This window comes from Schistocerca serialis, chromosome 2, assembly GCF_023864345.2.
Source record: "Schistocerca serialis cubense isolate TAMUIC-IGC-003099 chromosome 2, iqSchSeri2.2, whole genome shotgun sequence".
NCBI classification, from domain to species: Eukaryota; Metazoa; Arthropoda; class Insecta; order Orthoptera; family Acrididae; genus Schistocerca; species Schistocerca serialis.
The window spans coordinates 143,411,070-143,555,248 of record NC_064639.1 but is presented as its reverse complement, the minus strand read 5'-3'; the positions used below and the strand labels follow the sequence as shown (position 1 = coordinate 143,555,248).

Genomic DNA, 144,179 nt, shown 5'->3' with positions numbered 1-144,179 from the left:
CAGTCCTGGCTGTGAGACAGTTTGAAAAGGTGGTACACCACCGCCGTCCAGGCAGACATATCTTCAAGGATCATCAGTGAAGTCAATTCTACTCCAGTCAGTGAGATGAAATAAGACTAGAGCTGAAGATTACCAACCTGTTCTAGCCTACCATATGGCCCAAAAATCAGGAGTGATGAGCTAGGGTGCCATTTCTGTTCATAGCAGGACCCCTTGATTGTCATTCATGGCATCTCTACAGCGCAGCGCTACGGTTACGAATATTCGACTCCTCGTTTTGTTGCCCTTCATGGCAAGCCAACCTTACTTTACAGCAAGGTAATGCCCGCCTTCACAATGTGAGAGTCTCGACTGCTAGTCTTCGCGTTTGTCAAACCCTACGTTGGCTAGCTGGTTCGCTGAATCCTTTCCCGGTTGAGGACGTTTGGAGCGTTATGGCCAGGGCTCACCAACGACCTCAGGATTTTAACGATCGAAAGCCCTGGTTTGACAGAATTTGGCACGAAATCCCTCAGAAGGAAATCCAGTCAACTCTATCAATCAATACCAAGCCGTATAACTGCTTGCTTAAGGTGGACCAATGCGTTATTCATCTGCTCATTTTGTGAAGCTCTCTCTCTCTCTCTCTGTCTCTCTTGAATAAATCATCCAATTTTTCTGAAATGTTAATAATTTGTTTGTCTCTACATGTACGTCGCATCTACCGATTTCCGGGCTGTTCAGATAATTCTTTCGTGACGCTTTTTTTTTGTCTTAGAGTGTACGAATAAGCAGCAGAAGAGGACTGCGCTAAAGCACGTTAGTGCGTATATCAGATAAAGCTGGATGGAGAATTACCGGACCAACGAAAAAACAGCTTGTATGTCGTCTCGAGATAATAAAAAACTTAAGGTTGTGTCAAACTAAGTAAATAAATGCTATACTTTAGATTATGAATTTTTCAGCTGAAGTGGTTTCGGCCGAAATCAATAATTATATGGGGAAAGGATTGTCCTGCCAATGAGGTCAATTGTGAAGCAAAGATAAATAGTGGGTGTCAGGTGAGTCGGCCAATGGACTACGGTGTTTGCTATGAATAAGGTCAATCGTTTACGATACTGAAAAGTATGAGGTGACAGCTGAGTCGGCTAAGGATTTAGGGAAAGGAAAACGAAGTATTTAACGCGAAGTGGAGATTTAGATGAGGGGTCACAGGAGATACAGTAGACAAAGTAACGTCATGCGCTTGGAAAAATAAAGACGAAGTACTAACTACAAGACATTTAATCAGCCCCAGAATACATTATAAAAATAAGCGTTGGCAGGCAAGCGTAGAAGGTGCACATGAAATTATATCCACTGGCAGTAATGATAACGACAACACTAGAACACATGTATAAAAGGAGTAAGAAACTAATGCTGTCGAGTGAAGCAATGTGCTTGTAGTTTAGTAATGGTTTGTATTTAACAGGAGCAAAGCATTATGTGTTTTCTCTCAACGTATACTTGAATCGCAGTTCTGTGTATCAGAAAAAGCAAAGTAAAGTTTTGTATGTATGTAAGGGTCGCGTGCACAACCGAGATCTGTGTGTGTGGGGGGGAGGGGGGGGGGGCGTGTGGTTGTGTGTGTGTGTGTGTGTGTGTGTGTGTGTGTGTTCAGGGGGGGGAGGGGGGAAGAGGGGGAAGACGAGAGGGTTGGTGCTCGGTTCCTATTTGAGCTAGGAACATCTGGTAAGAAGTTTATCGTTTAGCGCGAACCAGCGACTGTTTGTATAGCCAAACGAAGATCAATCTTTCCGTAACTATTTGTAGTACATCAAGAAGGTTTGAATTAACTGTTATTGAAAAAGATTTTAGTATGGCTGATATTACTGCTCAGGTAATGATACCATTTGTAAATGCACTGATCGGATTTTACGTGCGAAACCTGTCACTGTCGTTTGCATTTTACGTGCAAAAACACTTTTTTCTGCTAGTATTTTGAAACTCATCACTTGTATGCTTTAAACTGGTACAAATTGTTTCAGTCTTTGCATATAGGTAGGTAAATGAGTGAAGTCATAACGAATTTTTTTTTTATGCAGTAATCTTTACCCCGTTGTCGGGTTACGATGTTTTAAAGTCAAGCTAAATATATCACTTAAAATTCGTCCTTACGTGAAGTGAATGTACTTAACGGTTTAAAGGGAATAAAATAAATAAAACTGCGCTCTTACGCTTTCAAAAATCTTGTTTCATTCGGATTGTATGTGTAAGAAATACGCTTCTGTTTTTTCACGAGCTCCCCTACTGCGTTTCAAACTTGTGCGAATCGGTCATAATTAGTAAGAACGTAGACATATACATTTAATTAATGTTCTTCCAGCAGTTTTGTGAAAGTTTTAACCTTTGTGGCAACTGAGCGATCTATAGTTGGACGTAAAATCCGCTTTTACACAAAACGCTGGTGCTGAGTCGGCTTAATGCGACATAGATGATAATGAAAATATACTATCACGACAACTCCAAGAAGCGCTTGCAAATTTCTTTCATCGTTCCGGTTTACGTGCCAAAAATCAGACGTTTGTACATGTCATTGTGTTTCGTTGAAACGCGTTGCGTCTTAATTTAATTAAAACATCTGGTTAGTACATTTGGTTTTAGGTTTCGTTATTTGTATGTTAAGTATTTTATTCCCCAGTGGCTTAAATTCATCAGAAATCATTATATTTGCAAAACAATGCGTCTACCAAACGAGAATAATATCCAGCCCTGCGCAAAGTGATATACAGTTTGTTCGACCACTTATTTTCGCAGAAAATTAAACTAACCAGAAAATTGCTGTAAATAAAATTGTCAGGAAGATGTCACATTATTTCTAACCAGTTGGAAATGTTTTACTGAGTTTCTTCAAAAACTATTATACTGTCTTGCAGAATATTTATTTTCTGACAAAACATGCTTATGTTCGACAACTTTTGTACAGTACTGACTAGTTTATATTAATTTGTCCTGCATACGATATTTCGCATTTCTTCATCTTTTTCAGCCAATAATACTCACATATAATTCACACTCGTTCTTGCTACAGTCTGTGTCGAAATTATTGACGTGCGTTTTTCTTACGGCTGTTTCTTAATTTTCAATTTTTTTATTCGATTAGCATCCGTGGTCTACAGGTATTATGTTTGGTTAGTAATCGAAATATGATCTGGGTTCGAATTACGCCACGACTTAAATTTTGAATAAAAGTCATCAGCAATGGCAGCCGAAGACTTCTGGCATAAGACGTCACCCTCGTTGTGCCAACAGCCTTGTTGAAAAGGGTTAAGGAGCTGACAGAGTTTCAGGGCACTCTCCTGCACTTCGAGTGGGAAACTGCCCCTGAAATACGGAATAATCCTCAATGATCAACAGCATGATGATGCAGAAGGCAATGTAAACCACTGCATTAAAGACACATAATGTGTATTCACAGGATATGTGACCAGTAATTGGAAAAAAAACTGTTTTGATTGTCTCTCTATTGGCAAAGAATTCCCGACTAGTCCTCCATTCTGATCTACTGTAAGGAAATGCCAAGGGAGAGATGACTATGAGAGAACGATTGAATAACCAAAGAAAGTTTAACGTTCTACGAGCCGGGCCTGAAATATCAGATGTTTGCGAGTGGTAGGAGATGTAGAAAATCTGAAAGGGAAAGTGATAAGGCATAATCTACATTCCGTGGAGGAGTTCGTTAAAGTGAATTGGGCAGAACACAGATTTCTGGTCAGACGCGTACAGGGTAATATTGATGATGATGTTTGGTTTGTGGGGCGCTCAACTGCGTGGTCATCAGCGCCCGTACAAAGCTCCAATTTTTACACAGTCCAATTTCTGTGACAAATAATGATGATGAAATGACGAGGACATCACAAACACCGAGTCCCCGAGCGAAGAAAATCTCCGACCCGGCGGGGAATCGAACCCGGGACCCGTGGTCCAGAGACAGCAACGCTACAGGGTAATGCTAACAGCAGCTTAAAATGGTATAACTGGAGTGGCATTCGTAATGAATAGGATGTAGCATTCGTTATGGGCTGGAAGGTTCGGCAGAGAATGTGTTACTTTAAAGATAGTGCAGTTCTCTTCGAAACGACAGGAAACCAACATCGACGACTATAGTTCAGGCATCCAAGCACAGGTTGCAAGACGAAGATGAGCATACTCAATATGTTATACAGTACTCAAAGTGAGGATAAAATGTAATAGTGAAGGAGAATTCGAAGGCGGCTGTATGGAAAGGATAAGGAGAAACGTTGACGGGACAATAAGGGCTTCGTAGCAGAAACAAGAGAGGAGAAAGACTGTTTTGCAATAAACTCCGTCTTGTAGTAGTGAATATTCTTTCAAGAATCGCAAGAGGAAGAGGTGTACTTGGGAAAGCCGGGAGATACGGGAATATAACAGTTAATTACATCATGATTAAGCGGAGATTCCGAAATCATTGTAATGTGAGGCGTGTGTATGTGCAGATATAGACCCAGATCACATTTTAATAGTTATAAGGCGTAAGCTTAAGAGACCATTCAGGAAGAATCAGTGCACGAAGAAGACAGGTACGGGAATACAAAAATTATGAGATACGCTTGAAGTTGTCAGAGGAAGGGACAGAGTGATAATGATAGCTCAGTGATCAGTTCAGTTAAAACGGTGTGGACATCTCTAAAAAGGAATATCACAGGAAAACATAGGTACAAGAAAGGTAACTGCGAGGAAATACTTCAGTTGATCGACGAAAGAAAAAAGTACAAAAATTTTTAGAATTCAGGAATACAGGCATACAAGGCACTTAGGAACGAAACAAATAGGAAACACAGTGAAGATAAGGGGAAATGTCTCCATGACAAATGTGAAGAAAACGAGAAAAAATGATTTTCGGAAGAATTGACTCATCACATAGAAAAGTCAAAAAACCCTTTTGTGAAATTAAAAGCAGGGAAGTAACATTAAGAGTGGAATGGTAATTCCACTGAGCGTATAGATGGAAAGACTGCACTTATGGCCTCTGTCAGGGGTATAGGTGATGATGGGGGGAGGGGTGGAAGAAGAAAACGTGTTAAGAGGGGAGAGATTGGGTATCCAGTATTAGAATCAGAATTTAAAAGATCTGCTGACGACTTGAGATCAAAATAGACAGAAGGAATAATTAATATTCCCTCGAAATTTCTAAAATGATTTATGGAATGGCATGAAAGCGACTATTCACTTTGGTGTGTATAGTGTATGGGACCGACGATATACCATCAACCTTTCGGAAAAGCATCATCCACAATATTCCGAGGATAGCAAGAGCCAAAAAGTGCTAGAATTATTCGCACAATCAGCGTAATAACTCATGCATCGAAGTCCCTGACAAGAGTACTATAGAGAAGAATGGAAAAGAAAATTGATCTATCAGGTGACAGTCAGTTTGGCATTAGGAAAGGTAAAGGAACCGGACAGACCGTCCTGACGTAGCGGTTGATGATGGAAGTAAAACTGAAGAAAAATCAGGACACAGTCATACGATTTATCGCCCTGTAAGAAGCATTCGACAATTTAAAATGGTGCAAGACGTACGAAATTCTGAGGAAGATAACGGTAATTTATAGAGGAAGACGGGTAACAGTCGTATACAATGCGTACAAGAACCACCAGATTGGAACACCAAGAACGATGTGCTCCGATTAAAGACGGTTTAAGGGATGTAGTCCTTTGCCCGTACCGTTCAAACTATACATCGAAGAAAGAATGACTAAAATGAAAGAGTGTCTCCAGAGTGAAATTAGAGTTCAAGGTGAAAGAGTATCAATGATATTGTTGTCCTCAGTGAAAGCGAAGTGTAATTACTGGATCCGTTGAATAGAATAAACACTCTGATGAGGACGGAATATGGCTTGAGAGTGCATCGAAAGAAGACGAAAGTAATGAGAAGTAGCAGACAGAAGAACAGAGATAAAATTAACATCACATTTTGGGATTACAAATCTGACGAAGTTAAGGAATTCTGCTGACTAGGCAGCAAAATAACCCATGGTGGACAAAGAAAGGAGGACGTAAAAAGCAGACTAGCAGAGGAAAAAAGGCCATTTCTGGTATAGAGAAGTCTGTTAGTATCAAACACGGGGCTTGCGTTGAGGAAGAAAATTCTGAGAATGTTCGTTTAAGGCACAGCATTGTATGATAGGAAAACAAGGACTTTGGGAAATCTGGAACAGAGCAGAATCGAAGCTATGGAGATGTGGTACTACAGACTATTGTTGAAAATTAGGTGGATTGATAAGGTAAGGAACTTGGAGGTGCTCTGTACAATAGGCGAGGAAACAAATATGTGGAGAATAATATGAAGAAAAAGGGGCAGGATGGTAGGACATGTGTTGAGTCCTTATGGAATAGCTTCCATGATACTAATCAGAGGTCTGATGAGACACTAAAATTTGTGCTAATACTAAGAAGAGAAAAAGCGCGAGTATGTAAGATGTTTTGATTTAAATGTCTTTGAAGCTGCCAATAAGTGAAAAAGCTAGTTCCCTTCTTTTAGATTCCTCAACCTACCGAGGATATTTCCGAAATTTTTTGTAATGTCATAGTAGCATGTTTCATTAATATTCGAAACCTATGTTAAAAGTGTAATCCTAAATGTGACGTATTTCTGAAATAAAACTGATTACTTAACGATTCTTTTGATTTGCCGCAGAACGAAACAGATCATACAGTCTCTAGTCACCTATGAGGATCAAATCGCGAGCGAGAAAACTACGGGTAAGAGCGTGACTCATGGACATAACTGGTAAGTAGGTAGCGGGCAAAAACGCTCGGAGAATATTAAGAGCAATGCCCCCGTAGTAAACAAACACTGGTAGTGTTTGGATGTCAAAGTCATGGTTAAAGTAAAAAAAAATAACAATACGTATTTATTTACATCCGTATGCAAAATAATCATGTCTGTATTGCTCGGTATTCTTAAATTTGCGAAGAAACTCATTTAATAAATTCTGTATTGTTACATGATGTGTTTGCTGGCGTAGGGTACGGGAAGATGGACTGGCTGTTACGGAACAGAAGACGATTTATGCAAATATAAAGTCACTTAATGTGAAACCAAAGCTCAGTCAACGAAACCATGCCTGTGGATTGCTGTTGTGGGTTGTCTGTTTCTGTTTATGGCAGCTGTAAGTGCAAATTTGATCCTTCGTCTCCAGGTCAGCATGAAATCTGCACAGAGGATTATATACCTTGTCAAGTGAGACTTTTGCTTGAAATAAGGGACTTTTAATGTGGTAAAGACATGTAAGATATAATATGAGTGTAGACACATCCAAATGATGCAAATATTTCTTATGTATATAAAAGGACGATAACGCGCCGATAGTATATGTATATACGAGGGCTGTTCGGAAAGAAAGGAACGAACGGTCATGAAATGGAAACCAAAGTGACGATGAAGCTTTGCACAAACTGTTGGGCAGTGACTCTAGTATGCCCATAGAGAGTGTCACGTCGCTCTTCTCAGCAGTTCTGAGCGCACAGTGAGCGCATGAAGATGCATAGAAAATAGTGTCTCCTGCCAAGTATGGCTACCTGCCGTGAGATTTCGCCCGATTTCATGCAACACCACATTACGTCACTGTAACGCATTTCCTTCCTCATGACAGTTCTCGGCCACACACTGCAGGGACAATGACGCTCCTGCAAAGTTTTGATGGGCAGTGTTTTCTCACCCATCATATAACCTCGACTTGTCTCCTTCAGATTATCATCTCTGTCGGGTGGCTTAGAAGACAACATTTTGGCACTGACAATGAGCTGCAGTTCAGTATGTAAAGCACTATGACGACGGTACTGTAAAGTTGGCACAACGCTGCTACAAATGTCTAAATCGGAGCGGCGACTACGTAAAGAGGTAACTGGAAGGTGTAGCTAACTGTTGCAAATAAAACAGTTTTGATTTTTACTGTGGCTTCCGTTTGCGACCGATCGTTCCATACTTTCCGAATAGCCCTCGTATTTACACTGCCATGTGAAATGTCTGTTTGACATTAGGTACTGTGGAATTGCGTAAAGGACGCCAATGAGCCTACATGTTACTGGTGATGAAGTGTAAAGACATCTGAACGAGATAAGTGGTTTTTATTCAAAAAAATTCGCCAAGGAATGCGCTGATAGTAAATTGATTCTCGTGAAAACTTCTTTTATAATGTTTTGTCGCATCGTACGTATTTCTAATAGAAATGGTGTAGCGAGATAAAGCCTTTAAATATATTAATAACGCGTGGATTTTTAAAAAGCAGAGAATAATGTTACTAACTTGCAGTTTCTCATATTCCATTTAAACCTTCCATCATCTAAAGCTGATATCTCTCTTGCAGGAGGTCATAAATTCTTTAACGGATGTCATTAGTTTACTAAACGTACTTGATGCAACACTCTTCGCAATTACGATTACATTCAATTTTAATTTTTGCTGCACGCTTGCTAATGATTACACATCTTTATATTGTCACATTAGTGACTGCTTCGTTCGAGCTTCTAATCGGAACGCAAATCACGAACTTAAACTCATCAACAGTATTGCAACCAACGAATGCTTAATAATGCTTTACAATTATCTGAACAGTAATCGCACTACAGATCAACTCTCTCAATACCAGTGATTTCTCACAAACAGTCACACTCAGCGACGAACGCCACCCCAGTACCTTGTCAGCTGCTGTGAAGTTTGTCTTTTCTTCTTCAGACCAGAAAAAGCACCGCTGTCATTATAAGGCCAATGCTACGTTCAGCTAATGAAACGGGGAGAGGCTGTATTCAACTTAACCATCACATCTTAGCTTTCAACCACAATGTAATACGCTACTCAACATTAGGGCTTAAGACATATTGCACAACGTTACCATTCGCTCCAGACTAATTATCTATAAATGTCACAAATTGAGATATTGTCGTTGTTACGTGCATGCAACAGTGACTGGCTACTGTCATGGTCTATTTGCTATTGGTTTGCTATCTTATCCTTATCAAACATAATTGTTCACTACTTTTTCTTCTCGCAATTTCGAGAATAAATTCAGTGCAGAGTTTGCCTGTGGAAGACTAATAATTATATCAGTAAAATAGCTATGTCCTTCCGGGTCCAACCTGTCAACATTTGAATTGTTAATGTGGATCTTCCTATTGAAAATAAATATTTTGTATGCCAGGAATTGTGACTAGACTACATATTCATAGATTGTTTTTACTTGCTTGATTGTTACAGATAAATCCGTTTTGGCAGGGAAACGAGTAATTTATTATGATATTCGATGCGCAAAGGACGTTTCTAACGACAAACGTATCTCACTGGTTGCGATGGTCCTTTAAAAGTGTAGCCCGCATCTCACGTCACACTGTCGTGCTTGTGTTAATCGTACTGCCAAAATAATGCTCCTTAAGGTTGCCTTGTATTGGACCATCTGATTCGTTGCATGAAGTTTTTGGACTGAAAATTCAATATATATGTATATATATACGCTGATGTCTTTAAAAGACTGAATAATAAAGCAAAACTCCGAATTTTAATAGTAAGACTTTTAAAATACAGAGACACAGTCGACATTTTAGTGTGACGAGTTTAAAAACCTTTACACATTACCTTAACAGATTAGTATTCTATGCTTAATAGTTAACGATTGACGATTCTCCAGGCATTCTTTTGTCATCATCATTTCTAAGACACTGACGCTCCCAGAGAAGTTAGTTCTAGTTTGTTACTGAGAGCGGGGATACTCTTTACGTTAACAGACCCACCATTATCGTATTTTCGCCACTAATTTATATGGTACATACCACATAAACAAATTATAAAATGAAATAGTTGTAATAAAATGATGTGAGGAACAAGTAAAGGAAGTCGCCAGCGTTTAGAGGAAGCGCACTCTTTCTGCGACACAACTCACTCTTAACACGATGAACTTTAACACATGGCTGCCATGGACAATACTGTGCGTGGCGTAGTAACGATACGTATTGACGATTCAGAAGCTCTGATTGGTCTCTCAGTCTCATTTTTTGCACACGAATCGGTCTTTCGGAATAAAAACATTAACTTCTGTAGCGTTTCAGTTTTATGCCTCGAATAGCGTATGAGATATTCAAAATCACGTAAAATCAGAGTTCTGTAACTTCGCACTAGAAGTTACTATGGTATCTGTTACGTTAATAAGTTTTTGTACATGCATTAGAGGATGAATTAAGCTAAACGCTTTCCCGCAAAATAGTTAATTAAACATTATTTTGTCGTAAGAGTAGAAATTATATAATGTTTTCAGTTTTCAGACACTACTTTTTATTTTCAGCATTTTGGCATTGTTATTTTGATTTATTCTGCTATTAGTGTGAGCGACAGGGTAAATGCAGCGTATGTGTGACGCGCGAATCTTGAAATTTTTTGATAATTAATGACAAATGAACATGTGAATGACGTTGTGTATTAGTGCAATGAATCACAGGCTGGTCATGAAATGCTTGTTGTAAAACAGTAAATTCAAGTGCTCTCAAAACACAGTCTTCATTAATATCTTTAATTAATCTGGGGTTTGTATTGAGATTATTTGCTTTTAGAAAAGTAGGAATTGTGGGTACTAATTAATGTAACTCGAAGTTGGGGACTGTCCATGAATGAAACTTACTGCGCTGTCCACGAAAAGCCACAAATCTGACTAGCTAACTTGTGCTCTAGCTAATCAGAGTGGAGAACGATCGTTTGCTTAGGAGACATTTGCGCTCGTAAGTCCCAAAGAGACGTGGTTCTAAAATGGTTCAAATGGCTCTGAGCACTATGGGACTTAACATCTCAGGTCATCAGTCCCCTATAACATAGAACTACTTAAACCTAACTAACCTAAAGACATCACACACATCCACGCCCGATGCAGGATTCGAACCTGCGACCGTAGCGGTCGCGCGGTTCCAGACTGAAGCGCCTAGAACCGCTCGGCCAGCACCTGCCGGCAAAGAGAGACGTGGCTGAGCTTTACCAGCGTGAGAACCAGATGTTGCTCGCTCTAGTATTCTTGTAAAAATTTTGTAATCTGCTTTCGCTGACGATTAATGGTTTTGAAGCTGACGTGTTACGTTGCAAATGACTTTCTGGAAGTTAAGAAATATTATAAGAAGTTCTTCCGTTAGGCTACTGAATTCCGCTTAGCATGCTACATGGTGACATTCCAGGGACATCAGTTGCAGAGCATTGGTGAAGAGTCTGCTATTGTGGGAGCATACTAAACTGATAGCAGTAGTGAGTTCGTTGACTGGTAAAATTTATTGTCTTTGCATAGATGTCGTGAGTTGGATATTACAGAGAGAATGTCGTCTGTAAATGAACGGAGTAGTACGAACTATGCGCAAGTATATGCTTTAATGTCGGAAACTGGGTGTTCGGACATACTTGAGGCTGCGTGTGTGTTACTTAGGTGAGAGTATAGCACAAACATTTCAGACAAGAACTCCTTTTATTTAGCAGCTGCAGTCAAACACGATAGAACGAATGCTCTTTCAAGCGGTGCAGTCGAAGAACTTATTTAGTCTTTATTCAATTTTTCCAAGTAGAAGACACTACAAGTCTAATCACGGTGGGTCGTGGCTCAAATATCACTAACGTAAGTGAGTAAATTCGGAAAAAGAACAACCCATTACCAAAACATGTGCACCAAGGATCATAGGCTGTTTTGGAGACCACTTTGTCATTGTTCAGCTACTTGTATCAGATAGAAAAAGAGATGGCACACTTTAATAGTAATGCGTTAGAAGCCGTTGCCAAATAAGGTGACTGTGAGATACAGCGCGCCGATCGTAGGCGCAAGGCAAAGCTAACGATGAGGGTAGCTCTTGATAGGACTATTCCATGATGGAGAAGGAGGGGACAGCTTGAAACTCTGACCAGAGGAAGACGCTGCGAACAAGAGAAGAATTATATAGGGACGATGAACGGCTAATGAATTCTATAAGGAAGAAACGGCTGAAGTTCCACGAATGTCTGTTCAGGGTGGTTGCTACCCGACTAAAGAAGTAGGTTTTTCATGTACTGGATAACAAGCCTAGTCTCCGATAAAAGTTACAAGTAAATGGTGAAGGACCTCAAGAGCGTTTGATAAATGAAATGTACAGGTATAACCGTTCACAGTAAAGATCACGGCTCGAAACTTTAAGGGCTTTCACGATGAGCGAAAGCAGAACAGGAGCTGGACAGACGAGAGAAAGTAGACTAGCAGAGAAATACTACAACGCTTTTGGGATGCAGAACGTGCTCCCATAAATGCTTTATAGTTATGTACGTGTTCTATGGCGGACCTAAGAGAGAAAAGAAAAACAAAGATGTTTCCTTTTGTTTTTAAATTGAAGTAAATACTAATATATTTCTTCAAATTAATTTATGTCACTGTGATAATATTCCGCAATTGGGAAACATGTTCCCATACACAGAAACCAATAATATATTGATAGCTTGTAAAGTCACTCTTTATACATAATTACTGTAGAAATCGTGTCAGTAAGCTACAGGATGCGGAGTTAACTAATTAACATAACATAGTTCAGCAGTCGCCTGATACTACTTTTTTACGTAGCTTCTGAAAAGACTTCATGCCACACACAGTCGGCCAGAGAATACTTATGCCCGCATGGCACGAAAGCTTATGCAACCAAAGATGGTGTCACCCATACTGATCACAGTATCATTGACAAGCTGTACACAGGTACGATCGTCCCTTGCAGACAAGACCTCATATGTTAAACGCACGGCAGCTTCAGTTGTGGAGAGGGTAAAGGATTCCGCATACAAGGCATGAAATAATTTGAAACTACAATCTGTCATTTCGATTAATGGCTAGAAAAAATTTTCTAGAATCAACAACACAACTGCAATTATATGTAAACAACATCTGAGTTGATCTGTTGAACGATAAATTTTGTAATCATCTCGAACCTACAAAAAAATCATTGGCTGTGCAGAACTCAATACACTGCGAATACGCAGAAGAAAATTCAGGGACAGCTTGAAGAAATGGGATACCAACGAACAGGGAGACATTCATCGTAGATGAGTTGCCCTACGATGTTCAGACAGTTGTACACCGCTTGGCTTAGCTGTGACTGTCATTAATGTGACCAAATTTAAAGGCTGAGTCATTGTAAATATGTTATAGCGAAATATATTATAATCATAATTACAATTATAAGCAATAGTCATGCTATCTTAGATTTACATTGCGTTATTTAACCGACGTGCCAGTCATTGAACAAAAGTTCCAGAAATTTCTTACTCTGTTAAAAAACTGACAGGTAATCATTTATGGCCTACCTCTTCAATACATCTTTATGCTATATATCAGCATTTCTGTACTTTGTTATAGATTACATTTATCGGCACTACTGAGACCGGTAAAGGCAGATACTTGTGCTGTCAATAACAGATATGCTTTTATTTTGAATTGTCCCAGGAAGATGAGGTACCTGTGTTACTTGTTGGTGCGTTTTAACCTGGTAATACGTGATAACGATGGGACCTGTTAGTCCCCGTCGAAGTTTCATTATAAAAGCTTTACGTCAGTGTACAATAAAAGTGGAGTTATTAATGTGATAGAAAGCAGATCAGCTGTAATTATTTTTGTGTTCTTTGTTCCCAAGTCTAAAGCGTATTTTCGATACCTAATACACGGATAATCACTCAAGAGCGAAGTGCTTCCTGGAAATGACTTTCAATCAAGGAAACAATTGCTGCAAAGTTAACAGAGCACAGCCTACAGAAATACACCGAACAATCAAGTTCCTGAAGCAATGGCCCACACGAATAAAGTTTTCATTGCCATTTTATATTGGTCTTATGTATTTGTTTCTTTTGCGCAAGTACCACTGCAAAAAAATTCGTTAAGTGAGAACACTGCAATCGAAGGTAGAAATGTCACTTTACAGAGGACTGCTCACCTGTCGACCAAACGCACTGCATATCTTCGTTAAGGTAATGCAGGCCTATAATCATGAATAATGATAGAGCCACTGCACAAGATCCCAGGTCCCCGTCTGTCAGAATAAGCAACACACTGCAGCACTATTGAAATGTATGCGCCACAAGCACCTGAAGCTGTTGAATCACTTGGACTATTTATTTATTTGCTATGTCTTCCAGTCTGTCTTCTTTACACGAGGACAGACCAAATTTTGCACATCAATTGGTATACAGAAATTTAGAACATTCTATTGTAGCATAATTTCGAATTTGTTAGTATAACTAAAAATTGTGGTGTTCGAGGAAAAGACCTACATAAAATATCTTCTTTAAAAGTGTCACACAGTTTTAAAATAGGCATGGATAGTTAGCCCTGACGCTCCGACGCTATATTATCCTGCCAGCAAAAGTAGGAATACTTCGAGAAGTCTGTCAGGGTTCTAGAAATCCTTCCTGGTCCTCCTAGAGATCCACCTGTGCTTCCGGAAAGTTATTGTTAGTTGGTTGTCTGATTAGGTGCATATCGTTGACATGACGTAGACTATGGACTCTTCTTCGTTTCTCTCGGTCATGTGGGCTGGCAGTCCGTAAACTAAAAGTAAACGAAATTCCGCCCGAACAGACCGTGAAGGCCCAACGGTACCGACCAGCCACCGTGTCATCCTCAGCCCACAGGCGTCAGCGGATGTGGATATAGAGGAGCATGTGGTCAGTACACCGACTAGCTGTCAGTAATTTCAGGTTTTGATACAACTCCTCATTCCTTCTTATGTTACATACTGGTGTAGTAGCAATTACGTTGTGTCCTCGCAAGTAACATGTTGTCTAACTACTCATTCCCAGACGATGAGGTCCGAGGTCACGGATGCTCCACATTCACAAGCGTCTTTCATTTCTTTTGTTTTGTGTGTACGCAACGTTTCGTATGTATTGCAGAACATGACAGTAAACGGGAGAAACATTTTCTATGTAGGTAATTACAGCCCCCACAGCATGACAAAATAGAAAAGATGAATAAAACATTGATTCCAGTATTGCGTTATAAGGATTAGGTCATTAGTAAGCATAAATAATGAAAGATTAACGAATAGTCTTATAACCATTGGACAACATACTATCGCGGTCCTCGGGATTGGGAGTTTTGTTAAATTCTACATATGCAGTCATGAATAAAAAAAAATAAAAATAAATACTGAATACTGAAGTATCATTTACTCTGTACTGCAATATTATTCACTCTGTTAAATATTGTGGGCTAGCATCAGACTCTGAAATAACCCAATACCACGACAATATTTTATACACAGCGCGCGACTCACCGCCTTCTAACAGATAGTTCGCGTGAGCGCTGATGTTATGGAGAGAAAATATGCGTGATTTTAGGCAAACTGTAATGAATAATTTGGTTCTCAGGGGCTACTGGTCGTTTATGTACCAACTTTCGCAAAGAAACTGAGATATTTTTTGTGCTTATTAAACGGAATATTTTTCTGTATTTACTGTTCGTTATCTGCAAGGCAAAAATAGAGGAGAATCTCATCTGCCGTTAAGCGACGAATCTTAAACATACTGAACTCATTCAGTACGAAAACATTAATGAATAGAATTTGTCTTTACTTTACTGGCTTTGAAACTATTAAATAATCAAAACAGAGAAGTCTCCCGCATTTACATTTAATATTACAGAATGAATTTCAAACTAAAAAATTTCGTCAGCGTAATGGCCGAACAACTGCTCCTAGGGAAAAAGAGCTCCCCGCAACACGAAGTTCTGAAATAGAGTTATTAATTACAATTAATGGTGGGTATTGTGGGAGGTGCTCACTACTTCAACAACCACCACTTTCTAATACCAATTGGACATATATTCTGTAACTTACAGGCAGACCTACATTAAATATCAGACTATGATACAATGGCCACCTTGCGCTAGACGAAACAAGCAAGGGAAAAAAAGCTTAGCCCAAATAAATTATCTCTGTTCTTCTACATTTACATTACATAGATACCATAAACAAAAGACTACTTGTTAAACGCATCTCTGTTTGCAAGCTTTACAGACAATAAACTACACATTTTAATATTTTATATTAATTGCGCGCACGGACGCACTCTTTCAACAATTTGTAGTTCACATTATTTTTAACACACACAAAACCCTTTTAATTTTTCTCGAAATGTCAAATTATGTGACGGTCCGTCACAATACTAAGAGCGTTCATCATGTAATGCAACACATTTCCTTTCTGAAAGCAGGTTGGTTTTACTCGGGATTGCCGGCCGTAGTGGCCGAGTGGTTCTAGGCGCTACAGTTTGGAACCGCGTGACCGCTACGGTCGCAGGTTCGAATTCTGCCTTGGGCGTGGATGTGTGAGATGTCCTTAGGTTAGTTAGGTTTAAGTAGTTCTAACTTCTAGGGGACTGATGACCTCAGCAGTTAAGTCCCATAGTGCTCAGAGCCACTTTTTCTACTCGGGATTCCACTACACCATGTCATTCCACAATCTATTGGTGACAAAATATTATTCTCCAACATAATCACCGTTCAATGAGATGGCCTTACGCCACCTTACTGGGAGGGTCTGTATGTCCGCATGATACCACTCTGCTGCTCAACGTCGGAGCCATCATCTTGCTGCGTTAATAACCGCACCATCGTCCACGTACTGTTTTCCGCGGAACGCATTCTTCATGTGGCCAAAAAGTTGGAAGTCGGAAGTTACGAGTCCCGGCTATAGGGTGGATGAGGAAGAACAGTTCAATGAAGTTTTGTAAATTCCTCTCGGGGACGCGGGCTTATATGAGTCCTTGTGTTGTCATGGAGAAGGAGAAGTTCGTTTGGTTTTCTGTGGTGACGAACACGGTTAAGTTGTTTCTTCAAATTCATGAATGTAGCACAATACGCTTCAGAATTGAACGTTGCTGTACAAGAAAGGACATCAAACAGAATAGCCGCTGCAGAGCCCCAGAAGACAGTCGTCATGACTGTACTGGCCGAGGGTGCGGCTTTTAACTTCTTCTAAGGAGAAGTGGTGTTGCGCCACTCCATAGATTTCTGATTTGTTTCTGGTTCGAAGTGATAGACCGATGTTCATCGACTTTGTCGACGTTTCACAAAAATCATCACTATCAGCCTCGTAACGCGCAAGCAATTCCACACAGTCGTCTCTTTATAAAGTCGTCTTTTATTCGGCTAGGAACCCAATGGGCACACGCCTTTGAGTAACCCAACAAAGACGTCCTGTTTAGCAGCAAGGTGTTTCATTGTGATCCGTAGATTAGCACGCATGAGAGTGTCCACAGCTTTGTGTGGCCTGCCGGCGCCCCTGAGGCTCGTCAGGTTTGTGGATCTTGTTGCAGTGATGACAGATGCCTCACCCAAAGATTCGCAGCTTTTGCTCACTGCCAAGTATCAGAAGACATTTTGCAAGCGCCTACGAATATCTGTGATGCTCTGGTTTTCCGCCAAAAGAAACTCAAAGGCAGCTCTCTGTTTTGAACGCACCTCTGTTACAGACGCCGTTTTGGAAGTTACGCATAGCGCCGCCACCTCTAAAAAACCTCATGAAACTGGAGGGGCTGAGGCGAATTTTTTTTCAGCCGAAATCGACCGATTGCATTACGTATTCAACGCCCTTAGTACATTGTGGAATAAACGAGCAAAAAGTAGTTTACGGTGCACAATATCACATTAACAACATTGCTGTTTACAACATTAAGAAACATTATTTACAAAAATTTGTGACAATAATGGTTAGGACCGTGCATGGTGGATGTCAGCCTCAGTTTGAATTACCGGTGCGGCAACATCACCAATTTAGGACATTGATGTTTGTATTGACCGTTGCGAACATATGGTGAAGGAGATTGGCTTAAAAGCTTTCACATGTCGATCGAATCTCCTCCGGAACAGTGTTTATTTGTAACTCGTGAATCATTGTATTCTTAACGAATCGTGCACCATTAAACATGAAGCACAATATCTCATTTTGAACAACCTGAAGATTGTGGAGGTGCCTAGACGCGGTTTATCCTCAGATGGGACAGGCATACAAGATGACTGGTTCTGTTACCGATTTATATTGTAGGAGACTGCGTTTACAGTTTAGAGAAGACCTTTTGTTTATTAAAGGATACAAAGCAGCTATTATACTGTACGCTTTGTTCTCTACATCGGTAAACATGTTTCTTAAAGGTAAGACATTTATTGATGTGAACTCCCAAGATATTTGGAGAAGTCAGTACAAGGAATGCTTGCTCTGGATAGCACCGATGTGACAAGTAAATCCAGTGTTCTTCTCGTGTAAAACGTGGTTTCACTCACATTTGTCTTGACTGACTATGGCCATTTTTCAACCTGAGGGGAAGCACAATGGAGTCTGTCATGAATGTCGGTACGTTGTTGTCAGTGTAATACATTGTCGTATGATCAGGGAAGGAAGCTATATTGACGGGTCGCAAGCCTGGTATGTCAGTTAAATATATATTTAATAGTGTCGCCCCCAAAAGGGAAACTTGTGGTACACCAGCGTTTATATGATAGACATCAGAAGCAGTGTCACAAATAAATGCATGTTTTTCAACGTCGAAGGATTATGACTTGCTGCACTACCTTCGAGACTGATGATAAGAGACTGATTGGCTTTTAGGTTTTGGGATACCTATGGTGTTCACGTGGCTTGGGTGTAGTATAAACCTTCGAATGTTTCCACTGCTTAGGAAAATTAGGAAAATCCCTTACTTTTGACATTGAATTAATGATGATGACTAACACTTTTCGGGAACTGAAAGTTGCGTAATATCATGTTGCTTATCCCATCAATATCAAGAATTTTCCTGATTTTAGGTTAGACAGTATTTTGTTAATTTCTCGTAGATTAGTGAAATCGATGCGCTCAGTTTCATCGCCGACGTAGTTGGTGGCAGTACCCACAGCAGGATCGTTATGTAGTACTGGAAAAACGTTCGGCTCATGAAGAATTTTCCGAATAACGTTCCGGACAGAATTTGAACCTGTGTTGATCAGTTTAAATCCGTAGTTTCATGAGTCGTTTACATGTTGCTTTGTTTTTTCGCTGAGTTTCCCATTTATCTTAATTCAGCTTTTACTGGTGGTTTATGCCTCCGTTGCCAGAATTTCTGTATTTAGTTGTTAATTTTGTTTAATCGAAAAATCTCAAGAGGAAATTTAGATGTGTAATTTGTGCGACGGAAGGCGGGCAAGTTGCTGAGGGTAGCTGTTATTGTGAAAAGGACGATAAACTTGCAATTCTAGCTCATTAACAGTCTGTATCCTTGTTTCAAGTCGTTGCTTGTATAGCTCTCAGTTAATATTCCTGTGTGGCTGAATTATCTCTTTGCCTGGCGACGTATCTCCGAGGGAAACCAATAATCAGAATTTAGGGTACAAAGAGTTGCAGCTGTTATAAAGATCGGCACATTTTTATAGAGGATGGCGTTCAGAAAGTCTGGTAAAAGCGCTGTATTTGTGGAATAATAAGTCTGTTCATTTGGCGAAAGAATAGGTAGACTGGAGGTTTTATAATAGTTGGATAATATATTCCCATTAATGTTGGTGGTCCTTGAACGCCATATGGGATGTTTGGATTTCAAATCACCAGCTACTATTACGGTGTCAGTAGTGCTGTTATTGAGTTCAGTCAGTGTAAGTTCTTTCTGGGGTTGCTGGTACTTGAAGTCTAATTTCATGTCTCCCCGAGGAACTCATATCTTCATAGCCGTTGATCCTAGATTAACTGTCTGCTGCAAAAGAATTTCTCCGTGCTGTACGTTTTGTTGGAGGAGTAGGGCAGTGACACCGCCTAGTCTGAGCTGCATCAGTGCATTAACATTTAAATCATTGCATCTTAAATGTTCCTGAAGGTCGCAAGTGAGTTCCATTGAGTCACATTACAACTGCAGGATTTCACCAGTGAAAAGTTTTATTTCAAGAAATTTGTTTTCTATGCAGTTTATATTCCAGGAAATTACTTTAAGGTTTTCCACTGCTAAAATTTCTTCTCCTTTTAAGGATTCTTGGTCAGTAGACATAATAAAATTCATCATGGTTATTACTGGACTTCTGCAGAACCAATTCAACATAACTCTTACTCTGGGATGCGCTAATATTTTTAAACAATTTACTAAATAAGGTGTAACATCTAACATAAGCCGTGGTCAAGGGTTACAGGTCTGAGCGAAAAAAATACTTATTCTTTGCTACATACATTAGATACCCTCTCCCCCCTTTTCTTTCCTCCTTTCTTAGTTTGGAAAGAGCTGTTGAGATACGCGCAGGTAGGAACGAACGTCTGAAGTGGAGCAGATTTTCATTTTTTTTTAATTTAATTTTTAAGCGTCAAACTGTCGGAGGCAAATATACTCCTTTTATGTAGGTTCCTTTATAATAAGGAAAATGAGGGAGGAACGAAGAAAAGGTGTAGCGCCTTCAATTAGTAATCGAAACGCCCTCTGACCCGGGTTTGAACACAGCCACTCCCTGAATTTTGCACGAATATCATTGATAATGACGGCCGAACACTTCCGGATAAGAATTCACCCTCCATCTGCCATAGCATTGTCAGAGAAGGTGGAGGTTCAGGCCCTCCTTGCCCTTGGGGTGGGGAACTGCTCCTACAGGTGGAAGAATCAGCAATGATCGACGGCATGGGGACGCAGAAGGCAATGGACAGTCCCGAATTAAAGGCATTTAATGTTTACTCACAGGACACGTGGACTGTAATTGAAAATGTATCATAATCATCTTTCCGTTGGCAAACTATTCCAGACTAATCTCCCATTCGGATCTCCGACAGGGGCTGCCAAGGGGGAGGTGACCATGAGAAAAAGACTCAATAACCAATGGGAGGATAACTTTTTACGCCTTGCCATTACCTTTGGGAACCAAGAAAGATGCTGAGGCACACGGAGAGGTAGAGTGCCTAATCACCCACTCAGCCAGCAACTTTTCGACATCTTGGGTGGCGACAACCTGCAAGGTGTGGTGATTCTGTGTGTTCTGACACTCCATTTATGGGTTTCACCAAACTGCTCTGTTGGAAAATTCTGAAACTCATATAAACTTGATAACTCCGAGGATTCACGTTCCCCAGATGTCCGATCGGGCCAGGTGGCGCAGTGGTTAGCAGACAGGACTCGCATTCTGGACGACGACGTTTCAAACGTGCGTCCAGCCATCCTGATTTAGATTTTCCTTGATTTCCCTTAATCGCTTCAGGCATTGCCTGGATGGTTGCTTTGAAAGTGCACGGACGATTTCCTTCCCCATCCTTCCGTAATCCGATGGGACCCATTACCTCATGTTTGCCCCCCCCCCCCCCGAACCAATCAATCCACCCAAATGCCTGACACCAAACTTGAAATCACACGGATCAACACTATTACTGGAAGAATTTTGGCTTTGGCTACATAATGGGTAAAACTTAAAGGCAAACTGATTTCCAGAGTAGTCTAAAGCACCCCCCATTTTGTACACAAAGTGACAACTCAGTATTAAATCGACAGAGAGTTGTTCAGACACATGGACTTCAAGAGTCCACGAGAATTGCTCATTCTTAAATTTATTTGTACCTTACCTAAAATGGTAATGACTAACCATTAACAATACGAATCCCTTAGTCCAGTATCTTTAAACTTGGAAATTTAAAAATATGCTTGTTCTTGAGATAGCAAGAGTATTAAAGAAAGAAATATTACTGCCAGAATCCAGCTGTCCACGAACTGGATCACAGCTAAGGACGGAAGAGATGAAGGGGAGAAACTAGATACTAGCTTCACATACACTATGTGATAAAAACTATCCGGACATCGCCAAATACATATGTTTTTCATATGAGGTGCATTGTGCTGCCATCTACTTCCAGGTACTCCATATCAGCGACCTCAGTAGTCATTAGAAATAGTGAGAGAGCAGAATGGGGCGCTCCGCGGAACTCACGGACTTCGAGCGTGGTCACTTGCGTCATACGTCTGTACGCGAGATTTCCACACTCCTAAACATCCCTAGGTCCATTGTCTCCGATCTGACAGTGAAATGGAAACGTGAAGGGATGCGTACAGTGCAAAAGCGTGCACGCCGACCTCGTGTGTCGACTGACAGAGACCGCCGACTGTTGAAGAGGGTCGTAATGTATAATAGGCAGCCATCTATCCAAACCATCACACAGGAATTCCAAACTGCATCAGGATCCACTGCAAGTAGTATGACAGTTAGGCAGAAGGTGAGAAAACTTGGATTTCATGGTCAAGCGGCTGCTCATAAGCCACACAGCACGCCAGTAAATGCCAAACGACTCCTCGCTTGGTGTAAGGAGCGTAAACATTGGACGATTGCACAGTGGAAAAACTTTGTGTGGAGTGACGAATCACTGTACAAAATGTGACGATCCATTGTCAGGTTGTGGGTATGGCGAATGCCCGGTGAATGTAATGTGCCAGCGTGTGCAGCGCCAACAGTAAAATTCGGAGGCGGTGGTGTTACGGTGTGGTCGTGTTTGTCATGTAGGGGCCTTGAATCCCTTGTTGTTTTGCGTGGCACTATCACAGCACAGACCTACATTGATGTTTTAAGCACTTTCGTGCTTCTCCCTTCTGAAGAGCAATTCGGGGATGGCGATTGAATCTTTCAATACGATCGAGCACCTGTACATAATGCACGGCCTGTGGCGGAGTCGTTACACGACAATAACATCCTTGTAATGAACTGGCTTGCACAGAGTCCTGACCTGAATCCTATAGAACCACTTGGTGCCAGGCCTCACCGACCGACATCGATACCTCTACTCAGTGCAGCACTCCGTGAAGAATGGGCTGCCATTCCCCAAGAAACCTTCCGGCACCTGACTGAACGTATGCCTGCGAGAGTGAAAGCTGTCATCAGGGCTAAGGGCGGTCCAACACTAAACTGAATTCCAGCACTACCGATGGAGGGCACCACGAAGTTGTATGTGATTTTCAGCCAGGTGTCCGGATACTTTTGATCCCATATTGTAACTTGTGACATGACGCCGGTGGGCAACCGGCTCGGCTTCTCACCCTCTCCAGCCAATTTCTGAAAATGTTATCTGCCGTCATTCTTCCCACGACCTAAGGGTCACTGCCGAACAAATTTTCCTGAATTATTACATCTGAAAATACTCCCACTAGCTCGGTGAGGTTGGCTAATCATTTGAAATTGATGGAAAGAGTTGCCGACAATCTGCTTGCTTGAACAACAACACTCCTTTTGTGATCAACAAAAGAGCTGCTCTCTGTTGATCGAGCTTAAGAGAACCACTGGGTCTATTACCAAAACCCACTCGCAGACTCCTTTCTGCCCGTAGTTCTTCGTTTATTTTACTAACAACCTGAGTTTCTCTTAACACAAGTGCTAACTGAGTGCGTCTAACACTTTCAATGTAATTCACGATGGTTTCATATTGATTTTGTTAGGAAAATAACGCTCCTTAAGTAACTCATTCCTCATCTGACAATCCTTGGTTGAATTTCTTTTTAGAGTGAGCAGTCTTCAATCTGCGGCCCGCCACAAATTCCTCTCCTGTGCCAACAACCCCTTCATCTCAGAGTAGCACTTGCAACATACGTCTTCAATTATCTGATGTATTTATTCCAATCTCTGTCTTCCCTTAGAGGTTTTACCCTCTGCAGATCGCTCTAGTACCAAGAATGTTATTCCCTGATGTCTTAAAACTTACCCTGTCACTCTGTCCGTTCTCCTTATCAGTGTTTTCCATATATTCCTTTCCTTGCCGATTCTAGGGACAACATCCTCATTCCTTATCTTATCAGTCCATAAAACTTTTAACATTCTTCTGTAGCACTACATCTCAAGTGCGTGGATTATCTTCTGATCCGGTTTTCTCGCAGTACGTGTTTAACTAGCATACAATGCTGTGCTCCAAACGTATACTCCCAGAAATTTCATCATGAAAATGAAGCATACGTTTTATACTAGTGGACTATTCCTTGGTCAGAAATGCCGTTTTTGTCAATCCTAGTCTATTTTAATGTCCTTCTTCCTAAGTCCGCCATTGTTTATTTTGCTCCCTAGACAGCAGAATTTCTTATCTTCATGTATTTCGTGTCCATCAATATAGCAAAACAAATTGCCATCTAGCACATTCTCTATCTTCATTTTCATTCTTCTGTATGACATTCTTGGCAGCAACTTGCATGCTTAAGCTTTAATGCTAACTATGCGTTAATTTTCGCACTTGTCGGCTCTTGCGATCTTCGGACATGTGTGTATGATGTTTGTCCGAAAGTCACTTGGCATATCCCCAGGCTCATGCATTCTACAGACCAACGCGAATATTCGTTTATTGCGACTTTCCCTAATGATTTTAGAATATCTGATGGAAAATTATCTGTCCCTTCTGCGTTATTCGATCTTAAGTTTTCCAAAGCTATTTAAATTGAGATTCTAACGCTTGATCCTCTATCTCTTCTACATTGACTCCTGTTTCTTCTTCTATCACATCAGACAAATCTTCCCTCTCATAGAGGCCTGCAATGAACCCTTTCCACCTACCCACTCTCTCCTCCACATTTTACCGCTGCACTCTTAATGTTACCACTGAGGTGTTGACATAAGTGCCAACACCGTGTTTCTTGAGGAGGCCAAAATGCACGCTGTTAAAGCTCACGCAAACGGTCGTGAGGTCTGGAACAGGTCAGAGAAATAAGACTAGCAAACGGGAGGTAACTGGTAGAATACTTAACTTTATTCCATAATTGGAGAACATAGGTCTGACGGTATAGGCTTTATAAGAGAACCAGCAGAAGATAAATGGCGCCTTGCTAGGTCGTAGCAATTGACGTAGCTGAAGGCTATGCTAACTATCGTCTCGGCAAATGAGAGCGTAATTCTCAGTGAACCATGGCAAGCAAAGTCGGCTGTACAACTAGGGCGAGTGCTAGTACGTCTCTCTAGACCTGCCGTGTGGCGGCGCTCGGTCTGCCATCACTGACAGTGGCGGCACCCGGGTCCGTCGTATACTAACGGACCGCGGCCGATTTAAAAGCTACCACCTAGCAAGTGTGGTGTCTGGCGGTGACACCACAACCACCCTAGCTTTTAATATTACGGAAAGTTGGTTTGACTAATCTACATGCTGAATCAGTCCTCCCGACAATCATTTCTTTTTCACTTCCTTTACATTTTTCACGCAGGCATTTCGTTTTATCTTCCCTGCATTTCCTATTTATTTCACTCCTTAGCGACTTGTATCTGAAGTTCCTTAAATATTTTTGTACTTCCTTCTTTCATCGATCAACTAAAGCGTTCCCTCTGTAACCCATGGTTTTTTTCAAATGGTTCAAATGGCTCTGAGCACTATGGGACTTAACATCTGTGGTCATCAGTCCCATAGAACTTAGAACTACTTAAACCTAACTAACCTAAGGACGTCACACACATCCATGCCCGAGGCAGGATTCGAACCTGCGACCGCAGCGGTCACGCGGTTCCAGACTGAAGCGCCGTTAACCGCACGGCCACACTGGCCGGCGCATGGTTTTTTCACAGTTATCTTCTTTGAATCTATGTTTCTCTTTCCGACATTTGTTACTGCCGTTCTTGGAGAAGGTCATTTCTTTTCAATTATACTGCCAACTGAGCTATTCCTTATTGCTACATCTACAGCCTTACAGAAATTCAAGCGTATCTCCTCCTTCCTTATTACTTCCGTTACGTACTTCTTTGCGTTTTGATTTTTCGTGACTAATCTCTTAAACTTCAACCTACTCTTCGTCACTACTACATCATGAACTGAGTCTATAGCTGCTCATGTGTACGCCTTACAATCCAGTATCTTACTTCGGAATCTCTGCCTGACGACAATGTAATCTAACTGAAATTTTCTCGTATTTCACGGACGTTTCCAAGTGTACCCCCTCTGACAAAGCTATTGGCGGAAAGAGGGTGATTTCATATGCCATAATCTTCGGCCGCCAGTTCAGCCTGACAAGGGCATTCTGTTTACTACTCAAAGACGCTACCGGTAGACCATGTATGCAATTGTGTATAGTAATGATAAAAATTGCTAGACCGATAATGAGACGCCTGATGGGGCCCCTGATTTGTCACCCTACTCAAGTGTCTGGGATGCAGTGGGAAACAATATACCTTAGTTCCAGCCTCCAAGCATCAATCCCCATAAGCTGAGATTGGATGAGTTTCACTCATAGCATGTAATTTCTCAAGATGAGATTTAGGCCCTGTTTGTTTCCTTGGCACAACAAATACAAGACTGTTCATGATCGATGTCTGTTCCTAACTGAACGAAAGTTTAACCATTTTATACTTAGTACATGATCAGCGTCTGACGCGCCAGGTTAGCTGAGAGCGCTAATGCGCTGCTATCTGGACTTGGGTAGGCGCGCCAGCCCCAGATCGAATCGACCTGGCGGATTGACCACGTGGCCGTGGTGTTGGCAAACCTGGATGTGGTCTTTAGGCGGTTTTCCACACCCCACTAGGTGAATACTGGGCTGGCCCCCACATCCTGCCTCAGTTACACGATTCACAGACATTCGAAACACTTTCGCATTATTTCATGGTTTACCCTAGATACTGACAGTTGGGGTACACTGATTTCATCGCAGGGTGGGGGAAGGTATGGGGTGGGTGTAGGAAGGGCATCCGGCCACCCCTTGAAATTAACCTTGCCAAATCCGATTTTAATCCTGCCGATCCAGTGAAAAACTGGGGACAAAGGCAGAAGCAAAAGAAGAAAAGAAGATATGACGAGCATCTGCAGCAAAGTTTGATAAAAACCAGACCAGTGCTTTAATGTGTAATATTTTCCACTTTCTCTGATGTATATGCAATGATGTTCTTTTCATGACTACACTACAGTTGTGTTGAACATATATAATACATTGACAAAAGATTCTACTCAATACACTTCTGACAAACGTGAAGCATCCAGAAGCCATAATCTGATGTAAATATAACTGAGCGCACTTACACACAATTAGTCCGTATGTAAATTATTAAAATTACAATTTTTGTGACGGGTAGAACGGCCGCCAGACTGCACTGATGTTGTTCGTGATTTCTTGATGTTACCAGTCCTGATACGATATATAACAATCGTGAATATTTTGAGATGTTGAGTGATCACTGTGAAGTATATTACTCGTGCAATGCAGTGTCATCAGGAAATGACAGATTTTGAAAATGGCCCCATTCTGAGCCTATATTTGGCCGACTGATCGCATCGCGCTACATCCATATTTGTGGTGCATTTCAGATATGATAACAGGACCTGGGGACTGAGGAGTTGAGGTCACAGAGCACATAGAAGCAGAAAAAGTTAGCAGCCTTTATTTCACACAATGTCTAGGTTGTACACGCCCTTAATAAGTACACTTGACAGTGGATCACAGCAACAATACATATATACATTAAATGAGGGTGTAAGAACCAATGTAACTTACAAATAGGTATTCTGGTATACCCTTTACTGCAACTGTGTAATATTTTAAACCAAGACTATAGTCAGAATTTATTTAAATGAAAGGCCCAATAAAATAATTTTGTCATTAAAAGAATTTCTTTAGTACGATTCAAACTTAAAATAAATTTATCTTAAAAACTCTTCATAAGAAACATAAGAAAAAATGACAAAAATCATGCAATACCAGAACAACCACACCCCTATCAAATCAATTAACATTTCATAAGCAAGGAACATCTGAAGGACGTAGATCCATATCGACAGCTGCAGAAACCACATAAATGGTACCAACCATACACCGACCCACCAACTGGCACCGAGCGAGGTGGCGCAGTGGTTCGCACACAGGACTAGCATTTGGGAGGATGACGGTTCAAACCCGCGTCCAGCCATCCTGAATTAGATTTTCCTTGATTTCCCTATATCGCTTGAGGCAAATTCCGGAATGGTTCCTTACAAAGAAATGATGATCTCACTGTTTGGTCCCTTCCCCAAAGTCAACCAATCAACGGACCAACAGGCCTGCACGCATGGGTCCAAGGCGGCCCCACCTTGCGCTTCCACAAGGCGTTTCGTAAACATACAACCAGGTACGCCCGCAAACACACAGAACAGCAAATATATCTTTCGAAATCGGAGAAATCAATCAGTAACTCTCTGTGAAAGTACTGGACACAACGGAAGCACATAATCAGTTCCTTGGAAACATGATGTAAGGCTTGCAGTGGACAAGCGAAAGGTGATGCACTGTGTCACAGTCTTCAGCAACCCCTAGCACAAATGGCAGAAAAAGGTTCAACGTTTGCTAAACTGATTTCCGTATAGATAAGCGCACCAGGCGACGACCGACAGGAAGTGGACAGGCGACCTCTAATAGACTCACCCGCACCAAGAGAAACCACAATGAGCGACAATCTTTGTGTGATTCTCTGTCACACCTTCCTCATATACAGGACAACAAACCACTCTTCTCACATCCCTTTGAACTCCATTCATGATTTCCGTGGCCATCCGTCCATTGGTGTCCTCGTCCGTAGCAGCACTGCACACATCGTGCATGCGCTGGCCCTGGCTGAGACGCTCTCCTGTTCCCGGACAAGGAACTCAACGCCCTGGGTTGGGTATGGATTCAGAGGTATCAGTATTCGGATGTGAAAGGGTCCGTGTTATACCGCACGAGAACGTGAGAACAGGCATACACGTCCTTGAAATTCCGGTCGGCCACCGCAATGAATGCTGCGTTTGGAGTGGTTCCGTAACCAGAAAGCACGGACTACGGTTCATGGCATCGCACTGTGTTCATCAATGAATTACGGTTCTGCATTACCATGGATGAGAACCGTTGGCGCGTAATGGGCGACGTAAGAGGAGGCACCATTTCTCCAGTGTTTTGGAGAGGCGCTGTGGTGTTGCTCTTGGGGTCACGGTGTGGAGAGCCATCAGACATCGCTACAGTTCGCAGCTGGTAGTGGTTGAGGACATTCTGACAGCAGAATGGTATGTCCGGATATCCTGCATCCTCATGTGTTACCTCGCATATGACAGTATCCAGGTGCAATTTTTCAACAGCACATTGCTCGTCCACATGTGGGAAATGCTTGTACGATCTATCCGCGACATCTGCTGAGCTTCTCCCCTGACCAAGATCCTCAGGACTTTCCCTGATAAAACAAGTGTGGAACAAGCTGGAATGTCAAAAACGACCCGGTTGATTATCCAGTATATCAAGGACTATTTACAATAGTTGTGGGCCATACGGTCTCAGGATGGGACGCAACAGCTCTGTGGCATCCACCCCAGCCGAACGAGGACATGCTTCCAGCCCAGAGAGAGTGCAACATCGTACTGACTAATGATCTGTATTTCCAAGTTTCTTGTAAATTTTGCTCCATTTTGTAATCACTGATTTAACGTCAAATACTCTCACAATCCGTGAAGTTTAATTTCGTTTTCTTCTTTCCTTCTATGTGCTACACTTTGTTTGTGAGGCAGGGTTGTTATGTACTCTCACATCGTCCGTGTATAATAAGTAACCGACAGCAGTAGGTAGTTCTCGACCGGAATTTACTAAAAGTTTTAGTAATTCTTTAGGAAAAATCTTGTCGCCTGCTGTATAAAAGAGAAGGAAAGGTTCAAAACTCCAATTTGTGTTCTATCATACAGCATAGGAACTCAGTAATACAAACTAGTTTACTGCAGAATGAACCGACGTTGGTTATCCATGTTATAGCGATGTCATTTGACTAATGTTTCCATGAAAAATCTACCCAAAGTTGCCAAAGAATGTTGTATGTTTCCATATTTGGACTGTTACAATTTTAGTTTGATTCCAACCGTTCTAGGACTTTCGAAAACCTGTGTTTGTGCCGTCTAAATGAAGATGCTGCATTCCCTCATCCACCAGTAATTTTGTTTCTATTGAATTGAGTTTAATGGCCGCGCGGAATAAGCCGAGCGGTCTGGGCGCTGCAGTCACGGACTGTGCGGCTCGTCCCGGCGGAGGTTCGAGTCCTCCCTCGGGCATGCGTGTGTGTGTTTATTTGTCCTTAGGATAATTTAGGTTGCGTAGTGTGTAAGCTTAGGGACTGATGACCTTAGCAGATAAGTCCCATAAGATTTCACACATATTTGAACATTTTTGACTTTGATGTTTAGAGTTTAGAGGTTGGCAGCAGATTATGTCCCACACCATAAAAAATATAAAGAGGTAAATTTACGTACGCAAACTTGAAAATATAAGATGTGTTTCACAGAAAGTGTAACTTGAACATAATTTTGTTTAAATAATTAAATATGTTTCACGAAAAATTGAAGGGATCTTAATTTATTTTAGAAAATTGTGCTGTAATGTAAGACAGTGAGCAGTGCAAGCTCGAACCTCCAGCTTCAGACTCAATGCAGAAGTACTTTTCCTTGGAAACGGTGCATCCGAACTTTTTTAGTTTATATTGGTTTTAGGCAAACCGATAAGATTAAATGGAGTGGTGCAACTTTCATTACGTAGAAACTGCTGGAGAAAGCGAACTTAGCGTCGCAATTTTCAGTAGTAATTTGGTGTAACCCAGAGTTGGTCATCGTGCATTCAGACATGTCACGTGTAGGTTCAAGGATTTATTATCGAAGGCAGAGAGCAAAGAAGTGGTTCAAATGGCTCTGAGCACTATGGAACTTAACATCTGAGGTCATCAGTCCCCTAGAACTTAGAACTACTTAAAGCAAACAAACCTAACGACATCGCACACATAGATGCCCGAGGCAGGAATCTAATCTGCGACCATAGCAGTCGCGCGGTTCCGGACTGAAGCGCCTAGAACCGCTCGGCCACATCGGGCGGCGAGTGCCGAGAACGCCTGGTCAATAATGTTGCTCATTTCTAACGTATCCTTTGAAGTAGCGTAGTGGAAATAGTGTAAAGGGAGGAAGTAGAGGTTGGGCTTATCGCCCTCATTGCTGGTGGACCCTGAGTAATTAGATGTAATTATATTGATTAGTGAGAAAAATATATTTTCTCATTAGAAGAGAATATAATAGAGTGAAAACTACCAGTATCGGTCTCTATTGGGTTGCTGTGTTGTATAGATTAGCGTCCTGGTCACGTGTGTGTACCTTTTATTCAGTATTATTACATAGACAAATTTTCGTTCCAATATCTCTTTTGCCTAAACCTATTATCCTTACTCATTAGCCGCGTTAACAAAAACCAAAATTTAGAACACTTTATTCTTCTAAAATTTCTGAAAATCAGTTTATCCGAGTTGTTACAATGGGAAGACATTAGCAACAGTTCTAAAACACGAACAATTATTGTCTAAGGAGTATCTAGTTTATTTTAGACCATTTCAGTCATCTAATGAAAAATGCCTTTCTGCAGTTGATGTTTTGAATGACGCTTAAAGAGAGAAAACGAGTGTTTGTAAGCTAACAGATTAGCTTCCTAATGCTGCAGTATGGAAAAACATTTTCATGGACATTTAGCTAAGAATAAAATTTATTTTTAATTTTGCCAAACAACAAAAGATTAGAAAACATTACAGTTTACGGTTTCCGTTTATGTCTTTGGTGTGTCCCAAAATATATAATCAAGGCGAGTGCAGTCTAGTGACCGTGAGGGTCATGTCGCTTGCCCTCGTCTAGCAATCCACCGACAGGAAAATTTTGATGATGGTACGCCTGGACATTAAGGAAAAATTTGCTGGACACGCTTCGACCTGCTATTACATTAGCAACCCTGTTGCTAGCGCTACGTCTTCTTGCAGCAACGTCAAGCTGTGCTGAATAAATTCTTAATACAATTTATTGAAAAAGCAATAAAATAAAAGATACGATAATCTTATCATGGATGTGCCAAACCAGATTGTGCACCAGACTAGCTGGTCTCCTGCTGATGAATTCGGGGAGGGTTTTCTCCTGTCTAACGTCGAGCATTTTGGATGTGTGCTTTGGCACTACATCTGAAAATAGATTCGTCAGTCCACAGTACAACAGTCAACGTGTTTGATTAGGAAATCAAATACAGGATTTGTTTCTTATCTGCAATCGTATTCGCTTGATATCTGATGAACGTAGTGGTGATCCCCGGACGATACGTATCTCGAAATACACTGTTATCGACCGTTTATAGAGATGTTATCCGACATTTTGTAGCAAGAATACCAGCTCACAACAGGATCGGCCTGTCCGATCTTGATATCTGTCTGCATAAACTCGCACTTCTTGTAGGTACTTCTGGTGACATTCTGCGAGTACCTGGGGTACGGGGCACGTGCGGTAGATGAAGAAATAGTTTTTGAGATTTCATCAGAAATGCGCTGAGCACATTTCCTTCCTGTCAATATCATTATACTATCTTGCTCTTCTCAAAATAATAATAAACTGATTCTACGTCTGTTCATTTGGTAGGGCAGGTACAAGGTAATTGACGACGTTTCTCATTTCGGAGGAGTGAATGGATGGCTTGTGTGTGTGGGGTGGGGTAGGGGATGAGGGGGAGTCGTCTGTTGCCCCCACCTCCTCGACGCTGTATTCACCCCTGGAGAGTCCCATAAGCATATGTAATATCTCTTCCTTAGGATGTGCTGTCACAATAAATAAATAAATAATTAAATGCATTCGATAAAGTGAAGATTACTTTTGAAGAATTATCTCCAAAATTCATCTTGCTAGACTCCAGAAATGCCACTAGCATGTTACCCTCTCCAGTGTGGCTCGTCGTCATGAAACGTGATTTACTAATAGAACCGAAACTGCATCAATAAAAAAGATTTTTAGTGACAAATTATTTAGTTTCGAAGGTTCTTTCCAACTGCGATATTTATTTTTTCCTACGTTTCCGTTTGAAGTTTTGTGGTTGAGTTCGATTTACAACTTACTAGTAGCTATCAGGCAAAGTGAGATTAACCAATTTTTTTTATCCTTGACAGCTCACCTAAAACTTTCCTAAACCAAAACAGATCGGACACAGTGCTTCCACTAAGAATTGTCGGTACGGTTGGTCTGAAAGGAGTATATATCATTGTTTTGTTACTCCACAAGTGTAAGCAATGCCCAAGTAGTAAGCCCTACCGAACCTCCCTCCATTTCCAAGAGGTTACGCGCTTCTGTAGCAGCGACAAAAATATCCTCTCCATTTCACACATTACGGGAGTACACTAAAGTTCGTACTTTTTGTCGCTTGACGGAAAACAAACTCGCCGCGCCTGCCCCTCCCGCAAATAACCATAGATATTGCCGACGTGGGGTCGTTTGAGTTCCTCAGCGATATATTTAGCTGAAGAGCAGAGGTTCCTGTTGAGAGGACAGATCAAAATGTGATTCCTGAAAAGGGACGGCAGCGTTTCAGTGATTGCAGGGGCAACAGTCACGATAATTGATGATTTAGAGAAATGACTCATCTGGCCTTACGCTAGCCAACGTGGCATTTGCTGTACTGGTATTGTGGATGGCTGAGAGCAATTGGAAACTTAAGATGTTATATCTCCCGAGGGCATGCAGCTCTTCTCTGTGATTAAATTATGATGGAATTCTCTTGGATAAGACATTCCGCAGGTCAAATAGTCCCCCATTCGGTTATCCAGAATATCATCATGAGGAAAACCAAAATGGAATTCTACGGGTAGAAGAGCGGGATGTTGGATTCGTAATGTGGTAGGGAGATTAGGGAATTTTAAAAGGGGAAGGGGTATGTTGATATTAGACACATTGGGAATTAGTGAAGTGGATGGCAGAGCCGGAAGAACAGTTCTTCTGGTCATGTGAGTACAGGGTTCTAAATACAAACTCGAATACCGGTAATGCAGGAGTAGATCTAACAATGAATACGAAAACAACAATTCGGATAAGCTAATGTGATGTGTGTAATATACAGCCCGGAACTGCGCGACCGCTACGGTCGCAGGTTCGAATCCTGCCTCGGGCATGGATATGTGTGATGTCCTTAGGTTGGTTAGGTTTAAGTAGTTCTAAGTTCTAGGGGACTGATGAGCTCAGAATTTAAATCCCTTAGTGCTCAGAGCCATCTTTTGTGTGTAATAGTGAACGCATTGTCGAAGCCAAGGTAGGCACAAAGCCAACACCCACCGTAGTAGTACAATTTCACACGCCAATGAGCTCCGCAGTTACTGAAGAGACTGCAAGACGTATGATGAGAAGAAAGAAATTATTCGGACAGTAAAGGGAGAGGAAAATGTAACCGTGGTAGGAGACAGAAATGGATAGCTGGAGGAGGAAGAGAAAGGTAAACAGTAACACAACAAAGACTGAGGGAAGGGAGCGAAAGAGGAACCCGCCAGGTAGAATTTTGCATGGAGCATGATTTAATCATACCTAATACTTGGATTAAGATTCGTAAAAGAAGGTTATACGTGGAAGAGACTTACAGACATTATAAAGTTTTACATGACGAGGCAGTCGTAAACCAAAGAGGGTAAAGCTCATAGATGAAGAAATGTATCGAGCGCCCTACAAAGAAAATTTGCGAAAAGAATTTGACAGAACTCTAATAGATCTAAGACGAAACATTTTCCCTCGAGCAGATGACATTCCCTTAGAATTCAGCGTAAGGAAAGCTTCCGGTATGAAATTATTTATTGTCTCTATCGCTTGTACGTACACAGGATTACTGAGTTCAACATGACTAAGCTGCAATGCTATATGATACACCGCACTTTCTTGGTACCACCGAAACGGACTCATAACAAAAAGAGAGTATAACATTAGAAAATAAATGTGTCTCTTCATGGCAACACAGAACCCAAGAAATACATATTATAATTTGTAGCAGGCAATTAACCCGCACACACGGGGCACTTCTTGATGTGCCGTACTGTAAAACCTGGCCTGGTCAGATGAGTCCAGAAGTCAGAGCTGACGGTGGGTTCGTGAGCGATGCAGACTACACGAAGCCGTGGACCCAATTTGTCAAGAATGTACTGTGTAAGCTGGTGGTGATTCCAGAATGGTGTGGGCTGAGTTTACGTGAAATGGACAGTGGACTGGGTTCTCTGGTGCATTTGAAAGGATATTGACTGGAAATAGTTATATTCTGGAATTTGGAGACCATTTTCAGCCATTCATGGACTTCACATTACCAAACAACAACGGAATCCTTATTGATGGCAATGCACCGTGTTAGAACATACTGGACAGTTGGTTCAAAATGGTTCAAATGGCTCTGAGCACTATGGGACTTAACATCTATGGTCATCAGTCCCCTAGAACTTAGAATTACCTAAACCTAACTAACCTAAGGACGTCACACAACACCCAGTCATCACGAGGCAGAGAAAACCCCTGACCCCGCCGGGAATCGAACCCGGGAACTGGACAGTTGGAACAAATGATTTGAGCATCGGGTTCTCCTGACATGAATCCCATCGAACATTAATGTGACATAATCGAGAGGTCAGTTCGTGCATAAATGCTCTACCAGCAACACTTCCACAATTATGGACGGCTTTTGAGGCAGCATTGCTCAGCATTCCTGCAGGGGACTGGACCGACTTGTTGGGTCCAAGCCACATCTAGTTACTGCAGTACGCCAGGAAAACGAGGTGCGATACGATATTAGGATGTATCCCATGACTTTTCTCGACTCAGTGTAGAGTATCGTGGAGAGCTGCATCAATCCAGTGTTAGGACTGACACCCAAAACAACAATAATAACAATGAAAGTATCTGCAATTTTAAAGTGAGGTACAACAAAACTGTTTGTCTAAAACGTTATATCATATGAGACGGAGAAAAGCTTCGTGATCGGGAAAAGAAAAATTTGAAAGTTCATATGTGTAGGTTACTATTTAAGGAATATTTGCGCGGCGTGACTTGAGAGGACCTATAGAACGTAAATGAGATTTCATCCCAGCTACTACCCAAAGCCGAGGCTAAAACTTTTAATCAGTGTTTAGTCGAGACTCAGGTCCCGATATGACACAGTGTTTCCTTGTAGCACGTACTACATTTCTGAAAAGAGGACCTAGGTGGCCTCTTCGTTACAGTCTTATGTTTGGGAAAGAAGACTAATTTCGGGCCTGCCGCGGTGGTCTCGCGGTTCTAGGCGCGCAGTCCGGAACCGCGCGACTGCTACGGTCGCAGGTTCGAATCCTGCCTCGGGCATGGATGTGTGTGATGTCCTTAGGTTAGTTAGGTTTAAGTAGTTCTAAGTTCTGGGGGACTGATGACCTCAGATGTTACGTCCCGTAGTGCTCAGAGCCATTTGAACCATTTGAACTAATTTCGGTCGAAATATTTTGTGAGTAACACAAGTACGAAGTAAGGAAATACAAGCTTACATTGTTCAGTTGTAAAGCAAGGAGAACGTAGCATAAAAGCTAATGAAGTTTCATAATTATACACAGTCCAGTCACAGTAATGTGACGATCACCTATGTTCGACGATCACTTTTAGCAACCGCTCACAGACGGCAGGTGGCATCACTAGGTGTGTGTGTGTGGGGGGAGTATATAAAGTGTGATTGGGGGGGGGGGGGGAAGGGGAGGGAAACAGTGCATACGTGTTGTAATGAGGAAACGGAGCGATTTATCTCATTTTGGGAAGGGCATGGTCATTGCCTTTCGGGCCAAGGGTGGAACCCTTCTCTAAACGGCTAAGTTTCTGAATTGTTCACGTGCCACTATGGTTAAAGGATACCATGCATGGCAGATTGCCGCTATTCAAAATGGGCACCAAGGCAACAGCATTGCACCATCGGCCTTACATGACACTGAAGAACAGTAACTGTGGGGAAGTATATAGCCGTGCAACTGTTGAGCAACCGAACACCTGGATGTACCAAGAGACTACCAACAGCGTACCCTCAACGACTGTTTAGCGAACATAGCAGTGTATGGGCCTCTGTAGCAGTCCCAAAGTTCATGCGCCCATGGTGCTGCTGTTCATCGGCGACCAACCCTGGAATCTGCACAGAGGACCTTTGTCGTGTACAGAGTGAAAACAAACACACTGAAACAATAGTCGGAAGGATCAAGGCCGGAGAGGATTTCTTGGGTGATCTCGTCAATCTCGTAGGACCATGTTCACCCCTACGAGCAGTTTGTTATTCCTCGGCACAACAGCTAGCATGCACCTGTCGTTGGGGACCATGTTTACCCCTACGAGCGGCACAACAGCTAGCATGCACCTGTCGTTGGGGACCATGTTCACCCCTACGAGCAGTTTGTTATTCCTCGGCACAACAGCAAGACAATACGTTGTCTCACACAGTCCGCAGCGTACGTTCGTGGTTCAAAGAGAGCCAAGGTAAGTTTACCGCACACCCCTGGCCACCTAACTCCACTGGATTTAAGCAAATGGCTCTAAGCACTATTGGACTTAACATCTGAGGTCATCAGTCCCTTGGACCTAGAACTACTTAAAACTAACTAACCTAAGGACATCATACACATCCATGCCCGTTGCAGGATTCGAACCTGCGACCGTAGCAGCAGTGCGGTTCCGGACTGAAGCGCCTAGAACCGCTCGGTCACAGCGGACGGCGGGATTTAAACCCAATCAAGATTGTATGGGACCACTATCATTGGGCTATGCACACCATCGATTCTTAACTGACAAATCTAGCGCAACTAACCACGGCACTCGTGTCGGCGTGGCTCCACATCCCTGTCGGGACCTTCCGGAACTTCAGTGAATCTCTTCACGCACGCCTCGCAGCGATCCGTGATGCAAAGGATGATTATTCAACCTTTTGGCAAGCGGTCACATTAATTTGATTGGACAGTGTATAAATATACAGTAAGGAATAAACACAACCTCATACAATCTCGTATCTATGAAACTGGGCTACCTAGCAGACCATGAGTTGTAAGGATACAGTGAATAATGCCCCAAAGCTGGGACGATCGGTGCAAAAACAAAAATGGACTAGGAGAAAATCAGAACTATGACTTAGAAAGGCAAATAAAAACGTTTCGGAACATGAGCGAATTATTGAAAATATCAGAAGTATAACTTCTTCAGGTTTCACGTTGGTATGAAACAAAGCTCTAAAACCAAAAATATATTTCTGCAGCTATGAATCCTTAGTACAGTATAGTATGTGTGTTTAGAAAAATGAGACCCTGGAAGGGGACAGTAGATTTACCTGTAAAACCAGATGAAAAATTAGAAATAAATGTACCAGTTTCGACTGATGCAGCAGAATTACATTAGCAGACGTCTGGAACAAAATGCGTTTACGATCGTGTTTCTGGTCAACAAGATGGCAGATAAGATAATACATATAAGGCATAAAACAAATTTAGAGTCAAGGAGGAATTGTGTTTATCGCGCCGAAAGCTACAATCAAAGTACAGAACATACATTCATAAACAGCATCGAAACTGCGGCAAAGAGTGCATAGTTTAATGGCAGTATTCTTAAAAATAATTAGCAGTTGTATTTTCAAATTGTTCCGTCAGTCGGATTCCGAACTAGCCAAGTCATTAATTTACGATAGTGCCTACGCTTAAATGCCTCTCGAAGAAGGTCTTCCAGTGTCTAAGCAATAAAATATGATTGTGAGCTGAGCGAGCGAGAGAAATAGCATTATGGGTGGTGACAATGGAGCAGTCGATATTTCTCCTGGACATCAGATGGGTTTCAGTAGCGCGTCTTATTTCTGTGCCATCCTTTTATCTGAGAGTAGCACTTACTTTCAACGTCCTCATCTGCTTGTTGGGTGTATTCTAATCCCTGCCGTCCCCTACACTTTCTAGCGTTTATGGTTTCTTCTCGTAGCATGAAAGTTATTGCTATCATCTAGTACCTTGTCACTGTTATCCACATGCCTCTCTTCTGGGCAATTCTGGGAAGAGCCTGCTCATTTCTTATCACTCGACCAAATTTTCCACATCTTTCTATAGCACCAAAGACATCTCGATTCTCTTCTTTTCCCATTTGCCTGATGTCCATGATTCACTTCCATAGAATTCCGCCCTCCGAAGGCAGATGCTCTGAAATTTATCTTACAAATTAAGACCAAGGTCTGATGATAGTAGTCCTTTCTAGCCCTACGTCAGTATGCGTTTCATGTCCTTGTTCCTTCGTCCTTCATAAATTACTTTGCTCCCATGGCAGCGGAATCTTTCACTTATTCTACTTCGTGGTCTCCAATTTTGATGTTAAATTCATCACTAATCTCATTTCTGCTATGCCTCATTCTTTCATATTTATTCGGTCTACTTCCAAACTATTTTCTATGCTCAGTAGATTTCATCGATTTGACAGAGTATAGCAGCGTCGTCCGCTAAACTCATCACTCATATTCTTTCAACATGTACGAGGGTTGGAACTTAACTATTGGCAACTATTTATTCACTACCGATACAAAAGAGTTACATGTTTGCACCTGTTACTGTCCTTCAGTCACCAACGTTGTGTAGAACCCGTAGCCAGCGTTGTGGAAGGCGTAGTATACCGTTAGCAGAGCCTGTTCTTTTGATGGTGCGATGCGAATGGAGCGGTCTACTGCCTGTCGAATCTCTTGTACAGTTCAGAAGAGATTGCCACCAAGTGGTTCCTTCATCTTCGGAATCAGATCAAAGTCACAAGGACTTAAGTGCGGGGAGTATGGTGGATGGTACAGTACTTCTCAGTCCCATCGACCGAACATGTGGCCCATGTCTCATCCAGTATTACGATATGGCCTAAGAAAGCCTCTTCTTCGCGCTCATGGCGCTCCAGGTGCGTCTGAATAGCGTCGTAACGCAACCATTTCTGTATTTCCGTCAAGTCATGCGGAACCCATTGTGATGCAAATTTCCGCGTGCCCAGGCGTTCCATCAGGATGCGAAGCACAGTCGTGTGCGCTAAACCGGTTTCGTGGGTGAGCTCACGAATCGTATGGCGTCGATCACTGTCCACTAATTCGGCAATAGCATGCACTGTTTCTTCAGAGACGCTAGGGCGACCTGCCCGATGCATGTCTGCCACAGTTTGCCGACCTTCGTTGAAGAACGTGCCACTGTTCTGTACTGCAATGCCGATTCCCCGCACGCCTCTTGTAGACCTTGATGACACTGTCGTGCTGTACGACCTCTGGCACATTCAGTCTTGATCCAACTCCGTTGTTTCTATTTCGAAAACATAGTGATACCGTTACGTTAGACCGCTCACTCACAATTGACTGTGTTTCCCTCTATTGTGAACACACCGTTGACGTGGGACGGGCGAGTCCATTTGGCCGGAGGTAAGGTAGGTACGTCGACAACGTGTGCTATCAGCGGCAATAGTAGATTCTCTTGCGTAATGTCTCCACAGCAGTGTTGCCACTATTTAAGTTATAACCCACGTATTTTACTGCCACACCTGAAACATTCCATCATTGCTTCTTCCATATAGAAGATGGTCAGGAACAACGTGAAAAGCTTGTATGGGTTTTGCAGTCGAGATTGTGCTGAGAAATAAATATTAAAAACAAAATTCGATATGTAGCGCCATTTCAGAGTTACGTAGCATTAACGTTAGGCACTAAAATGCCGTAATGCACAGACTTCAACGCACCTGTACGATACACTTGCTCGATTGCTGATAACCAGTTAATATGTGCCTCTTCTGGAAGTCATAAGTTTACGCTAGGTGAGCAAAAGCTACGTTTGCTCGTTTTGCGGAAACCAAACGAAGAACAGGTTTGACGACGCTCTCTCCAGCTATCTGCTTCAACTTGTGTGCGACGCCGTGAGTGAATAATTACAATGCTACAACTCGGAAAAAGCACAGTGTGTTGATATTTCCTCTTGAGAGTTATTTCTCAGTACAACTTTCCCTGCAGCACCCTTAGAAGCCCTTCAGTCTATTTCTGAACACTCTGTATGGATTGAACTGTGTAATATCTTACCTGATACAAGCGCTAATTTGTGGTCTTCCATTCTTATTTTTCCATGTTTCTTCTTGTATGACCCATTTCTTCTTACAGGTAACACCTACTTTCCCGAGAATTTAGAACGACTCGCACCATTTTACATTGCCGAAAGCTTATCCTATGTCGGAAAGTCCTATAAACGTGCCTTGATTTTTGTTAAACCTTCCTTCCACTCTCAAGATTACGTCAGAAATACCTCCATGATGGCTTTTCCGTAATTAATGTAGCGACGTACTTCGCCTCACATTTGTTGCACAGTGAAAAGATCCTTAGACTGACACTTCAACCGACGCCCAGTTCAATTGTAGATCCATTGCGAGCGTCTTCCAACTGATCTGGGAAGTGATAACTGCCTGTTGTCGGATGTAAGTGAAAAGTCTGTGTGTGCGTAAGAGATCATGATGGGTCCTGTTAAGAGCCTCAGTTCCAGCACGACACCATGTCAATACATCTATTGCAGTTGCATGACAAAATTGGTGGGAAACACCTCCCCTCCCCCATTCTCCCAGAGTCCATGGGAACATGTTACAGTGGTGAGCAACCACGCCCCCTCCTCCTCCTCCTCCTCCCCCTCCTCCTCCTCCCCCTTTTATTACTGGAGCAATTGTGCAAGTTTCGTCATCTCAGGTCTGTTCACCATAGTGAGAGTGAGAGGTTTGTTATAAATAACGGTAACAAAACAATTTTTGGATTGTTAACAATAATTTTCGGCTTCTAGTTTTCTCTCCCTATAGAGCAGTTGCATGAGCCTACTGACATCTACTTTGTAATGAAAATATGAAGTTCTGTTGTAAATAATACCACTGATGTAATGAATTGATTTATGGTTCATTAATAACTTTTTCAATAAACATATGTTAACAGGTTTTTGGTTTATTTATTAAAAATATTATTTTTATAAGATCATTAATTCATGGTTTAATTACGATTATTTTCTAAGATTTTTAGAACAAATAATTTTTTACTTTAGAGTCTTTTTTTTTCTTTATTGTAATTTGAACACCCCATACAAGGTGGGCTGGCAGCGTAAAAGTGTACTCCGCTCTTCAGCCATAAGCAGTACAATAAAAGAGAAAGGGAGACAGAAAAGTAACAGACTGGCGGTTTAAAAAACAGTAGATACAATAATTAAAAAACATGAAGCCGTTCACACTCGACGAAACAAACAAGAAAACTGTCGGCACTATGCACAAACACTGATGAGTTAGACGACACATGTGAATGTAGGAGCGTGGACGGCGAAAAACACTGATGCACAAACACGACGGCACAGACACTAAACCGAGGGCGATGATCTCCGGCGCGCGAATGTTCACAATGCGGAGGAGGAGGAGGAGGAGGAGGAGGGGCAGGGGGAGAGCGAGAGGGGAGAGCAGAGACGCTACAGGCAGGGGTGAGAGGGGGGAGAGAGGAAGGGGGAGGGGAAGCCAGGGCGAAGAGGGGTGGAGGGAGGGGACGGGGAAAAAGGAAAGAGAAGGGAGGGGAAGAGAAGGGAGGGAGGGTGCCTAAGGGAAAGGACACCGGAAGTGGAGGGGCAGGGTCAAAGTTGATAGGAGGGGTAGATGGAGGGGACGAGGACATCATCAGGGAGAGGGAGCTGGCGAAAGCCACCTTGGGAGAGGGTAAGGAGGGTGGAGAGATAGAGACCGGGCGGGACGTGGGAATACAGGCGCGGCAGCGGGCGGGGACGGGAGAGGATCGGGGATATGAGCGGGTGAGGAGGATCAAGTTTACGGGAGGTGTACAGGATCCGTATCCTTTCAAGGAAAAGGAGGAGGTGGGGGAAGGAGATGAGATCATACAGGATCCGCGTGGGGGAGGGGAGACGGATGCGATAGGCGAGGCGGAGAGCATGGCGTTCAAGGATTTGGAGGGATTTATAAAAGGTAGGGGGAGCGGAGATCCATGCTGGATGGGCATAACAAAGGATAGGGCGGATGAGGGATTTATAGGTGTGGAGGATGGTGGAGGGCTCCAGACCCCACGTACGGCCGGAAAGGAGCTTGAGGAGATGGAGGCGGGAACGTGCCTTGGCTTGGATTGTCTGGAGATGGGGAGTCCAGGAGAGGCGACGGTCGAGGGTGACGCCAAGGTACTTAAGGGTGGGAGTGAGGGCAATGGGACGGCCATAGACGGTGAGATAGAAATCAAGGAGGCGGAAGGAAGGGGTGGTTTTGCCTACAATGATCGCCTGGGTTACTTTAGAGATTATATATATATATATATATATATATATATATATATATATATATATATATATATATATATCGCCACTAATAATATCAGGTACAGAGTTACTTGCTATACATTTATACACAAAGATACTATTTATTTACAGTAAAAGTAGCACAGAAGTAGAAGAACCTATATAGTACACATCTCACTTAATGACTGTTTTTTTTTTTTTTTTTGACAGATCTTCTATGTCGAAATCCTGAAAAATGTCTAGCTCAAATAAAAGATGATAATCATTATAAGGCAGCTGAAACAAAAATGTTTCCTCATTTGATCCTGGTTTCCCACCGCAGCGTCGTGGATTATGACTACAGAGTTAGCTTTTACTGTTTCAGGTGGCATGATATCACTGCTTTCGCTCAGCATCTGGAAGGTCCTGTAATACATGGTATTTGGGTTGAAACAATGATTTTGGAAATATATATACACGCTTGAAGTAGATCCCCTCAGAATGTGTTGACAATGACAGAACAGCGTCAGTGTCGGTCTTCTCATAATGTGTTCCTACAATTACAGCGTATATATTTTGTAGCACGTCATTTATCTAGTAAATTGAGACATCTAGTTGGTAAAACAAATAGTTCTGTCAAATGCTCGAAACGTATTTTTAGAAATTATCCTCACAGTGAAAATATCCGCAGGAGACATTCACGTTAGCTTCGATATGACATCGCTATTTACCAACGTCCCAGTTACAATGGAGATCATATGGGAGAAAGTTGCTCCAGATGTTTGTGACTTACAATGGTGAATTCAATGAACAGGCTGAAGGCGTTGCTATGGTCTCACCCATATCGCCAGTTGCCGCTGGCATTGTTGTGGAACATTTTCAGCAACAGGCATTAAGAAGTGCTCCTTTGAAGCCATCTCGTCGGCTCTGCCATGTGGACGATACATTTGTTTGTTATATGGCTACACAGCGAAGAAAAACTTCGAGCGTTCCACAACTTCTTAAATCGAATTCACCCTAAAATCAAATTTACATTGGGGGTTGAGAGTGAGGTCGATCTTCCATTTCTAGATTTGTTGGTATACAGACGATCTGATAACACTCTAGGTCACAGAGTGTATAGAAAGCTGACCAAAACAAACTGGTATTATTTAGATGCCACTTCGGACCACCACCCAGCCCAGAAGGAAGCAGTGTTCAACACTGTCTTCACATGCCTTCCGTATCAGCGATGACGACAATCTGGATTCGGAGTTGAATTTTTTAAAGAGGACAATGAAGGTAAATGCCTATGATAGTTGTTCAATCGATAGGATTTTTAGGCGGAATATTAATCACGCAAATAAGAATGACGAGGAACCCCCTTCCCACTCCGTTACGTTACGGTTCTTTTCTGGGGTCACAAATAGAATTTTAAAGAAAAATGGTATCCAGACATTTTCCTTTAGTCAAAACAAAATAAAAGATTTTTTCGGCGAAAAAAAGAATGCGCCTGATTGCCTCCACAATGCAGGCGTCTATCAGGTGTCATGTGGCTGTGGAAAAGTGTATATAGGCGTAACGGGAAGAACTGTTAACGAACGCATTAAGGAGCACGAACGGCACACGCTGCTAAAACAAAGTGTAACATCGGCAGTAGCGGAATATCATGAAAACTGTGGCTCAGACATCGATTTAATAACGTACGTGTGCTGGCTAAAGAAACCAACAGAAGAAAGGTCCGAGAAACGGTTGAAATTTCAAAGAATACTTGTAATTTCCATAGAGAGGACGGCTGTAGGCTTCCGGCATCGTGGCTCTCCGCCACAACAGAAGTAAATATGCGGCCGCCATGGTGTGCGAGCAATACAAACAATGCGCTGCGAGTCGTCTCGGCGGACAATAGTATTTTGGGTAAATATTCCCCCTCTCTTGCTCTGTTCGTTTCGCATTTAGGCAATGGCGATGGCCAACCAATAGCAGTAGGAGAAATTTCAACCAATAACCCTCCTTCTAGAGTAAGTGTGGAATAGTGCCTTTCTAGCCAATGATGATGGGCCACCAATAGTATCCTTAAGAGTTCAGTCAATAACGCCCATTCTTCTGCATCAGCGTGGCAATATAAGCCTACGACGATGGCCTACCAATGGAAGCCACGAGAATGTTAACCGATACTCAATTCTCCAGCAAGAACGTGGGAAAACTCCCCTTTATAAGAGAACGTGACACTGGTCTGTGACAATGATCTAGCAATAGTGGACACCCTAATGTCCTGCAAAAGATCCCAGCACAGGGGTCGAACGTCGATTGTTTTATAAGGAAATATGACGCGGCCTAGCAAACCAGAAGATTTTAACTTTAGTGACAACGGCCACGAAAGCCTGCAGACTTGCATAAAGCGTATGTATTGTCAGGGGGTAGTGACCTATTCTTCTTCTCCCGGTGTCCAGTACCATTGCAGGACAGTCGGTTACTACGAAGTCCTTGTGACGAGGATGTTTCATCACGGAGTCATAGTGATGACTGTACTTTCACATTAGCATACAGGATACTGCACAGAGAAATGAAACTACACACACCTATACTTCTTATACTTCTTGTTTTTTAGTTATAATCTCTTACAAGTATCAGGGTATAAAAACATACATAAATAAGAATGTATGTTTTGTGTCTACATCTGGCACAGCTGGTTATTAAATTTTTACAGGTATCGGTACACAACATGAATCGTAAAACTGAGTGATTTTTTTTCTGATGGATGAAAAGTTTGGCTCGCTAACTCAAACAGATTGCTACACAATTTTTCGTAGACTCAGTAAACGAACAGTAGACGGTACGGAGCATGCCGGATCGCGTAATCAGCCTACGTCAGATTATGAAACGTCTGCTCCTGTAGATGGGTGCACTCTCCTGTTAAATAATTCAACTGTTCGCAGGAATTCTCATGTAGTGATCGTATGATTACCCAGTGACACTGAGGAAGAGTCAGCGTTTATGTTGAACAAAGCAGCAATCTGGACTGAAGTATCGCGTAGACGAACCCAGTGATCTAACGATAATATTACCTTGGTATCTCGTATATTAAGGATTTTCGAACACCAGCACTAGACAGAACTCATGATCTGGCACCACACTCACACACACGCAGCAACTGTTGTTTAAACTATAGGTACACGCTTAAGCAACATTATAGCCACATCAGGTAGCTACTGACAAGACTTTGCCCAGCCAGCAAGGAACAAATGAAAAAAACTTATTAGGTAAACGTCACATTTTGCTTACGTTCTTATCCACAATCATCATCAGCACTAAGTTATATCAAGGCTGTCTTGTAGAGGGGAGTGTTGCTATCTATTTTGACACTTTTATCCTTTGAGAGTTCTCCGGTGACTGAATGAACGATTTTTCTATCACTGTAAATATACAGATTCCTCGTTTAAACTGAAGACAATGAAATATCTGGAAAACTACACACCAGATAAAAAAAGTTATAATTCCCATTTGTTTGTCTCAGACTGGGACATCCAACGACATCACACTCGACCCGCCACCATACCCCGTGGCTCGAGGCGAAAGCTACCCTACTTTTCCAATTAGAGTAAGAGTTCAAACGTAGTACCGCAAACTTCAGTACACTTAGCGACCTGTTTTTCAAATGACCATATACAGGGCAGAAGCATATGTGCGGGAATATCAGCATAGGCGTTTCTGATGCGCTCGACCATCTCTTCAAGGCCTATTGGCACTTGCTGGTACACCTTATCTCTTAAATATCAGCGTAAAAAGAAATCCAGCGTCCTCAAATCTGGCGACCTAGCGTGCCAGTTAAAAGGGTCACAGCTGCCGATCCACCGAACATTGTAAACACGGTCTAATACCTCCCTTGCTTCAGTAGCGTAATGCGCTGGGCAACTGTCATCCTGAAACCACACACATTGTCGAACGTCCAGGGCAGCATCCTGCGGTAGTACCGGTAGTTCCTAGTCCAAAAACGTTCGATATTTGTACCCATTCAACGTGACGTCCGTAAAATATGGACCAAAGTCTTTATTCCCCATGATGCCACACTAAACGTTAACGGACCAAGGACGTTGATGGTCAACTTGCCGTAACCAGTGGGGATTGTCTACACCCAGAAAACGAATATTAACGCTACCAAGGTATGTGAATGAAGACGCATCAAAAAACAGAACCTCGGCAAAGGACGTGGGGTTGTTGCATTTATTGACATTCCCATTCACAAAACGGTACCCGGTTATGGAAATCGGCTGCCATGAAGTTCTTGCTGCAGTGACACGTGGTATGGATGCTACTTATGACGACGCAGTATTGTGACAATAATAAATACGGACATACCGGAATCGTGGGGGAGCTTATCCGTAGGTTGTGATGCTCTGCCGCTGGTAGAGATATTTCATTAGCTTCTCCTGTAACACATTTGTTTCGCTTCCTTTTGGCGGTCTGTACGCTGCCGTCAGACATAAAGGCGTTCACAACCTTGTAAAAGAATGAGCGAGAGCGAACTCTCTTTGGAAAACGTTCGGCATGCAAGGCAACAGAAGGTTCAACATTTCTCCGCAAATCAGGATCATTTGAATTTCTTCTTCTGTGGTTGCAACGTTCATCGCCCACTTGCAGGCTTATTCTCCAAATGATAGGTAGGTGTGCAGACAATAAACGCTGCGCAAGTATTGTAATGTTTGCGTCTGCATGATACATGAGCACGGATTGCAGGTTACTGCCTGTTATGATACGTCGTAGTTGGCTATTCGGCCACGTCCCCTGTTCGATGTTTCGTAGAAATCAACGTTGCGAATGGAGTTGACAATTAAAAGTTATGAAATACTGGTCTAAGCTACGCTGGCAGCATGGAGGTGTGGTCCCACTTACTATTGAACATTCAAGGACCACAGACTAGAATGTCGTAAGTACCATTGTGTACCCATTTTTATTCCTCCGATTACAGAGCAATGCTAAGAGTAAGTTTCAGGTGAAACTCATGTAGATTCTGCCGTAGAATCGTAACCTGCAATAAAAAACGGGTGGGTGGGAGTGGATGGGGTTACTAAGCACGGGGTGGGCTGGTGGCCCGAGTGTGGTATGATTCAACTTCCCCTTCAGAAGCAAGCAAACTGTAATTATAGCTTTTATTGATCCAATGTGTGTTTTTCGATATATTTCAATGTCTTCAGTTAAGCACCCTGTACATAATATTAGAAGCAGTGCTTTTCACGGGTAGAGAAAGTGCATACAGTGGGCTGTAGAGCCAGTTCTTCACTATCGCGAATGCCTACTGAACTGGGTCATTATCCGAGACGTAAAACCCAATAAATACAGAGTGAGGGCCGTAGTTGTTACTGTGTGTGAGTGCTGGGAGTGTACACCGTATGTTCTGATCACTGATGCATCTGCTTCTACTTTGAATGCAGCCATTAACTTGCTCTCCATACGTCCTAACTATTTCAGAACTAATTATTCTCGATCATGTAACAACACTTCACCTGAAAGATTTTTATTTCGATGACAGAAAATAAGAGGAATATTTCACTGCTTAATGACTGAAGTCTGAAAACATATGTAAACTGCTTTTGATCATTTATAGGAATCGTACAGAATGTTTGAACGCTGTTGACTATAATTTGTTTCCTACTTAACTTATGCCATTGTTATGTGATATTTTACAAAAGATTTCACTAGCTACCACAAGTGTTTAAGAATGAGGTGTTTATATCTAAGTATAAGTCCTGCTATATGTATTATGATCTAAATGCACCATGTAGGTGATGGCCTTCCTCCTACTAAACCCCTGTGTCAGGGTTTTAAAAAAGGATCACATAGAAAAGATGATATCTCGATGTATTATTCCTTTTGGTGCTAAAAATAATAATATGTGTAGTAATCACATCTTGATATGTTTGTTAGATTACAGAGATGGGAAACTATTTGTGTTTAGGAAATTATTATACCCAGTAGGTCATGGAGACTGTAAGCATTGTTGTCGAAGAAGGAAGAAGCTTAGTAACTGTGTATGTGAGATAGACAGTACTCCTCTCGGCTGTTAGCTAAAGTATTCCGTAGATATGCACACTGGACAGCTTATCGAAACCAGCTCTCAATGTAGGTGTCACTGCATCTGTCTCTCTACAGCCAGTGATAGAGACAACTACGACATTGGTGGTGACTGCAGTGGTGCCATCAATGTCTGTGATGGCTGCACCAGCTATGTTAACAGTTAGTGACGCCTGCATCAGCTATGTTAACAGTTAGTGATTGCTGCATCAGCTACGTTAATAGTTAGTGATGGCTGCTTCAGCTATGTTAACAGTTAGTGGTGGCTGCATCAGCTGTGTTAACAGTTAGTGATGGCAGTGGCGATGGCAGCGGAGGTAGAAGAGGTGGCAGCAGCGGCGGCTGAAGAATCACAAGGAACAGTAACTCGTGGTAAGTAGCAAAAATTTTTGTTTCAACTGCTTCTTCTTAAGGAAGACGCTGCCTCAGCCATAAAGACCACTTAACGACAACACCGTCCAATTTATGTGATCAGAATTTCACTAAGTGGGGTCCTGCCCAAGTATCGATTGTATCTGCCCTGTGATTGTCTCTGGCCTGTTGCTGGGTCACCAGTCAACGCCTGCCTTCAAGAGGGTGCCTAAGCAGTGGCGGACTTACACTCCTGGAAATTGAAATAAGAACACCGTGAATTCATTGTCCCAGGAAGGGGAAACTTTATTGACACATTCCTGGGGTCAGATACATCACATGATCACACTGACAGAACCACAGGCACATAGACACAGGCAACAGAGCATGCACAATGTCGGCACTAGTACAGTGTATATCCACCTTTCGCAGCAATGCAGGCTGCTATTCTCCCATGGAGACGATCGTAGAGATGCTGGATGTAGTCCTGTGGAACGGCTTGCCATGCCATTTCCACCTGGCGCCTCAGTTGGACCAGCGTTCGTGCTGGACGTGCAGACCGCGTGAGACGACGCTTCATCCAGTCCCAAACATGCTCAATGGGGGACAGATCCGGAGATCTTGCTGGCCAGGGTAGTTGACTTACACCTTCTAGAGCACGTTGGGTGGCACGGGATACATGCGGACGTGCGTTGTCCTGTTGGAACAGCAAGTTCCCTTGCCGGTCTAGGAATAGTAGAACGATGGGTTCGATGACGGTTTGGATGTACCGTGCACTATTCAGTGTCCCCTCGACGATCACCAGTGGTGTACGGCCAGTGTAGGAGATCGCTCCCCACACCACGATGCCGGGTGTTGGCCCTGTGTGCCTCGGTCGCATGCCGTCCTGATTGTGGTGCTCACCTGCACGGCGCCAAACACGCATACGACCATCATTGGCACCAAGGCAGAAGCGACTCTCATCGCTGAAGACGACACGTCTCCATTCGTCCCTCCATTCACGCCTGTCGCGACACCACTGGAGGCGGGCTGCACGATGTTGGGGCGTGAGCGGAAGACGGCCTAACGGTGTGCGGGACCGTAGCCCAGCTTCATGGAGACGGTTGCGAATGGTCCACGCCGATACCCCAGGAGCAACAGTGTCCCTAATTTCCTGGGAAGTGGCGGTGCGGTCCCCTACGGCACTTCGTAGGATCCTACGGTCTTGGCGTGCATCCGTGCGTCGCTGCGGTCCGGTCCCAGGTCGACGGGCACGTGCACCTTCCGCCGACCACTGGCGACAACGTCGATGTACTGTGGAGACTTCACGCCCCACGTGTTGAGCAATTCGGCGGTACGTCCACCCGGCCTCCCGCATACCCACTATATGCCCTCGCTCAAAGTCCGTCAACTGCACATACGGTTCACGTCCACGCTGTCGCGGCATGCTACCAGTGTTAAAGACTGCGATGGAGCTCCGTATGCCACGGCAAACTGGCTGACACTGACGGCGGCGGTGCACAAATGCTGCGCAGCTAGCGCCATTCGACGGCCAACACCGCGGTTCCTGGTGTGTCCGCTGTGCCGTGCGTGTGATCGTTGCTTGTACAGCCCTCTCGCAGTGTCCGGAGCAAGTATGGTGGGTCTGACACACCGGTGTCAATGTGTTCTTTTTTCCATTTCCAGGAGTCTATATACAGGGATGAGCTTGGCAAGCAATGTGGAAGTGAGTTGCTGGCAGCATTGGGCAGTTGGGTGTCCAGTTTTACGTAGCACTTGTGAGCTCAATGTTTGACCGAATGTAGATGGAAAGCAGTGGCCTAACCTGTGCACCGCTAATGTCACCTTCATGCCAGTTCGAGTTGAAATGTCAGCTACTCAGTTATTGGAGGGAGCAAGTCTGTTCCATGAACTGTTAGAGACTCAAATTGTGTACTATATGACGAGACATTTTGCAACGGACAGCAATTTTGTTCTTAACTGATGTGTGAGCCAATACTTCCTGATTCCTTTTGGATACAACTGGTATTTTCAGTCATTCATCAGATTCACTATTGTGGGCCAAATCCGCTAGTTTGTATTTTGATACAGAGCTACGTTTAGTCGATTTTCTAGACATGTATTCACAACTTGTGGCTAACTTGAATTATAATTTGAATTTACTGTCCACCCGCTACGTTTAGGGTTGCTTTTGCTCCCATTTTCTATCTAATCATTTGGTGAGTTATCCATCTATCGCATTACCTATTCAGTGCTCGCCATCATAACTTATTTCGTTGCTGTCTTTTACTTATTAGAATAGTGTTTAACGTTTTCTGTGCTTCCAGAACAGCTCAATTCATTGGATTTTTACGTTTTATTAGGATACCGTTTAATGGTTTCAGTGCTCGTCGAACTTGTTTTATTCATCGGTTTTTTATACACTGAAGAGCCAAAGAAACTGGTACACCTGACCCCGCGAGCACGCGGAAATGCCGCAGCACGGCGTGAGATGGACTCGACTAATGTCTTAAGTAGTGCTGGAGGGAACTGACAGCAAGGCTGTCCATAAATCCGTAAGAGTACGAGTGGGTGGAGATCTCTTCTGAACAGGACGTTGCAAGGTATCCCAGATATGCTCAATAATGTTCATGTCTTTTGAGTTTGGTGGCCAGCGGAAGTGTTTAAACACATAAGAGTATTCCTGGCGCCGCACTGTGGCAATTCTCGACGTGTGAGGGGTCGCATTGCCCTGCTGTCATTGCGTAAGACCGTCGGAATGCACAATGGACATAAATGGATGCAGGTGGTCAGACACGATGCTTATGTATGTCACCTGTTAGGGTCGTGTCTAGACGTGTCAGGGGTACCATATCACTCCAGCTCCACATGCCCCACATCATTACAGAGCCTCGACCAGCTTGAACAGTCCCCTGCAGACATGCAGGGTCCATGGATTCATGAGGTTGTCTCCATACCCATATACGTCCATCCACTCGACAGAATTTGAAACGAGACTCGTCCAACCAGGCAACATGTTTCCACTCATCGACAGTCCAATGTCGGTGTTGACGATACAAGGCGAGCTGTAAAGCAGCCATCAAGGGTACACGAGTGGGCCTTCAGCTCTGAAAGCCCATATCGATGGTGTTTCGTTGAATGGCTCGCACAGTGACACTTGCTGATGGCGCAGCACTAAAATCTGGCCACTCGTCTCATATAGGGTGCCTAAAGGATGCTGCGTTCTCCGAATGCCATACAATTCAAGGAAACCATTAACAGCTGTTATTACAAATAAGAAGATCGACAATACCTAACTTTGAATTTACAATGGTGTCGCAAGCGATGGGCGACATGCAAACAATCGAAGTTTTTTGCTATATACAAGGTCCATGTTTGCAGTTGATATGGATCACCATATACATATATACGTACATTATCTCAAATTATTATGGTCATACTGTTCAATAATATTTTGCAAATAATTAATGTTTCTTACATGCCTTCACTTCGGCCTGTATTGGATTCAAACCAACAGAAGTAACTACATACATAGGCACTCCATACATGCAGTCGGCCTCCACGGATTTTGTACTTATAGGTATATTTGTAGATTTTGACACTGAATGAATGCAGACTTTTACACGCTGTTATAATTGACCCATATTTACACTTTGCTCTTGTAAATAGTTTACCAAGTGATAGAATGTACCTCTAACTTTCGGGTGCCAGTGACACAGTCTGTCTGCCACAGTCATTAAAACACCATATAGCTCATGTAAAGTCACAACACTCGAGGGTTTTAAGTAAATGTGTGTGTCTCCCGAAACTAATTCAAGCATTGTTTCGCCATACATATCTATGACCGATACCTTCCATCCAAACATCCAACAGACGTGTGTGACAGGTTGTACTCAGTCGTCATCTGCTTCTCAGTGTTTTTCATCATGCTTCACAGGTAGACCCGCTCATATCACGTATACTGACTGACTGCACTCCAGTACCAACCCGTCGAGCGTTTTCAGTTTCAGTTACTACATCGAAGTTACTCCCAGATGATAGGTCTACAATGTCGCATTTATATCTACTAGCTGTCAGATTATACGTATTGACAGATTATGGTATCCTGGTGGCTTTTAACTGAGGTTCGGGGTATTGAGAATGTTCCGACAGCTGCTGCAATGGCTGTAGTGACGATTGAGAACAGTCCAATAAATCAAGAAGATTGCCTGCGTGCTGCTGTGGTGGTGCAGACAATAGCAGGTCGAACATCTGTGTTTATTTGCTAGACATTTTTCTTAGTAGCACATGAAGGGAAAATGCTGCTGGAAAGTAAATAACGAAACGTAAGTATAAACACATTTATTTATACATGAACAGCAATAGTAATAATAATAATAATAACTGGACAAATATTTTGTTTAAAGTGTGAAAGTCTTCTATTTGTTATTCTAGCTGGAGAGAGTGGCTGATCTGTCCTGCTGCTGCCAGTACTTCACGGTGGTCCTTTCACTGCAGTTTGTTGTTGTTGTTGTGGTCTTCAGTCCTGAGACTGGTTTGATGCAGCTCTCCATGCTACTCTATCCTGTGCAAGCTTCTTCATCTCCCAGTACCTACTGCAACCTACATCCTTCTGAATCTGCTTAGTGTATTCATCTCTTGGTCTCCCTCTACGAATTTTACCCTCCACGGTGCCCTCCAATGCTAAATTTGTGATCCCTCGATGCCTCAAAACATGTCCTACCAACCAATCCCTTCTTCTAGTCAAGTTGTGCCACAAACTTCTCTTCTCCCCAATCCTATTCAATACCTCCTCATTAGTTACGTGATCTACTCACCTTATCTTCAGCATTCTTCTGTAGCACCACATTTCGAAAGCTTCTATTCTCTTCTTGTCCAAACTAGTTATCGTCCATGTTTCACTTCCATACATGGCTACACTCCATACAAATTCTTTCAGAAACGACTTCCTGACACTTAAATCTGTACTCGATGTTAACAAATTTCTCTTCTTCAGAAACGCTTTCCTTGCCATTGCCAGTCTACATTTTATATCCTCTCTACTTCGACCATCATCGGTTATTTTACTCCCTAAATGGCAAAACTCCTTTACTACTTTAAGTGTCTCATTTCCTAATCTAATTCCCTCAGCATCACCCGACTTAATTTGACTACATTCCATTATCCTCGTTTTGCTTTTGTTGATGTTCATCTTATATCCTCCTTTCAAGACACTGTCCATTCCGTTCAACTGCTCTTCCAAGTCCTTTGCTGTCTCTGACACAATTACAATGTCATCGGCGAACCTCAAAGTTTTTATTTCTTCTCCATGAATTTTAATACCTACTCCGAATTTTTCTTTTGTTTCCTTTACTGCTTGCTCAATATACAGATTGAATAACATCGGGGAAAGGCTACAACCCTGTCTCACACCTTTCCCAACCACTGCTTCCCTTTCATGCCCCTCGGCTCTTATAACTGCCATCTGCTTTCTGTACAAATTGTAAATAGCCTTTCGCTCCCTGTATTTTACCCCTGCCACCTTCAGAATTTGAAAGAGAGTATTCCAGTTAACATTGTCAAAAGCTTTCTCTAAGTCTACAAATGCTAGAAACGTAGGTTTGCCTTTTCTTAATCTTTCTTCTAAGATAAGTCGTCGGGTCAGTATTGCCTCACGTGTTCCAGTGTTTCTACGGAATCCAAACTGATCTTCCCCGAGGTCGGCTTCTACCAGTTTTTCCATTCGTCTGTAAAGAATTCGCGTTAGTATTTTGCGGCTGTGACTTATTAAACTAATAGTTCTGTAATTTTCACATCTGTCAACACCTGCTTTCTTTGGGATTGGAATTATTATATTCTTCTTGAAGTCTGAGGGTATTTCGCCTGTCTCATACATCGTGCTCACCAGATGGTAGAGTTTTGTCATGACTGGCTCTCCCGAGGCCATCAGTAGTTCTAATGGAATGTTGTCTACTCCCGGGGCCTTGTTTCGACTCAGGTCTTTCAGTGCTCTGTCAAACTCTTCACGCAGTATCTTATCTCCCATTTCGTCTTCATCTACATCCTCTTCCATTTCCATAATATTGTCCTCAAGTACATCGCCCTTGTATAAACCATCTATATACTCCTTCCACCTTTCTGCCTTCCCTTCTTTGCTTAGAACTGGGTTGCCATCTGAGCTCTTGATATTCATACAAGCACACACTGCAGTATACAGACCTTTAATGACAGAGCTCAGGCAATTACATTATCATAAAAAGAATGGGAGAGGTGGGGACCTTGATTCTTATTGGTCCAGTGGTTTCCTGTCTTTTTACACCCTCCCACTGGTGGAGATCGCTGTGGCGAGTGTGACCTTTGAGTGTGCCAAACACAGTTGCCTCAAGTGAGAGGGCAAGGTAGGGAGTCCCCTGGGGGAAGCAGGTGGGTGAGTAACCTTGGAGATGAAATGCCCAGTTGCTTCATTTGTAATGTTACACCAGGAATGAACACAAGATAAGGTCATTAATGTGCCAGTTATCTCTTTGACACTCTACTTCAATTTTCAGGAGTTTGTTGAAATGCAACTAAGCAAAATACGTGAGTCCGAGTGAAAGTGAGTTCTGAAGGAATGACCATAGTTTTTGAGGTTTGTATCAAGTACTTGGAGCAGGCAGCCATTTAAATGCCGAGGTACTCGTTCTCACTAGGAAGATTTTTATTTTACAAAGCACTCAGCACTCCGTCTTCATGCCACAAGTGGCCCATCGGTATCATCCGACTGCCGTGTCACCCTCAGTTGAGGTGCGGATAGGAGGGGCGTGTGGTCAGCACACCGCTCTCCCGGTCGTTTAGATGGTTTTCTTTGACCGGAGCCGCTACCAATCGGTCGAGTAACCCCTCAATTGGCATCACGAGGCTGAGTGCACCCCAAAAAATGGCCACAGCACATGGCGGCTGGATGGTCACCCATACAAGTGCCGGTCAAGCCGGACAGCGCTTAACTTCGGTGCTCTCACGGGAACCGGTGTATCCACTGCGGCAAGGCCGTTCCCTTAATTTTACAAAGACGGTTCTGTATTGGACACTGACACGTTAAAGAAAACTCATACCCTGTAAGTGCAGATTGAGACCTAGGAACTAAATTTGTACGAAATTACTTCGTTACTTTCATATCATACAGAAACTTGATTTCAGAACTAGCGACACTTGTGCATTTGCACTCTGGAATGCTTTTCGCAATGTAGATCATAGGGATATTTCTTTGTCGCAGCTACAGAACAATCTTGCTGAAGTCCTTTAAACAGTTGCATTTGTGGAATAGCTCCCGTATGGTGAAAAGAAATTTATTGCGTCTGCATTATCTTCTGCGTTAGTACATTTCTACATAGTTCGTGATCATCAGGTAATCTCTGCTCACAGTTTCTGAACGCAAATATTTGAATGCACATAGCCTTCTTCTACCAGGCTTCTTGCCTGCTTTGTAGATATGGGGAAAAGTCAGCTGTAAATGAACTGTAAAACATTTAAGGCAGCGAAACGATAGTGAGAAATGAGAAACTTTAGCAGTTATATTTGAGAGGAGCAACCCTTCGTTCATTCCAGCAATGGAGGATATATTTGCTGCGTTTGTAATCTTCTTTTTTAATTGTACTGAAACATTCAAAGGTGAGATGGGGTTCTGTTAATGAAGTGAATATGCGCTCCCGTTACAACGTTGGACGACATCGCTCACGCAGAAGTCGAAGCGTCAGATCTCTGACTTCGGTAACTCTTCGTCACAGAGAATGTTACTGTAAAGAGAGAGTTACAGTTAAAAAGACACTCGGACAGATAAGCAAATGCTGGTTGACATTTTGCAATAAGTTATTTACTTCATACTGTACTAAAATATTTTAGAAAAATACGATCAGTTAATCAGCGAAAAGGCAGTACACTTATTACATTTTGAGATGAGACTCATAGAAACTCCAAACTTTTCTTGCTGTACATAAAATTCCAGCTGTGTTACCGGGAACTAGACTCTAGTTACGGGAGAAAAACACAAATGACAAACTGCAGACAGAATAAAAAAAATTAGTTTTGTTCTCATTTATTAAAAGGAACTGATTATTCCCAGTGCTGTATTAAGTGTTAATAAGGATTCTTTTTTTTTTATTTCTGCTTCTTCACAACAGCTGTTCAGTGAACTCGAGTCACAAGAGAACGCTGACCTGTTGTTCCAAATTACTTCCTGGTTCGCCCCTTTCTACTAGTTATCGATGCAGAATTAAGAGGATTGCTTTGCTTGTCCTAGTTTCTTTGTAACGTGTTTAAGCAGGCTGTAAGTTATGATATTCTAATTAGCAGCGTACGTAATAAAAATCTTGATCACAGCAAAAGGGAGTTAGAAAACTCAACGAAAGGATCACTGATGCTTTAAAAAAGCTGTACACTCCGCAGGCAAAAAGCGATATAGTTAGTGTACGGTAAACGCTGTCGTAGAATACTCTGCAAAACTTAAGGACAAGGTACATAAAGTAACATAACACGTTAACGAGTCTGTGTACGTGAATGAGAGTGCAGCAGCATGTTGCCAGAGGTCTCCCATTCATGCATAGCAAATCGGACGTCATAAGATGTGAGGTGAGCATGGCTCTAGCGTAAAGTGGGGTTCGCCCCGCAACATCAGGCAGTTGAAGAAACGGGAAACAACAGGGTGTGTCAAGCAACGAGCAGCTACGGTGCGGTGTGATGGTGTTCTTCTGTACCTCATGGCCCGGAGACAACATCTGGATGACTTCACACGGGAAAGAATCAACGGGAACTTGGAAGAAAGGGCGCGGTGAGACGATTGTAGCCCAAGAGCATTATTTCAGGTTCATGGGAAGCATTTCCAAACTGAGTCACAGCAGCCCGAAGGAGAGGAGTTGCAGCAAATCACTCCATTGTGCAACAAGCAGGGAAGGACTCACGATAAACAGCGGGTTCAATTGCAACCACATTTACCACGACTGTAACGCACGCAGTCTATTGCACGGCGACTGCATGGGACTGGCCTATTTGCCCGACAACCAGTACGTTGTGCTCCTTACATATCAGCACATCGGTGGCACCGTTCGTATTGTCACGGAAGTTAAAATCTCCTGGGTTATTAGACCGCGTCATGTTTCTTCTAAAATGAACGGCGTGTCGACTCCTCCGCTGGGATCTTCCTCAGGGTCTTCTGGTGTCCACTACTGCTAGAACACTGCCAGAGACAAGTGTTGCGTCCTCTTATAAAGGGGAGTTCTCTCGCGTTCGTGCTGGAGAAGTGGTATTACTGGTAAAAATCACGTGGCTAAAATTGGTGGGCAATAGCCGTGGACTAATATTCCCGCTCTGATGCAGAAGAAGGGGCTTTGTAGGCTAATCTCCTGTTGATACCATTGAGGCCCATTGTCATTGGATAGAAAGGCACTATTCCACACTTACGCTGGAGAAAGGTTATTGGTTTAAATTCCTGCCACTGCTATTGGTTAGTCGTTATCATTGGCTAGATTCGAAACGGACAGTGTTAGAAAGGGGGAATGTTTACCCAAAATATTATTGTCCACCGAGATGACTTGCAGCGATTTGTTTACGTCGCTCGCACACCGCGGCCGCGTATTCACTTCCTTTATGGCGGAGAGCCACGATGCCGGAAGCCTATAGCCGCCCACTCTATTCGCATTGTTGCCAAGAGTATAGGGACTGGGCCAATTAGGAGTGAGATCGAATGCTCTTCTCGATGACAACAGATTAAACCTGAGTGGTGCTTGTGGACGTTTCCTCATACAGCGAGAGATGTGTACACGTATTGCATACAGAAACATTATGGAACATGACCGTTTGGGCGGCTCCAGTTATTAAGGTGTAGGGAGATATAATGTTGCAAGGGCATAATGACCACGAAATCGTTGAACACATTTTACTCATGGACAATGTTATTGTGACAGTGATCTTCATCCCCATGTGCGTTTTTTCGTGGTTACATTCGTGATTTCATTTATATGTGTGTTACCACGTGATCACATCGAACTGAGCAGGTGGAGGAACTCTTGGAACGAGAGGATATTCTTCGAATGGACCGGCTTTCCTGTGCCCCCGAGTTAAATCCCTTCAAGCACGTGTGGAATGCGTTGTGGAGACGTTTCGCAGTATGTTCACGTTCACCAACGACCGTCCAGCAATTGTCAACCGTGCTGATGCAAAAAAGGAGCGCCCTGCCACAAGAACTCTTTACCAATCTTACGGCCAGCATGAGAGAACACTGAGCACGTTGCAGAGATTGTAGAACAAGCGCTGCCGTCCATGGTCAGTCCTTTGACTGGTTTGAAGCGGCCCGCAACGAACTCCTCTCCTGTGCCAATCTTTTCATCTCAGAGTTGCACTTGCAACTTACGTCTTCAGTTATTTCCTGGTTGTATTCTAGTCTCTGTCTGCCTCAACTATTTTTACCCTCACAAGCTCTCTGCAATACCATGTAAGTTATTCTCTGATGTCTTAAGAGATCTCCTATCACCCAGTCTCTTCTTCTTGTCAGTATTTTCTATATATTGCTTTCCTCTCCGATTCTGTGCAGAACGTCCTCATTCCTTATCAGTCCTCCTAATTTCCAACATCCGTCTGTGTATCTTAGTTCTTGGTCTTCCACTCATATTATTCCCTATTGGCGCTTGTCCATGTAGTATATTACCCGTCTCTCCCTACAGCGTACCGCTATTTTCCTCAGAATTTCGAACATCTTGCACCATGTGACACTGTCGAACGTCTTTTCCAGGCCGACAAATCCTGTGAACTTGTCTTGATTTTTCTTTAGTCTTGCTTCGATTGTCAACAGCAATGTCAGAATTTCCTCTCTGAAGCGTTTACCTTTTCTGAAGCCAAATCGATCCTCATCTAACACATTCTCAAGGTTTTTTTCCATTCTTCTTTGTATCATTGTTGTCAGCAACTTAGGGTTATGAGCTTTCAAGCCGACTGCACTTGTCAGCTCTTGCGTTCTTCAGAATTGTGTGGATGATATTTTACTGAAAGTCAGATGGTATGTCACCAGACTCATACCTTCTATGCACCAGTCTGAATAGCCGTTTTTCTGTCGCTTCCCCCAACGAATTTAGAAATTCCGATGGAATGTTATCTATCCCTTCTGCCTTATTTGATCTTAAGTCCTCCAAAGCTCTTTGAAATTCTGATTCCAATACTGGATCCCCTATCACTTCTATATAGATTACTGCTCTTTCTTTTATCGCGTCATCAGACAGGTTTCCCCCCTCATAGAGGCGTCCATTGTTCTCTTTCCACCTATCCGCTCTCTCCTCTGCATCTAACAGTGGAATTCCCATTGTAAACTTAATGTTACCATCCTTGCTTTTAATGTCACCCAATGTTGTTTTCACTTTTCTGTATGCTGATTAAGTCCTTCGACAGTCACTTCTTTTCGATTTGTTCATATTCTTCATGCATCCAATTCGCCACAGGTTCCCTGCAACTCTTCTTTATTTCATTTCTGAGCGACTTGTATTTCAGTATTCCGGAATTTCCCTGAGCACTTTTGTACTTCTTTCTTTCATCGCTCAGCTGAAATATTTCTCCTGCTGCACATGGTTTCTTCGCAGTTACCTTCTTTGGCCTACCTTTTTATGTCCAACTTCTGTAATGGCCCTTTTTAGAGATATCCATTCCTCTTCAACTCTGTTGCCTACTGAGCTACTCCTTACTGCTCTATCTACAGCCTTACAGAACATCAAGCGTATCTCGATATTCCTTGGTACTCCCGTATCCCACTTCCTTGCCCATTAAGTTTTCCTGATTAAGCTATTAAAAATCAGCCTAGTGTTCATGACTCTACATTGCGGTCTGAGTGTATATCTGTTCCTGGCTACGCCTTAAAATCCAGCACCTAATTTCGGAGTCTCTGCCTGACCATGATGTAATCTAACTGAAATCTTCCCGTATCATGCGGCCTTTTCCATCCACACCTCCTGCTCTTGTGATTCCTGAACAGAGTATTTGCTATTACTAGCTGAAACTTGTTACAGAACGCTATTAGTCTTTCTCATGTCTCATTCATTGTCGAAAGCCCATATTGTCCTGTAACCTTTTCTTCTACTCCCTCCCCTACAAATGCATTCGAGTCATCCATGATTATAAGATTTGCATTTCCATTTACGTACTGAATTAACCGTTCAAAATCTTCATATACTTTCCCTGTGTCTTCATCTTCATCTTGCGACGTCGATATATATACATGAATTATCGTTGTCGGTGTTGGTTTTCTGTCGATTCTGATGAGAAGAGCCCTATCACTAAACAGTTCACAGTAACATGCCCCCTGCCCTATCTTTCTGTTCATAACGAACGCTGCTGTTGATGGTACCCTATACTGATTTGACCAGAAATCCTTGTCTTTTTTCCATTTTACTTCACTGACACCCACCTATATCTAGACTGATTCTTTTTATTTCCCTTTTCACATTTTCTAGCTTCCCAACCACGTTCAAGTTTCTGTCATTCCTAACTTTGACTCTTAGAACCTTATCCTTTCGTTGTTTACTTCCCTCTTGGCGTTCCCTTTCCGAAATCCGAATGGGGACTATTCAGGCGTCTTTTTCCAATGGAGATAACATCAAGACACTTTTTCGATTACAGGCCATGTGTCCTTAATGAAGTGGTTTCCATTGTCTTCTACATTCTGGTGCCTTTGATCGTTGCTGATTCTTGCACCTAATGCGGTAAGTATAACCAACTGAAGAACGGCACTAAGTGCCCAAAACTGGTAAATTTCTGTTTCATTATAGAGATGGAATTGCAAAACCACTCCTCAGTGATGCAAGAGTTCACGAAAGCCAGTGTCAAAGGTTTACCTCTACTATGGGGCAATGGAAGATTGTCATTTGGTCGGATGAGTAGTGCTTCACATTGCTTCCAACTACTGACCGAGTTTGCATCCGGAAAGCGAAACATGGCATGGGTTGGGTGATGAGTTGGGTAGCTACGTAGTGGTACTCTGTGGGTCCCGTACTTACTCTGCATGATCGTATTACTGCCAAGGATTATGTGCCCATTTTGGGTGATCAAGTGGAGCCCATTGTACAATGTTTGTTCCTCAGTTTAAAATGTCAAATGTATGTGAATTCCTAAGGGACCAAACTGCTTAGGTCATCGGTCCCTAGACTTACACACTACTTAAACTAACTTTAACTAACTCGTGCTAAGAACAACACACACACACATTCCCAAGGGAGGACTCGAACCTCCGGCGGGAGGGACCGCGCAGTCCATGACATAATGCCTCAAACCAGGCGGCCACTCTGCGCGACTTGTTCCACAGTGATGATTGTATGTTCCAGGCTGACTGGGCCCCTGTTCACACAGCTCTCATTTCTAGGACTGATTTTGTGAGCAGGAGGATAATCTGTAGCACCTCCCCTAGTCACCACAGTTACCACACCACACCTTTGGAGAGATGAGTGTCTGATCGCCATCCACCTCCATCATAGTTTCCTGAACTTTCCACTATTTTGCAGGAAGAATAGTATGAGATTCACTTGAAAACCATACAGGGCTTGTATTTATCCATTTAGAAACGACTGGAAGCATTTTTGAATGCCAACGATTTTCCTGCACCATATTAGGCATGGTAATACATTGTGTTTGTGGTGTTTACATATTTTTGTCATCCCCAGCATGTCGCAATGGTCTTCTAATTTTCTTCCGTGTAAAATATCGCGTCATAAAAATGTGACTTCTTTTGATGAAGCAAATTTCTGTATTGTTTGTGATTTGTTTTATTATTATTGTTCCCAGGATGTAAGAAAGACGGAAAGCACATCCAGAAAAGCCATGTATGTACAAGAGAATATTAAACGGAATGAATTTATTAGGTCCCTGCTTATAGGACCGGTAATATTTTTGGTTATAAAAATGTGTGCTAAACATTGGTTATTGTACGGTAGGTAGATGTAGTGTAAGCTGCTACAAATAAATTTTCGCTCGAATGTGTATAGCTTCTCGTATCAAGCCACGTATTGAGTAGTGCATTAATACAGGGTGTTTCAGAAAGAATATACGTATTTCAAAGTATTATTTTGTCCAAACTATCGATCGCTGCGCCTCGACTCGGCTATTGCAGAAACTAACACATAGTCTAGTTGATATTAATAGCCGCTAGATGTCAGTTTCCATTTTTGCCTGGTAACCGTCATATGTTTAAAATGGCTACTCCACAGCAGAAATCATTTTGTGTTCTCGAGTTTGCGAAGTGCAATTCCGTGATTACAGTGCAAAGACGTTTCAGGGTGAGGTACTAAATTGATCCTCTGAATGGGTGGAACATTCGCAGATGGTATCGGCAGTTTCTAGATACAGGACGTGCATGTAAAGGAAAGAGTTCTGGCCGCCCTCGTGTGCCTGAAAAAAATGTCGCACATATTCAAACTGCTTTCGAACGTAGTGCTTCAAAATCAACTCGTCGTGCCAGTCGGGAGTGTTTTGAGACGGCGGTTGGTTATGAAGCAGTACAAGTTACAGCTGTTACGAGCTCTGCGTCCTGAAGATAAACGCAAACCTGTGGCATTTTGTAACGAGATTTTTGATCCTATTGAGAATGATGATGATGTTTGGTATGTGGGGCGCTCAAGTGCACGGTCATCAGTGCCCTTACAAAGTCCCTATTCTTACACAGTCCATTGTTTCCAAAATACAATATCGACGCTATCACAAATGATGAAGATGATGATGATGAAATGATAAGGACAACACAAACACCCAGTCCCCGGTTATTGACGATGATAACACTTTCGCACAATGCATCGTGTTCAGTGATGAAGCGACTTTCCATGATAGCGGTCAGGTAAACCAACACAATGTTCGAATTTGGGACCTACAGAACCCACATCCAGCCATTGAACATGTGTTTTGTGCTCTATCCCGATCATCTTTTGGCAGCCCATTCTTCTTTGATGTGAACACGGTTAACGGTCAGCATTATCTCGCTGTGTCACGAAACTGGTTATTTCCGAGACTGCACGAAGACAACTTCATTTTTCAACAAGACAGGGCACCCCCTCACTGGAGTCGCCAAGTGCGTGAATATCTGAATGAAACTGTACCGAACCGTTGGATTGGTCGTCAAGGAACTGATGACTCAACATGTCTCAGCTGGGCTCCACAGTCACCGGAGTTGACACCCTCTTCCTGTAGGGTTTCGTTAAAAACAACGTTTGTGTACTATCACTCCCACAGAACCTGGAAGAGTTGAAGAACCGGACCCGTACTGCCACATCAGTGACGAAGGCCATGCTTGCCCGAGTATGGGAGTAATTTGAGTATCGATGTGATATTGTTCGTGCCGCTGATCGAGGACGTATTGAACATCTGTAATCTGAACTTGAGATGTTCGTAAATATTTTTGTAAAGTTTCATATTCGTATGTCTTAAAGTTTAATAAATATATGCATTCGAAATACGTATATTCTTTTTGAAACACCCTGTATACACGCTGATAAGTTTCGGAACATGTATTTTCATGGATCGTTTTCCGCTATATATAGTTTGTCTCAGTTAATTAACAATGACGTATAAATACTCGGTATCTTACGTTTTCTGTCTTACTTTCGGCTTTATGTAATACATAGAATAAATACGTTTGTTGTATTTTCTGACCTTAATAGGACACTTTGTTTTCATTATTTCCCATACGTCCATTTGTGAAGGTACCACTATAGTCCGACACAATTTCTTTTCATTTTCTTTCTTTTTCGTTTGCTTTTCAGATCAAAGGTAATTGCAATTGTGCAGGTTTTGTGTTTGTTTCTATGTACGTACTTTAACTGCCATCTAAGGATTTCTTGTTCCTTATTTTTGCGGTTGTGTGTTTATACATTTATCAACGTGTTTCTACTCGCATAGAAATATTTATTAATGCAAAATTGTAAGTAATGTTATATGTTGTTAGAGCGACAAGCTTTGAGGTGTAATCGATAGGTCACTATGAGCAGCGGTAAGAATGGAGTCTCTGGAGCCGAGAGAGAGAAGAAGAACCTGATTATTGTCGCACGTAAGCAAGGGAGAGACTATTTCATAATATGCGGTTACATTACCGTGACAGTTTTGGAAGGGGTGTTTTCATCTGTGCTTGCTTTATGTACCGGTAGTAGTTGGGCCTGAACTAGCACGTTCACGATACTGCCACTATCGGAAACATTTGGGTCACTGCAGTTACGGAATACATTGTGTGCTGTGCTTCGTTTTGTGTTGTGAAATGACTCATCCTGGTTCATCACAGGGTTCGAATGTGACTCTCATAACACCAGAAGTGGTCGGCCAACAGCTTTGCTTTCGCAGAAATACAAAACACTGTAGGAAGGCAAAAACCGAGCAGTTAAAGCCGATACTGGCATTTTAGTTCAGAGTAAGAGGTATTTTTCGTTATGTGGTTGATATTTGTTGTAAGAGGAGTTTATTTTCTTTTTTACTAATAACCGGGTAGTAAAACCTAAATATCAGATAGACATGGCTCCAGTGCTATAATTTTTAGTTTTTATATAAATCTGTTTCAGAAAACGAGTAATTTCCACTGCTATGAAATACTGCGTTATTGCCCGCATCTCGTGGTCGTGCGGTAGCGTTCTCGCATCCCACGCCCGGGTTCCCGGGTTCGATTCCCGGCGGGGTCAGGGATTTTCTTTGCCTCGTGATGGCTGGGTGTTGTGTGATGTCCTTAGGTTAGTTAGGTTTAAGTAGTTCTAAGTTCTAGGGGACTGATGAACATAGAAGTTAAGTCCCATAGTGCTCAGAGCCATTTTTTTACTGCGTTATTATCGACAATGGGAAATGCCTTCAGTGATATTTTAATAACAATGCATACGGAAATGAGCAACAAACCCATGGCATAAGAATTGATACAGCATTCTTGAGACAATACTGCACCTATTACCATGTGTTGTTGCCTATTGTACAGTACAGGTGTACACGTAATGAGTGGGACTTGCCCCAACTGGTCTATGTGGTACTTTCTCGCATTGTCGTCGAGCATTAGTTGCATTACGCCATTGTTGTATTTTGTGTCCTGAATAGGGCACGTTGTTTCCATTATTTCCCGTACGTCCATTTGTGAAGGTACCACTATAGTCTGACACAATTTCTTTCCGTTTTCTTTCTTTTTTGTTTTCTTTTCAGATCAAAGTTAATTGCAATTGTGCAGGTCTTGTGTTTGTTTCTGTGTACGTACTTACTCCTTAGGGGTTTTGTGTTTGTTTCTATGTATGTACTTACCCCTTAGGGATTGCGAAGCAACTCAAATCGCTTGATACGGGCAAGTCTTCAGGTCCAGATTGTATACCGATTAAGTTCCTTTCAGATTACGCTGATACAATAGCTCCCTACTTAGCAATCATACACAACCACTCGCTCACCGATAGATCTGTACCTACAGATTGGACAGTTGCGCAGGTCGCACCAGTGTTTAAGAAGGGTAGCAGGAGTAACTACAGACCTATACCATTGACGTCGGTTTGCAGTAGGGTTTTGGAGCATATATTGTATTCAAACATTATGAATCACCTGGAAGGGAACGATCTATTGATACGTAATCAGCATGGTTTCAGAAAACATTGTTCTTGTGCAACGCAGCAAGCTCTTTATTCGCACGAAGTAATGGTCGCTATCGACAGGGGATCTCAAGTTGATTCCGTAGTTCTAAATTTCCGGAAAGCTTTTGACACCTTTCCTGAGAAGCGACTTCTAATCAAGCTGCGGGCCTGTGGGGTATCGTCTCAGTTGTGCGACTGGATTCGTGATTTCCTGTCAGGAAGGTCGCAGTTCGTAGTAATAGACGGCAAATCACTGAGTAAAATTGAAGTGATATCAGGTGTTACCCAGGGAAGCGTCCTGGGACCTCTGCTGTTCCTGATCTATACAAATGACCTGGGCGACAATCTGAGCAGTTCTCTTAGGTTGTTCACAGATGATGCTGTAATTTACCGTCTAGTAAGATCATCCGAAGACCAATATCAGTTGCAAAGCGATTTAGAAAAGATTGCTGTATGGTGTGGCAGGTGGCAGTTGACGCTAAATAACGAAAAGTGTGAGGTGATCCACATGAGTTCCAAAAGAAATCCGTTGGAATTTGGTTACTCGATAAATAGTACAATTCTCAAGGCTGTCAATTCAAGTAAGTACCTAGGTGTTAAAATTACGAACAACTTCAGTTGGAAAGACCACATAGATAATATTGTGGGGAAGGGGAGCCAAAGGTTGTGTTTCATTGGCAGGACACTTAGAAGATGCTACAAGTCCACTAAAGAGACAGCTTACACTACACTCGTTCGTCCTCTGTTAGAATATTGCTGCGCGGTGTGGGATCCTTACCAGGTGGGATTGACGGAGGACATCGAAAGGGTGCTAAAAGGGGCAGCTCGTTTTGTATTATCACGTAATATGGGAGGGAGTGTGGCAGATATGATACGTGAGTTCAGATGGAAGTCATTAAAGCAAAGAAGTTTTTCGTCGCGGTGATATCTATTTACGAAATTTCAGTCACCAACTTTCTCTTCCGAATGCGGAAATATTTTGTTAAGCCCAACCTACGTAGGTAGGAATGGTCATCAAAATAACATAAGAGAAATCAGAGCTCGAACAGAAAGGTTTAGGTGTTCGCTTTTCCCACGCGCTGTTCGGGAGTGGAATGGTAGAGAGATAGTATGATTGTGGTTCGATGAACTCTCTGCCAAGCACCTAAATGTAAATTGCAAAGTTATCATGTAGATGTAGATGTAGATGGCACCATCCCTGGTCTGGAAGTGTTTTGCGAAGTGCAATGCCAATAACATTTGGTTTAGGAGGTTAAGAAAGGCAGGAGCAACGACTCCCTCGTGACATCGTATAAGAAGAAAACTTAAAACTCAACAGTTCATTCATAGATTACAATAGAAATAGAATGTAGCTGATATCTTGCTTGCATGTAGATAATATGCCTCTATCCGTTTGTTGCTTTTGAAACAGGACAAATTAAATGAAAAATAGTTCTTCAACCTCAGTTTCCTCCTTTTAGAGCGTGATATGATTGTAGATTACATGATTTTTAGCAACCGTTCAAAATATTAGTACAAATAGGAGAATAACGGTGAATTTTAGTAGTGTAAACCACTTATCACTTTTCGAATAATGTAGAGAACGGTCGACGGACTAAGTTTTCTTCTGTTATCCTATTTAATTTAATATTTTAATCTATGTGTCCTCAAAATGAAGTATCAAAGTTTATAGTTGTTATCGATTTTTATGTCTATTACAAGAAACAGAAATAAAAACTGAAAATGAGTTATTTCAGAAACCAGTTATTTTGAGCACTTTTATCACCGAGTTAAACTGGAGTTGAAAGAAAAAAACGATGCAACCTAAAGCCGGTTGTTTCAGCGATAACCGTCATCCCTAGAACACACACGTAGGCTACCAGCCCTGTATCGCACCCCTCGCGCTGTCTAAGTTCGCCAGTTTACACGGGTGATTTTCTGGTCAAAACTGACTACTCACAATACGAGCGTCTTTCGTATAAGCATGTAAATCAGCAGCGAATTAGGACGCAGATATGTCTGTTACGTAAATGATCTACCGATGTTGCCGAAAGCGTAGTTTTAAAGCCGTCAATTATTTTGTGCAACATTTTTGAAGGCACAATAATATTGGACGTAGAGCGGTGAGAGTGAAAGATTGCGAAATAACACTGCGCATATAAAATGTTTTTAAAATACATTGCGCTACCTGGAAATAGTTTGCTGTTTGTGGGCAATATTAACAGTATGCTTGCCAGTCTCTCGCGTACTACGCACTCTGTGTTCGCTGTTCGTTGTTGTTCTGTTGAGAATTACTATTGAAGTGCGTCGATATGTATAGACCAATGCCGGCATGTCAGAGCAGACGAGAACAAGAACAGAAATGTTAAGAATGAACAGTATATCTTACTGCTCCGAAAATATAGGAAACGGCTACGAATGAAGATTAAAAAAAATTAATATAATGTTATGAAATAATGTGTTTATAGTTATTTTAGTCAGTGTGTGTGTGTGTGTGTGTGTGTGTGTGTGTGTGTGTATGTGTGTGTACATATATACACAACTGCTACCCAAATATTACACTTAGGACCCGTACTCCATGAAACGATTCCGTAAGTAGAATGATCAGCTAGAAAAATGTGACCACCGAACTACTATCGATAAAAACCCATCCAGGCGACAGCAGCGTTACCTGGCGTGAAATGTTTGTTAATCAGATACTCGCACAGTCCATGTGATATCAGCGAGACTGCTGTCCGTGAGTGGAAGCGGGAAGGCGCGAGGGCAGATCATGAGGCACAGAAGCTCGGCACGAGCATTTCGTAAGCTGAAGGACTTGTCAGATTTTCCAGGAATGCTGTGGCGAGTGTCTTCAACATGTGACTAAACTAAGGTGATACCGCGTCCCGAGGTCATTGGGGCCAACCCTCATTACAGATGTTTCTTCTCAAGGCTGGCCAGACTGCTAAAATAGGACATGCGGCGAAGTGTGGCGGAACTAACATCAGACTTTACTGCTATTTCCAGTAGAAGTGTGTCTGAACACATAGTGCACCGTACACTCATAACGATGGACCTCCGCAGTCGACGACTCTTGCATGTGACAATGTTAACAGCGCGACATCATCAACTACGACTGAAGAGTGGACGTGACCATTGATACTGGACGTTGGTGCAGTGTCAGGGTGTTCACTGGTCTGATGAATCCAGATATCTTCTTCGTCATGCCGACGGAAGGGCGTGAATCCATGGTCTTCCAGGAGAACAGTTCCTTGACTCCTGCACTTCAGAAAGGAGACAAGCAGGCGGGGGCTCCATTATGCTCTGGGGAACATTCACGAGAGCATCCATGGGTCCAAAGGAGCTCGTACAAGGCCAAGGACTATCGTACATTGGTTGCAGATCATGCTCACCCCTTCGTGACTCATATTTCGTGACCGTAGTTGCAGCGGTTCGACGAATACAGTGGCGAGTTCCAATTGATGTGCTGGCTCTCAGCTCACCAGATCCCCTTTCCTGAAAAAAAGGGCTTTAAATAGTCCGATAGACAGACAGACAGACAACAAAGGGATTGCGTAAGTTTTCCTTTTTTACTAAGGCACGGACCCTAAATAAGTAATCATCCAAGTACCGCAACAGAAAATGAAAAAGACACCCCCTCCCTGCAGGCCATTCGGAGGCAACATCTCCTGTAAAATAACAAACACTTTCAAATGGCACAACATGCCATCACAACACACAACAAACTATAACACACATTAAGATACAATATAAACAAACAGACAGATACGCGTCAGACATTTATGAAGTAGCATGTAGTACATACAAAGCTCTGTATGCAGGCCTGACTGGGAAAGTCTTCCAGAGACGATACAATAAACATACAAAACTAATCGCGTTTGTGATTAATGTAGTTTACATTTAAATGGTATACTTGTGATAATGGCAGCATGCTGCTGAATCACGTCGTGCTAATTATGTTAATTAAATGCTAGTAGAAATGTGAGGGAAGCTTTAGAAATTATTTCATAAATATGAACTTCAGTCTTCAAATTTTAGTCGGGTTATAAAACGTATTACAAAATTAATGGAAAATGAAGTTGCTATTCCTGGATATACACCAGCTGGATACATGAACAGAAACACTGTGCATTTCGTTTATCTTCTTCTTCCTTTATTCCTAGGCTAACGTGTTTCCTTTATTACCCCTCAGGCTACCCCGGGTTACCACTCCATCTTTTCGTGGAAGGTCAATATTTCTTTTAGCTGCTGGAGATTTATTTCTTACGATTTTCACAATTTTCCTGTCGTCCATGTGTTCGTTCTAGTCACGCTTTCTCTTATGTACCCATTCATTAATGGAGTCCACTTCACATCTTTTCTAATGCTTTTACTTCTCTCTCTATCTCTAAGTGTCTTCTCTGTAATCTTGTCAAGTGGGGTAGCCGTTCGGTCTAGGGCGCCCTGTCACGGTTCGTGCGGCACCCTCCCGTCGGAGGTTCGAATCCTCCCACGGGCATGGGTGTATGTGTTGTCCTTAGCGTAAGTTAGTTTAAGTTAGATTAAGTAGTGTGTAAGCCTAGGGACCGACGACCTCAGCAGTTTGGTCCCATAGTCCTTACCACAAATTTCTAATTTCTGTAATCATTTGCAGAATTTTCAGCTCCTTGGCTTCCAAAATGTTTTTCCATGTTGCCGGCCTTGTCTCAGCTGTGGATGTCGTACTGAGCTCACTACTGTTCAAAATGGCTCTGAGCACTATGGGACTTAACATCTGAGGTCATCAGTCCCCTAGAACTTAGAACTACTTAAACCTAACAAACCTAAGGACATCACATACACCCATGCCCGAGGCAGGGTTCGAACCTGCGACGTAGCGATCGCGCGGTTCCAGACTGAAGCGCCTAGAACCGCTCGGCCACATCGGCCGGCCGAGCTCACTACGGCTTTTTTTATATTCTTGAGTTTGCATCTTTTCTTTACGATTGTTTTTCACAATTATATCATATTAACTCGCTGCCACATTGTTTCGTTTTGCTACTTGTTCTTTAAATTCCTTTTCGACATTTCCATTTCTGGAGAGTTCAATATCAACATATTTAATTGCCATTACCTGTTGAACAATTTTTCCATTCACTTCCAGTTTGCATTTAATGGTTATACAGATTTCTTCACACATTTGATATTTTGAGTGGATATGACCATATTTAAGATTTTGGTTGCCACGTTAATTATACGTAAAGGCTTCTGATGTTAACTTTACTGTTTGCCAGCAGAACTGTATTGTCAGCATAACAATGATTTTTATTTCTTCGTTCCCCATTCTGTACCACTATAACCAATACCTTCTCTATCACCTCGTCCATAACAATATTGAAAAGTAGCGGGCTCAAAGAGTCCCCTTGTGAAATACCACTATTAACTGTTATGCAGTTAGTTAATCTGAAAACAATTTTCGCCTGGATGAAGTTGGAATAAATATCTTCGATTGTTTTTATTCTGTTGCAAGGAATCCCCCTACTGCAGAGAAATATCAAAACCACAAGAGGATTCCGTTATTTTAATGGCGGTAATTCAGCTGCTTATGAGATTGTATCAAAGGATGAATGAATATCTCGCTGTCTCGTTATCACAGTTACGATCACGCATAGGTTATATTTAATGTCGGCTATCTGTACTTGGTCAGACAGCCTCTGTTGTCGCGGCCCGTTGTTTGCTTTTGCCAGTGAGAAGCAGGACCATTCATCATCTCCCAATATGCTGCGATTGTGTGTAGTCGTGCTCCTCACCTCCACTGCATGTGCACTGTGTGAGTACCGGCAGGTATTTCTTTATCGCAGCACACGTACTGAGTCTGCACTGGCTCTGACGTAAAGCGTTTTTACACTGCAGGAGCCTCGCTGCCGGTTCGCCGCTTGGCTCACACTGGTCCAGCCAGGAGGTTGGGCGTAGTTGCAGGCCGAATCTATGGAGGCCACGACGCAGCGAGGGGTGAGCACACTCTTCTGATGCACTCAATAGATTCTTTACAATCCGAAGAGTACATCATCTGCAGAACGTACACTTAGTTGACTAAAGTCGTGGGATATCTCGTAATAACGTGACCGAGCTCCTTTTGCACGGCTTAGTGCCGCAGTTGGACATGTCATGGACTCAATATGAAACTTCCTGGCAGATTAAAATTGTGTGCCGCACCGAGACTCGAACTCGGAACGTTTGCCTTTCGCGGGCAAGTGATCTACCAACTGAGCTACCAACACACGACTCATTCCCCGTCCTCACAGGTTTAATTCTGCCACTACCTCGTTTGGGAGGTAGGAGACGAGGAGTACCTGTGAGGACACGGCGTGAGTCGTCCTTAGGTAGCTCAATTAGTAGAGCACGCCCGCGAAAGGCAAAGTTCCCGAGTTCGAGTCTCGGTCCGGCACACAGTTTTAATCTGCCAGGAAGTTTCATATCAGCGCACACTCTGCTGCAGAGTGAAAATCTCATTCTGGACTAAATGTGTCGTCGGAAGCCGACTAAAGACACATCTAACCATGCCGCCTCTATAGCCGCTCCTAATTGCGAAAGTGTTGTTGGTGCAGGATTTTTTGCAAGAGCTGATCTCTAGATTATGCTCCATAAAAGTTCGTTGGGCCGGCCGCTGTGGCCGAGCGGTTTTAGGCGCTTCAGTCTAGAACCGCGCTGCTGTTACGGCCGCAGGTTCGAATCCTGTCTCGGGAATGGAAGTGTGTGCTGTCCTTAGGTTACATAGGTTTAAGTAGTTCAAAGTCTAGGGGACTGAGGACCTCAGATGTTAAGTCCCATAGTGCTTGGAGCCATTTGAATAATTTGTTCGACGGGGTACACATCGGGATATCTGAATGGCCAAATCATTTGCTCGAATTGTCCAGAATGTTGTTCAAACCAATCGCAAGTAATTGCGGCACTGTGATATAGCATATAGTCATCCATGAAAATTCCATACTTGTTTGAGAACATGAAGTCCATGAGTCCCTGCAAATGGTCTTCAAGTAGACAAACGTAATCGTTTCTAGTCGACTGTAGGTTCAGTTGGACCAGAGGACCCAGTCCAATCCATGCAAACACAGCCCACACCTTTACGGAGCCACCACCAGCTTGTACAGTTCTTTGTTAATAACTACACTATTGGTCATTAAAATTGCTACACAGAGAAGAAATGCAGATGATAAACGGGTATTCATTGGACAAATATATTATACTAGTACCGACATGTGAGTACATTTTCACGCAATTTGGGTGCATAGGTCCTGAGAAATCAGTACCCAGAACAACCACCTCAGGCCGTAATAACGGCCTTGATACGCCTGGGCATTGAGTCAGACAGAGTTTGGATGGCGTATACAGGTACAGCTGCCCATGCAGCTTCAACACGAAACCACAGTTCGTCAAGGGTAGTGGCTGCTGAATTGTGACGAGCCAGTTGCTCGGCCACCATTCACCAGACGTTTTCAATTGGTGAGAGATCTGGAGAATGTGCTGGCCAGGGCATCACACGAACATTTTCTGTATCCAGAAAGGCCCGTACAGGACCTGCAACTTGCGGTCGTGCATTATCCTGCTGAAATGTAGGGTTTCGCAGGGGTCGAATGAAGGGTAGAGCCACGGGCCGTAACACATATGAAATGTAACGTCCACTGTTCAAAGTGCCGTCAATGCGAACAAGAGGTGACCGAGACGTGTAACCAATGGTACCCCTTACCATCACGCCGGGTGATACGCCAGTATGGCGATGACGAATACACGCTTCCAATGCGCGTTCACCGCGATGTCGCCAAACACGGACGCGACCATGATGATGCTGTAAACAGAACCTGGATTCATCCGAAAATATGACGTTTTGCCATACGTGCACCCAGGTTCGTCGTTCAGTACACCATCGCAGGTGCTCCTGTCTGTGATGCAGTGCCAAGGGTAACCGCAGCCATGGTCTCCGAGCTGATAGTCCATGCTGTAGCAAACGTCGTCGAACTGTGCGTGCAGATGGTTGGTGTCTTGCAAACGTCCCCATCTGTTGACTCAGGGATCGAGACGTGGCTGCTCGATCCGTTAAAGCCATGCTGATAAGATGCCTGTCATCTCGACTGCTAGTGATACGAGGCCGTTGGAATCCAGCACGGCATTCCGTATTACCCTCCTGAACCCACCGATTCCATATTCTTCTAACAGTCATTGGATCTCGACCAACGCGAGCAGCAATATAGCGATACGATAAACCGAAATCGCTATAGGCTACAATCCGACCTTTATCAAAGTCGGAAACGTGATGGTACGCATGTCTCCTCTTTACACGAGGCATCACAACAACGTTTCACCAGTCAACGCCGGTCAACTGCTGTTTGTGTATGAGAAATCGGTTGGAAACTTTCCTCATGTCAGCACGTTGTAGGTGTCGCCACCTACGCCAACCTTGTGTGAATGCTCTGAAAAGCTAGTCATTTGCATATCACAGCATCTTCTTCCTGTCGGTTAAATTTCGCGTCTGTGGCAGGTCATCTTCGTGGTGTAGCAATTTTAATGGCCAGTAAGTGTAGTATCCTTGACTTCGTGGGGCCTGCGCCGAAGTCGAACCCTACTATCAGCTCTTACCAAGTGAAAAGGGGGCTCATCTGCCGAAGCATCAATATGGTGACCGAGCCCAGGACAATGTCACTTTGTCAGATAAAGATACTCGGTCGTCTGCTGCCATAGCCCACTAACGAAAAATTTCGCCACACTGTCGCAACGGATACGTTCGTCATTCGTCCCACATGTTCCCTACGGTTATTTCATGTCGTGTTGATTGTCTATTAACTCTGACTACGCAAACGCCGTGCCCTCTGTTGGAAAGTGCAGGCCAATGGCCAGTGCGTTGTCCGTGGTGAGAAGTAATGTTGTGGATTGGCAGGAGCCAACCCACGGGGTTTGGAGGAAGCCGAAAGGCACGCGTTTAAGCTCACGCAGGCTGGCGTGAGGTCTGGAACAGGACAAGGTAGTTAGACTAGAAAAAAGGATGTAACTGGTGGAATATTTAACTTTAATCCATTAATGTTGAACGTAGCTCTTGTCTGTACATTCTTTACAATATCAATAGCAACTGATAATGGCGCCTTGCTAGGTCGTAGCAAATGACGTAGCTGAAGGCTATGCTAACTATCGTCTCGGCAAATGAGAACGTATTTTGTCAGTGAATCATCGCTAGCAAAGTCGGCTGTCCAACTGGGGCGAGTGCTAGGAAGTCTCTCTAGACCTGCCGTGTGCAGCGCTCGGTCTGCAATCACTGACAGTGGCGACACGCGGGTCAGACCTATACTAACGGATCGCGACCGATTTAAAGGCTACCACCTAGCAAGTGTGGTGTCTGGCGGTGACACCACAGGTAATACCTGGAATTCGATATTCTCGGCACACCCTTGGCCCTGTCGATCTCGGAATGCAATGTCCTATGCGTCCAGCTCCAACTACCGTTCCGCGTCCAAAGTCTGTTACTTCCCGTTGTGCGGCCATAATCACGTTGGAAACTTTTTCACACGAATCACCTGAATACAAGTCACAGCTCCGCCAATGGACATTTACACCTTGTGTACGTGATACTACCACAATCTATATACTGTATGTGCATATAGCTATCCCATGACTTTTGTCACCTTGAAGTATTGCTTTTGGTAGTTGACTACCAAAGAACCCGTGGTCTAGGGGCAGCCGGCACGGTAGCTCAGCGTGTTCGGTCAGGGGGTTAGCTGCCCTATGTAATAAAAAAAACTGAGTCAACCGACCAACCACGAACATAAAAGGATGTCTTACGACGTCCGCCCCGAGCAGATGCAACGAACAGAAGCGAACAAAACGACATTTAAAAAAAAAAAAAAAAAAAAAAAAAAAAAAAGAGGTAGCGTCTTTGATTCATAATCAAAACGTCTTCAGTCCCGGGTTCGATCCCCGCCACTGCCTAAATTTTGATAAATAATCGGCATTGGCGGCCGAAGACTTCCGGCCAACGGCCTTGTCAAATAATATACAGAAGAATGGAAAAGAAAATTGAGAATGCGCTAGGTGACGACCAATTTGGCTTTAGGAAAAGTAAAGGGACGAGAGAGGCAATTCTGACGTTAGGGCTAATAGTGGAAGCAAGGCTAAAGAAAAATCAAGACATTTTCATAGGATTTGTCGACCTGGAAAAAGCGTTCGACAATATAAAATGGTGCAAGCTGTTCGAGATTCTGAAAAAAGTAGGGGTAAGCTATAGGGAGAGACGGGTCATATACAATATGTACAACAACCAAGAGGGAATAATAAGAGTGGACGATCAAGAACGAAGTGCTCATATTAAGAAGGGTGTAAGACAAGGCTGTAGCCTTTCGCCCCTACTCTTCAATCTGTACATCGAGGAAGCAATGATGGAAATAAAAGAAAGGTTCAGGAGTGGAATTAAAATACAAGGTGAAAGGATATCAATGATACGATTCGCTGATGACATTACTATCCTGAGTGAAAGTGAAGAAGAATTAAATGATCTGCTGAACGGAATGAACAGTCTAATGAGTACACAGTATGGTTTGAGAGTAAATCGGAGAAAGACGAGGGTAATGAGACGTAGTAGAAATGAGAACAGCGAGAAACTTAACATCAGGATTGATGGTCACGAAGTCAATGAAGTTAAGGAATTCTGCTACCTAGGCAGTAAAATAACCAATGACGGACGGAGCAAGGAGGACATCAAAAGCAGACTCGCTATGGCAAAAAAGACATTTCTGGCCAAGAGAAGTCTACTAATATCAAATACCGGCCTTAATTTAAGGAAGAAATTTCTGAGGATGTACGTCTGGAGTACAGCATTGTATGATAGTGAATCATGGACTGTGGGAAAACCGGAACAGAAGAGAGTCGAAGCATTTGAGATGTGGTGCTATAGACGAATGTTGAAAATTAGGTGGACTGATAAGGTAAGGAATGAGGAGGTTCTACGTAGAATCGGAAAGGAAAGGAATATGTGGAAAACACTGATAAGGAGAAGGGACAGGATGATAGGACATCTGCTAAGACATGAGGGAATGACTTCCATGGTACTAGAGGGATCTGTAGAGGGCAAAAACTGTAGAGGAAGACAGAGATTGGAATACGTCAAGAAAATAATTGAGGACGTAGGTTGCAAGTGCTACTCTGAGATGAAGAGGTTAGCACAGGAAAGGAATTCGTGGCGGGCCGCATCAAACCAGTCAGTAGATTGATGACCAATAAAAAAAAAAAGTTGACTACGTTACAAGTTTTTCAGAATGAGTGTCTCCCTGTGGAGGGGTGGATTAGTTGGCTGGCAGATTGAAGCTATGTGCCTGCCCGGGAGTCGAATGCAGACCTTAGCTTTTAATAGCAAATATATTCTTTGGCACAGTTTGACAGTTCGGAGGGTGATAATGGCCTATATAGCTCAATGGGTATGTCCAGCGAAAGGGAAGCTACTTGGTTAGGATCTTGGTGCGACACACTGGCAAGAAACTATGAAACGGCACATACCCCGCTGTAGCGTTAAATATTAACCCTGGGAAACATACTCTGTGCTGTGGCTTAGGAATTTCTCAGCATGTCTTTTCCTTCAAAAGTGTTTGCGGTGGAGGAGGAGGGGTGGAGGGGCGTGAGATATTTAGGGGTTAGCTCAACGGTTCTGTGATTGTGTTTAAGTAATAGGTAAACTTATTTTGATTCTTTGACTTGTAATTAGGTTTTCCGAATTAATACGCTCAGCACGCACACTTGCCCTAAGGCACTGAGTCAGAGGAGCATGTTCAAACAAATTTACCGAAAAAATGTATCTTAGAAATTTCCGTGTCTTATTCTTGCAAACGCATAATAATAATAATAGTATTTATCATTATTATTATTATTATAAAATTGCCTATGGTTTGAGTCATCGTAGTAATTATATGTAAGATATGTGATACTGGCTCTTGTATTTATAAAATATTTTAGCAGATTTTGTGACATTCAATATAATTTATATGGTTCCCTGGTGTAATCAACATTTTTCAGGAGGAGATCTATAATTATGTAGTGTAGTCTTCTTTTGAAAACGAATTTATTTATCAAGATCGCTATGTAAACACAGTTACTGGATTACTACTTTCGGCTATATGTATTGTCGTCCTCAGATAAAACAGGGCAATGGTAACTGCGTCATATAACGCATACACCAATCTGTCACATGAGGATTATACAATATGCCTAAAAGAGTTGCGGCCTTCCAATGTCATACCAGGTGTTCTATCACAAATTATGTACAACTTCGAACACGAACGAAACAGACACATGCAACAGAGCTAGTCCGTCGCAGCCAACATAGCTTTACACCATGAAGCGCCAATTTGTGACATGTATTTTTCACGTTCGTGTTCAAAGGTGTTCATGGCTGGCTGGCTCTGAGCACTATGGGACTTAACATCTATGGTCATCAGTCCCAAAGGTGTTCATACTTTATGATGTACTGACATGTCGTTATAATGCCTCGACTCTTTTATCCATGTAGTGTAGCACTTATGTGATAGAGTGGTGTAAGCGTTGCATGATGTTCCTGCCACTGCCCAGTTTTATGCATCTGAGGATGGCAATATATACTGCCGAAACTAGTAACCCAGTAATTGTGTTCCCATATCTATCCTTTCAAATAAACTCCTTCTCAAAACAAGACTACAGTGCAATAAAATTTAGTTACCATTCTGTCTACGGTTGTTAGTCACTCCTCCACTAAGTAATCATTCCACGTCTATATCATTCAATGTAATCAGTTATTCAGTGCATGCTACCCAGTCACTCTTTCATTACATAACTAATACAGTCTTATTATATCGTTAATGCAAGAAAAATACTTGTAAAATGGGTGCCCGAGAAGTATTCATAAATCTAGGTCAAAACAGCATACTGTATACTGTACATACATAGTAAAACTACCTATTCGTTACATATGTATGTTCACCATTATTTGTGCGTCTACAACTATCTCATGACATCTTGCAGAACATCTCAAGCCTTATGCTTTCAAAGACTTTCTCGATGCTTTTGCGCAGTTCATCATTAATCTTGTACCGACTTTGAACTGTAAGAATCATTTTATCTTGAAACTCTTCAATTCGTCCGTATTTGAATAAAAATAGCAATATAGGAGTGTGTGTCCGCCTCGATGCAAAACACTTTTGTTTCTATTAATTTCGTTCTCCTTCCCAAACTAGTTTCGGCAGCAATATGATCATCATCAGTGTTTTTTTTTTCTTTATTCTAAAACACACAAAAGTAGCAACATTGTAAACATTATAAAACAGTATTACATGTGTACTGTTTGGTTAGAAATACTCTATTCAGAGTATAATATCTTATCTACTTTAACTCACAGCCTGGTTTTTACTTTTATTGCCGTTATTTCCAGAATATTCTGTGCTTTTGTTGCCGCTTCTTCGACATACAGCATGTTATCTGCAGTTTTACGAGTGGCTGTTATTGCAAATAGGTTGTTGAAAAGTGTCGTGTTTCATTCATTACGTTTTTCCCTTTCACTGTAGCCTTTCCATGTTAATAATATTTTCTTCTATTGTTAGTTTTCGGTGTAAACTGTTGCCGTGTTCCATGAGGTGTAGATCAGTTTCGATGCGGGGGGTGAGGGTTGGGGTGGAAGGGATAGGTGGTTTCTATTCATTAGGTTTTCTGTGAAAGTGGAATGTGTGCTGTCACTCTTCAGATATCTCATGTGCTCTGAATCCTTGCTCAGAACTTTCTGCTTGTCTGGGCTTGCCAGCAGTTACATGTATGTTGACATATTCCTGTATTCCTGAGTTTGTCTGATGTTCTTTTGTCTGATCTTAGCCTTTGTTGAACTCTGTTGTTAGTTCTGAAAGATACTGGGAACCCTTGCTTTTTCAATATGTTTCCAGTGCTGTGTGCTCTTTCATCATTGTATGTTATTGTGTGCCATCTGCCTCTTTTTCCTAATGATGTGTGGTCTGCTGTGTTGTATGTGTGTTCTGCCTCTGTGTTTTCAGACGCCTTGGTTGTGTCGTAAGTAGTTCATTACTCAACATAATAAGTTGTTCTCCAAGGTAAGGTCTGGGCTTCGTGCTGGGCAGCTGTTTCTGAATTATGCCCAACTTAACAGCCTCGAAACCGTTCATCAGTAAATTCGTGCACCTGAAAAGCAGAGTGTGCTGAAGCTCTGTTCTGCTGCAACCACACGTAATCCACGGTTCCTTGCCTTCCTACTGAAGTATTAACCAGGTTTGTAAAATGTCTGAATGAGAGCTTTTCAATACCACACCCTTCAAAAAAATATGGTCCGAACAGGTGACGTGATTACAAACTGACCCCTTCCTGAGTCAGCTTCATCTCCAACCTTCATATATTTTCTTTACACCAAACAACTACATTGCTTTTGTGTGAAATGTGTACTATCGAACATTCGTCAGAAAATAATACTTGAGTGAGGCACGGCATTTGGAAGCTGTGCCATCAAATCACGGCAGGCTGCAATTCACTACACCATGTCGTTGTCAGATAATTCATTCACAATCATCGGTCTAAATCCATCCACTTTCAAACATTATGTTTAAGTCATTCATTGTTGACCGCGATACTTGAAGTTCAGCTGCTCTTTAGTGGGTGGTTACTAAGAAAATAACTGTTTACTTCCCCAGTTGTATCAAGGAAGAAACGACGATTTGTCGGACAATCCTACCGACATTGCTATTTAGTCACACAGATGCATGTACCGAGATTTAATGACGGTAACATCAAGTCTATAAGCACAACTGATTTCAGGGCAGATTCTAAATTTGTAATAAACTTGTAATTTGAGTCTAGGCGTAGTACAAAACACATAATCGACTGCATCCCAAATACTGCGCTACATAGCTTAATCAGGGGAGGTAAAAGTGTTGTTGCAATGCTAATAAATGTCAATAAAAGAAGCTAATAGTAACAGAATAGAAGTAAGTGCACGAAACTATTAATTAAGAGTAAATATACTCTTTCGGGAATATGGTTAGTAAATTAATTGTAAGTTTGTATAGGGCAGGTGCAGAGTTCAAAATGGAGCAGACAAAAACAGTGCATCGAGGAAATTATAAATGTATTATGATAACTGAAGATACGTAACCGCCAGAAACGAGTCTTGGGCAAAATAAAGCTATATAAAAAGTAGCTGGTTGCTGTATTTCTTGAAGTGGTAAAGAGGAAATTTATAAACTTTATAACGGAGAGTGACACAAATAAACAAACAGATGAGAAGAGTTGTAGATTGGATCGTAATTTATCAGAAAGTACAATAGAAGTGAGCTAGTGGGTCATATTTTGTATTACACTTTTTAATTCCCCATTTTTAGTTCAAGTATATGATTCAATAAAGTCCCTATCCCTGTTGTAAAACACTAACGTTACACATTTGTCAATCTCTGAGAAGCTGGACTTGTATTTGTACACTCACTATTCGCTAATTTCGCAGGCGAATTCCCATACATGGTGTCGCTGAAGATAGTGGGGACGTTCACCAAGAGCCACCATTGCGGAGGTGCCATCATCTCCAGTACGTCTGTGCTCACAGCAGCCCACTGCATCACCAACATCGACAAATCGATTGTGAGTGCGCGTGGCGCTTTCCATTCGCATCATTAATGTACAGCTGTTGGCGTCTCAAAAAGTGAGACATACAAAAGAATACCAGACTGCACGACAGGTCTGTTAGTTACGCTGGTTTTGTACCAAAAACGAAGAGTACCACTCGACGGAAATGGCAGAAAGTGTCGTCACATTCATACACTGAACTGGGAATTTAAGTAAGTGAAGTGAACGGACGAAACAGACAAGATAAAAATGAGTGGTAAGGAGAAACTAAGTAACTGACATATAGAAATTGGTGTAACTCATATCTCGCTTTTCCAAAGACCTGAAAATATGATTTTTAAATCAAGTGGGGCCGGTATACGCCTTATGATTAGTTAAGCTGTCGCATCATTTATCAGTTCTATAAACCTATTGTAATGTTCTGGACAGCCTTTAACGAGAAAAGTTTCCAATGACGTACGACTGCGAAAACATGAGTAAACTAATTTATACGGCATTTGGAAATCAAGTTCAGCTCGCAAGGTAAACTACTCTAAATAGCATTAACAGCTTCGATCAAATTGATGGAGGACTTTTCTGGCATTCTATGTGAGTATTAAACGCAAAACACGGTCATTACCTGGGTAACTAACTCGAATCTCCGAGATTGTAAAAAAGTTACTTTGTAAAAGTGTCATGTTCTACACCTATATTATCTTTAAAGATGCCACCGAAGTACCGAGAATTTCAGTGACCAACGAATCTGGAACTGAAAATCACGTCGCTTGCATTGACAGTGATGTATTTTGCACTGATACTCTCAGCAGAGAAGTCTGTGAAAACTCATGCCACAGGCATACATGACGGCTTTAACACTAGGACCGTAGGGAATGTGCCTTCAGCAACAAATATCTGTGTTTTATTCGATCACAAATTTCTTCTAAATGTGAAGACTGAGTGGCAGGGCCAAGGATACGTTTTCGTCTACTCTTGTGTATATAGTGCACTTAACGCTAGGGAACCAAAACGTTTTGATAGCTCGAAATTAATTATAAAACTCTCAACCACACGGCCCGTTTATTAAAAAGTGACCAGTTCCGATCATCGCATGATAATCTTCCGACCTTCAACCACATAGATAGATAATGGCTGTGCATGGAGCAGAATCCACCGATGGACGTTATTGCAAGTTGCTGACGTTGTTGAGGAGTTCAATGTCGTCATTCAGTGGTTTCTGCTCCATGCACAGCCACTATCCATCAATACGGATGAAGGTCTGAAGATGATTATGTGATGATCCAAGCTGGTCATCTTTTAACAATCGTGCCTTACGATCTAGTCTGTTTTATAAGTTATTTCAAATATTACATTGTGATCGCCTATTTTGTCAAACACTGCTTCCAAAAATAATTAGTTATAAAGAGCTCCTGTTTTGAGATGCCATATTGTCTGATGGCTTTGCGAGAACATGAGACGGTAAGAGACGTGCACTATGCGATCAAAAGTGTCCAGACACCACTACGTATTACAGAATTGGCCACTAGACGTCACGAGAGGAGGACTGGCCAGTATGAAGGAAGAGAGGGAAGTAGAGAAGTAGTAACAGCAAAATAGGTCAGTCAGAAGGCCTCAGTAACTTCAAACGTAGACGAGTCATTAGGGGCCACCTGAACATAAAATCCGTGAGGGACACTTCAAATCATCTAAAGTTGCCCGTATGCACAGATGATTGTGAAATGGAAACGCGAAGAAAGAACCACAGCTACACCACTGCCTGCAGATCTCGTGTACTAAGGAACAGTGGTCGGTTAGAATTGATAAAGCTAATTGTAAAACATAGCATGAAATTAAGGGAAGGAAGCACTCGCAAGTTCCAAAGTGTTACAAGTCAGTACTAAGCGACGCTTGAGCTAGTGCAAAGAGCGAAGACTGTGGACAGTTGACGACTGGAAACAACCCATTAGGAGTGATGACTTGCTCTATGACCGATGGAAGGCTTAGGGTTTGGCGAAAGTATGGGGAACGTTACCTGTCATAATGTGTAGTTCCAAAAGTGAAATATGGGCGATGTGATGTTACGGCATGGGAGTCTTTTGCGAGGTTAGGGCATGGTCCTCTTACTTAACGTAAGCAAACACAGAGGGGAAAGGGCATGTACGCATTTTACAGCATTACGTGCTACGTACAGAAGAAGACCAGCAGTTTGTATCAGCACGACAACGCACCCTGTCATAAAGCAGCGTCTGTGAAGCAATGGGCTGGGGACAGTAACATTACTGAAATAGTTTTGCCTGCCCAGAGTCCCGATCTGAACCTTTGAGATCCAGCGTCCAACATGAATACAATGCCTGGTTTGGTCTCTTGCGGAAGAATGGACTGCCGTACGTCCACAGATATTCAAACACCTGACTGAAAATGTTTGTAGCAGACTTCAAGTCGTCATAAACGACATGAATCAGGAGGGGCGATACGCTTCAAATTAATGTCCTCGAATAAGCGTCCGGATACTTTTGATCAGATAAAGTATATGAGCACAAGAGAGAAAAATTTGTAATCATTCCAGTGACGATACAAGCCTCAAATGGGCAAATGGGTTTTATAAAGGGCAAATTGTCATGGGGAAAAGGATCTTGAAAATTGCGAAGCAGATCGGCTGTTCTTGGGCACACAGTGGGATCAACAAAAAAAAAAAAAAAACTGGGTGCATAAATTCATGTAGTTACAAATTTTTGCACACTTTGGCAGAATGACTAAGAATCAGTTTTCTCTCTAGCATTATATAACAGCTCATAGATTAGTATTATTAGTAACGTATACGTATTCTATGTGGTGTTAACGAATATTATGGCAAATGAACACTCTCCAGGCATACCTGCACACTGCGCCAGCAGTGACTCATAAGGTATGGTGCAGAGGATTATCATATGTTGGTAAAATACACTGTAGTTGCTTCATGTAGTTGACGAGACAGAGTGGAGCGTCAGCTGATCGCTCTTCGCCGGCCGTTGTGGCCATACGCTTCTAGGCGCTTCAGTCTGGATCCGCGCGACCGCTCCGGTAGCAGGTTCGAATCCTGCCTCGGGCATGGGTGTGTGTGATGTCCTTAGGTTAGTTAGGTTTAAGTAGTTCTAAGTTCTAGGGGACTGATGACCACAGATGTTAAGTCCCATAGTGCTCAGAGCCACTTGAACCATTTCATCGCTCTTCAGTTTGCAGACCTATGAAGATGGAAGTGCACGACCAGAGTACAGCGACCCACTGTCCCTAACGCTTTGACCATCCAGCCCCCCTCAAATGGTTCTGAGCACTATGGAACTTAACGTCTGAGGTCATCAGTCCCCTACACTTAGAACTACTTAAACCTAACTAACCTAGGGACACATCACATATCCAAGCCCGAGGCAGGATTCGAACCTACGATCGTAGCAGCAGCGCGGTTCAGGACTGAAGCGCCTAGAACCACTCGGCCACAGCGTCCGGCCCCCTTCCAACCCATGGCATCACAGAAAACTATTCAGCCCTTAATACGGCTCTACACATGGTACACACTTTCAATATTTTTCTGGATGCGAAGGATCGAACTGGACAGTGACGCCGTCGTAGCGGTGTCTCCAGAGTCATTATGGAAATGCTTTCGCAATTGGCGCCTGACCTAGGCCAGTCACTGGGGGTGAAGCTGCCGATAGCAGTCTGGATACTCTCCTGAATTCTGCCCACGCGCCACGATACTACTGGTATTATATTTGGTCATGTGGCCAGCGGAAGAAAACAGATCCACGTGGCCAGTGACCTCTGGCGCACTCCACTTGCCGCCTGGTGGCAGGGTGGGCCGTCTGTTGTCTGCCGACTGCAGAGAGGTCCGTTGCCCACGTAACCTGTCTGTGTGGTTGGAAGCTGGCGGAATGCAAGCAAGATCTCAACACATGCCCCACTGGTTGGGATTTTTAGTATGTTGTCCATGACATTCCAATCCACATCCCCCCCACCACCACTACTGTATAAAAATTTGTGTCTACGCGAATTTTTCCTCCTATTCGAGCTTTCTTGCTCTTCATTGACTGGGATAATCTATGGGCGATGTTTGTAGGATGGTGAAACTATGTGTAGACGACTAAGTATTAGGCCTAGGTGTGCACGCATCATCACAGAATATGGAAGTAGGAGGCTTAGCCGTTCTGTGAGCGTGGGTGGTGATCTGTGGCATATCTAAGACCAGAAGACGATAATGAAGTGAGAACAGGTGTTGCAGATCCCACCGTTCAGCGCACATTGTTGAACATAGGGCTCCACAGTAGGCCACTGCTACGTGTTCTCGCGGTAGCACTACGACACCGTCAGTTACGATGGAGGTTGCTACACCTGGTCGATAACTGTGTCCGGATGTGTCGTCATTCAGGCCAATGGTTGCTGAAAGTATGCACACCTTCACGACGCAGGTCGGTGGGGACAGTATTTTGCTACTGGGGACATTCACCTGGGCTTTCGTGGGACCTATGGCATTAATAGAAGCTACCATGACAGCTGCGGACTACATGAATATTATAGCGATCCACCAGCATCCCTTCGCATCCGCAACGGCGATGTCATCTTGAAGCAAGGTCAGAAATGTTTGCGCAACAATGATGTGAATACCCCAAACTCATCTGCCGACTTACATAGAGAGATACGATCATCATAATAAAATAAGGTAAATCTGAGCTCGCACGGGAAGATACAGGCGTTCGTTTCTTTTCAAGCGCTGTTCGTTGATGCCAGGCACTTGAGTGCGATTTGCACAGTATCCAGGTAGATGTAACTGTAGATCTGGATCCGATGGAAAACATTGGGATGCTGCCGGACAGCAGATCCTCGTCGACAAACCACCATCCTGCAATTTACGGGAATTAGTGGCCAGTGTGCGGATACACGAGGGTTGACTGAAAAGTAATGCCTCCACCTTCGTAAATCTTCAGCAGTTGGCAGCATTGGTGTGCGGCAGAACTGGCTTGTTCCGTAGCATCTTCTCTACAGCTCCAGTTGGCGGGAAGCCTTAGCGTTGATCGGTTGTGTTGTTACAGCGTGAAGTATGGAGCCCTGCGCAGACGGTCGGTCAATGCGATTTAAGCAACATGCAGTCATTGAATTCTTGACAGCAGAAGGTGTCAACCCAATGGAGATTCTTCAGAGAATGAAACCATTTTATGATGATTGTGTTGATGTGAGTACTGTGTGTCGTTCGACGAGTACGTTCAAGGATGTTGAGGAGGGAACAACAGACCTGGATGACAAACAAAGAGTTGGACGTCCTGTGACAGTAACCACCGAGTTTCACAAGATAAATGTTGACGGATTGATTCAGGACGATCGTTGTATCATTCAGAGAGAAACTGCAAGCGCAATCGGCATTTCACAAGAACGTGTGGGTCACATTATTGCTTTGCTTGGCTATCGAAAGATGCAGCATGACAATACCAAGCCATCCACTTTACGTGCAACCACAGGAGACCTTCAAAGACTGAATCTCACCATCGCACGGCATCCTCCATACAATCCCGATTTAACACCATCCGACTTCCATCTGTTCCCGATAACGAAAGACGACCAGCGGGGACAACAGTATGCTTCTGATGAAGACGTTGAGAGGACTGTGAGATTGTGGTTGCGGAAACAGAGTGTCGACATCTTCCGTGACGGCTTCAGAAAACTTGTTCATCGTTTGCAGAAATGTATCCAGTGGACGGTGATTATGTGGGAAATTGAATATTGGTAATTAAAGATCACATTCTAAGGATTATTTTTGCATTTGATTTAGTAAAATATTCCCATTCAAACCCAATTAACGAAGGTGGAGGCATTACTTTTCATTCAACTCTCGTTTGATGGCACACTCTAGATCCCTGCGAGGAAGAATCGCTGCTATACTGCGTTCTAAAGGCGGGCAAACAACCTATTAAGCAACTGTCATAACTTTTTCAATACTTGCAACATGTTTTCATCTGCTGCTTACAAATAAAAGTACAAGAATGTCTTGTTTAGTCGTACTTGATATTCCGGACGACTGCATAGTGTTCTATGTAGAAGCGACATCCAGTCCCATATATGCACTCGTTTCACGAGTCGGCTTCGCAAGTATCGATAGAAAATAATTTCGCGAACAATAACGATCCGCCGATAAATGTTATTGATTGTCAGCAGTGAATGAGAGCATGCTGAACTATGATGCCGCCGAATGTTTTCTGTATAAACTCTTAAAGCTTTTAAATATAACAGGCGCTATTCTATATCTTTATTCTTCATGTCTATGTATCTGCCGCTCGCGGCCTCTCTTTGAGCATGAAAATACCTAACCACACACGAGCGCCGCGATATCTGCAAGATTGCGACGTCTTGGTTTCGCTGTCATCGATCATCCTCAATACAGTCCCGACTTGACCCCATCCGATTTCCATCTGTTTCGAAAACCTGAAGAACACTTTCAAGGACTTCACTTTGATGGAAAAAACTTTTCGAAATTTGTGGTAAGGTCTTATGGGACCAAAGCTTATACACTACTTAATCTAACTTAAGGGGCTCCGGAAAGGCTCAAAATCATGAAAAGTTCAATTTTTACTTTTTTGCGTTTTCTGAATCTGCAGACTATTACCTTTTAATAGATATATAATTTATTCAATACCGAAGACTACATCTATTTTTAAATTTTTTTTGAAATGTGTTCTACATGGGCGTGACCCACTGTGGCGCTGTTAAACTGCTGTCAAATGGTGTTATTATTAACGCCCGTGTTCATCAGGTACATTTTAGTGATGTGAGATAAAGTATGTGTTGTGGCTAACCTGTGATGGTTCAATATATATCGCTGGTGTGATTGTCGATTGTTTCGTGTTTATTTACTGTGTCGTTATCTCGAAAATATTCGTAATTAATTCTGTTTCTTGAGTCTCTGTTTTGTTGAAGTATAATAATGAGTAAAAGTAAAGTTATTAGAAATCCTCTGAAGGCTTTTAAGAAAAGGAGAAATGTTGGAAAGCCAAAGGTATGTGTTATTACTGTAAACAATAAAGACGATAACCAAGTGAGTGAACCTAACCTCTCAAGTACACCTGCCCATAGCAGTCAAAGTGGGAAAGAAAATACTTCACAGAAGAAGCTTGGTTCAATGAGTGAAAACTATGAATGTTTTATGGGCGAATCGGATGTGAATGAAATATTTGATATGTCGGTTCTCAAAGGAATTTTTTCAAACTGTGTAAGATGTATTCATTGTAGTGAAGTTGGTCTGGAACTCTCCATAATAAAGCACATAGGACTTGCTAGTGAAATACAACTGAAATGTGATAAGTGTTCATACATGACCACCTTTTGGAACAGTGTTTCAGTAACTGCAACTGAAGAAAGTGGTAGCAAAATCTACGAACACAACAACGAGCGATGCTTGCTTTAGACAAGGAACGCCTTCGGGCTGCAGACAGGGCTGTAAAGAGTCTAGAAATAGAAGCAAGAGTAAACAGGAGGAGGAACAAGAGGAAGCTGGAGGAGGAGTTTGCAGAGGATGAAGATAATCCATCCTATGGACCTGGAATGCACTAAAAAGTTAATCCAATCTTTGTCGCTCGATTCCCAAAACTTTTATTTTCTCATACTAATTACATGTTTTCTAAGGATCTTCCAAACATATTTGTTTCAAACTTTCAGTAAATGTTACACAGTACCTTCTGCATAATTTAACACAGCCTTTTTCCAAAAAACTGTATGCTTTTGAATATATAAATAAAAAATTGCAAAAAAATGTTGTGAATTTTCATCACAATTGAAAAAAATCATCTTTAATAACTGAACTAAAATTTTGTAAAATCCCTGCGTTAATTTGTAGCCCATATTCCAATAAATAATCTGTAAAAAGTTCAACTTCCTACCTCAAATACTTTGTGAGGAAAGATGTAATTTATAAGCTTTATTTTAACATTGCAAGTATAGGGCGTTCCGGAGCCCCTTAAACTAATTGACGCTACGGACGACACAGACATCCATGCCCGAGGGAAGACACGAACCTCCGACGGGGGAAGCCGCGCGGACGGTGACAAGACGCCTCAGAACGCGCGGCTACCCCGTGAGACTCCCTTTGATGGAGATGAACAGTTCAGGCAGAGGTGAGGTTCTGTCTCCATCAACAAACATTCTAATGACTCTATCGACAAACGTCTCTGTCATTAGGAGAAATGAGTTCGTCAATGTTGAGAAATAAACATAAATTTTAATTTTCTTCGTCGATGGCTCACCTGCAGCTTCCTGGCACGTACTTACTTGAAATATCGTGGGATGTATTGAAACGTCCCCTTAGAAAAATTTATGAATGACTGTGCTGATAAACCTCTTACATTATTTGATTTTCAAACAGCTGAGCAAAACTGGACGTACTCAGACATTATTCTCTTTACTTACTCTGATCAACTCTAAACTGACACACAATATTTTTAGCGCAGCGCAGTCTGACTTTAAAAAATCCCTACAAAAGAATGGCCCTGACTAACAACAACCTATGCCTTTCTTGAATCACTTACCTCACAAAAATCTTCGTTACTCGAACTACTGCAATACAGCGAGCGCCACTACTGCCATCTAAATGAAAGATTATGACTACTGAAGGCACTGATAGGCATAGTCAGCAAATGAAAGATTTTGATAGATAACAAACAGTGTATTTACCTTAATAATGTTCCAAAGTCATATATATATATATATATATATATATATAGGGTGTTACAAAAAGGTACTGCCAAACTTTCAGGAAACATTCCTCACACACAAAGAAAGAAAATATGTTATGTGGACATGTGTCCGGAAACGCTTACTTTCCATGTTAGATCTCATTTTATTACTTCTCTTCAAATCACATTAATCATGGACTGGAAACACACAGCAACAGAACGTACCAGCGTGACTTCAAACACTTTGTTACAGGAAATGTTCAAAATGCCCTCCGTTAGCGAGGATACATGCTCGACCCTCCGTCGCATGGAATCCCTGATGCGCTAATGCAGCCCTGGAGAATGGCGTATTGTATCACAGCCGTCCACAATACGAGCACGAAGAGTCTCTACATTTGGTACCGGTGTCGCGTAGACAAGAGCTTTCAAATGCCCCCATAAATGAAAGTCAAGAGGGTTGAGGTCAGGAGAGCGTGGAGGCCGTGGAATTGGTCCGCCTCTACCAATCCATCGGTCACCGAATCTGTTGTTGAGAAGCGTACGAACACTTCGACTGAAATGTGCAGGAGCTCCATCATGCGTGAACCACATGTTGTGTCGTACTTGTAAAGGCACATGTTCTAGCAGCACAGGTAGAGTATCCCGTATGAAATCATGATAACATGCCCTATTGAGCGTAGGTGGATGAACATGGGGCCCAATCAAGACATCACCAACAATACCTGCCCAAACGTTCACAGAAAATCTGTGTTGATGACGTGATTACACAATTGCGTGCGGATTCTCGTTAGCCCACACATGTTCATTGTTAAAATTTACAATTTGATCACGTTGGAATGAAGCCTCATCCGTAATGAGGATTGACACATTGTTGGATGAACCATTCGCAGAAGTGTACCCGTGGAGGCCAATCAGGCTATTGCCCCGTGCTAATCCATACATCAAATGGGCAACTGCCAACTCCGCATTTGTAAACACTGCACTGACTGCAAAACCACGTTCGTGATGAACACTAATCTGTTGATGCTACGTACAGATGTGCTTGATGCTAGTACTGTAGAGCAATGAGTCGCATGTCAACACAAGCACCGAAGTCAACATTACCTTCCTTCAATTGGGCCAACTGGCGGTGAATCGAGGAAGTACAGTACATACTGACGAAACTAAAATGAGCTCTAACATGGAAATTAAGCGTTTCCGGACACATGTCCACATAACATCTTTTCTTTATTTGTGTGTGAGGATTGTTTCCTGAAAGTTTGGCCGTACCTTTTTTAACACCATACATATATATATATATATATATATATATATATATATATATATATATATCTTTGCAACATTATTAAGGTAAATATTTATATTAAGGTATATATATATATATATATATATATATATATATATATATATATATATATATATATGACTTTGCAACATTATTAAGGTAAATATATATATATATATATATATATATATATATATATATATATATATATATATATATATAAGTTCATCATATCCAATATTACAAATTTACTCTTTCTCTAATGATTTCGTCGTCAACGGACCTTTAAACTCCAACATTTCTTCCTTCCCTCGCCCCGTCCCTTAAATTTCATCTCTTTCACTTCTTTCCCAGGTCAAACATTATAGAGTAGAAATTAACGATGCTAAATTGTCTCCAATATAGTGTGGAAAAGAACGAGAGGTACACGTTATTGTTCCAGGCAGTGGCTGGAGAACTGGACCAGAGCACCGACGAAGGCACGGAGCAGGAGGTGAGGATTTCGCAGATGATCAAGCACCCAGACCACCCAGGGTAAGTACAAGCCACGCGGTAATTCAACAGACTTCATACCGACTCCAGTGAGTAAAGTACTCTCCCACATTGAAGTGCTATGTTTGACTCAATTTTCAAATCACTGAAATATTATCAGCATCATCTTCACTTACATGTATAAAGCCTGATATCTTCCTATAGAGATTAGTTCAAGTCCTCCCATCTGTCGTGTTTATTTTTATTTGTATAGAAGAACAAACAATAAGAATGGAAGATCAAGAACGAAGTGCCCGGATTAAGTACATCGAACATGTGTAGCAGACGATACTGTAAACCTGAGAATTCTTATTTCAAAATTAAATCGGGTGGTCAAGATCCGTAGAAACATCTTGCAAGCGATGCTCTCCATCGCACCTCCTTCAGATATGGCGGTAAGATGGCCCAGTCGTCAAAAACTGAACACAGAACAAGCATTCAAACAAGAAGAAGCACATCTTGAGCTTACGTCGTTCACTGCTTCTGTTTTGCTTCTTTTTTCACAGTTCAGTACACCTTCTTCGTGTATTCAAGTTTGAGCTATGTTTAATTTTTGACCGACCACTGGGCCATTTTTGCACTAAATCTGAAGGGGATACGATGATGAATGTCCTTTGTTAGCACGTATATTAAATAGTAGATCCTTTGTCGAATCTTAACACATTACAAGCAGTTAACGAAGCCAGAAAAACAGTTTTCTGCAAGGCAGTGTGTCGCAGATGGCTGCACTTTCGTAAGCACACGAATGATCAATCAATTTGGGAGACAATCAGCATCTGTTATTTACGTACATAATTCGGCGATTTCATGTTAAGCAAAATCTCGTGATGAAATTGAAAATGGCCTAAATGATGATGTCGTGACACTCACATACTACTACAGGGTAAAACAACTAATACCGAATCATGGCAAAAATTCAGAACATTAACAACCCGGAGGCAAGAAAGGATCTAAATATCGTCTTGAGTGACACCCTGGGTACCAACTTCGACGGAAATTTGGCAAGTAGGAAACATATTGAGAAAAACAAAAACAAAATCCAAGGACGGAATAGCCTACTAAGTGGGCTTAAGGGGACCAACGAAAACGTGCTACGCTGCACAGCACTCAGCATGTATATTCGGTCACCGGTTATGGATTCCCTATTTGGGAGACGTCTAAGCACACCAAGGAAATTAACACGGTCTTTATGATACATGAAGGAAAATAACTGACTGCTCGAAACCAACTAGAATGGGTCACCAGTATTCACAATCGGGCATTGCTGCTCCACATACCACAAGATCGTTCCTTAGCTCAAAAGAACCGAACAAACAGATTAATCGAAAACGTCAGCCATCATATGACCATCAACCAGTGCCCAACGGATTTATAAGTTGAGTGCAGCCATCAGAAGAGTCCATAAAACAATTCTAGCAATAAGAATGTCCAAACGCGCTTAATAAACCCTCGTGTTCCCATCTGGATTGGGGTCACTGGAGAAATCTGAACGGACTCCGTAAGGGCGTGGAGCGCTCGAAATAACTTATGAACATATGTGGTTTAAAAATTATTCCGATTTCAAATTCTGTAGAAGATTACAATAATATTGGACATAATATCTGTGTGTGTATTATTATGCTTTCCTTCCACGGCAGTGCCCGCAACGGTATTTTATTGTTTAAATCACAAATAACAAAGTTTTAGGGTTTCGAAAAATTTCGTTTCCGATGGATGAAATTACAGTCTACTCTTTATGGATGACCGAATGATAACAGTCGAGAAGCAAACAACGTAACTTTATGTGTTTGGGAATTACCTGCATTGATATAAATACATAAATGTTATAGATTTGAGATTTACGAGAATAGATATATAACGGTAAATGCTGGAAACATGTAATATTATGTTCATAGAAGCGGAAAGGAGTGATTTAAAAATGAAGAACGGAATTATTAAATATTTAGACAACACACTGATAGACAATAAAAGGAATGTCTAAGATGTACACATTCAAAAACGATATTAAACGTCATAACTAACCAGCTACGTGCCGTATTTTGGAATGAGTGTATCGTCGAAGATACAATAACGACCGTATAGGAGTGTTGTCGAAAGCAGCCTCTCGTGAAGGTCACATGCGTAGTCACTGACAAAGGAAATGGAATGAAAGCTGTATGCAGCCGAAATGATGTAGTGGAGAACGCTTTCAAAATCACAGTAATAGATAGGGTAATAAATGAAGACATCAAACTGACAGCAAACATAAATTCAATATTGATTCAGTGGATTGAAAGGAAAACAACTTGAATGGTATAGACAGATGAGACTACAGATGACAACAGAATAACTCAGGATGTATGATCATCGAGGCCTTCAGGAAGCGGGAATAGTGGTAGACTTACCAAGAACTAGGGACTAGAATGCAGAAATTGCAGAGCTCTTGCGTACAATCATACTGGAAAACTACCGTTGCATGAATACGAACGAGTACATAACCATCAGTAGTTTTTGGTGAAACAAACGTTTGGAATATCTTTAGTCTGGTGTTTCCATTTACCTGCTGTTCAACATATCTACTGCTCTCAACCTTCCTCGACATAATGGCTACACCGAAATTCTGCCCATATCTCCATGTTAGGCGGGCAAGAATGCGTTTATTTCCGATTACAACTAATATGCTATGTATCAGCTCGTCACACACTGTGACTCTTCACCTGCATGAACTGTGCTAACTAACATTTTCACATGGTACATGAATTAGTTTTAAAGTTTCGTTTGGGATAATGTTTCACACGTGACTATGATGTCTCGCATCGAATTTCTGTACTGGCAGCGCAAACGATTTTATCACAAGAACTGTCTCTTAGTTTAAACGTGACGAAACCAAGCGGTGTTTACCTTAATACTGTCGTATAATCTCAATTTCCAGAAAATAAACTGATCAGATTTTGTAAGCCAGGATGATAACTGAAGAGGAAGGTTGGAAATAAATAAACAAGACTGAGTAGATACTAGATAGAGGAAGTACATTAATTTTAGCCACTGTAGTTATTTGCCAGTTCAGACGGTCGCGAGATCGTTGTCAATATCTAAATTTCTGCGAGTATTTAATTGACATTTTATGCATATTTGTTTGCTTTTAAATTTATTGTTCTGAATCCTAATATAAGTTTTCTGCTTTCTTGTGCCAATATGTACGAGTAGTTCTGTACCAAGCGTTCTTTACAGTGGTACTGACGTGAGCCCTAACGACATCGCTGTCTTCAAACTGATGACTGCCTTCACTTTCAACTCTTTTGTCCAACCCATTAACCTGCCCAGCGCCGGAGTTGTTCCCACAGGTAAGCGTCGCCGGCACGTTTTCAAACGATTCACTTGCTGTTCTGCGTTATACCTCGGAACCGAACGTTAAACAGTTATGTATACAGCTATTAAAGTACTATAAACTGGAAATATACTGCGAGACCGAAACACTGAGACACCTGGCTATTGTCATCCAAACCTGCAATTTATGCCACTGTAGCAGTTTGAGCATCTTTAAAGTATTCTTCCATAGCGTATCTTAAATTTGGTTCGCAGGAGAGCTTCTGTGAAGTTTGGAAGGTAGGAGACGCGGTACTGGCGGAATGAAAGCTGTGAGGACGGGGCGTGAGTCGTGCTTGGGTAGCTCAGAGCACTTGCCCGCGAAAGGCAAAGCTCCTGAGTTCGAGTCTCGGTCCGGCACACAGTTTTAATCTGCCAGGAAGTTTCATATCAGCGCACACTCCGCTGTAGAGTGAAAATTTCATTCTAGTTCTGATCCTGTTTACGCCCCTTGTGTGCCCTGCCAGGACTAGTAACAAAACTGAAAACGAACAGTGTTAAAGTACTCTTATGGTGGTTTCACCCGTCATACAGTATTGCAACTCTAATCGTTTACATACCCGCTGATGATGTGTTCGTGTACGAAGGTACATTAACATCCGACCACATATTCTGGGTGCCCGACTTTTCTTTGTTAGGCAGTGTAGCTCCGACACATAGTTCCGCCATTTTCGAAGATATCTATAACGAATATATTGTGCGAAATGCCCCTCTCCTTAAAAAAAATAATAATTGGCCGTAACCCTTCCAATTGCGAAACTTATCTTTACCTTTTTTTATCTTACTCTGGAAAAAATGGGTAATTTGCTGCTCTCTGAGGCTCCGTCATACTCTCACCGGTATTTGTTCATTCACTTGTTTCCCATTTACGACCTCTGGATACGGTTTTCTTCAACGGTTTCCAATTTCCGTACCCTACATCTTCATTTCTGTTTCTCGTGATTTTTCTCTTATATCACCAGTAGGAGTGCTTTTAGTTAGCACTGCTTCTACGACCACCTTTAACCTCATTACCTGTAATGTTGAAGCTTTTTGCTTATGATGTAGGGCTTCCATGAACATCGATACACTTCTGTTATATCCAATACTCCAATATTCCAAGCTATTGTTCTGAGTTATGATATTTTATTTCATGTTCCGTAGCAAGTGCCGCATTCGTTACTTCACATATCAGTCACCATCCAACTCATTTATGAGTCTGCTTCACTGCAAATACTACGCTGGTCACAGTAAAGGCTAGGTCTTGCAGCTTTCTTCGTCCTCTAAGGCTTTTGTTCACTTATGAAGTCTTTTCTCTTCCAGTCTTTTCTTATAGTATTCCCATATATTCCAGTTTCCTTCGATCATTGTCCCAGTTTATACAATATTTAAATCTATTTTAGCCTCATGAATACTTATCCAACCTAGAGTATCCGCTGACTTATTTTAGAAATCTAATTTCGTCTGGTTGTATACTATGCGCCTGTGAGGATTTATTTTATAAATTTTTGCTCTCATATATTTCATCTTTCTGTTATTCAGTATTCTGCTGATGATCTCACATACGAATTAGGAACGTTGTTCCTTTATTTCTCTATCACTGTTCTTGTTCACATTTTTGTCATTTCCTAAGAAGCAGAAGTGTTGTCTTCCGAAATCTGTTCCAATTTCTACACAAAGATATTTTCTGTTTTTCTCACTCTTTGTATAAGGGTAATATCATTATGGTAGAAAAGAATGCTTAATACTGTATACCAACGTATTTATTCCAGGATTTATCCCTTTCTTCCATTGTTTTACACGTATATACTGAAAATATTGAATAATTTACCGCTCCCTCATCATATTCCATACTTCATTTTGATATATTATGCTTACTCCTAAACGTCTAAACCCTGTTACATAAACTGTTTTAAGAGGATTTAGACATTGTAGGAGTAAGGATAATATATCAAAATGAAGTATGGAATATGATGAGGGAGCGGTAAATTATTCAATACTTTCAGTATATACGTGTCAAACAATGGAAGAAAAGGGATAAATACTGGAATAAATACGTTGGTATATAGTACTAAGCATTGTCAAGGAGGATATCCAGTGTTATTCGTTAGGCTACATAATTCAGTTCTGCTCAGTTACCAAATAAATTTTTGTCTGTTGCCCTATTTAAGACATAAATTGTTCTCAGATATTTCCCTCACGGAAAGAATGTCATATTTCTCTGAACATTTAAGTGTTAACTGAAGAAACCATACTTCGCACAAGAGTACATCGAAATTCAGTAGCTCATTTGGTCCAGTGGTTTCGTGATTTTCCAATGTCAGTGTTTGTAGATATTTGAGACAGTATTGTCTTCCTATAATGAACTTTTTCCATCTCAACATTATAAACCCTTGAACTTTATCTTTCCCGGTATTTTTTCCCAAGATCTGTGGCACATGTCAAAACAGTTCCAGTGCCATCTGCAAGAATTCTTGTTGCACTGAGATTAAAAATGTTTTCTGCTAACGAACATATCAATAAGTAAAATAAGATATTCCACTTACCGTAGAGTAATGGATATAATACACTAATTTAATCCAGAAAAGGAACTATTACCTCTATTATCATACTTTTATTGCCCGTGCTACAGATAACGGTCTATTCCTGTTAAGCAATGCGACTAGAAATACCATAAAATTTATTTTAGCTTCAGTTTTTGGCCTCTAAAGATAGCAATTCAGAAACACCACAATCAGATCTGCATTCAAAAAGACCTCCCACTTAAGATCAAGCTGCATTTCTCATAAAAATATGTGGACCATCTGCACCTGAATGACTTAAGTACTGAACAAAAACTGTCTTCCGCAGATGGATCATCCGCTGTTGCGCTTGGCTGGGGAGAGACAGAAGACGAAGGCGAACCGGATATCCTGCAGCCTGTAGACGTCGTCATCATCTATCAAGCGACTTGCTCGCAGCTGATCGACAGCTTAATAACGGAAAACCAGCTGACTGACACTATGATTTGCACAGGCCCGGTCACAGGAGGAACCGGTGTCTGCTACGTAAGTACGGTATTTTATCTATAAGGGAGCCGATGTAGGCATGAAGAAAAGAGAGAAAAGTGAGATGCTGTAGTAGGACATGGTTGTTTTCTATGATATTTCAATGTCATTGTCTTTCAGAATGTGATGCAATGCACTGCATGTACTGCAAAACCGTATTTATACGCACACACGGGACAAGCGACCTTTGCAATAAAATGTCTCGCCTGTGCGGCACTATACACAATGAATGTACGAGTACAATTGGTAGAGACATGGTTGATGACATGTGGAAGTTTGAGCCCGGCAATGAGTCGTGCTCGGATAGCCTACTGGTCAGGCGACCGTTTGCGATAAGCGGGAAATCCGGGTTCGTGTTGTAATGGTCGCCTAGTCGTTGATATTGCTAATTGCTGTAATCACACTATTTCACTCCCATTTACGGAGCTTGTTAGCACTTGATGTTTGGTTGGCGCCATTAAAATGCGTTGTAGTAATCGCTGCTGCTTGCTGGATCGCTGCTGTGTCGCGATGCTGATGCTGGCTCTAAATCTGGTTGTCTAGGGTTAAAAACATGAGGTCCCGTGTTTTTTATGTGCTTTTGATGATAAAGAACGAGCAAAACCAACAAATATGTAACCTTCAAATATTTATTACTCTGGTGGCCATCTTAATTCCACTGTCCACCAAAGATCATGACACAACACAAAGTAGTACTTCCATTACATGATCTTTGCATTGTTTATCCACCTCAAACAATAACACACAAACACACTCTACCAAAGTGACATTCAGACTGCCTCCTCGACCTTTCTTGCTGCTTGTATTTATAACATTGTCAAAGAACTACTAAAAAGAGATATCGTTTATAAGTCACATGTACATCTGTTATCATAATTTGTGCAGATAAGTTATTAATTTGCATCGAGTGACATAATTTAACATGTTATGAAAATGACAGACAGATTGATTGACTTGACAGAATAATTCTTTGTTACAAAAAGGCCATTTTTTTAGAAGTTTGTCAATTGACTTCTCTAATTTGCATAAATAAGTAATTAACATGAATTATTAAGAATTACATTGGTTTTCGTCTAAAACAGGATTGATTTCGTGAATACTGAGTGAAACCGCTCCTAGTGAACAAATAGGTTTCACTGAGTGATTTTTATCTAAGGAGATCCAAAATACCTAAGTTGGCCACTATTTTCCGTACTTCATATTAATTATTTAAGATAAACTTAGTGTTTTTACATGATGACATTTGCTGTATCAGTGATCAAGTGATATTAACTTTTGTGTGGGTCAGTTATTCAGTATAATTTAATGGGTTGACTGTTTATGGAGACATGTTGTGCAATCATTGTTAACATACACAATAACTCTTCTATAATCATAAATACTCGTTAAACTGGTTGAATTTGGAGGGTATCACTTACTTCATTAAAGTAAAGCCTTTAATATGTTCCGTTACAGTGTCTTGGTCCCACAAAAATGTTCATAGACGTCATTTTATTATACTGTTGATGGCTGTCCGTCCATATTCGAAACTGTGAATGTATTTCATTTATAGGGTTGCCATTATCTCTGCTAAATGTCATGTATGTCGAAAAAGCACTGAAGAATAATAGGTAAGTGTGTGTTTACCCTCCCTGTAGTCCAAAATACCGATAATTGTAACAGAATCGTGGCATATCCAAGAACATGTCTCTGGCGCTTCCCACCGTCTCCAAATTAGTTGCCTTCCCTGGTGCTCTTCGTAAGCCATTTTAAGATAAATGTTTACAGAAGGTGATCCGCACTTCTCGTGGCGTAACAGAGATTTGTAAATGGTACTTAGGGGTCTCGAGGCATGTGCCCGCTTGCCTTCACATGTCTGCTTTTTTGTGAAGGTCTTACAATACGTATGGCTCGATGGTTTCGACCTAGATACTAGAGACTGCACTGCATACGTCATACTAGTACTAGTACTAGTTTTACTTACTTAATTAAATGTAAATTTCCTGGTTGTAATAAAAAGGAACTCCAATAAAAAATTAGATTGCACGTACATACAAACCCGTAATTTTTTTAAAAACAACATGGTGAGTTTAGCAACAAGTTTACAAAATATAGTCTTACATACATCAGTAATGGTTCAACAATGAAGAAACGTCTACAGCACCTAAGCTCTCAATTTCTCTATTCGGAGAAATACTATCATTACAAGACTTTTTCTTTACTTGTAGAAGGTGAGGGTAAAAAAAAGGAAGTTGTAGCCTTGTTTCTCCATTCATTCCACGCTATTGTATCTCGATAGCATGTGCCAAAATTTTTTTTTTCAGAGACATTTTCTTCAGTTATTAAGGAGATGAGACCTGTATAAACTGAGAGAATCAGAGGTTGTAGAGGGATTCACAGGGCATATTAGGGAACGATTGACAAGAGCAGGGGAAAGGAATACAGTAAAAGACGAATGGATAGCTTTAAGAGATGAAATAGTGAAGGCAGCAGATGACATAATAGATAAAATGACAAGGCATTGTAGAAATCCTTGGGTAGTACAAGACATATTGAAATTGATTGATGAAAGGAGAAAATATAAAAATGCAATAAATAAAGCATGCGAAAGAGAATACAAACGTCGAAAAAATTAGATCGACAGCAGGTGCACAATGACTAAGCAGGAATGGCTAGAGGACAAATGTAATGGTGCAGAAGTATATTTCGCTAGGGTAAGATAGATACTACCTAGAGGAAAATTAAAGAGAGCTTTGGAGAAAAGCGAATCATCTGTATAAATATCAAGAGCTCAGATGGTTATCCAGTCCAAGCAAAGAAGGAAAAACAGAAAGGTGGAAGGAGTTCATAGAGAGTCTATACAAGGAAGATGTACTTGAGGGCAATGTTATGGAAATGGAAGAGGACGTAGAGGAAGAATCTGACAAAGCATTGAAAGACTTAAGTCGAAACAAGTCACGAATGCAAAATACTAACACAGCTCCTTTACACAAGAATGGAAAAACTGGTAGAAGCAGTCCTCGAGGAAGATCAGTTTGGATTCCGGAGATATGTAGCAAGACACGAGGCAATACTGACCCTACGACTTCTGACAGAAGTCAGGTCCAGGAAAGGCAAACCTACGTTTATAGCATTCGTAGAATTAGAGGAAGCTTTTGACAGTGTAGACTGGAACACTCTCTTTCAAATTGTAAAAGTGGCAGGGATATAAAACAGGGAGCGAAAGGCTGCATTGTTAACAGCAGTACCAGTACATGTATTACACGATCAGAGGCATCATAGCGGTTTTCCGTTATAACTTTCGACTCGCTCGTTTCGGATACGGGGACCCTTACCTCAAATTTATACATTTATCCTTCTCCATCACTCTGTAACATAATCACGGGATCACTCCGTCTCGATACATACATTTACAGGCGTTGATGCCTATAACTTTGACACTGTGTAGCGTCGTTGGATGACGTTTCTCGACATGGGTTTCTACATGAAACTGATCTATTAAGTCTTCTCTCCTCTAGAACTTTGTTAGTATGTAATATGAATTGTGGGACACACTGTAAAAAAGAAAACATGTGTTGTACATCATATAGAAATTTAAAACAAATCGGACCCTCCCTTTGACAAAATCCTGGCTACGACCTTGGTAACTGAGCTCAAATTTCACCCAGTGTTACCTTACCTTGAGCAACATTGGGGAATTGAAGACAAGCACAGCTTTTTTCTGGTGACATGAGACACTTCGCTCACCACTGTCACGAGCCGTAGCAAACTTTTTCATGGGAGGTGTTGAAGAACGAGCGTTGAACAGTCTTCCCTTTCGGACAGCTTGCTTCTTGAGATATGTTGACAATAAGCTTTTAATCTGGCAGTGGGGCGCTGTAGCAGTAAGTTGTTAATTTGAATGGTGTACAGTGGTGATGGAGGTTAGGAAGTTACCTTCATAGATGTGTTGGTCGAACGGAGATCAGATGGACGACTCGGACACTCTGTGTACAGAAAAACCGATACATGCAGGTCTGTGTCTCAAAGGATGTAGCTTTCACCATCCAGCTCGGAAGAGAGCTATGCTGAACACGCTAGTACACAGAGCCAGAACTATTTCGGACATGGACCACCTAGGTTCCGAGATCAAGCGTCTGAAGACGATGTTCAGAAGGTATGGGTATTCTATCCATAACTTTAGATCAGCCTGATGACGAAACCAGGACGCCACTCCATTCAAAGAAGCCAAGGGGACCAACACACAGCGCGGTGCAACAACTAGCGAGATACGGACAGTCTTAAACAGGCAAGGATTCAGACCAGTCTTCCTGCCGCCCAGAAAAATGAAAGAAATGTTGCCGCGCATTAAATATAATACAATCCCTTGCGAGTGTGGCAAGAGTTACGTGAGCCAGTGTATACGGACGATTGCCGATCGATTGTCGTGCAGAGTTTTTTTTCTTCCCCTAATTGAGTTTCGATTCTCCCCCGAAGGGAGCAGGCTGGCGGCAGATTAGTACGCCGCTCTTCAGCGTACATAATTTGTTTTGGTTCAAATGGCTCTGAGCACTATGGGAATTAACTTCTGAGGTCATCAGGGTCCTAGGACTTAGAACTACTTAAACGTAACTAACCTAAGGGCATCACACACATCCATGCCCGAGGCAGGATTCGAACCTGCGACCGTAGCAGCTGCGCGGTTCCGGACTGAGCGCCTAGAACCGCTAGACCACCGTGGCCGGCGAAGCTTCTAAAATTAGACCTTGTGAATACAACTTCAATAGACACAATGCTCTTAGCAATGCATGAAAGCGTGCACTTGAAAAGAGAAAAACCCGGAGGTATACTTCCCACAATTCACCGCCTGATGCGATGGATGGAGCTGCAAACGACGCTAGATATAGAGCGGAAGCAAAATATATGGACGCAGAACGCGCCACCTCTGTACGTAATCCGGCCAATCAAATGCTGTTCTGGGGTTATAAAAAAGGAACCTTGCTATCTAACGGCTATCAGAGAGGCAGTTTTCGATTGTATCGAACTGTAATTACCGAATCGCAAGCCGTTAGTCAGTTATCGTGTTTTTCGCGAGTTCGTGGAAGTATTTCTGCAATTGTGTTTTTCACGGACGCGTCGGCGGACGTGTGAAAGCGATTTCTGGCTGCTTTCGGTTCCCTGTCTGATGATGGCATGGATCCCGTCACGGACATCGCGTCGGACACTACAATGGGTGAGACTGTACCACAACTACAGCATCACACCGCGAAACAAAGCCTGAAGGCTACCTGTGTACCACACATAAGAGCTAAATACCGGAGGAGAAGTACGAATACCACCGACGTCATCGCAAAGAAGCTTTAGAAGAAATACGTCGTATGAAACAACTGCTTCCGGAGGATACAGACAATGATTCTGGGGAGTTATCGTCGTGTGGCTTAAACCGCGAAGCGACAGAATCAGGTCCTCACAGGACAACATATCTGGATGATGAATCTATGGAATGCCAACCTACTGTTGACAGCGTGGCTTAGAAGGGGTTTCAATCAGTACAGCGCTGAGAGATCTTTCACCGCAGCGCTGTTCAGGCACTATAACGAGCTGCGCGACCTACCCTTGTCACTACAAACTGATATGACGCCCTCGTTGGAGCGTCGGTGCAAGAGCCTACGACCGCCGACCCGCCACCCCACCTCCGTCCTTCCCAAAGGCTCCCAAGATGTCACCCATAGTGGTTTAGAACTGTGCCAACGATGTTAAGCTGTGCCACAACTTTAGGAAACAGATATCTGGTGGTTTACGAGCTGCGTACGTGGGAGATGGTGTAAAATTCTACATTGGCACCCTCGAGGATTACCAGAAGGTGTTCGAATTTCGCAAGAATCAACAATTACCATTTCACACGTTCGAGGATATCACCGGCAGGGATGTGAAGGTAGTGGTGAAAGATTTTCCACCTTCGGCTACGGCAGAGGAAGTGCACAAAGCCCTACAAGATCATGTCTTTACCATAAAGGATGTAGACCAGTTCATGGTTAAGGGGAAGGGAAAGCTTCACCCACTGCTGGTGTAAACTGTGACACTACAAAAGGGAGGTAAATCTGGTTCCATCTATGGAGTTCGCTATGTGCTGTCGATGAAAGTGCGGATGGAGGATTACCGCTCCCGCAACGAACCTTCCCAATGTAAACTTTGTCAACGTTGTACACACGCATCTAATTATTGTTGGCTACCGACACGATGTGTTAAATGTGGCGCCATGCACCCCAGTACTGAACGTACACTACCCCCAGGCTCACCTCCTAAAAGCGCGAGTTGCCAGGGTCGTATACATCATCCTGAAAGGGCTGTAGTGAGTTTCAGAAAGCTCTCAAGAAGTTCCACACATCAGCCTCACGTTCTGCACAACCACAGCGGGAACGTGCAACTGTTCAAGACGGTATGAAACATGTAATGACTGACACGGCTGGCGCGGCTGTTCCAAAAGAAAAAAATGTTCAAATGTGTGTGAAATCTTATGGGACTTAACTGCTAAGGTCATCAGCCCCTAAGCTTACGCACTACTTAACCTAAATTATCGTAATGACAAACACACACACCCATGCCCGAGGAAGGACTCCAATCTCCGGCGGGACCAGCCGCACAGTCCATGACTGCAACGCCTTAGACCGCTCGGCTGTTCCAAAAGACGGCCCACCTACGCCCCTCCCCCCCTCCGCCCCTCCCCCACTCCCTCTCTCCCCCTCCCCCTCCACCCGACAGAACCACTGTGGACTGCAACTGCAACACGAAAGGGACGAACGTTTGCCTAGGCATTGCAAGATATACGTTGGTTGTTCAAACTGAGGATACCTCGGGACAAAGACGCGGATGCTGTGCTCACCGAAGTGACAAACATTCTCAGATTTCTTAGCAGCCAGAACTTTCTACATAAGCTCACCACTGCTGGAAGAAGGGTGTTGACAGCTAAAGACACTGGCTCAACTAAAGGGGTCAGATTAACATCACGGCTGCACCGACAACATATCTTCGCATCTGCCTATGGAATGCTTCTGGAGTTCGCAATAAGAAACATGAACTGCAAGATTTCATTGCCTGTCACAAGATCGACATAGTCCTCCCGGTAGAGAGTCACCTATGGCCAAATGAAACTTTCAAGCTTCGAAATACTGTCGGTTACCGCACTGACAGACATGCGCGACGTGGTGACACAGCAGTTTACCTTCGGCGTAGTATTACTCAGCGGCATGTCAACCTACCCAACCCACAGGAGCTGGAGCGACTGTGGTTTCACTCTGGACAGATTTCGGAGAGGTCACTTTTGTGGCGGCATATCGTCGCCCTGCAGCAGATTTCGAAGAGGTCACTTTTGTGGCGGCATATCTTCGCCCTGCAGCACAGCTAATAGCACAAGATTTACATCATATCTTAGCACCAACGGCAAGACGTTTACTGGAGGCGACTGGAATGCGAAGTATCCTACCTGGAATTCATGTACCAACAACCCTAGGGGACTGGTGCTGCACAGTCTGGAACAGGACTTTGACCTGGAGATCTGGGGACCTCTTGAGACTGCTCAAACTTCCTCTACCGGCCATCAACGTCCAAATGTCCTTAACACTATTACCATCCAAGGACTGGGATTGACATCCCTCTTGCTACTATCTACGACTTATCGTCGAACCATGATCCTGTTCTGGCGTCGTTACCACGGACAGGTCACCTATCGAATCAGCAAGTTCACCAGGAAAGTAACTGGTCCTAGTTCAAGAGGTACTTGAATAATAAAATCGAGCCTACACTGGAGGCTCAGACCCTGGCCCAAATCGATTATGCCGTCAATTACTTACCGCGGAAGCTCCGGAGGGCACATAAGCTGTCGGCTATAACGGTTCTTGAGGACTTCCAGATCCACGATCCGTTGCCTCCCTTACCTGAAGAACTAGAGCTACGGAAGAACCGGTACCGGAAGTTATGTCAACGGTCTCGCAATCCAGTTTACCGCCAATGACAGCATCGTATGGAAAGGCAGCTTCAACGGCAATTACTTGAATGGCAAATGGAAACGTGGGAAGATAAGACGTCCTTCTCACTCTTGCAAACCAGAGAAGAATGGCCATTAGTGAAAAACTTGAGGCCCACACCATGCCCAGACGACCGTTTCAGACTCCTCGTGGAACAACAGAAGACCTTCTCGCAAAAGAGGAAGCATTCGCGATGGCGTTTGAGCGACAAATGATGCTTCTCTGAACAGAGCCCAGAGAGACCATGAGTATGCCACCGTACAACTCGTCGATCGGATCGTCACTACTCCTGAACCGGTTCCGTCCCCGTCTAACACCTAGCGAAATTAGAACTTTACTCAGGAAGCTAAATGGGACCTGGAGTTGACAAGATCAGCAAATTACACCTGAAGAGCTTGGCATGTAAGTTATTTGTGCTCTCGAGAACCATTTATAGTGGCTGTCTCTTGACAACGTACACTCCTGGAAATTGAAATAAGAACACCGTGAATTCATTGTCCCAGGAAGGGGAAACTTTATTGACACATTCCTGGGGTCAGATACATCACATGATCACACTGACAGAACCACAGGCACATAGACACAGGCAACAGAGCATGCACAATGTCGGCACTAGTACAGTGTATATCCACATTTCGGAGCAATGCAGGCTGCTATTCACCCATGGAGACGATCGTAGAGATGCTGGATGTAGTCCTGTGGAACGGCTTGCCATGCCATGTCCACCTGGCGCCTCAGTTGGACCAGCGTTCGTGCTGGACGTGCAGACCGCGTGAGACGACGCTTCATCCAGTCCCAAACATGCTCAATGGGGGACAGATCCGGAGATCTTGCTGGCCAGGGTAGTTGACTTACACCTTCTAGAGCACGTTGGGTGGCACGGGATACATGCGGACGTGCATTGTCCTGTTGGAACAGCAAGTTCCCTTGCCGGTCTAGGAATGGTAGAACGATGGGTTCGATGACGGTTTGGATGTACCGTGCACTATTCAGTGTCCCCTCGACGATCACCAGTGGTGTACGGCCAGTGTAGGAGATCGCTCCCCACACCATGATGCCGGGTGTTGGCCCTGTGTGCCTCGGTCGTATGCAGTCCTGATTGTGGCGCTCACCTGCACGGCGCCAAACACGCATACGACCATCATTGGCACCAAGGCAGAAGCGACTCTCATCGCTGAAGACGACACGTCTCCATTCGTCCCTCCATTCACGCCTGTCGCGACACCACTGGAGGCGGGCTGCACGATGTTGGGGCGTGAGCGGAAGACGGCCTAACGGTGTGCGGGACCGTAGCCTAGCTTCATGGAGACGGTTGCGAATGGTCCTCGCCGATACCCCTGGAGCAACAGTGTCCCTAATTTGCTGGGAAGTGGCGGTGCGGTCCCCTACGGCACTGCGTAGGATCCTACGGTCTTGGCGTGCATCCGTGCGTCGCTGCGGTCCGGTCCCAGGTCGACGGGCACGTGCACCTTCCGCCGACCACTGGCGACAACATCGATGTACTGTGGAGACCTCACGCCCCACGTGTTGAGCAATTCGGCGGTACGTCCACCCGGCCTCCAGCATGCCCACTATACGCCCTCGCTCAAAGTCCGTCAACTGCACATATGGTTCACGTCCACGCTGTCGCGGCATGCTACCAGTGTTAAAGACTGCGATGGAGCTCCGTATGCCACGGCAAACTGGCTGACACAGACGGCGGCGGTGCACAAATGCTGCGCAGCTAGCGCCATTCGACGGCCAACACCGCGGTTCCTGGTGTGTCCGCTGTGCCGTGCGTGTGATCATTGCTTGTACAGCCCTCTCGCAGTGTCCGGAGCAAGTATGGTGGGTCTGACACACCGGTGTCAATGTGTTCTTTTTTCCATTTCCAGGAGTGTATTTCCCCTCTTTGTGGAAGATCGCCAAGGTAGTTTCTATTCCCTACACCAGGAAGACGTTACCCTGGCAGCAAATTACCGACCCATTAATCTTTTTCGTGATTTGGGCAAAACCTTCGAGAGAGTCATCCAGGCTTGCATTTTGGAACTACTTGTGGCAGACGGTACAATTAGAGCAAAACAGTATGGCTCCCAACCTACACTATCCGCGGAGCTGCAACTATGTTGCCAGAAATTTCAATGTGCCTGGTGCTACTTCAGCGGTCTTCTTAGATATTGAAAGGGCCTTTGATAAAGTATGGCGGGAACAGTTAAATCGGAAACTGGGTGAACTGACGTCGATACCCAATTGTTATGTGAAACTTACAACTAGTTTCTTGACAGACAGAAAGACAATTGTTACTGTAGAGGGCGAATGGTCTATTACCCAACTGCCGTATGTGGGGTTGCCTCAAGGATTCGTTTTATCCACACTACTGTTTAATATCTATGTCAGTGACATGCCAAATGTCACAGGGGTACAAACTGCGCAGTTTGCCGAATGACGCGGTTTTTCTCACCAGTGGCAGACGTACTCACGGCAACATTCGACGCCCTCAGTGTGAACTAGGCGCCACAATCGCTTGGTGTCAGACCAATAAAGTGCAACTAAATCCTGCCAAGACGACAGACATCTATTTAAACAAGGAACGCCCCTCGATGCCCAACAGCTAAAGACTGCATGGACGGGATATCCCCTGGAGGGACATTGGTCACTTTTCTGCGGGTCACTTTGGACAAACACTTCTTTCTCCATCAACGTGTTGACCTTCTCGGGAACAAAGCTTTTGGTACGGCCAAGAAACTCCTCCTTGTTTTCAAGGGTGCTGATCTCAGTACCACAGCAAAGCTTCGGTTATTTAAGACCTCCGTGTTCTCTAAGACACTGTGTGGCAGCTCGGTTTTGGGGTTTTGCTAGTACAATACAAATTGGCTGCCTACATGTTTTACAGAATATGGTAGTCAGATGGATACTTCGTGCCAACCTCTATACTCGCGTCGTTAACTTGCACGCTGCCTTCCATAAGGATTCAGTACTAGAAGCAGTTCGTAGACGGACGACGACCTTGCACAGTAAAGTAGACACTTTGTGTAACTCGGTGTACCACTTATCCGCAGCTTGTGGTCTAGTGGCTAGCGTTGCTACCTCTGAATCACGGGCCCCCCGGGTACGATTACCGGCCGGGTTGGTGATTTTCTTTGTCCGAGGACTGGGTGTTTGTGTTGTCCTCATCGTTTCATCATCATCCGTGACAGTGACTAGATGTGACTGTGAAAAAAATTGGACTGTGAAATAATTGGAACTTTGTACGGGCGCTGGCCGTAATAACGGCCTTGATACGCCTGGGCATTGAGTCAAACAGAGCTTGGATGGCGTGTACAGGTACAGCTGCCCATGCAGCTTCAACACGATACGACAGTTCATCAAGAGTAGTGACTGGCGTATTGTGACGAGCCAGTTGCTCGGCCACCATTGACCACACGTTTTCAATTGGTGAGAGATCTGGAGAATGTGCTGGCCAGGGCAGCAGTCGAACATTTTCTGTATCTTGAAAGGCCCGTACAGGACCCGCAACATGAGGTCGTGCATTATCCTGCTGAAAGTAGGGTTTCGCAGGAATCGAATGAAGGGTAGAGCCACGGGTCGTAACACATATGAAATGTAACGTCCACTGTTCAAAGAGCCGTCAATGCGAAAAAGAGGTGACCGAGACGTATAACCAATGGCTCCCCATACAATCACGCCGGGTGATGGCGATGACGAATACACGCTTCCAATGTGCGTTCACCGCGATGTCGCCAAACAAGTATGCGAACATCATGATGCTGCAAACAGAACCTGGATTCATTCGAAAATATAACGTTTTGCCATTCGTGCACCCAGGTTCGACGTTGAGAAAACTATCGCAGGCACTCCTGTCTGTGATTCATCGTCAAGGGTAAACGCAGCCATGGTCTCCGAGCTGATAGTCCATGCTGCTGCAAACGTCGTCGAACTGTTCGTGTAGATGGTTGTTGCCTTGCAGACGGCTCCCTCTGTTGACTCAGGGATCGAGACGTGGCTGCACGATCCGTTACAGCCATGCGGATAAAATGCCTGTAATCTTGACTGCTAGTGATACGAGGCCGTTGGGATCCAGCACGGCGTTCCGTATTACCGCTATGGCCGCTATCGACAGGGGATCTCAAGTTGATTCCGTATTTCTAGATTTCCGGAAAGCTTTTGACACCGTTCCTCACAAGCGACTTCTAATTAAGCTGCGGGCCTATGGGGTATCGTCTCAGTTGTGCGACTGGATTCGTGATTTCCTGTCAGGAAGGTCGCAATTCGTAGTAATAGGCGGCAAATCATCGAGTAAAACTGAAGTGATATCAGATGTTCCCCAGGGAAGCGTCCTGGGACCTCTGCTGTTCCTGATCTATATAAATAACCTGGGTGACAATCTGAGCAGTTCTCTTAGGTTGTTCGCAGATGATGCTGTAATTTACCGTCTAGTAAGATCATCCGAAGACCAGTATCAGTTGCAAAGCGATTTAGAAAAGATTACTGTATGGTGTGGCAGGTGGCAGTTGACGCTAAATAACGAAAAGTGTGAAGTGATCCACATGAGTTCCAAGAAATCCAGTGGAATTCGATTACTCGATAAATAGTACAATTCTCAAGGCTGTCAATTCAACTAAGTACCTGGGTGTTAAAATTACGAACAACTTCAGTTGGAAAGACCACATAGATAGTATTGTGGGGAAGGCGAGCCAAAGGTTGCGCTTCATTGGCAGGACACTTAGAAGATGCAACAAGTCCACTAAAGAGACAGCTTACACTACACTTGTTCGTTCTCTGTTAGAATATTGCTGCGCGGTGTGGGATCCTTACCAGGTGGGATTGACGGAGGACATCGAAAGGGTGCAAAAAAGGGCAGCTCGTTTTCTATTATCACGTAGTAGGGGAGAGAGTGCGGCAGATATGATACGCGAATTGGGATGGAAGTCATTACAGCAAAGACGTTTTTCGTCGCGGCGAGATCTATTTACAAAATTTCAGTCGCCAACTTTCTCTTCCGAATGCGAAAATATTTTGTTGAGCCCAACCTACATAGGTAGGAATGATCATCAAAATAAAATAAGAGAAATCAGAGCTCGAACAGAAAGGTTTAGGTGTTCGTTTTTCCCACGCGCTGTTCGGGTGTGGAGTGGTAGAGAGATAGTATGATTGTGGTTCGACGAACCCCCTGCCAAGCACTTAAATATGAATTGCAGAGTAGTCATGTAGATGTAGATGTAGATTACCCACCTGAACCCACCGACTCCATATTCTGTTAACAATCAGTGGATCTCGACCAACGCGAGCAGCAATGTCGCGATACGATAAGCCGCAATCGCGATAGGCTACAATCCGACATTTATCAGAGTCCGAAACGTGATGGTACACATTTCTCCTCCTTACATGGGGCATCACAACGTTTCACCAGGCAACGCCGGTCAACTGCTGTTTGTGTATGAGAAATGGGTTGGAAACTTTCCTCATGTCAGCACGCTGTAGGTGTCGCCACAGGCGCCAACCTTGTGTGAATGCTCTGAAAAGCTAATCATTTGCATATCACAGCATCTTCTTCGTGTCGGTTAAATTTCGCGTCTGTAGCACGTCATCTGCGTGGCGCAGCATTTTTAATGGCCAGTAGTGTACATAGCCATCACAAAATAGGAGAGTACTGCATTGTGTTGATACGGCTGAAGAACTGGGCAGCGAATTTTGCTGTGATGTCAAGATTTACGAGATGATTCGAGAGTGTTTGAAGGAGTTCGTAATTCGCATCGGAGACTAGCATGGCATAGTCTATACGTGTCAGAACGAAACGTGTACAGTAAGGTGTTACATGCTACGTGCCGAAGGAATAATTTACGTCTTGTTAACGTAGATCTTCGGTGAAATTTGAGTCCAGTTAAATGGGGACTTAATCTAAAAGTTTCTATGTCAAATACGTTTATTGTAACTAGAACAAAGTTCGATATTGAAGTCAGTGGTGGCTAGTAACCACAATTTCGCAGTTATCTCGCAAATAACTCAATTTCTGATCCACGTCTACTTTAATTCTCTTGCTTCTATTACCGTATACTTCCTTCTGTGTCAGTTTTCGCTACCAATCGTGATACGCAGAGTACAAAAATTTTGCTCCTGGGCGCCTCTGGACCTGCTCTCTCGAGAGGACAGCGCCTACTCGTCTTCCACCGATTTAAACCAAATTTGAGATATATCCGCGGGTCGGGCGGGAATGAAAGTGATAAGAGTGGGAGCACCAGATGGCCAGGCGTTTAGGAGAAATAGCATTTTGGTACGCGTCGGGTGAGGCAAGAGCTATTCATGTCAGCGTAGTTTTCAGGCAGCAACTGGTGGAACGGGCAGTATACGTAATGGTAATTCACGGGACGCACATTCGAGCTAGTGTGCGGTGTATTATTTCATTTCCAATTTTCACGTTACTTGCTCTGCAAACAGACCGAAATAAACAAATTTCCGAAAGGTGAGTGTAAGGTGTAAATAAAATTAGATACTTTTATTAAATTACAGTTGTTGATTTACACGTGTTGCAGTGATGTTCGTCATAAAAAGAGGGGAACAAATACTATTCTTGGCATTTGCATATGTTCTAAATCCTCGCCTTTTTGCAGTTTCGTGATTGTTTTAAAGTTTCTATGGAAAAATAGACTTGGTTTACATTCATAAAAGCTTTTCTCTCATCTCACACTCGTCAAAAAATTAGGCGTAATGCGCCATTTAGTCAAGACGGCGAGGAGTGCTGGTGATGTGCATTGGAATGTACTTTCTTGCAGACTTCTCGGGAAGTGTTTTATTTTTCTCTATTTATGAGATAAAAGCAGTTTTTAAGCATTTTGAGCAAACGCTTTCCCTGACGATAAAAACAGAAAAATAGTTATCGCGGGTTTACACCAGCGAAGTGCTTCTCTTTTTTTTTTAGGATGGGGTGGTGGTAAGGAATGGCACTTTAATACTGCAGGATGGCGATCCTTCTTCATCTTGAAAAATTATTAACACCAGAAAATTGTTTTCCTGGACGTAGGACTGCACATCAGTCAAAAAAATTTTGCATGACGCTACTGTACTTTCCCTAGATTTTGATGAAATAATGACGACATTCCCATATTTTGCCACATACTCATCCACAGTTTTTCGAATCCTCGGTCCAAAATGATCCGCTGCTTTTCCTTATCGTGTCCTTTTTGTAAATATTGATAAATGTAAAATATTAAGAACTCTTTCGGTTTGCTTACAGTGTAAGTAAAGTCGAAAATGAAAATACAAAAATGTTTGCACGACCGTATATTACCGTCCTACACTTCCTTGCGCCAACCGCTATCTTGATAGCATATTAAGACGTGGCTCTTGTACCGCCCCACCCGGGACAGACATGTTACTTTTTCTAGACGCTTAGCCATCTGAAGCTCGTACTTCTGCCACCTTCATTTCTGGACAAGTCGTGCGTACACCATAAATTTGGAAGAAATTGATGATGATCAGTAGGCGCGGTGCCCTTTTCAGCTTGGCTCCCCAAACGGCCGCTTGTTTCTGTTGGGCCGTACAATATCCATAACAAAAAGATTACCCAAAATTGCCCTAATAACTCATTAACCAACAGAGAAGTTGAAAGAAGAAGTTCAAGATACGAAAGAATCGTGCTTTCTACGAAACAATACTAGGCAAGACGGCAGAACAATAAGCAAAGCGAGAGCTGATGTAACCGAAAATGCAATCTACTGAAATACGAAATATCTGCTCAGGTACTCTATCACTGCTACTCTGTTTCCTCATATTTAACATTTTCTGCTTACATATATTTCTCTGTATGAAGGTATAATAACTAGTAAGAAGTGTTCCATGGAAGGGTTGCCAGTTGACTAAATAATTAAAACTACTTTTTTCAATGCGTAAGAAATTGATTTTATTTATTTTCGTAATAATTTGCAGTTTTCTAAATACAGATTTACCCAGAGTTGCCACAATTCAGTGTTTCATGTTTGATAATAGCGAGATAAAAAGAACCATACATACATATCAAAGTAAAACAACAGTTGTAGTATGATGTTCCGTTATCACAAAAAATAGAAAACAAGAAAAATTGCTTTACGTTTATAGAAGTTGCTTTTTATTCAGGGTTTGATCTGCATAAGGGACGACCAAAAGTTTCCGTTTAAGGGTATTGCTGCCGGATATATCCTTTGTAGTGCGACTCTAGTGAGCCTATATAAGCACCGACAAGTATGCAGTGGATTAGTGTGGCATTCATACATTTCTGACGTGTGTGCAACAAATGCGGATACGTGAACTACGGCGACGTTATTACCAAATGCGTTCAAAAAGGCAAACTTGCTCTTTTTCTTTTCTTAGTTGCCGAAAGCCAAACACCGGTAGATAGCCATCAACGAATGAAGAACGTGTATCATGCAGCGATATCTGTATAAGACCGCTGTTTTGTGCAGCGTGTCTGTATAAGACCGCTGTCTTGGAATGGTGCGCAAAGTTCCTTACTGATTGACACAAGACGCCCATCTAACTGGGAGAAGCCAATCCTGATATTTCCCCATGTGATTATAATGCCTTTGCTCCTTTAAAAAGTCCTTTAATCATCGAAGATTCCTGTAGCTCGCGGATATACAGCAGGCAGTCGTGGTTTTTTTCACACAGCAGCGTACGGTGTTTTACCGTAACGATATACTCAACCTCGTGCGTTGGTGGGACTATTGCCTCAATCCTCATGGTGATTTTCCCTGATTGGCATATCGATATTGTACGACCATCGAACGGAAACTTTTCGATTGACCCTTATGTTATAATAAGTTGTTATTACTGGGCTCTGAGATTCCTGCAATTTTTTTTATTTTTAATTATTTATTTTTTCAGGGTGACGCTGGTAGTCCAGTTACTCAGGACGGCATGGTGATTGGCGTGGCTTCATGGACCATCATGCCCTGTGCCACAGAGAGGTCCCCAAGTGTATACACCAGGGTATCGGCCTTCCTCGACTTCGTTAATGAACACATTTAGAAGTGTATATTATCCATTTTAATCACCAGTCTTTAGACTACCGTCATTCTGACTTGCATCTTTCTCTATCCTTTACTTTAACTTTTTCTTTGTACCGTAGCAATTTTTCCACTGACTTGTTCCTTATTCTTGAAAGCGCCTTCTACAGCCTTCTCTCCCCAGCTAGTCTTTTTAACACTTCTTCATTTGTATCTTTAACTGTTCAGTTAACGTATTTTTTTCTGTAGCGGCACGTTACAATTTTTTTCTATTTCTTATAAGAACTTCAGATGGTACTCTTCCACTTCCACACTATACTGTATTCCAAATGTTTCTATTTCTTCCTCATTTCCATACCGATATTCGGAACCAGTAGAGCCCTGCTGCTAAAGAAAGCTTTCTTGTTTGTGCTGTTCTGCTTCTCATGTTTTCCTTGTTCCGGATATCGTGTTTAACTTTATATCCTGGGATAGGATAAATTTCCTTCTTCCTCTACAGTGCCGTACGCAACATTAATATTAAGGAAATTGTTATTTTCTCTCCTACTACTTTGTATTACAAACCAATAAATGTACAATATCATTACAAATAATATTAAATAATATAATATTAGCACAATAAACCATTAGTTTCTTCATGAACAAGGGATTTGTAATAAAGACAAATAAATCACAAAGTATCAACACTATTTCTTTGAAAAGTCTACAGAAATGAATTCTAAACGCAACACACTGCTTTGCCAGAACAGTAATTAATTAATTTAAATCAATAATGCAATACATATTTCATCCACATGGTTATTTCGTGCTAACAAGGGTTTTAAACTTAGCGTACAAAACCGACTGACTCCATGAGTCTTACAGAAAGAGCGTACAAGCACGCTGAAAACGCTATGTCTCACTAACATTATCTCAACACTAGTGTATTGCTGAGATAGAATGGTTGCAGTATTTGATTTAGAATCTCGCGGAAACGGAACACATTGAATAGCATTCTTTATGATTGGGTGTACATCGACTAAAAACCTCTACAAATAATTTTCCAGCATAGGCTGTTGATCTTTATTTATTTATTTACTTATTTACTGGGATATGTCTAGTATTTGTAATAAACACTGCAGTTTGTATCATTATCTATAAGACACTTTCGTCCCATCGGGAATTATAAAGTGACATTACACAAAAAGCGTAACATTGTTTTTGTTTAATATCGTTTGATAACAACCAGTGCGGAGGTGAAACTATCTTATCACTAATGATATAAATTAAAATGCTTCTTTCACATGCAAACACTGACATTTAAATGCGTTTAAGTGTATTAATTTTTTTACAGTAAAGTTCTTGCAATTTATTGATCATTTCGGTGCTTTTAACTTGTTGCCATTGCATGTCACCATTATACTGTGGGGGTAAACTTCGTGCTGGATATAATTAACCCCCTACCCCCAGAGGTTCGAGTCCTCCCTCGGGCATGGGTGTGTGTGTGTGTTGTTCTTAGCTTAAGTTAGTTTAAAGTAGTGTGTGAGTCTACGGACCGATGACCTCAGCATTTTGGTCAATTAGGAGTTCACACACATTCGAACATTTTTGATATAATTAACGAGCTCCTCGTCCAGACAGGAAAGGCCTGAGGGGTGTCTTTCCACCGCCACGTCATCCTCTGCCTTGTGGTGTTATGCGGATGATGTATGGAGGGCATATGATCAACTCACTGGTCTCCCGGCCATTTTACGGACTTGTCAGACCCTGGAGCCACTAGCTGCTCAGTTGGCATCACGAGGCTGAGTGCACTCCATACTCCATACCAAGGAAAAATTACCGACAGTAGAGGGAGTCGAAACACGTCCTCCACATGGCAGCCATCTACGCTGAGCTGGCCACTCTGCTACTGAGGTGTACTGCTGGATATAATGACTCACCAGTATTGTGCGACTTGATATTCAGTCGGTCAGTTGTAATACATGTAGAGGTTTGTGAAACCTCCCCTGTGAAATCTGCTTCTGCTCTCGTTGATCCAGTTGATGCAGCTTTGCAGGCTTGTCTATCCTATGCAAGCCTCTTCATCTCTGAATAATTACTACATCCTACATGCGTTTGAACCAGTTTACGCCATTACCCCCTCCTCCCTAGCCCCAAACACTGCCCTTCGCTACGTAGCTGACTATTCCTCGACACCTCAGGATGTGTCATACCAACCGTTCCCCTTTTTTTGGTCCAGTTGCTCCATCAATCTCTGCTCAGTACCATGTCGTTAGTCATCCAGCCTTTTCACCTCTTCATGAGTATTCTTCCACAGTGCCACATTTCTATTCTCTTCTTGTCTGAACTGCCTGCTGTCCACGTTTCACTTCCTTACAAGGTTATACTCGACACAAATACCTGGAGAAACGACTCCAGAACATTTAAAATTATACTACACCAGTTGTCTGGAGTGGGCCATTGCATCGAGTCAAGATATAAATGCAGAGAACAGCGTTACGTTATTGAATATTAAGTCTAAAGTGTAGTATAATGGAATGATTTAAGCACTGAACGCCACGACGTGCGGCTGATCGACAAATGTCATCACTATTCATAAACTTGGTATGAAACATTTATAAATAAAAACACAAAAAGTTTTCTTGCTACTGGCAAATTTTAATTTTTTTTTATTTTCGGCCCTCTTCAGTTATTTTTCTAGCCAAATAGAAAAAACTCATCTTCTACTTTTAGTGTCTAATTTCCGTATCTAATTCTGTCAGCATTACCTCATATGATTCAACTATATTTGATACACGTTGTCTTATTTCGTTACGTGGTCACGGCGGAGGTTCGAGTCCTCCCTCGGGCATGGGTGTGTGTGTGTTTGTCCTTAGGATAATTTAGGTTAAGTATTGTGTAAGCTTAGGGACTGATGACCTTAGCAGTTAAGTCCCATAAGATTTCACACACATTTGAACGTTTTTTTTTATTTCGTTACGATTTATTTTCAAGATGCTAGTCACGCCGTTAAGCTGCTGTTTCGTGTTCTTTGCCCTCTCTGACAGATTTAAAAGTCGTCGGCAAACCTCAAAGGGTTTATTTCTTCTCACCAAACTTCAAGCCCCTTTCCAAATTTCTCCTTTGTTTGCTTTACAGCTTGCTCATTGTACAGATTCAATAACATCTGGAATAGGCAGCTAACTTGTCTCATTCCCTTCTCAACTGCAGCTCCACTTTCATGTCCTTGGACTCTTACAACTGCAGTCTGCTTTCTGTGCAATCTGTGAATAACCTTTCACTCCCTGTATTTTGTGTCTGATAACTTCATAATACCAAAGAGTTTAGTGCAGTGAACATTGTCAAAAGCTTTCACTAAATCTGCACTTACAAGCTAAGATAAAGGATAGGGTCAGTATTGTCTCATGTGTGTTACATTTCTACTGAAACAATTGACCTTCCCCGGCTGGAACCAATTTTTTCATTCTTCTGTAAATGAGTCACTTCAGTATTTTCCAACCATTAAGTATTAAACTGATGGCTCGGCAGTGTTCGTACCAGACAACAGCTGGGAATGGAGATATTAGACTCTTATTGAAGTTTGAAGTTATTTCCCCAATCTCATACTCACTGCCTGACAAAAACCTGAAGCAGCCAGATGGAATGATGGGATGTCAATTACAGGCTGGTGGTGGGTGTGTAACTGTTTAAAGTTGCAATCCTCTGTGAAAAGTAGAAACACCACTATAGTGCATCACTTTTGTTCGTGTTTAGTGTTGTTACGAGGCCTGGTAGGGTTTATAGGAGGAGCAGGCAACGTCGGATGTTGACTGATGACTGTGAAGGTTACGGAGATCCCACGTGCTTGTATGAGACACCGTCATTAGAACCTGACAGCTTGAAAGACTAGACAGGGTGTAACCACATTGTGGTAAATGAGCTCATACTGCCAAGTACTTTGTACATTTGATTAGATTTTGCAATTCTACACCTACATCTACGTCCACATCTGTACATTACTGTAATAACATCACGTGTCCTCTCAAACCGTGAAATCTCGTTTCCTCCTCCTCTTCTGAGTGCCTCACTTCTCTGGACAAACAGTATACCTTGCACACCAAGTGTAATATATTTTTCATGGCTGGCCCTCAATAAATTTCAAAAATTCTGGCGGTATGTCGTCTACTACAGGCACCTCATTTTCACTTCTTCTTTCATTGCTGTGCAAATCTCTCAGTTTCGTAATTTGTTTTTTATCTTCACCTACTTCCTCTTCTCTTTCTACAATACGTCATCAATTTTGCTTACCTATAGAAACATCAGTTGTCAGTTGTCAGCTCTACATTTCTCTGTTTTGTCTTTGACTTAGATGTGATTGTGAGTTGCTTTTAATGTGCATACTGTCTTAGTTCATAGGTACTGATTTGAGCTCACATTACGTTCGTTTCCTACTGCTTCGTCCTTATCGACTTTGTGCCGATCTTGTTTTCCCGATTACACCTCCTCCCCCATCTCCCTTTCCTCCACACTGCTCTACCACCTGCTTCCACCTCCTAGTATGGTAATCCAATAGTTGAATTACTTCATTTGGATTAATTGAAGCAAGAGGAAAGATGTCTGTTTGGTCTTTGGATATTGTACTGTCAGCTTAAATACAGTAATGATCAGAACAACATTAACGACTAAATAGATTATTTTAAGCCACTTACATGCTCGCAGTTCCTTTCAAACATCACATGGGACTCATGTTGTTCACACTATCACCACCTAGTTTTATTTCTGGATTATGTACGTTGACAGGACTATTCATCAACCTTCTTCTGCCACAAATTTTGTTCACACTACTATTAAGTATTTTGCTCTAGCTGTAGGGAGTATACAGAGTATTATGAATTTGGGAATAATAGCACAAAATCGCCGTACTGATTATCAACACTGATGCACGTTTCTATAATATATCCATGTACACGTAGATGCTATGTTTCCTTAGAAGAATGCCAGCGATTAAGAGCATTGTTGACGTGCAATAGCTCCGTGTCTTAAAGCAGAATGAACATGTTGAGATGAGCTGATAGTACCACCGAATGAAGATCATTGTATTACCTTTTGTATAGAACCAGTTTAGGATTCTAGAGCGCGTAGACTACTAATTTCGTATGCGATCTGCTAGCGCTGTTTTCAACACACAACTACACATCAACAGGGAGGTATTTCGATCACAAGCATCAGTAGAAAATTCATGGGAAAGTTATTCACCTGCATTCAAATGGCACTGAGCACTGTGAGACTCAACTGCTGAGGTCATTAGTCCCCTAGAACTTAGAACTAGTTAAACCTAACTAACCTAAGGACATCACAAACATCCATGCCCGAGGCAGGATTCGAACCTGCGACCGTAGCGGTCTTGCGGTTGCAGACTGCAGCGCCTTTAACCGCACGGCCACTTCGGCCGGCTGCACCTGCTTCAGGCGTCTGATTGCGGTACTGCGGAGAAACTTATCAGCAACATTATAAACATGTACATTTTAACAGAAAATGATTGCGGCACGAAATCGGTATCCTTATACGGTTAGTCAGGGCTGCAAAATTATTTACCTACCGGCGAATGTTATAGAAAAGGCTGCTTAGAACCGAAATAAAATGAGGGAGAGCGCAATTCACACTGCGACTTAAAAAAAAATTCCGGCTGAAATACAGGGTGAGTCACCTAACGTTACTGCTGGATATATTTCGTAAACCACATCAAATATTAACTAACCGATTCCACAGACCAAACGTGAGGAGAGAGGCAAGTGTAATCGTTTAATACAAACCATACAAAATTGCACGGAACTATGTTTTTTAACACAAACCTACGTTTTTTTTAAATGGAACCACGTTAGTTTTGTTAGCACATCTGAACATATAAACAAATACGTAATCAGTGCCGTTTGTTGTATTGTAAAATGTTAATTACATCCGGAGATACTGTAACCTAAAGTTGACGCTTGAAACCTCCGACGTTCAGTTGCGTGTTGTAACAAACACGGGCCACGGTCGGCGAGCAGCATCTGCAGGGACATGTTTACGATGACGACCGTGTTTACGAGTGTGGCTGTAGTGCACTGTTGTGCCTTGGTCTAGCTGTCGCAGTGTCCGCATGTAGCGCTTGCTGCTATTGTTATTCTGCATTCGTCTCCGTACGCAGGCCAACTGTAGTACACCGTGTTACCAGACGTCTGTGATAGTGTAGTGTTGTAGGAACTGTGACCATGGTGTATTCGAACTCTGAAAAGGCGGAGATGATACTCATCTATGGCGAGAGTCGATGAAATGCAGCTGAAGCCTGCAGGGTGTATGCAGAACGGTGCCCGGACAGAGAGCATCCAACGTGCCGCACATTGCAAAACATCTACCGCCAATTGTATGCAACAGGTATGGTCGTAGCACAGAGCGACAGCGACCGTGGACTGTAAATGTATGGTGCGGAATCATTGGCAACCACGTCGTTGGTCCTCACTTCATTGCAGGGGCCCAAACAGCTGCAACATACATCGCGTTTCTACAGAATGATCTGCCAACGTTGCTCGAAAATATCCCACTGTAAACGCGTCCACGTATATGGTATCAGCATGATGGTGCAGCTGCACATTCCGCAATTAACACTAGGCTGACCCTTGATAGGATGTTCGACGGGCGTTTCATAGGACGTGGAGGACGCATAAATTGGCCATCCCGTTCTCCTGATCTTACACCTCTGGACTTCTTTCTGTGGGGTACGATAAAGGAGAATGTGTACCGTGATGTGCCTACAGCCCCAGAGGATATGAAACAACGTATTGTGGCGGCCTGCGGCGACATTACACCAGATGTACTGCGGCGTGCACGACACTCATTACGCCAGAGATTGCAATTGTGTGCAGCAAATGATGGCCACCACATCGAACATCTATTGGCTGACATGTCGGGACGCACTCTATTCCACTCCGTAATTGAAAACGGAAGCCACGTGTGTACGCGTACCTCACCCCTCATGGTAATGTACACTCTTTGACATAAAACTCGACCGGCGGCCGGCCGCTTCAGAGGCCAAGTCCGCGCCGATCGCGACATGGGACAATAAAACTGGCCAACTCGTTAATTCTCTATGTCCGGTTATCTGCACAATCTGGCAACACTGCAGACTGCGGCACTTCCTGGAGGAAAACTTGTCTCATGATAGAGAAACACTAGGATGATTACGCCTGTGGTCTAGCGGTAGCGTGCGTTGTTTCGGTTCGTAATGTCAGTGGATCGAGAGCACATGGCATAAAATATTTTTATAGCCTCTTCTGTCTGAATGCTGAAGACGTGAGTGTAATGGTAGCGCAGATTCAATCTATTTCGCTTTCTGACACACCGATATCAAAATTTTATCCAATAACGATTTTGCGGCAGATTTCCTGCAGACTGTCCTCCTCTGGACGCCGTATGCGGCAAAGCTCCGGGATCCATTTGCTGGCTACCGGCAGCGGCCGTGGCGACAGCAGCGGCGCTGCACTCCCCCGTTCTTTATCGAAAGCGCCTGATCCCGCTGATCGCTTTTGATGATTTAAAACGCTTTATTATTAAATGTTGCTCCACAGAAAATTTCTACGATTTCCATTCACGCTCAAAAGCAACGGAGACAGACGCCCTGATTAGTAGGCGGGTATTATATTACATTAATCGGCAAGAGCTGAGTATGGCCCGAAATTAATTTTATAGACTGGGACGAAATTAAACCACCTCGCTACATTCGATGAATTTATAAATGCTTCATACCTCGTTTCTTTTTCTTTCAAACTCAATTATTTGTGCAACTTTTGGTCAATGTTCGGATGTTTTCGTCAAGCCGGGGTGAGCGTCTGTGGTGTAAAGTGTATTACAGTTCTTGTTTCATTTCTTATGGTAACTCTATGCGATAAACTGTGTGAATACGTTGCAATGCATGCTCAGTAGCAGTGCAAGAACACTGCACATTTGGAGTTCCATGTATGGGTTCATGAAGTATTTAATGTTGATCGGAAGTGATAGTTAAGGTCATCAGATTTAGACCAGAAAATTTTGTCGTTTTGGAGGTTTCAGAGAACGGAAAGGAATTGCTAACGCCGGTGTTAGAAAACGTCTACAGTTAAATGCTATTGCAAAAATTTAGAAGAGGGGAACTATACTAATCAACATGTGCACTTCATAAACAACCTTCTGACATGTTAGACCTATATGACGAACAAAACTCAAATTTATATCGTTGACAGTCGCTTTGAATCTTCTCAGGATCTATTTTACAGTGAAGCACCTTGGCATTTGCAAAGCAGACATCCATGATATTAACTTAATTTACTAAGTCGAATCGGACGAAGATTGATGTTTAAAGGCATTCTTCAGATTTCGTATAAAGAATTTTTACTAGCCGTTTGCAACTCCATTAATTAAAATGGAAAATAAAAGGTTGTAGTCATCGGCTTCCACCGAGATTGGAACTGCTATGTCATACAGTACGACCACCGCAACGCACAAGGGAACCTCTTTTTTTTAAATTTTGCTTTTTTTCTTTTACTTTTTTTGGCGATTACCCCTTTTTTCTCTCTTATTTTAAAGCCCCTTAGGAAAATGGCAATAAAAAAAGAAACTAAGTGCCACCGCCACTTTTCATCCTACAACAACAAAAAAAAAAAAAAAAAAAATAATCTAGTCCACTTCAGGCGTTGGCTCCTGACTAAACCTACCCCACGAGCTGCCTATATACCAGGGGAAATATGGGAATTCAAGGTTAGGGCTATCATTACAAACAAAACAAAAATCTTCCTTTTTCTGAATTTTATTTTTATTTTGATTTTTGTTTTTTTTATTTTTGTTGAGTAATTGATCAGACGCCTTCTGCGCCCCGCTGGTAATATGTTGAGTCACGTCTTCTCGAAATTGGTGTGTTCCGTTCAGTAGTTCAGAAATGTTCATTGGTTCAAACTGGAAACCTTCTTCACTCTTGGCTTAACACATTCCAGCTGCGAGGCGGGTCGTGGAAAGCACTCCCAAGGAAGTTCGAGAAAAATTGTCTGTATTTTGGGTGGCGGACAACGACATAATGACGGTCATTGAGGTATGTCCAAAAATCGAGTACAGAGTCTACAGTTTGTCCAACTAGGTAGTGAATGGCATGTCCGCGAATCCAGTTCACAGCACTGGTCTTTGTCCGAGGAAAATAGTCATGTCCCGGAACTAATAATGAAAGGGGAGTATTCCGATTCAGAATGTCCCGCGTTAGAAAAGCCACAATATGACGAATAACCTCTGAGCTAACGACACACTGGCGACCACAGACGGACTATAGTCACCGCGATGTTGCCTGAGCCTCAAAACGCAACCTTAAAACACACAAACAGGTGTTACAAACAGGTGTTACTTATGTGAAGAACGCCGTTCTTGGAGTCCAGAAATTAATTATACTTTTTAAGTGTCTCATATTACAGTGAATTCTATCGTACGAGTCTTCGATGTGGAAAACGAATGTCAAGTGAATTTAGCGAGGTAACGCCGGCCTACACCCGGAAGTAAATGCACTATCAGAGTGTTGACAAATACTTGCTACGACGCTGCCATTTCTCGGTTCTCTTACGAGGCAGCTCTTCAGCGAAATGCTTGCCGTGATTCACCGATACGGTCCTTCAGAGTGGAGACGCGCACGCACGTTTGGTTTCATGCGGCGTTCTCCCCTGATGGTTTCTGACGTCGCCTTGTGATCTATGTCTACATTTGAGACATTCAATTATCATTAATCCAGAATGATACAAGTTTCAGCTTCCGGCGTGGAGGAAGGCTGTTGACGCCGACATTATATCATTTCAACGTAGGGAAACCAAAACGGGTCATTCAATGTTTCTCATTCAACATAAAGCATGTGAGATAATTTTCCGTAACGTTCATAATCATCTAAAAATACAAACGAAGTAAAAATACATCTGAAGCTTATTCGAATTGAATATAATGTAAGATACGAAACGCTTTGCACCTCGATGTCGAATTTGTCCACGTGCAATCTTTTGCAGCATACAAAAAGAATGTCATGATTACCACGATAATGAAGAAATATGTTGGTACGGATGGAAGCAAAGAGAGACGCAGTCAACAAATATTCGATTCCTCATGGCATTCATTTCATTTGAGACGTAAGAAGAGTTAAAGCGGGATATTACTTTCGTTAACACGAAAGATATGCCGCACATATTGATAACGAGGAAGTCTGCGTCTTCATACGTTTCCTCCTTGAAATCTGTATGCTCTCTTATATACTAAGTAGCCTGATCATTGTTTCAGTAATGTTACCCTCTTGTTTGACCCCGTAGCGATGAACAGATTCCAAATGCATGTCTCTGCATGAAAGTAGCTGTTCGAACCCTTCCTGGGTTGCTTTTTGTGTTTTATTGTTTGGAATTCCTGAAGCAGACCACTGTGCCTTCTCCCCTTGTGGGTTAGGTCTCAAAACTAAACCGCTTTTTATCCAATGGCATAATTTATTCAGACAGCATCAGCACAAGACTGTCAAACAAAGCCTTCCATTTACAGTTGCAACACTCTAACCAGCACTGACCGAAGTGTAATCCACGGTCATGGTCCGAAATTAGCAGCTGTCTGCTACTGTGGCAAAGTCCGTACAACACTTTCGATTCCGCAGCACCATTTTATCTGGTAACACTGTGTAGTTGCAGAGTTGTGCCAGCATGTCTGTCCTCACACTGTCAACTTTATGTATCTCACTTCTCCTGCAGCGTTGATCACGAGGAGCAGAAGTAAATGAGTGTATGCTGCATGACGTAACATTCAGTATTCCCTTCTTTCATAGCCACTCTTCATGTGCATCGATACCAAATAGAAATGTGAAAACTCTTGCGAGTGAGAGAATGGCAATAACAATCGTAACAAGAACAATCAAATAATGAATGATGTTTATTCCAACGCAGAACGAGAATGGCTTTAAATATAAAAATCTATATCTATATCCATATCTATTGATCTTTGAGTTGGCACAATGCAAATATATTCTTAGCATTTAGTTACTGAATTTAGTTCGGGATGTTTGCAGAGAAAAGGAAAAGTCGGTACTTCTCGCTAGTGTAATATAACGTGAACCAGGAACTACCCTTTCCTTAGAACACGACTCAAGCTGGTCCCCAAGTAGATACCAAGGCAATGCTGCATTCTGTTCCCTGACATTGCTCTGATGACGGTTAATGTAGGTAGTTCCGATTATGAAATACAAAACGTATTGCAGGTTAGTTCCTAGGATAGTAACATTAAATTTGCGTTGTAGACGGCACATGAACGTGACGACTATCCATATTACTCATCGATATAAAAAGACAATATTATGGGAATTTTGCAGGATTACTCAACATGAATTCTGAAATTGGTTGACTGACCGCACAGGTGCTAAACGTCGTCAAGAATATACGATGTCCTAATCGCATTAGGAATATGAAGATCGTCTTCGACAGCTCGCAACTTTCACATTGCTATCTCCACCCTACTCTAGACAGCCCTCGGTGGAGTTGCACTAAGTTGCCGATGCAATGTAAGGCCTTCAAACCGACGACAGACCACATATTGAAAAATACAAGCGAGTTCTCTTGCAGCGTAAGCTTATTGTAACTAATCTAAAAATTATTGGACAGGAACATTCTCCTATTCAAAAAACGCTGTCCAGCAGGTCCTCTAATTGCTCCTTGGTACAGTCGTTTGACTATTGAAAATGGTTCCAACAAGTCACCACTAGAAAACACTGCTCTGTACCGCAATAACTCAAGATCTAAATTAATACCACGATACTACAAATATCAGGGAACACCTTATCACAGATAAGACTGTCCTTAAGGCTTGTAAGCTCACATTTATTACAATAAATGACATACCTGAAATGTTACCACTCTCATCATTACGTCAGATTGGTAATGCACGTAGTAAGTTCGTCGTATTCATGATTTCCTCTTCAAAGTAACATACCGTACTTATTATTTAACACAAAATGACATTAAAAATTTAAATTATTCACGAGCAGCTAGTTGAGAATATGTATGAACTTCAAATGACACGACGAACCGTCTTGTTCCTCATATGGATTCAAACCCAGCACATGCAGACTAAGCAAAGATTTCGTTACTGACGGAAACTAACAGTAATTCCTGATTAAGCATACAGAGAGAGATATACCTCGATTTTAGACAGTATCAGTTAGCAAATATCAACTTTAAATTGCATAACGCAAACATGTTTAACAGACGCGAATTCCTACCCATCATCTATTGTCCCTGTTAACGAACTACGAGAGATGTTAAATATTGCTTCTTCACACGTAACTTACTTGAAATGCCGTGAGGTAAAGCTTTGTGTTGGACACGGATTCGAACCCAGAACCTAATCGGATTGCTATCGAAGCACAGTTAAATTTGACATATCGGATTTTCGCGGCAGTAGCGAGATGTTTTAACTGAAATGACGAGACGAAACATTAATTTTTTCCTTCCCAGGACTCCTACCCGGCACCTATCGCTGTTATATTCTAGAGAAAACGAACGTTAAATATGGGTTTGTTGCGCCAGCAGTGATATGTGAGCATGTTTGAACTAGAAATAATATGACGAAGAGTTCAGCGCTCACTGGGAATAGAGCCCCACGTATATCGTTGTTGACTACACACAAAGAGACGTCAGCTACCGAATTTTTCTCCACCAGCTGCTCAGAATAACATCTTGAACTTACAGCCATCTCGCAAATAGTTCTGTGTCTCACTGGGAGTTAAGAATGTCAGATATCGTTAGTGTTGACAACGAATGAAAATACATTAAAAATCAAAATTCTTATCCACCAGCAGATAGGTGTTCTCATGCTAGAGCTTGATAATACATAATTAAATCTTTAGTGCCGGGCCAGGATTCGATCCCATTCACGCGTAATATGTGGAGATGTTAAGGAATCTGCAGTTTTGAACAAACAACAAATTGTAGCCGAGCTGTATTGTCACGAAGGGATCAAATTCCGCGTTAAGGGCGGTCTGAGTTGCATTCCCAGTTCAGAACCAATCTTATCGACATACAGAAGCTCAGATAAAAGACGGAATAAGTGTCCTGTGACCATACATAGCGTTTGTTTCGTCACTTGAAATAAGTAACTAGTATAAGAAAGGTTACTGGTGATAGAGTTTCTACATGTCGCCACTCCAGACTTTATTGTGGTTCAACCTACCGTCTACTTGGTAGAGAAGGAAAATCATCTTTAATGTGAATTTTCAGACCACACTGCCATTACATCTTCTTCACTTGGTGTAGCCAGGAGAGAATGGACTCTGTCTCTCCCTATCTAAAATCATTGACAGAAGTGGGAATCCAACCCAGACCATAGGTATAACAACCTACCATCCGTCCAACAGACCACGAAATCCTCTTCTCTCATTTTTCTATCGTAACGCCGTTGCGCCACACTGGATGAGAATTCTGACACACAGGCGTCCTGTAGTAATTTGCACCATGTTCAGTAAATTCATTTACTTGGTTGACCGAATCACCATGAACTAGCTGCCTCGGCTACCCAGTGCATACATTCCACTCTATATTTTGTAATCACCGAAATAAAATCACGTAACTGCCACCTACACAGAACTGCCAACAGTGTAGGATGCAGAATTTTAAATAGGAAGTGTTCCTTTCCACTTGAGCTATTCTATTGCGCTATCTGTTTGTAGAAAACGTCGTTCAGTAAAAAAAAAAAAAAAAAAAAAAAAAAAAAAAAAAAAAAAAAAAAAAAAAGCTGTAACTGTTTGTCTCTCAGAAGTCAAGACCTGGCCATATGCATAATCTCACAGTGCTGTGGAATCAAAAAGTTCTGTCGAGCTCTGGAGCTGTTGTAGCTACGTGTCAGCTAGTAGCGTAGATAAGATGTCGCGAGTTCTAATACATTCAGTGCTACATTTTTTAAAACGCAATTCGGCTGTCTGCTGAAGTTGTCAATCTAATGGAACTTTGAACATACTTCCCTTCACTTCTCAACCCAAAGTAGTCGCATGTGGAAAAAGGGCTAACTTCTGTGACATTTTGTTCTGTTCAGGTTTAATAGACAGCAGGCAGCAGATGCATCTCGAAGATGTGTAGGAAGAGCGCATCGTGCCATAATATGTCAGAAAAGTATTTTCTACATTAGCTGTCGTGTGGTAGTGAGATTTTATTCTTCTTCAAACTTTGTTTGACAGCTTTAACTCAGAACAAGTTTTCTACATGCATGTAATCAATAAACTGCACGTGCATTGTCATACTGTCACAGATAACATCAGAGAATTCGCATATATCGTTGATGATTAATTTCTCTCTCATGTTTACTATTGTTTTAACAACACTAAAGGAAACCTTACGAAAATTGTGCACTGTATTATAAGAAATGAAATAAAACTAACCACGATAACCTTACGACGAAAGTATGTTTTAATAAAACCGAGTATCTGTACACAAATGTGCCTCTATCGACACGAATTAGTAAAATACTACGCACTTAGATTTTGATTGGGTCTGTGTTTCATTGGTATGCTGTGTCGTACTCAAGAGGTATGCAAATGTGGCATTTCATAAATATAGTTACGTATTCCTAGAAACCCAAAATTCGATTGTCAGCAGCGGAAAGAGGCTTACCTGTTGTGCAGCATTGTAAGTTTTTCAACATTGCACTATGAGCCGAAAGTATTTTCTTGCGATTTCCTTATTGATGTTTGATCCGACTCCTAGTAGCTCTTTCACAGAAGGGATAAAAAAGTTGCAGTCAGTGAGACTGGAACTGCAAACCATAACAGACACTTTTCCACAGGTCAGCACGTTACCACAGAGCTGGCGAAGAGGTATGGGTCTGAGCGTCCTCTTACGACGGCAATAGTGCCTAGAACTCGTAAATCGCTATTTAAAGATCGAGATTAGTTGCGATTTCCATCTGCAACGACTTTCTTGGGCTGAAAACCGTAAATTTACAATCTTTTGTTACCCTTCAAGCGATAATAACTCAGATCATTCAATGGAAATGACAGGTAAAATCAAGTGAACTTTGAGGCTTAATTCCGTGCACACCAGGAAGTAACTCCTCGATCACAGAGTTGCCAAACATACGTTGCCTTGTTGCCAAATCTCAGTTACAGTACCAGCAGGAAGAAGACGAACCGATGTGATCCTACAGCGAGCTGGGAAGTGACCATAGCTGGTGTCTCCAAGTCGCGGCTGCTACGGCCTGGAATACGTAATGCGTCTGACTCGCTTACTGTAACTAGGTTTAGGGACTGGAGCGTAGTTACTAATAATACTCAGAACTGACTGCAAACTAAGCATCATAAATCAGTAACTCTCATTGTTGTTTTTGTATTTCTTTAGTAAGTGTACTCAAAACTAAGAAACTCATTCACAGGTGTTTTCGTGCCTCGCCAATAGTCGAGCACAACAAACAAATAAAAATAAAAAAGAATGTTTATATATATATATATATATATATATATATATATATATATATATATATATATGTGTGTGTGTGTGTGTGTGTGTGTGTGTGTGTGTGTGAGAGAGAGAGAGAGAGAGAGAGAGAGAGAGAGAGATAAAAGAATGAGAGCGTAAAAAATTGTTGTAAAGAAATTGAATCATGGTATTTAAAGAAATCTTTCATTGTAATGACACGTTATACATCATTGCGAAATGTCGTATTCATGATCTATGGAACAAGAAGTAATCTAATGTAATGTAATCTAATCTAATCACATCATATTGATGACTAGCCATAAAGAGTCATGAATTACCGAAATTTTTGCCAATACCAGTAACCAAACCTAAACTTGAAAATAAAAGACGACAAGTTTTGTAATAAACCGTAACTCCTATCAAGACCATTTCGTCCCTGTTAACTAACCACGAAAGATGTCTGATATACCTCCATTCTGAAGTAACAAAGTGTGCATGCATTTAAAGATGAAGTGCATGATTTGAAGTTCTGTGGCGGAGATATAAACCCAACATGTAATCGGATTGTTAACTAAGAAAAATCAAATGTTACGTATCGGTTTTTCTTACGAGCCGCTAGGTGTCTGAATCTAAAATAAGGATACAAACTTTTGTGCCTAAGAGACACTCGAACTGCACACCTACCGTGCATCTACGAATGTAGCTTAAGTATCAGTTTGTTACTCACGAACAGTAAGATGTGTGCGTGTTTGACCAGAAATAACGACACCTGTTGCGATTGTTGGCAACACATGAACAGACATTAAAAATGCGCGTTAATTTTCACTAGCAGATGGGTGTGCACTTGATAGAGCTGGAAATGAAATTATGCCTATTTTTGTACTGGATCAGGATTCGGACCCACATATTTACCTTTGGAGGAGACCTAGAGAAGACTGCAGTCTTGGGAAAAGGAACGAAATGATTGAACTATACTGTTCAGAGAGATTCAGATCCTCGAAAGAGGAGATACGAATGCGAATCACAGTCCAGCACCAAATTTTTCACCGTCTCTAGTTCAATCAAGTACAAGTAAACTAAGAGCCCTGTCCCTTTAAATGGCTATCGGTTCATCAAATAAAATAAAATTTGCTAATGTAAGTAAGCTTACTGGCGACTGCATTTCTGTTTACAATGACTTCCGCTATGTCATTTCCCAACGTAAACTGGCTCTGCCCAGTTGGTAATGAGGGAACGTGATGCTTAATGCTGATTCTGGATTATAACGTCTTTCTCATGAGGTTACCAGAGGTAAAATAAATCTGTTTGTGCCTCTTAAAAGCAAATGCCTGAACCCACGCATTGCACCTGTGATAGTTCGTTCCACCAGACCATTGTGGCCACATTTCCCAGCCCCTGGAGTGTGCTGTGACGGATGATGTGCTTAGCTTACAAAATTAATCACGGTGGAAAAAACGCGAGTCTATTAAATGGTTAAGTAGAAGGAAGCTTCTGACACAGAGATTATGCTATTCTCATGTCAGCAGGATGTAAAGACTCTTCTAGGCATCATAGGCTGGATGTGAAGCCATTTTGATTTTTCACAAATTCAGCAAATTTCTTAGTTCGAGAAAATCCACTATGAAGTGTGAAGTTGCCGGATAATTTGATTATTACCGTTATTATTACTATCATTTTATTCATACCGCTGCTGGAACACGACCGTAGTCTTGAGGTAAAACGCGAGACCAGCGAACATGACGTCTGGCGACCGAAAGCACATATCGACAAAATTTTGATCGCCCCTTTCCTCTCGGTGCTGAACCTGTGAGTGTAATTCAAGCGAATCTACTATATAATATTATCTGGTCTCGCGTTTTACCTCAAGACTACGGTCGTAGTGAAGAGTAATGTACTAAGACTGGAGTCAAGACTTCCTCTGGGAAGTGCCGCAGTCTACATGTTGCCAGATCGACCATGTTGCCAGACATAGAATTCTGAGAGGTGCACGACTGTATTGTCCACCTTACGTGAACGACTCGGCGGTCAATTTTTTGGTCTAAGACTGTATCTACAACACATATTGCACGCTGAAGACCCATAATAATTAAAAAAACAAAAGTAGTTTATGAGAGCAACGTTAACCATAGCGTTCGAAGTATTCATAGTATTGTATACGTGTGTGTAAACGCCTTCCAATGACCACTCAAGGAAGACAAGGATACACAGTCTAGCTCAAAATTATAAATACGCCTCAGTTTGTGGATGAACTCAGACTTAGGTTGATAATAATTTTGAATATTTAGCAGCACTGTACCAATTGGTGTTAAACTGGTTTTCAGCCAATGATTCCCATAGCTACAGGAACACTACTTGTGATACCTCGTAGACAAAATACTTATGCAGTGTTATCAGACGAAAAGATCAACCTGACACAAACTGTGGGAAGTTTGTTTCACAACCTTCGTACCTGGATAATGAGCTTTTTCCTATTTGAGGTATCTGTGAACGTTGCTGCTTAAGACGACTTAAGCAGAAACTAAATTCCCTCAGCTTCGGTAATGTTTAAAGAAATCGTCTTATCGGCACTAAGTCGTGATTTGTGAATTGTTTACCGGCCGCACTCTGCCGTATTTCGCCGGTTGGAAGGCAAAAGCTTACTGACAAATTTCAGACAGAAATTACTGTTACAGTGTACTTATGGAACCAAATGAATGGACTGCGTATTTTCCGGTGAGAAAGAGCACTGGCAAACAGTCTTCGCTACATGAGGTTATTTAAACTGGTGTCACTCTGAGCTAGAATTTATGGTCAGGTCAATATTTCGGATGCGAGTTTTGCAACTGTGAAATACTTTCCTACATTATAGAAGCGAATATTAAATTTGAACTAATATTGCGAAAATTTTGTACTTGGACAGCTTAGAATGAAAATACTTCTGTTTATTTCAAAGGGAAACAATAGATTTTCTAAAACATTGTCTGTCATACACAACTTGAAACAGGTCATGTCGACCAAATCATGTGGAAGAACTGACAGCGACGTATATCGGAAGGCAGTAAGATCTCTTGCCTTTTGGTTTGTCAGTACTCGATAGCTATTTCTAGGTGCAAGTAAATGACGAAAGGCAGCGCGTTTTTGTCATCAAGTAACGTCTTCGTCAATTACTTTAGTTTTAATGTAATCTAAGAGTAATTGCTGATGTTTGATATTAACATGAAAAGGATTCCGTAGACAGGGAAAGATCCAGTTCTTGGGAAACTACTTCTATAGTAACCAAAAGGCATTAAATGATCTTCAAGCACTTGTGTTCCAGCAGCGGTATGAATAAAATGATAGTAATAATAACAGTAATAATCGAATTATCCGGCAACTTCACACTTCATAGTGAATTTTCTCGAACTAAGAAATTTGCTGAATTTGTGAAAAATCAAAATGGCTTCACATCCAGCCTATGATGCCTAGAAGAGTCTTTACATCCTGCTGACATGAGAATAGCATAATCTCTGTGTCAGAAGCTTCCTTCTACTTAACCATTTAATATACTCGCATTTTTTCCACCGTGATTAATTTTGTAAGCTAAGCACATCATCCGTCACAGCACACTCCAGGGGCTGGGAAATGTGGCCACAATGGTCTGGTGGAACGAACTATCACAGGTGCAATGCGTGGGTTCAGGCATTTGCTTTTAAGAGGCACAAACAGATTTATTTTACCTCTGGTAACCTCATGAGAAAGACGTTATAATCCAGAATCAGCATTAAGCATCACGTTCCCTCATTACCAACTGGGCAGAGCCAGTTTACGTTGGGAAATGACATAGCGGAAGTCATTGTAAACAGAAATGCAGTCGCCAGTAAGCTTACTTACATTAGCAAATTTTATTTTATTTGATGAACCGATAGCCATTTAAAGGGACAGGGCTCTTAGTTTACTTGTACTTGATTGAACTAGAGACGGTGAAAAATTTGGTGCTGGACTGTGATTCGCATTCGTATCTCCTCTTTCGAGGATCTGAATCTCTCTGAACAGTATAGTTCAATCATTTCGTTCCTTTTCCCAAGACTGCAGTCTTCTCTAGGTCTCCTCCAAAGGTAAATATGTGGGTCCGAATCCTGATCCAGTACAAAAATAGTCATAATTTCATTTCCAGCTCTATCAAGTGCACACCCATCTGCTAGTGAAAATTAACGCGCATTTTTAATGTCTGTTCATGTGTTGCCAACAATCGCAACAGGTGTCGTTATTTCTGGTCAAACACGCACACATCTTACTGTTCGTGAGTAACAAACTGATACTTAAGCTACATTCGTAGATGCACGGTAGGTGTGCAGTTCGAGTGTCTCTTAGGCACAAAAGTTTGTATCCTTATTTTAGATTCAGACACCTAGCGGCTCGTAAGAAAAACCGATACGTAACATTTGATTTTTCTTAGTTAACAATCCGATTACATGTTGGGTTTATATCTCCGCCACAGAACTTCAAATCATGCACTTCATCTTTAAATGCATGCACACTTTGTTACTTCAGAATGGAGGTATATCAGACATCTTTCGTGGTTAGTTAACAGGGACGAAATGGTCTTGATAGGAGTTACGGTTTATTACAAAACTTGTCGTCTTTTATTTTCAAGTTTAGGTTTAGTTACTGGTATTGGCAAAAATTTCGGTAATTCATGACTCTTTATGGCTAGTCATCAATATGATGTGATTAGATTAGATTACATTACATTAGATTACTTCTTGTTCCATAGATCATGAATACGACATTTCGTAATGATGTGGAACGTGTCATTACAATGAAAGATTTCTTTAAATACCATGATTCAATTTCTTTACAACAATTTTTTACGCTCTCATTCTTTTATCTCTCTCTCTCTCTCTCTCTCTCTCTCTCTCTCTCTCTCACACACACACACTCACACACACACACACACACACACACACACACACACACACACACACACATATATATATATATATATATATATATATATATATATATATAAACATTCTTTTTTATTTTTATTTGTTTGTTGTGCTCGACTATTGGCGAGGCACGAAAACACCTGTGAATGAGTTTCTTAGTTTTGAGTACACTTACTAAAGAAATATAAAAACAACAATGAGAGTTACTGATTTATGATGCTTAGTTTGCAGTCAGTTCTGAGTATTATTAGTAACTACGCTTCAGTCCCTAAACCTAGTTACAGTAAGCGAGTCAGACGCATTACGTATTCCAGGCCGTAGCAGCCGCGACTTGGAGACACCAGCTATGGTCACTTCCCAGCTCGCTGTAGGATCACATCGGTTCGTCTTCTTCCTGCTGGTACTGTAACTGAGATTTGGCAACAAGGCAACGTATGTTTGGCAACTCTGTGATCGAGGAGTTACTTCCTGGTGTGCACGGAATTAAGCCTCAAAGTTCACTTGATTTTACCTGTCATTTCCATTGAATGATCTGAGTTATTATCGCTTGAAGGGTAACAAAAGATTGTAAATTTACGGTTTTCAGCCCAAGAAAGTCGTTGCAGGTGGAAATCGCAACTAATCTCGACCTTTAAATAGCGATTTACGAGTTCTAGGCACTATTGCCGTCGTAAGAGGACGCTCAGACCCATACCTCTTCGCCAAATCTGTGGTAACGTGCTGACCTGTGGAAAAGTGTCTGTTATGGTTTGCAGTTCCAGTCTCACTGACTGCAACTTTTTTATCCCTTCTGTGAAAGAGCTACTAGGAGTCGGATCAAACATCAATAAGGAAATCGCAAGAAAATACTTTCGGCTCATAGTGCAATGTTGAAAAACTTACAATGCTGCACAACAGGTAAAGCCTCTTTCCGCTGCTGACAAGCGAATTTAGGTTTCTAGGAATACGTAACTATATTTATGAAATGCCACATTTGCATACCTCTTGAGTACGACACAGCATACCAATGAAACACAGACCCAATCAAAATCTAAGTGCGTAGTATTTTACTAATTCGTGTCGATAGAGGCACATTTGTGTACAGATACTCGGTTTTATTAAAACATACTTTCGTCGTAAGGTTATCGTGGTTAGTTTTATTTCATTTCTTATAATACAGTGCACAATTTTCGTAAGGTTTCCTTTAGTGTTGTTAAAACAATAGTAAACATGAGAGAGAAATTAATCATCAACGATATATGCGAATTCTCTGATGTTATCTGTGACAGTATGACAATGCACGTGCAGTTTATTGATTACATGCATGTAGAAAACTTGTTCTGAGTTAAAGCTGTCAAACAAAGTTTGAAGAAGAATAAAATCTCACTACCACACGACAGCTAATGTAGAAAATACTTTTCTGACATATTATGGCACGATGCGCTCTTCCTACACATCTTCGAGATGCATCTGCTGCCTGCTGTCTATTAAACCTGAACAGAACAAAATGTCACAGAAGTTAGCCCTTTTTCCACATGCGACTACTTTGGGTTGAGAAGTGAAGGGAAGTATGTTCAAAGTTCCATTAGATTGACAACTTCAGCAGACAGCCGAATTGCGTTTTAAAAAATGTAGCACTGAATGTATTAGAACTCGCGACATCTTATTTACGCTACTGGCTGACACGTAGCTACAACAGCTCCAGAGCTCGTCAGAACTTTTGGATTCCACAGCACTGTGAGATTATGCATATGGCCAGGTCTTGACTTCTGAGAGACAAACAGTTACAGCTTTTCTTTTTTTTTTTACTGAACGACGTTTTCTACAAACAGATAGCGCAATAGAATAGCTCAAGTGGAAAGGAACACTTCCTATTTAAAATTCTGCATCCTACACTGTTGGCAGTTCTGTGTAGATGGCAGTTACGTGATTTTATTTCGGTGATTACAAAATATAGAGTGGAATGTATGCACTGGGTAGCCGAGGCAGCTAGTTCATGGTGATTCGGTCAACCAATTAATGAATTTACTGAACATGGTGCAAATTACTACAGGACGCCTGTGTGTCAGAATTCTCATCCAGTATGGCGCAACGGCGTTACGATAGAAAAATGAGAGAAGAGGATTTCGTGGTCTGTTGGACGGATGGTAGGTTGTTATACCTATGGTCTGGATTGGATTTCCACTTCTGTCAATGATTTTAGATAGGGAGAGACAGAGTCCATTCTCTCCTGGCTACACCAAGTGAAGAAGCTGTAATGGCAGTGTGGTCTGGAAATTCACATTAAAGATGATTTTCCTTCTCTACCAAGTAGACGGTAGGTTGAACCACAATAAAGTCTGGAGTGGCGACATGTAGAAACTCTATCACCAGTAACCCCTCTTATGCTAGTTACTTATTTCAAGTGACGAAACAAACGCTATGTATGGTCACAGGACACTTATTCCATCTTTTATCTGAGCTTCTGTATGTCGATAAGATTGGTTCTGAACTGGGAATGCAACTCAGACCGCCCTTAACGCGGAATTTGATCCCTTCGTGACAATACAGCTCGGCTACAATTTGTTGTTTGTTCAAAACTGCAGATTCCTTAACATCTCCACATATTACGCGTGAATGGGATCGAATCCTGGCCCGGCACTAAAGATTTAATTATGTATTATCAAGCTCTAGCATGAGAACACCTATCTGCTGGTGGATAAGAATTCTGATTTTTAATGTATTTTCAATCGTTGTCAACACTAACGATACCTGACGTTTTTAACTCCCAGTGAGACACAGAACTATTTGCGAGATGGCTGTAAGTTCAAGATGTTATTCTGAGCAGCTGGTGGAGAAAAATTCGGTAGCTGACGTCTCTTTGTGTGTAGTCAACAACGATATACGTGGGGCTCTATTCCCAGTGAGCGCTGAACTCTTCGTCATATTATTTCTAGTTCAAACATGCTCACATATCACTGCTGGCGCAACAAACCCATATTTAACGTTCGTTTTCTCTAGAATATAACAGCGATAGGTGCCGGGTAGGAGTCCTGGGAAGGAAACAATTAATGTTTCGTCTCGTCATTTCAGTTAAAACATCTAGCTACTGCCGCGAAAATCCGATATGTCAAATTTGACTGTGCTTCGATAGCAATCCGATTAGGTTCTGGGTTCGAATCCGTGTCCAACACAAAGCTTTACCTCACGGAATTTCAAGTAAGTTACTTGTGAAGAAGCAATATTTAACATCTCTCGTAGTTCGTTAACAGGGACAATAGATGATGGGTAGGAATTCGCGTCTGTTAAACATGTTTGCGTTATGCAATTTAAAGTTGATATTTGCTAACTGATACTGTCTAAAATCGAGGTATATCACTCTCTGTATGCTTAATCAGGAATTACTGTTAGTTTCCGTCAGTAACGAAATTTTTGCTTAGTCTGCATGAGCTGGGTTTGAATCCATATGCGGAACAAGACGGTTCGTCGTGTCATTTGAAGTTCATACATATTCTCAACTAGCTGCTCGTGAATAACTTAAATTTTTAATGTCATTTTGGGTTATATAATAAGTACGGTATGTTACTTTGAAGAGCAAATCATGAATACGACGAACTTACTACGTGCATTACCAATCTGACGTAATAATGAGAGTGGTAACATTTCAGATATGTCATTTATTGTAATAAATGTGTGCTTACAAGTCTTAAGGACAGTCTTATCTGTGATAAGGTGTTCCCTGATATTTGTAGTATCGTGGTATTAATTTAGATCTTGAGTTATTGCGGTACAGAGCAGTGTTTTCTAGTGGTGACTTGTTGGAACCATTTTCAATAGTCAAACGACTGTACCAAGGAGCGATTAGAGGACCTGCTGGACAGCTTTTTTTGAATAGGACAATGTTCCTGTCCAATAATTTTTAGATTAGTTACAATAAGCTTACGCTGCAAGAGAACTCACTTGTATTTTTCAATATGTGGTCTGTTGTCGGTTTGAAGGCCTTACATTGCATCGGCAACTTAGTGCAACTCCACCGAGGGCTGTCTAGAGTAGGGTGGAGATAGCAATGTGAAAGTTGCGAGCTGTCGAAGACGATCTTCATATTCCTAATGCGATTAGGACATCGTATATTCTTGACGACGTTTAGCACCTGTGCGGTCAGTCAACCAATTTCAGAATTCATGTTGAGTAATCCTGCAAAATTCCCATAATATTGTCTTTTTATATCGATGAGTAATATGGATAGTCGTCACGTTCATGTGCCGTCTACAACGCAAATTTAATGTTACTATCCTAGGAACTAACCTGCAATACGTTTTGTATTTCATAATCGGAACTACCTACATTAACCGTCATCAGAGCAATGTCAGGGAACAGAATGCAGCATTGCCTTGGTATCTACTTGGGGACCAGCTTGAGTCGTGTTCTAAGGAAAGGGTAGTTCCTGGTTCACGTTATATTACACTAGCGAGAAGTACCGACTTTTCCTTTTCTCTGCAAACATCCCGAACTAAATTCAGTAACTAAATGCTAAGAATATATTTGCATTGTGCCAACTCAAAGATCAATAGATATGGATATAGATATAGATTTTTATATTTAAAGCCATTCTCGTTCTGCGTTGGAATAAACATCATTCATTATTTGATTGTTCTTGTTACGATTGTTATTGCCATTCTCTCACTCGCAAGAGTTTTCACATTTCTATTTGGTATCGATGCACATGAAGAGTGGCTATGAAAGAAGGGAATACTGAATGTTACGTCATGCAGCATACACTCATTTACTTCTGCTCCTCGTGATCAACGCTGCAGGAGAAGTGAGATACATAAAGTTGACAGTGTGAGGACAGACATGCTGGCACAACTCTGCAACTACACAGTGTTACCAGATAAAATGGTGCTGCGGAATCGAAAGTGTTGTACGGACTTTGCCACAGTAGCAGACAGCTGCTAATTTCGGACCATGACCGTGGATTACACTTCGGTCAGTGCTGGTTAGAGTGTTGCAACTGTAAATGGAAGGCTTTGTTTGACAGTCTTGTGCTGATGCTGTCTGAATAAATTATGCCATTGGATAAAAAGCGGTTTAGTTTTGAGACCTAACCCACAAGGGGAGAAGGCACAGTGGTCTGCTTCAGGAATTCCAAACAATAAAACACAAAAAGCAACCCAGGAAGGGTTCGAACAGCTACTTTCATGCAGAGACATGCATTTGGAATCTGTTCATCGCTACGGGGTCAAACAAGAGGGTAACATTACTGAAACAATGATCAGGCTACTTAGTATATAAGAGAGCATACAGATTTCAAGGAGGAAACGTATGAAGACGCAGACTTCCTCGTTATCAATATGTGCGGCATATCTTTCGTGTTAACGAAAGTAATATCCCGCTTTAACTCTTCTTACGTCTCAAATGAAATGAATGCCATGAGGAATCGAATATTTGTTGACTGCGTCTCTCCTTGCTTCCATCCGTACCAACATATTTCTTCATTATCGTGGTAATCATGACATTCTTTTTGTATGCTGCAAAAGATTGCACGTGGACAAATTCGACATCGAGGTGCAAAGCGTTTCGTATCTTACATTATATTCAATCCGAATAAGCTTCAGATGTATTTTTACTTCGTTTGTATTTTTAGATGATTATGAACGTTACGGAAAATTATCTCACATGCTTTATGTTGAATGAGAAACATTGAATGACCCGTTTTGGTTTCCCTACGTTGAAATGATATAATGTCGGCGTCAACAGCCTTCCTCCACGCCGGAAGCTGAAACTTGTATCATTCTGGATTAATGATAATTGAATGTCTCAAATGTAGACATAGATCACAAGGCGACGTCAGAAACCATCAGGGGAGAACGCCGCATAAAACCAAACGTGCGCGCGCGTCTCCACTCTGAAGGACCGTATCGGAGAATCACGGCAAGCATTTCGCTGAAGAGCTGCCTCGTAAGAGAACCGAGAAATGGCAGCGTCGTAGCAAGTATTTGTCAACACTCTGATAGTGCATTTACTTCCGGGTGTAGGCCGGCGTTACCTCGCTAAATTCACTTGACATTCGTTTTCCACATCGAAGACTCGTACGATAGAATCCACTGTAATATGAGACACTTAGAAAGTATAATTAATTTCTGGACTCCAAGAACGGCGTTCTTCACATAAGTAACACCTGTTTGTAACACCTGTTTGTGTGTTTTAAGGTTGCGTTTTGAGGCTCAGGCAACATCGCGTTGACTATAGTCCGTCTGTGGTCGCCAGTGTGTCGTTAGCTCAGAGGTTATTCGTCATACTGTGGCTTTTCTAACGCGGGACATTCTGAATCGGAATACTCCCCTTTCATTATTAGTTCCGGGACGTGACTATTTTCCTCGGACAAAGACCAGTGCTGTGAACTGGATTCGCGGACATGCCATTCACTACCTAGTTGGACAAACTGTAGACTCTGTACTCGATTTTTGGACATACCTCAATGACCGTCATTATGTCGTTGTCCGCCACCCAAAATACAGACAATTTTTCTCGAACTTCCTTGGGAGTGCTTTCCACGACCCGCCTCGCAGCTGGAATGTGTTAAGCCAAGAGTGAAGAAGGTTTCCAGTTTGAACCAATGAACATTTCTGAACTACTGAACGGAACACACCAATTTCGAGAAGACGTGACTCAACATATTACCAGCGGGGCGCAGAAGGCGTCTGATCAATTACTCAACGAAAATAAACAAAACAAGAATCAAAAAATAAATAAAATTCAGAAAAAGGAAGATTTTTGTTTTGTTTGTAATGATAGCCCTAACCTTGAATTCCCATATTTCCCCTGGTATATAGGCAGCTCGTGGGGTAGGTTTAGTCAGGAGCCAACGCCTGAAGTGGACTAGATTATTTTTTTTTTTTTTTTTTTGTAGGATGAAAAGTGGCGGTGGCACTTAGTTTCTTTTTTTATTGCCATTTTCCTAAGGGGCTTTAAAATAAGAGAGAAAAAAGGGGTAATCGCCAAAAAAAGTAAAAGGAAAAAGCAAAATTTTAAAAAAAGAGGTTCCCTTGTGCGTTGCGGTGGTCGTACTGTATGACATAGCAGTTCCAATCTCGGTGGAAGCCGATGACTACAACCTTTTATTTTCCATTTTAATTAATGGAGTTGCAAACGGCTAGTAAAAATTCTTTATACGAAATCTGAAGAATGCCTTTAAACATCAATCTTCGTCCGATTCGACTTAGTAAATTAAGTTAATATCATGGATGTCTGCTTTGCAAATGCCAAGGTGCTTCACTGTAAAATAGATCCTGAGAAGATTCAAAGCGACTGTCAACGATATAAATTTGAGTTTTGTTCGTCATATAGGTCTAACATGTCAGAAGTTGTTTATGAAGTGCACATGTTGATTAGTATAGTTCCCCTCTTCTAAATTTTTGCAATAGCATTTAACTGTAGACGTTTTCTAACACCGGCGTTAGCAATTCCTTTCCGTTCTCTGAAACCTCCAAAACGACAAAATTTTCTGGTCTAAATCTGATGACCTTAACTATCACTTCCGATCAACATTAAATACTTCATGAACCCATACATGGAACTCCAAATGTGCAGTGTTCCTGCACTGCTACTGAGCATGCATTGCAACGTATTCACACA

General features: G+C 42.2%; 1 protein-coding gene across 1 annotated transcript; it reads left to right on the top strand.

The window, feature by feature from the left end:
- Positions 1–49,321: 49,321 nt before the first annotated feature.
- LOC126455794 (trypsin-1-like) lies at positions 49,322–116,276 on the top strand. Its single transcript, XM_050091555.1, has 7 exons — positions 49,322–49,400; positions 72,761–72,859; positions 82,305–82,480; positions 92,856–92,947; positions 96,155–96,267; positions 99,119–99,315; positions 116,133–116,276. Exons 1-7 carry the CDS (start codon positions 49,322–49,324, stop codon positions 116,274–116,276), a joined length of 900 nt encoding a protein of 299 aa, XP_049947512.1.
- Positions 116,277–144,179: the final 27,903 nt, after the last annotated feature.

Bases quoted from the DNA above. Each gene is read 5' to 3' on its own strand.
- LOC126455794 (XM_050091555.1), top strand. From the start codon at position 49,322: ATGGCAGTGGCGATGGCAGCGGAGGTAGAAGAGGTGGCAGCAGCGGCG. The intron at 72,860-82,304 runs GTGAGCACACTC...ATCTCTGAGAAG, and splicing joins AGGCCACGACGCAGCGAGGG to CTGGACTTGTATTTGTACAC. The intron at 99,316-116,132 runs GTAAGTACGGTA...TTATTTTTTCAG, and splicing joins GAGGAACCGGTGTCTGCTAC to GGTGACGCTGGTAGTCCAGT.